The following is a 143,296-nucleotide window of genomic DNA, read 5'->3' as shown; positions in this document are numbered from 1 at the left end:
AGGCGCGTGGAAGACTCGACGCTGGCCACATTGCCCAAGCCGTTGCCAATCATTTCCAGGTCAATGTTCGGACCATCTACAGGCTTCAGCAACGCTTTCGGGCCACCAACACCACGGGTGATCGCCCCCGAACTGGTAGGCCAGGGGTTAAAAGACCGCCATGTTGTGCGACAGCACGTGCAGAATCCCTTCACACAGAAACTTATAATTGCATATTCTAAAAGTAAAAATCTGAACGACATCCTAGTGCACAGTAAATTAGATTAAATAAGACCAGTCTCCACCCTGTTCCAAAACAAACCATATATCAAATCCTATCCCTAACCGTTAGTAAATAAAATCAACTAGATATAAGAATCCCTAGCCCTAACCCGGTGATGTGGAACAAACACGATGTTTTAGAAAATCCAATCCGTAGTAGGAAACACACTAATGTGGCTCTCTCCCGAGAGCCTCAAATTTATTTTCTTTTTTCTTCAGAAACAATAATACCAGAATACCAGAAGCACCACCCAAGGAAGACCATCAGCGCCACCAACACCAATAAACAGTGAAATCACCTTTGAATATAAATCTAATGTATTGTATGTATTTTTAATAAAACTAGGAAATATCACGAACTAATTTGTCATCAACCTAGGTCAGTGCTTATGTGGAGACTTAACCCCTCCCCCAAATTCTTAAACCTAACCCTAACCCTAACCAACCCTAACACCAGAACTGGCGACATCGACCAAGCTCTCAGACCCCACGTCATACCACATTTCGCACGTCATCGAAACAACGTTTTCCAGCATGACAACGCCCCTGCCCACACCGCCAGAGTTACTCGGTACTTTCTACAGCAGAACGGTGCCAACGTTATACACTGGCCAGCCCGTAGTCCGGACTTAAACCCGATTGAACATCTTTGGGATGTACCGAGACCAAACACAGCCGATGGATTGCGCAGGTGTTTCTGAGAGTGTGGTTCCTGGTGTCAATGACGTTCATCAATCGTCTGGTCCACTCCATGTACAGACGATACGATGCTGTCATTGACATTCGCGGTGGACACACCAGATACTGATGTTTAGACTGTGTACAGACTCTAAACCTTCTCGTAATGTCTTGGGATTGCGACGAATTAAAATCACTAATGTGTCAACATACTGTTTTTCACAAACGAAAATTGCTTTGATCCACTTAGTAAGTCGTTTTCTAGGATAATTTGATTAGAGAGAGAGAGAGCGAGAGAGGTGGGGTTTAACGTCCACTCGACACATACTAGATCATTTCGGGACTAACATGGTTTAATTTTATAATAATAATTTTGCTTGCGCATAGGGGTGGGTCTTTAGCAGTGGGAGGAAACCAGAGGACCCGGAGAAAACCCACGAGGCTGGACAGGCGACCCTACTCCTTGTCACGTACAAGTGCCTCTCTGATGTTGAAATCGTACTGACATTTTTTTAGGGTTTTTTTTGTTTGTTTTTTGCTGTTTAGGCTAGTTAAAAACTAGATAATGTAAACGAATTTGCTGAAAATTTCTGTCAAATTGATTCACTCTGAACCGAGAATTATGCGATTGAATTTTCGGACTAGCCTCGATCATTATTACTATAGTCGGTACGATAAAAACATAGTCTCGATTATCCATTTCATGATTAAATTATGGATGAAAATTGAGCAGTAAATCGTACCCTAATCCAGTAAATATCGCAGGCTAGCAATGACATCGAGAATTGATTATGGTCTGGATAGGTTAATTAATGTCTAGATAACATGCCAGGCCTAAAGAAAGACCTGCAATAGGCAGATTTAACTCTTGTATAATGTATATTTAAGTACTATATTGAAACAACACGAGTGACGTAGTCAAGTTTTGTTGTTTTAATATATTACGCAATGTCTCAAGCTCGAGACCATTAAACAACTTAAAATACAGATATTCGCACGTGCTTTACAACGGAATGCGTCACTAGTATAAATAGTGTACGCTTGGCACATTGCCCGTACCATTATTTGAAATAATGATACGCCAACATCAAATGATGACGTCACATCTGTATTTTAAGAAATCATAAAACGTATAATACAGTCTGGTAGTATTACAGCTATAACCCAACAACGCGAAAATATAACAGGGTAATCCAGTCAGTTGTTTAGTGTTGTCTGGTCAATTTTGTTGTTTTATTGTTGGCTTGTCGCCTTCCACATTTTAACAGAATACCAGTCGTGGACTCACATTTAACTGGGTTTTCTCAGGGTTCTCCGGTTTTTTCCACTGCTAAAAAACCCAACATGCAAGCGAATTATTGAAATAAATCTGAGGCATGTGTTAGTCCCACAATGACATAGTTTGTGTCGAGTGGACGTTAAGTAATCAATATCTTTATGACGGAGACCATCATTACATCTCTCTTGACAGTTGATACCACGGTAACCTTGTATTGTATACATCTAGAACACTGATCCGTTTTCCTGTCACAGTTACCGACACAATTAGTAACTGTCCGGTTCTCTTGACAGTTGATACCATGGTAACCTTGTGTACATCTAGAACACTGACCCGTTTTCCTGTCACAGTTACCTGTTAGTACCTGTCCGGACCTGTTGACAGTTGGTACCAAAGTAAACTTTTATACATCCGTTTTCCTGTCACAGTTACCGACACAGTAACTGTACATAGTAACCTTGTATGCAGCTACAATAGCCGTCTGTCAGGCGGGCGGAGGGGGGGGGGGGCATGCTGGTCGTTGGCTTCGTATTGCGTCCAATGGAAAAAGTGTCAAAGGCGCCCATTCGGGGAAACGATTTCTTCCCCAATGGGCAAAAGCACCATTGGGTGCGCTGATTTTTTTCAGGGGAAGCAGCTGTCAACTGTTATTATCAACTGTGCAACGGTATTTACACAGGAGAAAAGAAATAGGGTTTAACGTCCACTCGACACAAACTAGGTCATTTTGGGACTAACACATGGTTAAAAAAATTTATTTCAATAATTCGCTTGCGCGTAGGTGTCTTTTTGCAGTGGGAGGAAAGCGGAGGACCCGGAGAAAACCCACGAGGTTGGAACGGTATTTACAGTTGAGACTATAGTGACTTCCGTGACCTCGTCTACAGTCGGAAAACTGACCTGTTAACCTATCACAGTTATAGATGCAGTTAGTAGTTATACAGCTCTGTTGACGTTGATGCCTCTTATACAGTGATAACAACTACGACATCTTTGATCACATGATTCACGGTTGTGGTCACAATGAAAAAGATAACGCAGTTCTGGACAATCATCTGTGAAATATAAATGAAATTCAAGCGAATTATTGAAATAAATTGAACCATATGTTAGTCCCGGAATGGCATAGTTTCTATCGAGTGAACGTTAAACCCATCTCTCTCTCTCTCTCTCTCTCTCTCTCTCTATTCGGGTTGCTAACCATTCGGCCTGTCATTGAGTCAACTGGCGTGGTTTCGAATCCCCGGTTGTACGTGACAAGGAGTAGGGTCGCCTGTCCAACCTCGTGGGTTTTCTCTGGGTCCTCCGGTTTTCTCCCACTGCTAAAGACCCCTACGCGCAAGCGTATTAATGAAATAAAATTAACCATATGTTAGTCCCCAAATGACATAGTTTGTGTCGAGTGGACGATTAACCCCATCTCTCTCTCTCTCTCTCTCTCTCTCTCTCTCTCTCTCTCTCAGCCTATTCTCCCCTCCATCAAATTTGTGTCTTCACAGAATAGACACAAAAGTAGACCAGATTATTTCTTGGTATTGGATTGGCTATATCGATGATCACGTGGGTAGCTTCGTGCTTTGTGGGGCTTTAGGGCAAGGTAAAGTGACACCATCTTGCTTGTCTGCGATATCACCTCGGTGGAAGCGGACGTAAAATACAACTAACCAACAACAACACCATCTTGTTGCAAACTAGTCTCGACACCAACCAGAATAGTGGCCCTTGTATACAAAAGACCAAAATAAACTCTATTACTCACAATACACTATTTGACTGTCAATACCCCTTTAAATCGCACACCCGCGTGTTATCATGTAAACGAAAATTTCAATTTTATCACTTTCTTGCCCAATCGCGGTTACACCTACAGACAAAACGATAAAAGTTGGGAACAGCTATTATCTCTCTATTGCTACTCTGATCTATGTAGTACAGTAGTCGAATCTTAGATTTTCGAGTTGCTTTCCCTTTTCCATGTAGTTTGAGATTTCCGCGTCCCGAATTAAGGCCAACTCAATTTTCGTTAAGGTTGCTAATATGTAAACAAGATTAGGGCGCGTGATTCGTGGCGAGATTGTAGGTTAGGGTTAGGGTAAGCGTTAGGGCTATGTCTATGTCCAGGGTTAGGGTTAGGATTAGCGCAAGCCCTGTTTACATCTCGTGACCATTAAAGGGACACTCTTGCTGGTTTGACAGCTCCAGAAAATAAAAATTAGCCTTATTCTAAGTACTAGATGTGTTAGTGTCCTACCTGTTGTGTAAATTATCCATTAAATCCTATTTTACTTGTCCAGAGGGTTCAAAAATATTTTTAAATTCAAGTCACATTTGAAAAGGTTTACGTTAGGCTTTTCAAATCATTTAGTTGAATTTTTCCAATTTTTTAAATTTGGTGTGTTAAGATGAGATTTGTGTCATCAATTAATTGGAATATTGTAAAATAGTAAAATTTGTTGACCAGAATAAAGATTGGGACATATTATTCAGTTACAACAAGAGTGGTATTGAGCCTTTAACCAAACTTAAAGTTAGCTATATCAAATAGAAAGAATTAACCCACTTCCACTAACCCTAACCCTAGGTAGCTAAGTTTCTAAAGCACTTTTAGTAATTGACTTATAATCGAGGTCCTTTGATAGATCTAACATAAATGTAGGCCTATACAAAATCATCTGGATCTGTTAAAAAAAAACTTTCTATATACGTCTGTCTCTTATCGGTAATTCGTTTTCATTTAAGTTACCGCCGACAAGTCGAAATAGAATTTGATCGGATTTAAATTAAATGATAACATTAGTGGATGCCTCCAAAGCATAAAAGTTGTTTTCTGTCACAAAACATCTGGGGGTCATTATGAGTTTTTTTATTCTCAAAATATATTATTATTTTGATTATATTATTTAATGTAATTATATACTATTCATCGGAGATACAAATTTAACTTGTTTCTTCTGTTATGTCAGGGGTTTTCATGTTTATATATCAAATATCTCCATTCTCTTTATAAACTTCAGAGTACGACCCACTCGGCAAACCTCAACAGATTCCAGTACCCTACATCTAATCTCGGCTGTATGACAAAGTCCGCCATTAGAACTACTTTCAAGTTCCCGGATTACAATGGCGTTGTCCATGACGACCAATGACGTCATTGATGACGCCGTATTTGAAGAATGTTTTATCTTACAAACTTTTCAAAGTTTGAAGCTGTTTTTCTTTCAAGTTTATCCGATTTTCTTTAGACAAGGACAAATTTGCACTGAAAATTATACACACTCTTCGAACGACGCAATTTTGAGAACTTCTTTCTAAACGCGGGCAAGTTTCCCTTATAAGTAAACCGGTGCCGCATCGCAAATGTATAGGCGTAGGTACATATCACTTACTGTCATACAGCCGAGGCTAGATGTAGGATACCGGAATCTGCCGAGGTTTGCCGAGTGAGTACGACCAACAAATATGATAACACAATAATGGCGACACTAGCAATCATCTGTATGTATAAATGATCAAAACGAACATACTCATTATACAACAGCAAACTTTACCGATCCAAAAATAGGATATTTAATGTTATTATTGTATTCTTCGCCAGCCTGGAGATCGGGTTTTCTGCAATATTCTGCTATGCACTGGTTAATTGGGCATAATAAAATCGTGAGTCATGACGTAACGTTATGTAAACACATTTGGTCCAATTTGGAGCTCTGTTTGGTATTGTTACGCAGTTAGCTATTGGTTGTTAATCGGGCTATTGATCCAGTCATAATTTAGAACAAGAATTTGCTTTCTTTACAGCAGTGAGTAGTGGGATTAGCTCTAATCAAAGGAGTAGTGGTTTAAGGTACACAGTAACATTTAAAAAATCGGGTGGGTTGGGTGACCGAATGGCTAACGCCTGCGCGTTGGATCAGAAGGTCGACCATTGGGTTTGTACGTGACAAGGGATAAGGTCGCCTGTCCAACCTCGTTGGTTCTCTCCGAGTCCTCTGGTTTTCTCTCATTGCTAAAGACCCCTACGCGCAATGACCTAGTTTGTGTCAAGTGGACGTTAACAAATCATTTCCATTTCCTGTCGTTCTTCATGAAGTATGTTTATAGTACACAGTAAAACGTCACTAATTGTAGACAAGATGAGAAATATTTTATAACAATAACAAAGATATAACAAAATAAAACAACAATATAAAGTAGTAATTCATATACAATTATAAATAATTTACTATTTACAATAAACACTCCTGTATCCTTGGTGACTAACAAGTTTTACACCTGCAAACTGGGCAGATAACTCTGATAACTTTGATAGGGGGAAGTAGTCATTCTGTAATTAACAGAAGTAGCCATTGCACGTGGTAATGCGGCCATTGCTTGGTAACCAAGTTCTTGTGGCATCGAGTTTTGGCCAAAGTAGGATTGCGGGTAGCAGAAAGGAGAGCTAAATGGTAATGTTGACGTTGTCATGGGAACATATCCAATATTAAACTGGTAACTCCTAGGTAGTTCACTCAAATTCATTTCTGCCATGGTATTTTTTCTGGCCCTTCTTCTGGCCTGACGACGACGAAAATCTCCACGTGAAAAATCTTCAATACAAGCTGGATGTATGGACCAATAATTGCCTTTACCATTATCAGCTCTTCCGCTTTTAATAAAACATTCATTTAAAGATAAATTATGTCTAATACTGTTTCTCCACGCCTTCTCTTTGTTGTTATAATAAGGAAAATTATCCATGATATATTGATATATATCTCCTAGAAGAACTTTCTTCTCTGGTGAATTTAAAATGGACATCGATATCAGGGCGATGTACGAATGTGATGGCTTCTCTGATGACGTGATTTGTGACGGAGACAATGACTCTGATGACGATAAAGACTCTGGTGATGATGGAGTCGACGATGATGATGAAGTGGATGATGGTGATGATGAGGTCGACGATAATGATGAAGTCGATGATGATGATGAAGAGGATGACATCGATAATGATGATGGCGTTGAATGGTGACTGGCGGTACTGCTGTAGTCATACGAAACTTCTGGAAATATCTTGGTCATATTGCTTACTTGATTAGTTGGCCCACCATTGGTCTCGGTTGAATCCAAGTTTCTAGTGAGGAATTCAATACTAAAGTTATTCATATTGACTATTGAATATTGAACAAATACAACTAAATAACTTCTATACAACGTCTCTAGAAATCTTGTAGTTTAATGAATGTCTCTTTTCTTCTCCATTTATATCTTACTGTTTCTGATTGGTTGACATCGTTCAAATGTGACTGACGTGTTCATTGTGTTGATTGGTTGATTAACTGTTGATAAACTGATATGATTGGTCAATGAGACCAGTAGCCTATATTTCTGGAAATAAAAACAAATAATATTCACGAACACTGCAAAATAATTGTTGATAAACACTGACAAGAATCAAGGTGATTAATATTATCAAAACGTTCATGGAACTCTTGTCATTGAACAGTTAACGATGGACTACGGGGTAGTGAGAGTGTTGATTGGTTGATTAACTGTTAATCAACTGATTTGACTGCTTAATGAGATGTCACAGGTTGTCACCAAGAAAGGTTTATATTTGGTCTATAGAGACCACGGGAACTGGCTCTGGTGGATATCACTTGCTGGGAGAACGCAGCTTTATGCTGACCAAGGAGATACCGGAGCCTTCTACGAATGTCTGCTCACAATCATTGGCCCTTCCATACAGATTCAGGCCCCATTGCATTGATCAGACGGCAACACGCTACTAATTGATAGACAAGCCATACTACACCGAAGAGGCATCTATAGACAACATTCCCCAGCAGGAATTGAAAATGAACCTGGACCGCCCCCCAACACACGAATAAATCAAATTGGCGATATCCAAACTAAAGTGCCACAACGCACCTGACATCGATGGCATCCCAGCAAGGGTATACAAGAACGGATGACTGTTAGTATCTGAAAAACTCATGGACTTCTTCACTGCTTGCTGGCTTAGAGAAGTAGTACCACACGACTGTGGACGACTGTGCACGACTGTAGACGATTGGCACATACAGAAGAGGCACTTCAGGTCACTGTGAATCGCTTTGCCCAGGCAGCCAAGGCGTTCGGTCTAGCAATCAGTCTGAAGACGACATCGATGGCCATTCCCTCAATACGGTAGAGCAGTTCACCTACCTGTGCAGCGTCATCTCAAACGATGCAACAACAACAAAAGATGTGGACAAACGCCTCGCAAAGGCTAGCAGTGCTTTCAGTCGGCTTCACAACCGAGTATGGTAACACTCTCTGTGCAGATACAATTGCAGACAGCCGCCGTTATGTCAACATTGCTGTTTGTAGCTGATGTATGAGTTCTGTATAACAAACAACAAAAGATGTAGACAACCGCCTCGTAAAGTCTAACAGTGCTTTCGGTCGGTTTCACAAACGAGTATGGCAAAACCACTCTCTTCGGCTCTCCGTCAAGATACAAGTGTACAATGCTGCCGTTATCTCAGCATTACTGTTTATAGATGAGATATGGTTTCTATATCGCAAACAGCTGCAAAGACTGGAACAGTTCCACTTACGTTGTCTTCCTTCCATCATGAACTTCGCGTACGTGGCAGCACTACCTCACCAACAAGGAAGTTTTAGAAAGAGCTACCCTCTCTAGCATAGAAGCCATTGTAATGTTCATGCAACTGCGGTGGGCAGGCCATGTCTCCCACAAAGGAAATATTCTACGGAGCGCTGGCAGAAGGTAAGCGAGACAGGGGAGCTCCTCGGAAACGGTATAAAGACCAGCTGAAGTGGCAGTTCACCAAAGCTGGTATCAACTGCTCCACCTGTGAGCAGCAGGCAGTCAACAGATCCAGCTGGAGAACAACCACACATAGTGGTGCTCAACACTTCGAGGAAGCCAGAAGAGAAGTCAGGGAAGAAAAGAGGAGGCGGGGGAAAGAGGGCACAACACACGATCCAACGGCCCGGAACTACACATGCCAACACTTCTCAAAACCAGGTAGTTTAGAAATAGGGCTTTTCAGCCAACAGAGGGCCTGTCGCCCTCCGCTAGCGGGCCCTTCCTAAAGTTGATCTTCGACAACGAAGAATCCGCAATCACGGGAGAGTGAGAGTGTTGATTGGTTGATTGACTGTTAATCAACTGATTTGACTGCTCAATGAGATGTCACATGTTGTCATCAAGAAAGGTTTATATTTGGTATATTTTAGGAAAACAGGTGTTCAATTGTTAACCTAAAACGGAAACTGACAGCGATATTTTAGATTCAGTGCGATTAAAGACGTCAGCATGTTAATTCAACAATGACGTTCCGTGTAACGAGCAAACACCTTAATCTTGTTTAACACCTATAAAATATCTTCCTAATCGTTTTCCTAATTAAATTATAAATAATCAATCAGGGTTCATGTCCACTGTGAGAGACAGAGAGAGAGCGATAGACAGAGAGAGGGGGCGGGGGTAATGTCCACTCAACACACACTAGATCATTTTCGGGATTAACACATGGTTAAACTTTATTTAGCAGTGGAAGGAAACCGGGGGGACCTTGAGAAAACCCAACGAAGTTGAACAGGCGACTCTACTCCTAGTTACGTACAACCCGGGGAATTAGATATTGCTTGAATAATGACGATCGATGTTTAAAACATATAAAACTGCCACAATATTGTGACGTCGTTTGAACAAATCTGAATAAGATATCAGCAGAATTATAATTCATCAAACGATTAAGGAGAAAACAGTGAAAATGCCTAAGTTTTCCAAAACCAAAAGCCATACGCCCAACACTTCCATAGGGTGGAGCACTTGTTGGTTAAATTTCATATGAAATGTCAAAATTTGTCTTTCCGAGACTCATCTGTCCTGTTCCGTTCGGGACAAGTAACTAGACTGGAACAAATGTAGAAAAGCATTTATGTAATGAACATACTTATCCAGTAGTTTAGACTAGGGCGCCACTGAAATTTAGGCAATATTCATACCAATTTCATCAATATTGTATTAGTTTGTCCCTCTAAGGATGATTCAACTAAGGATGATTCCAATCATCTGGTGTAATACATTGGGAACTACCCAAATCGGTTTTCGGTGCCCTATTATCTTCCGTTCCGGAGTTACCCCCCCTCCCCTTTCAACCTCATCTTGTCTATAATTTTTAACGGAATTCTTCCAAGCTTGTGAACACGACATTAGATTTCTCGACAGAAATGAACTGAAATGAAAAGAGGTTTAACGTCCTACTGTTCAGCTCCGATTGGGCTAATGAAGACGGGCACATGCCATACAGTGTGCTATGAGGAAATTTCGCCCGGTCAGCGGCACAGTGGCCTACTCTTATATCGAATTCCAACTGCCAAGGGATCTTTTAGGTGCATACACCTTGTCAGACATTAACTAATGTTAAGTATAAAGGATAACACACGCCCTGTATAATCCAAAAAAAAGACATTTCAGCAAAAATTACAAAACATTCTGAAACGAAAAATGTTTTGTTTCAATTTATCTGATATTTAAGATTTGACCCCTGCGTTGGCCGAGAAGGCTTATCGGGATTGTTCAATTCGGTATCCCCTGGCCAGTGGTAGAGAACTGGGGTGCCTGGAAAGTGACTACTTATAGTCATACGAATGGGACGAAAAACCAGAGATCCCGTGGACACATTATCGTGCACGCACATGAACCCTGGAAAGGTGGAATTTGGTATAAGAGTAGGACGTAGAGCAGCTGTCCGGACACCTCGTGGCACACTGTATGACGTATGTCTGACTTCATCAGCCCAGTAGGAGCAGAACCGTAGGACGTTAAACCCCATTTCAATTTATTTCTATGACCGTCTGGAAGTATGTTTAAGTTACACCATAATACTTAACGAATCAGGTGGGTTGCGTGGTCGAGTGGTTAACGTGTGTGTGTTGTATCGGAAGGTCTGTCATTGTGTTAAGTGGCGTTATTTCAATTCCCCGTTTTCACGCGACAAGCAGTAGGGTTGCCTGTCCAACCTCGTGGATTTTCTCCGGGTCCTCCGGTTTCCTCCAACTGCTAAGGATCCATACGTGCAAGCGGATTATTGAAATAAAATTGAAGCATATGTTAGTCCCGAATCAAGTGGACGTCTCCCCCGCCCCCCTCTCCCTCTCTCTCTGTTTAAATGAAAAATAGACAGGCAGTAAGTTTAAAGTACACAGTAAAACGTCACGAATGGTGGACAAGATGAAATATTTAATAACAATAACAAAGATATAACAAAATAAAACAACAATATAACGTAGTAATCCATATACAATTATAAATAATTTACTATTTACAATAAACACTCCTGTATCCTTGGTGACTAACAAGTTTTACACCTGCAAACTGGGAAGATAACTCTGATAACTTTGATAGGGGGAAGTACTCATTCTGTAATTAACAGAAGTAGCCATTGCACGTGGTAATGCGGCCATTGCTTGGTAACCAAGTTCTTGTGGCATCGAGTTTTGGCCAAAGTAGGATTGCGGGTAACAGAAAGGAGAGCTAAATGGTAATGTTGACGTTGTCATGGGAACATATCCAATATTAAACTGGTAACTCCTAGGTAGTTCACTCAAATTCATTTCTGCCATGGTATTTGTTCTGGCCCTTCTTCTGGCCTGACGACGACGAAAATCTCCACGTGAAAAATCTTCAATACAAGCTGGATGTATGGACCAAAAATTACCTTTACCATTATCAGCTCTTCCACTTTTAATAAAACATTCATTTAAAGATAAATTATGTCTAATACTGTTTCTCCACGCCTTCTCTTTGTTGTTATAATACGGAAAATTATCCATGATATATTGATATATATCTCCTAGAAGAACTTTCTTCTCTGGTGAATTTAAAATAGACATCGATATCAAGGCGATGTACGAATGTGATGGCTTCTCTGATGACGTGATTTGTGACGAAGACAATGACTCTGATGACGATAAAGACTCTGGTGATGATGGAGTCGACGATGATGATGAAGTGGATGATGGTGATGATGAGGTCGACGATAATGATGAAGTCGATGATGATGATGAAGAGGATGACATCGATAATGATGATGGCGTTGAATGGTGACTGGCGGTACTGTTGTAGTCATACGAAACTTCTGGAAATATCTTGGTCAAATTGCTTACTTGATTAGTTGGCCTACCATTGGTCTCGGTTGAATCCAAGTTTCTAGTGAGGAATTCAATACTAAAGTTATTCATATTGACTATTGAATATTGAACTAAATAACTTCTATACAACGTCTCTAGAAATCTTGTAGTTTAATGAACGTCTTTCTTCTTCTCCATTTATATCTTACTGTTTCTGATTGGTTGACATCGTTCAAATGTGACTGACGTGTTCACTGTGTTGATTGGTTGATTAACTGTTGATAAACTGATATGATTGGTCAATGAGACCAGTAGCCTATATTTCTGGAAACAAAAACAAAAACAAATAATATTCACGAACACTGCAAAACAATTGTTGATAAACACTGACAAGAATCAAACTGATCAATATTATCAAAACGTTCATGGAACTCTTGTCATTGAACAGTTAATGATGGACTACGGGGTAGTGAGAGTGTTGATTGGTTGATTAACTGTTAATCAACTGATTTGACTGCTTAATGAGACATCACAGGTTGTCACCAAGAAAGGTTTATATTTGGTAAATTTCGGGAAAACACCTTTATCTTCTTTAACACCTATAAAATATCTTCCTTGTCGTTTTCCTTCCCTGTCCATATTATCATATTTATTGTATTGGACGTTAATTCTTTAATAAGCAACACCAACAACGTTTTCCTTCCTTCGTGTAATTAAAATGCTGCAAATAAATTAGTTTAAAGATTCGACGCGTCATTTAAATTTTAGCTAACATATCGACTTTCTCACGGCTTAATACACGTTAAATATGCTCTCTCTCTCTCTCTCTCTCTCCCTCTCTCTGTAGACCCGATTTCTGGGTATTGGAGTGGGTGAATCGATGGTCACGTGGATAGCTTTGTTGGGCTTTAACGCCCACTTCAGAAAGTTCTGATTTTATTGCTAACTATAAAATAAATTTTAATATTTGATTTATAAATACTATCCGAGGTAAAATACTCATTTTAATATACCATTTAACCTGGAACTTCGTGAACTTTTTTTGTCAATTGTTGATCATTTAGACACAAATACAAGTCCATCGTACCATTTAACCTTAATTTGGCTACAAAGTGGAAGTCAGTTGTTGTACTGGTAATTATGATTCGTATTAAACATCATTTGGAAGTTGTAATTAAACACACTCGTTGTTCTGTTCGCGTCAAGCATTCTGACATATACCTGAACGAATGTCCTTCATAACCACACCCAACGACTGCAGGATTTTAAGTCGACCACTTGGCCTGTCATACCTGACCAATATCAGGCCACAGCATTTCGAGTAGCAGCGTTTTGAAATTTGGGCATAAAAATGGTCGAAATATAGCAAATTTTGACCAAAAACAACAATTTCTAGTTATAACGGAAGATGTAATTTAAAAAATTTTTTCACTGCATCGTGTGACTTCTGTCGCCTAGGAGTCCCCAAAGACCATGAATGATTAAAATTACTGACCCCCAGGGTTATCGGTTTTTTTTTCAATTTTTGCATGGTCCTCTCGCGGACGCGTTGTTAAACACGAAGAAATTAATCGATGACATTGTGACGTAAACAAATATTTTTGGCGCTAATATGATTAACGTAATTCGTCTTCCGTTGAGAAAAAGTTTCATAATATAGTATATATATTAACAGTTTTAATATCCACGTGACCATCGATTCACCCACTCCAATACCCAGAAATCGGATCTACGCCAGTTGATTCAATGACAGATCTTATGATGCAGCACGCACGCGCTAACCATTTCGCCATCCAACCCCAATTAAATTTTAAGCTCGATGCGTTATTCATCGTTATAGGAATCCCTTCCGAAACTACAATATTGTGAAGGTTTTTAAAATCTCTAATAAGAACCAAAATGGTTCCCTTTCGTTTAGTATTTACAAATTTATGATAAATCGAAATGTCATCTGTTGATGCTACCCGCATTGCGTGTAGCCGTGATAATTCTTATTCACGGCTACAACTTGATAAACTATTTTCAACAAATATTACCACTATTTACATGTAAATATGTAATTATGTTACAAATAGTGAAAAGTGGAACACCGAAATCTTAATCTTATCTTACCCAACCGATTTTCTGTATTTTCGAGTGACATGAAATGACTACAAATGAATACAAAACTTGCCCAAAGGAAGGCCTTATATTTAGAAGCATCCACTACAAAACTTGCTCAAAGGGAGGCCTTAGCACGGTCCACTACGAAACTTGCGCAAAGGAAGGTCTTAGGACGGTCCACTACTATGGCTGGAGCAAGACGGAAGACATCAGTACTGGAACCATTTCTAGTCGCAAGGCACCGCCATCTTTAATTGATAGGGAAGAAGTCTTGTGGGCCTAGTTTAAATCCGATCAAATCCAAGCCGGGAGAATATCTAGCGTTGGTAGTTTTTTTTATTTTTGGTCTTAATTAAATTTTAAATGATCAATCTGAGAGCATATTTAACGTGTATTAAGCCGTGAGAAAGTCGATATGTTAGCTAAAATTTAAATGACGCGTCGAATCTTTAAACTAATTTATTTGCAGCATTTTAATTACACGAAGGAAGGAAAACGTTGTTGGTGTTGCTTATTAAAGAATTAACGTCCAATACAATAAATATGATAATATGGACGGGGAAGGAAAACGACAAGGAAGATATTTTATAGGTGTTAAAGAAGATTAAAGTGTTTTCCCGAAATTTACCAAATATAAACCTTTCTTGGTGACAACCTGTGACGTCTTATTAAGTAGTCAAATCAGTTGATTAACAGTTAATCAACCAATCAACACTCCCACTCCCCCGTAGTCCATCATTAACTGTTCAATGACAAAAGTTCAATAATATTTTTGACAATATTAATCACCTTGATTCTTGTCAGTTTTTATCAACAATAGTTTTGCCGTGTTTGTCAATATTGTTTTATAACATAGGCTACTGGTCTCATTGACCAATCAAATCAGTTTATCAACAGTTAATCAACCAATCAACACAGTGAACACGTCAGTCACATTTGAACGATGTCAACCAATCAGAAACAGTAAGATATAAATGGAGAAGAAAAGAGACGTTTATTAAACTACAAGATTTCTAGAGACGTTGTATAGAAGTTATTTAGTTGTCTTAGTTCAATATTCAATAGTCAATATGAATAACTTTAGTATTGAATTCCTCACTAGAAACTTGGATTCAACCGAGACCAATGGTGGGCCAACTAATCAAGTAAGCAATATGACCAAGATATTTCCAGAAGTTTCTTATGACTACAACAGTACCGTTAGTCACTATTCAACGCCATCATCATTATTGATGTCATCCTCTTCATCATCATCATTGACTTCATCATCATCGTCGACTCCACCATCACCAGAGTCTTTATCGTCATCAGCATCATTGTCATCGTCACAAATCACGTCTTCAGAGAAGCCATCACATTCGTACATCGCCTTGATATCGATGTCCATTTTAAATTCACCAGAGAAGAAAGTTCTTCTAGGAGATATATATCAATATATCATGGATAATTTTCCTTATTATAACAACAAAGAGAAGGCGTGGAGAAACAGTATTAGACATAATTTATCTTTAAATGAATGTTTTATTAAAAGTGGAAGAGCTGATAATGGTAAAGGCAATTATTGGTCCATACATCCAGCTTGTATTGAAGATTTTTCACGTGGAGATTTTCGTCGTCGTCAGGCCAGAAGAAGAGCCAGAACAAATACCATGGCAGAAATGAATTTGAGTAAACGACCTATAAGTTGCCAGTATAATATTGGATATGTTCCCATGACAACATCAACTTTACCATTTGGTTCTCCTTTATGTTACCCACAATACCACTTTACCCCAAACCCAATGACACAAGGACTTGGTTACCAAGCAATGGCCGCATTACCACGTGCAATGGCTACTTCTGTTAATTACAGAATGAGTACTTCCCCCTATCAAAGTTATCAGAGTTATCCGCCCAGTTTGCAGGTGTAAAACTTGTTAGTCACCAAGGATACAGGAGTGTTTATTGTAAATAGTAAATTATTTATAATTGTATATGAATTACTACTTTATATTGTTGTTTTATTTTGTTATATCTTTGTTATTGTTATTAAATATTTCATCTTGTCCACCATTCGTGACGTTTTACTGTGTACTTTAAACATACTGCCTGTCTATTTTTCATTTACAACGACAAGAAACGGCAGTGAAACAAAGTGGGAGAGAAATGGGGTTTAACGTCCCCTCGACACAAACTAGGTCATTTCGGCACTAACACATGGTTCAATTTTATTTCAATAATTCGCTTGCGCGTAGAGGTCTTTAGGAATGGGGCGGGGGGGGGGTGGAGGACCCGGAGAAAACCCACGAAGCTGGACAGGCGACACTTCACTTTGTCACGTACAACCGGGGAACCGAAACCACACCAGTTGAGTCAATGACAGACCTTATGATACAGCGCGCGTCTGCTAACCATTCGGCCATCTCCCCCATCGTGGATTTCGTTGTTATACTCCCGTGCATACTACTAGATACCTTTGCTTACTTATTCCCCGTCCTGAACAACCAACAGGGGGAGACTATGCTGATTTTATTTGGACATTAAACTTGTAATAAACAACAACAGCCATCTTTTATTTTCATTTGAATCACGTATAACATCTACGACATATCCTTGGCCAAAATATGAACCAGTTCATGGATCTCCTGTCAGCCGGACCGCTGTGGTCCCCTTGTTGGGGAAGGGAGTTCTCCGGCGCTCTCGAATACGGTATAAACATCAATTCATCAGAGAATTTGAACATCTGAGGAAAGTAGCAAATTAACATATTTCACGTGGATGAAGTTTGATATTCAAACAGTCCGTGTTGTATAAGAATCGTCACTTACCATGGCTGATAAGGGCATTGTGAAGTTAGCTCGATTTTCGTTTTTCGATATTCAAACTTGAATCTCAAAAAAGCAGTTTTGATGAATGTATATCTACAGAATGTCTCCAAAACATATTTGATTAAATAAGTATTTTAAAACGAACTAAATATATCATAAATGAGGATGTCTGAGCAGTGAATGCACATAAAAAAAAAGCTCTGTCTCCTTGTATTTTGATATTGGCGAATATTCAAACTTGAATCTCAAAAATACAGATTTTAATCGTGTATATCTACAGACTGTCTCCAAAACACATTTGATTAAATCAGTTTTGTAAACCGAACTAAATATATCGTAAAAGAGGATGCCTGAGCAATATCAAATTCGCCAATATCAAAAAACAAGGAGAAAGAGCAGTTTTATGTGAATCCACTGCTCAGGTATCCTCATTTACGATATCGAAAAACGAAAAAGGAAAATTGAGCTAACTTCACACTGCCGTTGATAAGGACATGAAAAATAGAAAAAGTCCATGCATTACCATGTTTTTATTAAGTATAGAATAAGTAACAAGGAAATACAGACTATTTCTATTTTTCTCTTTTTCCCTTATCTAGTAACAGTCAGTTATTTATTTATTTATTTTTTTTGAATTGTCAGATATCCTCCCACAGTCTCATATAACAACTGTTGGTCTTCAAAGGAATTATTAGTGAGCAGAAATTCGCTCGTGTATCTGTTATCATTCGTATCTTCAGTCAGTTATATAGAAGGATAACTCGTGTTTTCCTTTTGCGTTCGTCACTTCCCTTTCTTGAAATCTTCATAACGCATCTATCATAGCAATGATCTTTGTGTTACGATTATATTTGGCGCGTGTTTAACCATTTCTATCACATATGTGATAATGATCGACACCAATATTGTCCTTTAAAGATGGGTTCCCGCGTACAAACTAGGTGATTTAATGGTATATATGGACTAAAAACATATTCAAACTAATTAATTTGTCATAACTTTGCTTCAAATCCTTCTCAAACATTCTTATTGCGAAGAATGTCCTGCTATAAAAATTCGATCAAACCAGGTCATGATAACTTCACGTGACTTAACTCTCTTGCAAGAATTCATTGCATACATAAGACGATGTTGTCTTTAATCGCTTACTATTTATTACAAATATCGAATCCTTATTAAATTCTCGGATTATCCACTACCCGCGTCCTTTCTGACATTTTTATCTCAGAAAGTGTTGTTCGTCTAACTCTTCATAAAGTTCATCAACTTGTACATCAATCGCTCAATGTTCGCGTGTGACCTTTGACATCACGCGTGCAGAAATTCCTAATCGTCGGGCTGTTGATTAGGGGAACCGTTACATTTCTGTCCTGTATACGCTCCATGAGTTTTTTTCGGGGAATCCAGTATTTTTCTAGTAAGATTGGATATCTCTACTTTCCATATATACCAAAATTACCATACTTTTATTGGAAATAACCACCCGATAAATACATTTCTGGGAACCCATCTTTAAGATTTACGTCTGTGATAATTATTAATCACCCGGGTAAATATTACAAAATAAAAAATAAATAAAAAAAAAAATGGTTCGGACGTGAACTATAAAATGTGTTTGGGTGATAATTCGAGAAAATAAAAAAATTAGAAATTACTTGTGTGAAAATTATCGAAATTATATAGAAAATTACGCAGGTGAAAATTAAAATTCACAGGGGTGAAAATTATCGAAAACAAATTATACTAAAAATCATTTGGGTGAATATAAAAACTGACGTGCGTGAAAATTAAGAAAAACAAATTATATTAAGATTGACACGGGCGAAAATTAAATTATCAACCACCGTAGACATAATTGAACTTTGGTTTTATTGTATAACACTGCAGTTAATCTGATGCAATCTGTAGAGCTGTATGGCTAAATCTATTTGTTAAGGCCAGCTCAATTTTTGTCAAGATCGCCGAGATGTAAATAAGGTTATGGCACGTGATTGTTTCCGAGATTGTAGGTTAGGGTAAGCATTGGGGCTAGGTCCAGGGTTAGGGTTAAGGTTAGGATTAGGATTAGCGCTAGCCCTGTTTACATCTGTTGACAACAAACTGAGCTCGCCTTATCATTTAGCACTAACCAGAGATTGGGACTAACATATGGTTCACTTTTATTTCAATAATTCGCTTGCGCATAGGGGTCTTTAGCAGTAGGAGGAAACCGGACGACCCGAAGAAAACCCACGAGGTTGGACAGGCAACGCTACTCCTTGTCACGTACAGCCGGGGAATCGAAACCACGCAATTGAGTTAGTGACCGTGTTATCCCCAGACAATAAAATAAACAAACCAACCAAATATCCAGAATTTATTTACAGTTACATAATTTATATTTACAATGTATATCACACTGATGTATTTAATGTATTTCCAAATAAAATTCACAAATGGATGAAATTGTTTTACAATAATACTGTCACTTTCCCAATTTCAAATCAACACCAGCCTTGGTCGAATTGATTGACAAAACATGATTATCCACTCTATATAATATGGAAACTTCTTAAAGAAGCTAAATCGCTTGATATTTGAAATCTAGTGAGTGACACAAACGCATATATTAATGTATATAAACTGATTTATATTCAATCGTTTGTTTTTACTGTAATTTAAAATCAATTATATTCGGCGAAATACTTCAGAAATCCCAATCGAATGGCTATCTCTAGTGTCTGGTTATTTCAGTCTACATCGAGAGTATTTATATAAGAATATGACGTCACTGTTTGACATGACTTGTGGAATATGTCTATAGCCCCGTTCTTCGAATCCCTTGCGATTCGTGTACCAATTGTAAAATGTTTATTTTGTCTTAGATATTAAATGTTGATTGAAATTGACAAATAATTCGTGTTTACAATGTCGAAAACTTTGGATGATACTGAGTTAGAGACTTGGCTACTTTAACTATGTAATCTGAATTTAAATAACTCTCAGTTTCTGGGGCACCAATGTTAGTGTGCGTTCTATTTTCAAAAAACATTTCCAACACAACATATGTTTGTCGCGGGTCACCATTATTATTCTGACTTGACCAGTCTCAACCGACCTCGAAAGGTGGGTTAACCATGGTCGCAACTATAGTCTAACCATTTCAAGTTCGGGTGCGCCTTGTCGAGACCTGTTGAACATTTGGAAGAGCCGAATGCGGCCCTGGTTGATTTCGGCATTTGACAACCCACCACTAGCGCTCTCTATCATGATAATATTCAAGTCAGATGAATTTGTAGAAATGATTTTTGACAATGGTTTTGCAAGATTGGTATTTTGAGATCTGTATTTTAGAAATTTGATGTTTGAGACATTTAGTTCCGTTGTATATTATTGATGACATTTCAATATTATGTTTTGATTTTCTAAAAGACATTTTATCTTTATATTAAAATACAATTAAATTAAACAAAAATACAATTTACAAATCTGATTTGACAAAAATGTCTGATTTGTAAAGTAAATATTGATTTTAAGATACAGATGTTGATTTTAGTATGCAAATGTCGAAATATGGGAACACATGAAGAAATAAGAATTAAGGACCATGAATTAAGAACTAAGAATTAAGGACTATGAATTAAGAACTAAGAATTAAGGACTATGAATTAAGAACTAAGAATTAAGGACTATGAATTAAGAACTAAGAACTGAGCACTATGAATTAAGAATTAAGAACTAAGAATTAAGAACTATGAATTAAGGACTATGAACTAAGAATTACTAACTAAGAATTAAGCACTATGAATTAAGAACTAAGAATTGAGAACTATGAATTAAGAACCCGGAACTAAGAATTAAGGACTATGAATTAAGAACTATGAATTAAGAACTATTATTAAGGACTGTGAATAAAGAGCTGTTTTGTATTCCATACACGACCAGTCGTCTTATTTCTATTACGTTTTTGCACGTAAATCGATCATTGTTTTGGTTTTCCTGTGTAGTTTTCATTAGTGAAACCTGTAACACGACTGATCTCCGGATCAATTCAATTGATTTGATATTAAAGGAGATAAATCGCTAATATTTGGCATATAGAAATTGACACAAATGGGTCGCAACGCATATATATGTAATAATATAATATGAATGTATATAAACTGATTTACCTTCAATCGTTTCTGTTTTTACTGTAATGTCTAATCAGTTATGTTCGGCGAAATACGCGAAGTGTCAACATTATCCAGTTTATACAAAATTATTCTCCTGTGGGATATACTTAGCCCCGTTCATCGAGTCGCTTCATTACAAATGGCGCTCGAAAGCATTCAGCCACGCGATTCATGTGCAAATTTTAAAATGTCTGTCCACTGTGTCTTAAATATTGGATATCAGAAGCTCATCTTTTCCCGATAAGATAACAACACCAATGTTGATTTAAATTGACCAATAAGTCGTGTTTACAATGTCGAAGACTGTGGATGATATTGAATTAAAGAAAACTACTTTAATAATTCGTTGCATTATCTGCGTAGTTGTCTTGACGGTTTTGTAGAAATCAGAAGCAATGTATGAAAACAAGATTAATATGAAAATGACCTTGGTTTCTCCGTCAATCCAAATATATCACCTAACCATGCAGTTTGTTAATGAACATAAGTATCTCTAAACAAAAACTGTTAAAATAGTCTCATTAGCATATTTATTCCTATATTTTTAGAAAGGAAATTATATTTACAGAAATCAAATGAAAGCATGAAAAATAGATTTATATCAAAATTATATAATGGTATCTCTTTTTAAAATAAAACACAAATTTAAAGTCTCAGCCTAGATGAATTGGTGGGGGATGTTGATATTTTAATAAATCGGTAAAATGAAAACGGATTTAATTCCTACATTCTCATTTTAATGGGAGAGTTGGATGGCCAAATGGTTAGCGCGTGCGCGTTGTATCATAAAACCTCGTGGGTTTTATCCGGGTCCTCCGGTTTCCTCCCGCCGCTAAAGACCTCTACGCGAAAGCAAATTATTGAAATAATATTGAACCATATGTTAGTCCCGAAATGACCTAGTTTGTGTTGAGTGGGGTGGGGTTAAATAATATTAAGAGTGTGATGTATTAATGCAACGATTTGATCGATACTACCCCAAATACCACCAGTTACCCCCTCCCCTCACTATTGTCAAAAGCTAATATAACACTTCAGTTATATACTCTTCCAAAAAAGGTAGAGGATATTCAGAAACAATACAAAACTGCGGAAATGCACTGCTGTTTTTATTAGAAAGTTCATCCAGATTTTCCGACGTGGATTCCCCTTGTCAGTGGTGCAGAACGGAGGGCCTGACAAGGACAGTTGTCTAGTCCTTCGCATGAGACGAAAAACCGAGGTCCCGTGTATATATTGGAATGCACGTAAAAGATCCCCTGGCAGTTGGAATTCGATATAAGAGTAGGCGATAGTGCCGCTGCCCGGGCAAAATTTCCCTCATAGCACACTGTATGGCGTATGCCCGTCTTCATTAGCCCAGTATAGGAGCAGAACAGTAGGACGTTAAACCCCATTTCATTTCATTTGTTTTTATTAGAGGTAACCAGTGTATGTTAATAACATGTCAATTGCCTACACATGAACATAAACAGTAATCTTATGCATGAACCAATGGAAACATAGATAGACAAACCAGCACGCGGCAGTTTTCATCAACCCTTCCTTGAAATGTCAAATTTGACAATGAACCCCTCCCACGTGTATGGCGCTATTGCGTGTCGCTTGTGCAGCTCAGTGGTTCTGATAGGGCGTTAAGTTCTTCATCTGTGAACATACTCTCAAAGCATGTCAAGTGTCCATGACTATTTATCATATCACAACCTGCATAGGTATTTGCATTTCAATATCCCCTACATTTTTGAAGAGTATATAAACGAAAATGGGCTAATTCGTAGAAAACTTGCAAAACATGTCCGGCAAAAATGATGGTTAATGTCTCGCTATTCCAGTTACCTCCCTTGATCACCCATATACCAGCAAGGAAATGAAATGAAATGAAATGGGGGGTTTAAGATCCTACTGTTCTGCTCCGACTGGCCTACTGAAGACGGGCATACGCCATACAACGTGCAATGAGGGAAATTTTGCCCGGGCAGCGGCACTATGGCCCACTCTTATATCGAGTTCCAACTACCAAGGGAGCTTTTACGTGCACGCCAATGTATACACGGGTCCTCGATTTTTCGTCCCATCCGAACGACTAGACAGCTGTCCTTGTCTGGCCCTCCTGCTCCACTGACAAGGGGAAACCACGTCCTAAAATCTCGATGAATTTTCTTGACCAATCCAGGGATCGAACACGCAACTTCCAGGCTAGCGAACCAGCGTCTAACCTACTTATCACCTTTGTTGGCGAAAGACAAATTGTTTATTCAATGTTTAGCTCTCTCATTTATCACTTATACTTGAAAAAGATTACTATTAAAATTAATTGATAATTAGATAATTGAATATTTCTGACAGTTTGGGATATAATAATAAGAAAATGGGAGATATCTGTTAATACGTGACTAGTCTTTCAGACGTTTGGGATACGGGGTAATGATACTACTCAAGGCCATTAAAAACGCAATGCCTAATTCGTTAAATATTTCTGGTAAACGTTTTCTTGGGCTTCTTTGGATTTGAACCAGGGGCGGATTGGGCCATCGGGCGTTCGGGCGATCGCCCGAAGGGCCGGTCGGACAAAAAATGAAAAAAATAATTTTGTCCAATTCGTCTAAAAAAAACAATTTCTGCTGAACATTATATGGGGGGGGGGGGGTATTGGACCGGTCCTGGAGCGATGGTGATCATGTTGTATGTGTCCGGTGGCTTTAACGGGCCGCCACGCCATCACTCGAGTCTGGAATGGACTGGTATAATAGACTTTGTGGGCCGGGTGTGCTGGGTGTGGGCCGAAATTTGGAATCCTGCAATGGGGATTCCGAATTTCATCCGAAAATTTCATCGGATTCACCGACACTTTCGCGGTAGCTATATTTTGCGACCAAGATCAAATTTTATTTTTATTTCCGCCCGCCGCTCCTGACAAAAATGTAGAGGGTAATGCAATTCTCATAATTAAATTTGTGTAGTCTTATACTCGAATATTCATTATCTGAACTAATGCTATGTTCATTAATCAATATGTAGTGTGTCAAATGTTCAAGTTCGGAGTCAAGGTAAAATATTTTACCTGGAACAACAAATCCAAAATTAAAAAAGCAGCTTTCATGAATTTTACTTTCGTCACTCTGTACCAATGTGTCTCATGGCCTTCCATCACAGGAGGAATCAACTAGCGCTCCCGGCAACAAAAATGAGACATTTTTCAATGAAAATATTCCTGCTTATTCAATATTCCTCACTGGTTAATCAAATGGTCAAAATTTTCTCAACTAGTCCCATTTTTTAACCAGTTAAATTCCCTTGACCATTGACTCTTGACGATACAATGATAATACGTTAATTAATAATATGACGATATGATAATTTCACAGGTTGATGGTTGTAAATTACTTGCAGGTCGGGGTTTTTGCTTAAATTAATCGATTTATGAGATATATAAGTTGACAGAGATTATAATCAGATATGCCACCAAGTCGCATATTTGGGGGTTCATTTTTCAAAATTTTCAGGGGGTCAGTAAAAGGAGCCGCTCCGACACGGGAGCCCGGGCCGGTTTCGGGCCCCAATCCGCCCCTGATTTGAACTTAATATCAGTTCTCGGTAGCGAACTTTGTTCGTGCAAACGCAACACTTGTCTTTTCTCACGATTTCAAGCAGTCCCATTTTACATGTTTTGCACTCTGGCCCTTTAAATACAAATCAAAATTTCAACATCCATCATTTCGGAAACATGCCACGCCTTACACAAGAAAACAGGAACAGAGCTATTGGCATGCTGGATCAGGGGGCTTCACAGGTAGACGTCGCCAGACACTTTAATATCCAGCCATCGACCATTGCTCGCCTTAGACAACGCTTCCACGCCACTGGAAAAGTTGCCGATGGACCCCGACCTGGAGCGCCACCTGTAACAACCGCTGCTCAAGATCGCCACATCCGACAACAGCATCTGCGCAATAGGATGCAGTCAGCTATTGCTACTGCCAGGGGAACTGTTGGAACACGGCAACGTCAGATCAGCCCTCAAACAGTCCGAAGGCGCCTGACTGCTCTTGGGTTACGCTGCCGTCGACCTTACCAAGGTCAAATCCTTTTGCATAGCAATCGACCTGCCAGGCAGCAATGGACCACAAATCGGGGGTATCTGCACAACACACCATGGCAAATGTCATCTTCTTGGATGAATCCCGATTCAACCTCAGTTTTCCTGATGGACGTCACCGTATCTACCGACGTCGACATGAACGCTTTGCTCATAACCCGATCGAACATCTGTGGGATGAACATAGACGACGGGTTCGAACTCAAGACGTGCCACTACGAACTGTTGCAGAGTTGGCACAGGCACCCTAAAATCATTGGCAAACAATCCCACAGCGTGTAGTGAGACATCTGTGCCAGTACATGCCAAGGCGACTTCAGGCATGTGTAAGAGCTCAGGGTGGACATACCCTATACTGACTTCAGCTGACCCCTGCTTTGTTTCATGGTTCTCTGACGTTTCGGTTTTGTGCATTTGTAGTGAATTCTTCCATGAAATTATCCACAGATGCTTGTTATCTCGATTTTGTCAATTGTTATATACATTTGTTAAAAGTTGTCGCATTGCGTTTTTAATGGCCTTGAGTATGAATATGACATACTATCCTAATAAGGGAGGTAAATATACATCACGGAAGAGCTAAATCTGACTATTGCATGTCGTTCTTTAGGCCTTAAATGTTATATAAATTATTAATTAGACATTTATTAAACATACATTATGCAAGAGCTAAATCTGCCTATTGTGGGTCTTTCTTTAGACCTGAAGTGTTAACTAAATTATTAATTAGATATTTATTAACATGACAAAACCATAATCAACTCTCGATGGCATAGCTAGCCCGGGATATTTACTGGATTAGAATACATTTTTTGAAAAATAATTAAACGTAAACATAGATTATGCAAGTGCTGAATTTGCCTATTGCATGTCTTTCTTTAGGCCTTAAATGATAAACTATTAATTAGACATTTATTAACATGAAAAGACCTTAATCAACTCTCGATGCCATCCTATGTGTCGGATGTTCACTGGATTTGAATCAGATCTGCTGATTAACGCTCATTGATGATTAAATCCAAAAGTGGATAATCGAGACTATGTCTTTTATCGTACCGACTTAAGTAATGATGATCGGTTCAGAGTGGAGCAATTTGACTAAAATTTTCAGAAAATGGCCTTTGCATTATCTATTTTTTAACTATTATAGTGAGAACTGCCAGCCCTTTATCTTATCTTGAATAATGCCCCTTTAACTATTGTATGCTACTAAGGGAGTTAACTATTATATATAATATCCTAATAAGGGAGTTAACTATTAGATATAATATCCTAATAAGGGAGTTAAAGTAGCTAAGTCTCTAACTCAATATCATCCAAAATCTTTGACATGTGAAACACGATTTATTTGTCGGTTTAAATCAACATTGATGTTGTGATCTTAACGGGAAAGGTGGCCTTCTGATATCCAATATTTAAGACAAAATAAACATTTTACCATTGGTACACGAATCGTGTACCATAATGCGTTTCAGCGCTATTTGTAATAAGGGACTCGAAAAAACAATGCTAGGCATATTCCACAAGTCATTTCAAATGGTGATGCTATATTCTTATCTGCAGAGCATGCCCAATAAATACTATCGGCGTAGAGTGGAATAACCAGACGCTAGATATTGAAATTCGATTGAGAATACTGGCGTATTTCGCCGAACCTAAATGATTAGAAATTACAGTAAAAACAGAAACGATTGAATTTAAATCAATTTATATACATTCATATTACATTATTGTAGGCATTGCGACCCATTTGTGTCAATTTCTAGGTCCCAAATTTTAGCGACTTAGCTCCTTTAACTATTAGATATAATATCCTAATAAGGGAGTTAACTATTAGATATAATATCCTAATAAGGGAGTTAACTATCCGATATAACATTCTGATTCACTGGGAGTGGGGTATGGTGGCTGATTGGTATCATGTCGTGATGTCGTGGTGTAGCCCTTCATAGGGCGACAACCCGACACCACGACGTTTTAAAACGATACCACATTCCTCTCAATACTATGATTATGTACAATGATCCTGGTGTTGGTCAAGAAAGTTAACCGTGACAAATTGCCTGGCAAAGAACAGTGTCTAGTATTGTAGATGGGACAAATGAAATGAAATAAAATGGAGTTTAACGTCCTACTGTTCTGCTCCTATACTGGGCTAATGAAGACGGGAAGACGCCATACAGTGTGCTATGAGGGAAATTTTGCCCGGACAGCGGCACTACGGTCTACTCTTATATCAAATTCCAACTGTCAAGGGATCTTTTACGTGCACGCCAATGTGCACACGGGACGTAGATGGGACAAAAAAGCTCCTGTGTGCACATTGGCGTGCACCTAAAAGAATCCTTCACAGTTGAAATTCGATGAAGAAATTCGATAAAGAAATGCCACGGTCCATTGAAAATTTCCGTCATATCACTTTGCATAGCGCGTGCCTGTCTTCCACACTTCGGTTCATGCAGAAAGGTATGAAAATGAAATGAAATTAAATGAAATGGGGTGTTACGTCTTACTTTTCTGCTCCGGGAGCCACGGTGGCTAAGTGAGTAAGACGCTGGCTCGCTAGCATGGAGGTCGCGGGTTCGCATTCGGTGTTGGCCGAGAAAGTTCATCTAGATTTTTCGGCGTGGCTTCCCCTTATCAGGGGTGCAGGAAGGAGGGCCTGATAAGGACAGCTGTCTAGTCGTTCGGGCGAGAAGAAAAACCGAGGTCCCGTGTATACATTGGCATGCACGTAAAAGATCCCTTGAAAGTTGGAATTCGATATAGCACACTGTATGACGTAAGCACTCTTATACTGAATTCCAACTGAAAGGGGTCTTTTCGTGAACGGCAATATGTAAATGGGGCCTCCGGTTTGCGTCCCATCAGAACGACTATACGTTATCCCTTGCTTATTACTCGGCGACGTTTCCACTAAGATTCTCGAATCTTTATCAAGCATTCCATAGAATTATGATCTCTCTCTCTCTCCCTCTCTCTGCTGGCTCGCTAGCCTGGAGGTCGGGTGTTCGATCCCTGCATTGGCCGATGAAGTTCATCCAGATTTTCCGGCGTGCACGTTAAAGATCCCTTGACAGTTGGAATTCGATATAAGAGTAGGTCGTAGTGCTGCTGTCCGGGCAAAATGTCTCATAGCACACTTATGGCGTATGCCCGTCTTCATTAGCCCAGTTTGGAGCAAAACAGTAGGACGTTAAACCCGATTTCATTTCATCTCTCTCTCTCTCTCTCTCTCTCCCTCCCGCCCCAACCCCAGCGTCCAAATTGTTGTTGTTTTTTTGCAAATTTAACGTCCAATAATATGATATCATAGAAAGGCTGGTTTAATTCCGTTATCTACACTTAATAACCGAATTATATAAATAAATCAAGTAAATCAACCTATCCATAAAGTTCCCGTGTCAGACAGCGATGTTGCCCTGATTAACCAGTAAAAGAGTTACTCAACAATTAGTCAACAGTTAATCAACTAATCAACACAATGAACACGTCAGTCACATTTGAACGATGTCAACCAATCAGAGAAGGTGAGATGAGCGGTATATAAGTTACAGATAAAGATATAACTTTATAAATCAACAAACCTTCTACAGAGGTAGTTGTTCTAGTTGTATGTTTAAATAGTTCAATAGTCAATATGAATAACTTTAGTATCGAATACCTCACTGGGAACATGGATACGAGGCAGGCAGTGTCAACAAGAGAGCTTATGGCTGATCAAAATCAACGAGTTCTAGATTGTAGTTTCGCGAAGATGCTGACAGAAGTTTCGTTACCATCATCGGTAGCCAGTTCAACATCATTACGCACCTTTTCATCATCACCATCATCGATTGCATCATCACCAGAGCCTTTATCGCCATCATCAACAGAATCTTTATCGCCATCATTATCAAAGTCTCGATCTCCATCATCGCCAGTGTCATCATCACCAACGTCTTCGGAGAAGCCAGCACATTCATACATCGCCTTGATATCGATGTCCATTTTAAATTCACCAGAGAAGAAAGTTCTTCTAGGAGATATATATCAATATATCATGGATAATTTTCCTTATTATAACAACAAAGAGAAGGCGTGGAGAAACAGTATTAGACATAATTTATCTTTAAATGAATGTTTTATTAAAAGTGGAAGAGCTGATAATGGTAAAGGTAATTTTTGGTCCATACATCCAGCTTGTATTGAAGATTTTTCACGTGGAGATTTTCGTCGTCGTCAAGCCCGAAGAAGAGCTAGAAAAAATACCATGGCAGAAATGAATGTGAGCGAAATGCCGATGAATTACCGGTTTAATCTTGGGTATGTTCCCATGACAACGTCAACATTACCCTTTTCTGGTGTCCCTGTGAATTACCCACAATCCCACATTACCTCAAACCAGATGGCACCAGGATTAGGATACCCGCCATTTTTGGCGGCGCCTTCAAGATTAACTGATATGACCTCTTCATCAATGGCTGTCGCGCCTTTAAGTCACACACCAAATGCCAATATTTATCAACGTTATTTACCAGACATTGAATTTAAAGCCTGCTAGATGTATTATTAATTATTGTCGAGCCCCGGTGGCTCAGTGAGTAAGACACTGGTTCGCTAACCAGGAGATCTTGGTTTCACCCCCCGGTATTGGCCGAGAAAATTCCTCGTGAATTCCCGGTGTGATTCCCTATAGTGCAGGATTGCGGGTCTGACAAGGAAACTTGTCTTGTTCTTCGGAAGGGACAAAACACCGAAATCTCCTGTACACGTTCACCGTAACGTAAACGAACCATTTACGATAAGTGTAGTTCGTAGTGCCGCTGTCCGGGCAACATTGTCCTATCAGCGTATGCGCGTCTTCTGGATCTCAGTCAGGGCTGAAAAGTAGGACGTTGAACCCCATTTGATTTATTGGTTATTTCATGCTATTGTATGATTTCGTTATTGTATGTTATTGTATGTTATTGTATGATTTCGTTATTGTATGTTATTGTATGTTATTGTATGTTATTCGTGTATGTTATTGTATGATTTCGTTATTGTATGTTATTCGTGTATGTTATTGTATGTTATTCGTGTATGTTATTGTATGTTATTTATTATTGTATGTTATTGTATGTTATTCGTGTATGTTATTGTAAATTATTTATTATTGTATGTTATTGTATGTTATTAGTTATTGTATGTTATTCGTGTATGTTATTGTATGTTATTTATTATTGTATGTTATTGTATGTTATTCGTGTATGTTATTGTATGTTATTCGTTATTGTGTGTTATTTATTATTGTTTGTTATTGTATGTTATTCGTGTATGTTATTGTATGTTATTTATTATTGTATGTTATTGTATGTTATTCGTGTATGTTATTGTATGTTATTCGTTGTTGTATGTTATTCTTTATTGTATGTTATTGTATGTTATTCGTTGTTGTATGTTATTCTTTATTTATGTTATTGTATGTTATTCGTTATTGTATATGATATGCCTTTTTTTATAAAGAGTAGAATTAAAAATCTTAAATAAAACAAATTATGTTTCATTTTTTAACGAGAGCTTAACTACAATTTATACACAGTTTGTCGAGTTACATCCTCAGAGTATAAACATATGTCAGTGGAAAGTATGAAGTTCACACTTTGTTGAGTTAGCGGCGGGAGCCTCGGTGGTTCAATCAATAAGACGTTGGTTCGCTAACCTGAGGTCTTGTGTTCGATCTCTACTTTGCCGAGAAAGTTTCTCTGGTGAAATGGGGTTTAACGTCCTACCGTTTTGCACCAACTGGGCTAATGAACACAGGCATACACCAAACAGTGTAAATTTAGAACGTAGATCAACCAGCATGCAGATAGACAGAAAAAGTATGAAAATTCCGAGAAAAAAAAACATTAATTCAAAAATAAGGATTAAATTCCAGTCTTTATCATGGTTAAAATCTTCTTCGTGTTCTAGGATACACATAGATTCATAAAAACGCTATGATACAACATTTCAGCGTCTATTAAGCCCGTCGTACACAAGCAAATTTTCTTTGACAAATGGAGATTTGTCAAAGAAATTGACTGTTGTACGAGAGGAAATTTGCCACATTTTCATTTGCCATATGAGATTTGACAAAAGCTGGCATGCATAGCTTTTCGTCAAATAAATGTGTCAAAAATTTGGAACTTATGCTCGTGTACGATAGGCCGTCTAATAAATTCCTAACTTCGTACACGGTCAAAGAAAATTTGAAGAGACCGTCAAAGAAATTTGTCAAATTTTCTTTGCTTGTGTACGACGGGCTTTAAAGTAGCAAAAATGACGGTAAAAAGACGTACGTCAATGTTATACGGACCATTTCCGTATGAAAGCCGTGTTACGTATGAGAAATACACACACATTGATGACGTCACATGCAAAATCCATACGGATGTATACGCAATATGGACTAGGAATTTACGCTTGTCAAAAGTCTCTATTTTATTAATTTGTATAATATGTGCGTTTTTCTCATACGCAATAGTGTAACATAAAAATAAACATAACATGTTGTTATCTTAACCAGAGCAGTCAGCACCTATTATCAATACAAAAACCGCTCCAACAAACTGTGAAAAACAAATCTCCACAAAGCAGGCCTCGCGAGTAAGAACGGATCTGACATCATCAATGACGTAATCATGTCCCCAGTAATACACCTGTTACTCCACGGATACACTTAACAAAAACATGGCTACTTTAGCCGAATTATCAACTCGTAATGTACCCTTAGAAACAATTCTAAACACCCTTACGGCTATTGTTTATTCGTACGATAAATTTACAAACGATTAGCACGAAATTATACGGTAATCTTTTACAGTACGGTAACTACGTACTGCTCTGCCCTTTTGTGTCTGAAAGTCACCTGGGCGGTATGATATAAAACACAACAGAAAAAACGATTATATTTTCACACGAAATATAATTTGATTTGAGTCAACAGGAACGAAATTAGTTCTAAAATGGTGTCAATTGTTTTTTTTATAAATTGTGAATAAAGTGCAATATCCATTCAGTTGATTTTATATTTGTTGTTTTTTCGTTTCATTGTCTATGTAGTTTGTGTCCTCTCCGCCATGTTTTGATTTGTGTTTTTTTTTTAATTTTTTTTATTTTGTCGGTTTTGTTTTGCGTGTAATGCGAACATCCTTCACGACAAATGGTGTTTAATATATTGTAAAATATAACGTACGGAAATTTAATGGTAGCTAGCTTGTCTACAGGTAGGGTGGGTCTGTCGTTCTGGGGTCCGTTTCACCAAATTTTAACTAAGATAAAATCCAAATTTTAGTAATTTGATTGGATAATTTTAGATTGATTTTAGTGCTTAGCCAATCAAAATTGAAGTATCTTAAGTTAAAATTTCGTGAAACAGGGCCCAGATTGTAAAGTCTATTGTGGGGTAAATTATCTTTTTGTTATGATTGTAGGGTATCAGCACAGGTAGTGCGTGGCGAGGCGTGGAAAGGGGTGTGGTGTCAGTCTGAATCTTGGCCGAGAAAGTTCATTGGGATTTTCCGACGTGGTTTCCCTTGTCAGTGGTGCAGAAAGAAGGGTCTGACAAGGACAACTCTCTAGTCGTAGGGATGGGAGAAAAAAAACGAGGACCCGTATATACATTGGCGTACATGTAAAACATCCCTTGGAATTCGATAAAAGAGTAGGCCATAGTGCCGCTGTCCGGGCAAAATTTCCCTCATAGCACACTGTATGACGTATGCCCGTCTTCATTAGCCGGTTGAAGCAGAACAGTGGGGCATTAAACCCCCATTTCATTTCTCTGTCTGAATCTGGAAGAACGCTTCACGGAACAATTCGTGCCACAGAGCACCCAATCTGATCCCCGATGCCCAAAGTTTGATGTATTGTGAAGAATGAGGGTGGGGAAACAAGCGGGCGGGGGGGGGGGGACTCCAGGCAGTCTCGATTGACAGTGTTAATTTGGAGAAAAGGGGGAGATCGTTTGGATTCCCACCTTGTACGCGCCAAGGAGTAGGAACGCCTGTCTAACCTCGTGCCTTTTTTACTGGCCCTCCAGTTTCCTCACACATCTAAAGACCCCTACGCACAAGCGAATTAATGAAATAAAATTAAACCATATGTTAGACCCGAAATGACCTAGTTTATGTCGAGTGGACGTTAAACCCCATTTCTCTTTCCCTCTAAGGTTGTAATTAGTTTTTGAATTTGTGTATTATCTTAAAAGAGATACCAAAATAATGTATAAAAATAATATTTTTCATATATTACATTTAATTTCCTTTCTAAGCAATATAGAAATAAATATGCCATTGAAACTATTTGGACTGTCTTCTTTAGCCCAATCGAGGCAGAACAGTAGGACGTTAAACCCCATTTCATTTGACAGTTGGGCCGTCTTCTTTAGCCAAGTCGAGGCAGAACAGTAGGACGTTAAACCCCATTTCATTTGACAGTTGGACCGTCTTCTTTAGCCAAGTCGAGGCAGAACAGTAGGACGTGAAACCCCATTTCATTTAACAGCTGGAACTGGGTGAAAATGAGGTGCACATGCGGGTGAAGCAGAAAAATAGGTCATGTCAGGTATAAGCAGGTTATTATCTTGGATCTGACTGTCACCTGACCACCAACAGATTATACCTGACAGGTGTTATGGTGCTGTTTTCTACCTGTTATAAACACCGGTTCACGTACAACCGGGGAATCGAAACCACGCCAGTTGACTCAATGACAGACTTTATGATACAGCGTGCACGTGCTTACCATTCAACCATCCAGCCCCCCTAAAACGATAAAAAAACGAAGAAAATACCTTTTCCTTTTAGTAAACATTATTATGGCTAGGTCCAGGGTTAGGGTTGGGATTAGCACTAGCCCTGTTTACATCTCGTGACCTTTGACCAAACTTGAAGTTGGCCTTATCAAATAGATATCTACTGACAAGGGGAAACCACCCCGAAAAATTCCACATTCAAAAACGACAAAAAAAACGAAAGTAAATAGCTTTTTTTCTTTTAATAAACAATATTAATTTAAAGATCAATATTCAGAACATAACAATAACAATAAGAGAAATATACAATACATCTACATAGAAATATACCACACTAGACGAGATAATAGATCCACACAAATTCAACTCAAGAATATTTACTATTTAAATAGGCATTATGTAAGAGATAAATTTGCATGTTGCGGGTCTTTCTTTTGGCTTCAAATGTTATATAAATAGGCATTATGTAACAAATAATTCTGCCTGTTGCAGGTCTTTGATTTGGCTTCAAATGTTATATAAATAGGCATTATGTAACAAATAATTCTGTCTATTGCAGGTCTTTGATTTGGCTTCAAATGTTATATAAATTATTAACTAAACATTTATTAACATGACAAGCCCATAATCAACTCTCTAGATCGTCGGATGGCATTATGTAAGAGCTAAATCTGCCTGTTAGGATTCAAATGTTACATAAATTATTATCTAAACATTTACATATATTAACATGACAAGCCCATTATCAACTCTCTAGAACATCGGATGGCTCCGATTTTAAATAGATTAGAACTTTTCGTATATTTAATGATTTAATTTAAAAATGGAGAGGCGAGGCTAAGACTTGAATGTACCAGTATCGTGATTATAATATTAAACAATCACTGCGATAAATTATCAAAACTACAAACCGTAATAACTACAGTCATTTTGCATTCTCTACTTTTGAACAATTATAGCAAGAACGGCGAGCTCTGTATTTAATTCTTACATAAATCAGCTTTAATAAAGTTCACGCGCGCATGACTATAGCTCTATCGAATGTTCTCAATCCAGGAACGGAAAGGTACATGCGTTGAATACTGGGAAATCCTAGCAACAAATATGATGATTGCTCGCTACACGTCGTTCAGCACACATACCTTTCTTGAAGCAGTCAAGCTTATGGCAACTTAAAAGTCAACAAAAATAGTCACATTGTTTCACTGCGTGTCTCAACTTCACCAGGAAATGTTCTGGGATCCGTGTAATATGTTTTGAAAACCTTGAGAACCGTTTGAAGGATAAACGTAGGGCGATGCTGCTGGTCCAACCATAGGTGAGTAGCTAAGTCCGGGTGCCATCGAGGTTGGGGTAAAAGGCGTTGATGGATAATACATGGAAGGATTGGCGTTGGAATAGGGTAAAGCTGAAGTCGTCATGGGAACATATCCGAGATTGCATCGGTAACTCATCGGCATTTCGCTCACGTTCATTTCTGGCATGGTACTTTTTCTGGCTCTTCTTCTCGCTTGACGACGACGAAAATCTCCACGTGAAAAATCTTCAATACAAGCTGGATGTATGGACCAAAAATTACCTTTACCATTATCAGCTCTTCCACTTTTAATAAAACATTCATTTAAAGATAAATTATGTCTAATACTGTTTCTCCACGCCTTCTCTTTGTTGTTATAATAAGGAAAATTATCCATGATATATTGATATATATCTCCTAGAAGAACTTTCTTCTCTGGTGAATTTAAAATGGACATCGATATCAAGGCGATGTATGAATGTGATGGCTTGTCGCCGTTTCCTTTTCCAGTCCTTGAACTCTCTGATTTTGGTGAAAGACTATCGGAACTTTCTGAAGAACTGACATCGGAAGGACTATGTACACTAAGATTCCTTGTTTCTGGGGCTAAGGAACTTCCTGAGCTTCCGTCCGAATCGCTCCCGCTTCTGTTGCTCTCTTTCCTCGTAAGGTAGTCGATGCTAAAGTTAATCATGATGATCTCTGTAATATTGTCAAGTCAAAGTTTAAACACTTGCTTCTTCAGTATCCAGTATTCTCAGCCAAGTAGAAAATAATAATACAAAATCACAACTTGTCTTTTTATATACTTTTATTTCTCGTCTGTGATTGGCTGTCAGTATTTACCACACGTCACAAGTGCCTGTTAATTACAACCAATTACCTGTCAATCATGTCTTCAACGTCTGAACAGTCGTCAAACGTCAATCCCGCCCCGAACTTCATAATCAGGACATCACGAATAATTAAGGCTAAATTAAATTTAAAGAAATTTTAAAAAAAAAGAAGCACTTTGTCTGTAAAGATAAATCGTTAAAGAGACAATAACACTCTTGCTGGCTTGGCAGCTCCAAAAAATAAAAAATAGCCTTATTCTAAGTACTAGATGTGTTAGTGTCCTACCTGTTGTGTAAATTATCCATTAAATTCTATTTTACTTGTCCAGAGGGTTCAAAAATATTTTTAAATCCAAGTCACATTTGAAAAGCTTTCTGCTTTACGTCAGGCTTTTCAAATCATTTAGTTGAATTTTTCCAATTTTTTAAATTAGGTGTGTTAAGATGAAATTTGTATCATCAATTAACTGGAATATTGTAAAATAGTACAATTTGTTGACCAGAATAAAGATTGGGACATATTATTCAGTTACAACAAGAGTGGTATTGAGCCTTTAAGTTTCAGTTAAAAATCAATATTTTCTTAGTCGTTCATAACCAACCAAGTTCTGTGTATAATAACGTGTTTGATTTGAACATGTACTTTATTTATTTTAGTTGAAAGCGGTTGATACAATATACGATACAGAAATAGAAATAATTATATGGGGTTTAAAGTCATACTTTCATGCACCGAATGAAGACGGAAAAATGCCGCACAGTGCGCTATGACGGAAATTTTGCCTTGACAGCAGAGTTATGGCCCACTCTTTTTTTCGAATTCCAACCTTCAAGGGTTTTTTTGCGAGAGAGAGAGAGAGAGAGAGAGAGAGAGAGAGAGAGTTTAACGTTCATTCGACACAAATTATGTCATTTCGGGACTAACATATGGTTCAATATTGCATCAATAATTCGCTTGTTTGTATTGGTCTTTAGCAGTGGGAGGAAACCGGAGGAACTGGAGAAAACCCACGAGGTTGGACATGCGATTCTTCTCCTTGTCACGTACAACCGGTAATCGAAACCGCGCCAGTTGACTCAATGGCAGACATTATGACACGGAAATAGATAAACCTAGTAATGATGAAAATATTTGAAATAAAATAAAAGGAGACCAACTCAAAGAACTTTACTGATAATTTCGGGACTAACATATTGTTCAATTTTATTTCCATAATTCGCTTGCGCGTGGGTCTTTAGCAGTGGGAGGAAACCGGGGGATCCGGAGAAAACCCACGAGGTTGGACATGCGATAATACTTCTTGTCGCGTACAACCGGGGATTCGAAACCACGCGATAATGACTATAGCACTATTAGCCTGTCAACGCATTTGGACTTAAAAAGAATAGAATTCATCTTGGTTTTTGTGGCAGATAGGGCAAATAAATCTATTCTCTATAACCTGAAGATAAATGAAAATATGTCTAAAAGCACGTATTAAAGTCATATACAATTGCGTTCGCTGAATTACGCTAAGTGTCCAAATTAAACAACAGTCATTTACGCCTGCTTAGCCAATTCTACGGGGTTTATTTTAAATTTTATGGCTGAAACTAATGATGAGTTAATTTTTTAATTTTCGTTTTATTTCTATCTATGCAATACGAAGGCTTTAATTTTAATTTACACGTGAAATGAAATAAACTGGGGTTTAACGTCCTACTGTTCTGTTCCTAAACTGGACTAATGAAGACGGGCATACGCCATACAGTGTGCTATCAGGAATATTTTGCCCAGACACCGGGTCTATCGCCTACGCACGCCAATGTGTACACGGGACCTCGGTTTTTCGTCTCATCCGAACGACTAGGCAGCTGTCCTTATCAGGCCCTCCGTTCTGCATCATTGACAAGGGTACTACGTACGTAACGGTTTATGAAAGGAAGCAGATGACGGTAAAATTGTGACGTATATCATTTGAGAGAGAGAGAGAGAGAGAGAGCTTTTAAACCACTGTGCAATTTAAAGAAATTATGCCCCCCCCCCCCCCAATTGATGAAACAAATAATGATCGATGTCGCAAGATTGGTTACAGACAAAATGTTTCCAGACAAAATGTTTCAATCCATTGTCAATTCAGTATAAATCCCCTATTTTCAAATGAAAGGAAAGAGAGAGAAAAATTGGGTTTAACGTCCACTCGACACAAACTAGGTCATTTCTTCGGGACTAACATATGGTTTAATTTTATTTCAATGATTCGCTTGCATGAGCTTGGTCAGGCGACCCTACTCCTTGTCACTTACAACCGGGGTTATTTTTTCTGAAAGTTTTTCTTTAAATCTGTAACGGGTTATTCTTCCAGGGTAGTGTTTTTATTCCCTAAGAAAACATGATATAAGGTTTTTCTTACGGAAATTCTGGGATATTCTCATTTTGCGTACATGTATATATATATACGGTTTATGAGCAAGGAAATGTAATGGACTTCGTTTATGCTGGGGAAGAAAGACTTCAGAAAAAAACACTCCAAAGAAAAACTTCTGCCTGCCAACCTCGGTTTTTCTTATTCTCGAAAACCGAGGTCCCGTGTACACATTGGCGTGCAAGTAAAAGATCCCTTGGCAGTTTAAATTCGATATAAGAGTAGGCCGTAGTGCCGCTGTCCGGGCTAAATTTCCCGCCTAGCACACTGTATGGCGTATGCCCGTCTTCATTAGCCCAGTTCGGAGCAGAACAGTAGGACGTTAAATCCCCATTTCATTTTATCCGTTTTAACATCGTCCGTTTCTACACCGACCGGGTAAATAAAGACGGGGTTATAAATGACATTTTGCCCGTACAGTTGCGCGACGGTTTACTCTTATATCAAATTCCATCTGCCAAGGGTTCTTTTACGTGCACTGTGTATATGGTACCCTTGCCAGGCCCTCCGCCATGCACCACTGACAAGGGGCAACCATGTCGGAATATTCTGAGGAACTTTCTGGAAATGACTCCGGGAGCGAACCAGAGACCACTTACCACCACGACTCTTCTCTACTTTGTAAGCAGCCAGGAATATATATATTCCGATGAGATCATTAGAAAATATACAAAACAAAACGGAGAAAAAAAAAAAAATAATTATACTTTTAAAATTGTACTCGATTCGCGTAAAGAGTGATTAATTCCTGAAAAAAAAAATGAAAACAATCGAAATCGATATAAAAAGAGTTTCTGGAGGGACTCGCTAATCGTCTGTTAATGTTATGATTGCTGGAGTACGTAGTAATTATGATTTGTGTCCATGGCAACACTATTTTATATCAATTAGAGTTTAATCTAATACATTAATGATTATCATAAAATATTTCAAGGTTAAAAATTTGAAGAATAGTATTCTTTAAAAAGCAAAGTTTTTAGGGAACTTTTAAAAGATGTTAATGTGTCTATTTTGCGAATGCTAGGCGGTAGATCGTTCCATAGAGTGGGTGCGGCGATAAGGTTATAGAGAAGGCTGTTACAGAAATCAAGACGGGGGGGGGGGGGGGCGGGGGTGCTGAAAGCGTAAACTAGTGATTCGGTGCATTTACGATCTTAAAACGTTCTTATACAGTACGCCCAATACGAAATAATGAAGATAGAGGAAATCCACCCTACTCCTTGTCACGTACAACCGGGGAATCGAAACTTGTGGAATATGTCTAGCCTCATTCTTCGAGTCCCTTGTAACAAATGGCGCTGAAAGGTATTATGTTACACGATTCGTGTACCAATGGTAAGATGTTTATTTTGTCTTAAATACTGCATATCAGAAGCCCATCATTTCCCAGTAGGATCCCAGCATCAGTGTTGATTTTAATTGACAAATAATTCGTGCTTTCAATGTCGAAGACTTTGGATGATATTGAGTTAGAGACGTAGCTACTTTACAGCAAAGAAAAAACAACACAAATGTGTCAATCTGGGTTGGGGGGAGGGGGTTGGAGGACCAAGATAAAACTCACTATGATGGACAGGTGACACTACACCATGTCACGCACACTGATCGGTAATGAATATTCGCAAGGCCGTTAAGATCACCGAGAGGGATAACATCGGTACGGGTTAATGAGCTCACAATGTTAACATGAAATATGAATGTAAGAATATTGAAGTAACAAGTTACCTTTACAAGTAACCATATCGGTAAAATGTCTCACACATTTTGATTATAATACAGAAGGAAGGTCGCGTCAGAGGTCAACGAGCGGCTTTTGGCCCTATAACGTCAGACATTTAAATAATCAATCAGCGTTGACGTTTCTAGCGGTTTACCCACAGTTTTGTGGATCAAAGGCCAAGAACTCACCGTAACAGACCGTTTTTTTGACTAATTCATCACTTCAACCAAAACGCGGGTAATATAACTACTTTTCCAGATCCTAGTGTAGGAAAGACAAGTAAATCGAAATTTTGAACCATAATAAAACGAAACGAAATAGGATCTGTGTTTTAATCAGAATGTTTATCACACTATTTAGTTATGAACTAAGTGACGAATTTAACTACGTTTCTCTCAGTTCGTTCAGTTCATATAGGATTCATTGGGTGATTGACCTTCAGAAAATACTTGTTTTGCGTCACCATCGGTATGACTTTGTAATTATCACTTTAACAAACCTGTAAAAAGGATTTATACACCACGAACGCATGAAAATGTAGTTCACGGTTACGGACAAACAATTTTATAAATGTTTCTTATTTTATTTCTAGGAAAGGTGTTCTGTTTAATAATATTAAAGTGGTTAAACAAATGGGTGACAACGAGAAACAAAGTAGGTATTTTGCAAGATTCAAGATTTTTGCACCATTAATTGCCACCATCAAGTCATCTCGTGCACAGTTTAGTCTAATTAAATTTCAAGACTTCGACAATTTGGAACTAAAGACTTTTGGGAAGAGCAAAACCAATTGATAAATAAATTGTCACTCGAGTCTGGTGAGCTATGGGGGTCGGATGGCCGAATGGTTAGCACCTGCGCGCTGTATCATAAGGTCAGTCATTGAGTCGACTGGCGTGGTTTCGATTTCCCGGTTGTACGTGACAAGGAGTAGAGTCGCCTGTCCAACCTCGTGGGTTTTCTCCGGGTCCTCCGGTTTCCTCCCACTGCTAAAAACCCCTACGCGCGCAATAGAACTATTGAAATAAAATTGAACCATATGTTAGTCCCGAAATGACCTAGTTTGTGTCGAGTGGACGTTACCTCCCCCCTCCCTGCCAAACTAGACCAATTGAAGTTTGGTTCATTTTGATACTAAACGGAATCGAATCATTTTTGAACTGATACTCCATTTAGAAATTCGGGGTATGAAATCTGTCATTGGGTCAAGTTGCGTGATATAGAGTCACCTATCCATCCTCGTGGATTTTCTCCGAGTTCAACGGTTTCCACCCTGAGGTTAAGACCCCTACGCACAAGCGAAAATTTGAAATAAAATTGAACCATACGTTAGCCCCAAAATGACCTAGTTTGTGTCGAGTAGACGTTAAACCCCACCTCTCTCGCACAATAGAAATTTTAAGCCCACACCTTGTCGAATTCCTCTCATTAATTGTGTTTGTATGACGTGATGTCAAAATGATAAACATGGCGTGTTGATTATATATCGACTACTGTGATGTTGACAAGGTTTGCCAAACAAATCATTGACTAGTAAGCTGTATGTTAGATACCCTACTGATGTAATTATACGACGTGGATCATACACATCACTTAGCACGTCAACACATTATTATTTAATTATACATCCAACACAGTCGTTTATATATAATTATAGTTTTAATTTCAATTCACATGTTAATTTCAATTTCAATTCTCTTTTTATATATTAGCGTATTCATTCATTCAGTCATTCAATTTGCCATCCACTATCCGAGTTATTACAGCCAAGAGGGCTGGTTGAAAAGTTCTAAGCCTGAAAAGCATGGATCAAATGGGTTTAAATAAAATTAAAAATATATACCTTCAATTCTCGTATTATCAGCACATGGCATTTTTTCCTTTCGTAGTGAATTTTCCGGTAGTCTAAATTTTACAACAGAATAAAAAATTCGCGGAAAATAAAGGAATCCCTATTTTTGTCTTTTTGTCTTTCTCCATTCGCCGAGATCACATGTACGCATTGGTGTGGCTTAAAACATTTGCTAGTTGGAATTCATTATGAGAGAAGTCAGTAGTGCCACATTCTGGGTAAAATATCCCTCATAGTACACTGTATAGCGTATGTCTGTCATTATTAGTCCAACGGGGGATTGGATGGCCGAATGTTTAGCGCGTGTGCGTTGTATCCTAAAATCTGTCATTGAGTCAACTGGCGTGGTTTCGATTTCCCGGCTGTACGTGACTTACTCTCTCTCTCTCTTTCTCTCCCTCTCTCTCTCTCTCTCACACACACACATTTCGTAACTTGTTTTGAATTCAAATTATCCTGCAAAATATTCGTGTGAATTACTTCCCCTGAAACTAACATTTTATTTTGGACGCTTGCTGTTCGCATCGATATTTGTTCAAGAAATATTCAGGTATAAATTGAAACCATTCCCAATTATCTCGCATGGAAGACCTGCCAGTGGACCTGCAGATCCAGGAATTTTTGCAGATCCAGGGGGTTTGCCAGGCTACTGATGGGGAATGTTCACTAGTCCGCGGGTTCATTAGTCCACCGATATCTATTATTAGGGTTTGGTTAGGGTTAGGTTTAGGGTTCATATTATTAGGGTTAGGGTTCATTAGTTCACCGATATGTATTATTAGGGTTAGGGTTGGGTTAGGCTTAGGCTTAGGCTTATTGATACCCATATTTATTTCTTATAGCGGCGGACTAGTGCACCCACGGACTAGTGAACTCCTCTCCTCCTGTTAAGGAAATTTGACAGTTGACAATGCATGATGCCATCATCGTCTCTAAATTACGTACTAGTATATACACATTGAGCTAGTTAAAGAGAGAAATCCTGCCCCCTGTTTGACGTCAATTTTTATAAGGAATTAACAAGATCATATTATGATTCAATTCCATTATTGTAAAGCATTAATTGTGTTATCACATATATCAGTTCTTTTTATATCGCGCTTTGAATGCCCATCCCATCCCACCCTGATCATAAAGGATAAATCACACGAGTTGTTTTACAGTTTAGCATACTCATATGGAATTATATTATAATGTACCATTTGTTATCAAATGAAATCAAACAAACAGAACTACCATTTTGCCTTATTGTAAGACTATAATTCAAAGCCCAGCTTATGCATGTGCCTGAGGGGCCCAGGGCCAGGACCCCGCGGATTATGGGACCCCGCGGCTCATGGCAAAAAGAGAAAAAATTCAAATTCCAGATGAAAGTTTCACGGTAGTCGATCTAGCGGCGCGAATTGCTGTCAAAAAATGATGTACCACTACGCCGTAATGTTCAGTAAAAGTGAAATCTACAGCAAATAATTATATTTATCTATTTGTGCATGTAAGAAGGGATTTGGTGATAAATAAAATCTCCTACTCGTCTTTTTCGATATCAAAAAATATCAACACTCGTTGATAAAGTAAAAAAAAACTCGGCAGAGCCTCGTTTTTTGTTACTTTATCAACTTGTGTTGATATTTTTTGATATCAAAAAAGACTGGTAGGAGATTCTCTATATCCCTCAACCTTCTCTGTGAAGTTTCACTAGAGTCGTAAGCAAAGGCGCAAATTGTTCTGAACTCTGCAACAACTCAATCCGGTGATTTCAATTGTTATAACAGTTCCCCGCCGTTATATGTCATTTCCGCGCATTGTATGTCATTCGGAAGTGAATAGATTTCGTATGTGATCAGATATTATGTAATTATTCTTGTATTACAGGCATCAAATGGGCACAAAACCAGACCAAACTTTCCTAGAGTAAAATTTTGCGTAGTGTACGATGCCGAGTTTTAATCAGTCCGTGGTTGGGGCGTTTTCGAGATATTTGCGACCAAAGGTCAATTATTTGCCCTGGAAGTGAATGTGCAGTCAGTCTTGTATCATGAAAACATGCTGAAAATGATCGAAAGTAATCACTCTTTCAATAAAAATGTAAACTTGCTAAATTCACTTTTGTTCTTTGTGACCCCGGAGGTCAAAAGGTCACATTTTCCATTTTTACTCTAGGAAGATTTAAAGCAATAAATGTCTGCGTAAAATATAAAAACTTAAGCGACATCTGTTCTAATTAATAATAGGAACATTTAAGATTTATATTTAGGTGGACTTAGCACCGTACATTTACTTTGGAACGACGAAAAATATCTTGCATAACAGAACCAAAACACTTCGAAACCTGTTCCAAAAACACGTAAAAACTGTCAAATCGAAATCTCCCCGATTTAGTTTAACAGCGATTGTTATACATAATGATAATTCAAATGAATCCCTTGATAAGAATGGATTCAATCGGCCTAAATCATGTTTTCGGAAAGGTTGTGAAGTATGTTTTTGTCGACCAAAAGGGGAATGGTTACCGTGTGCACGTTGTATCATTAGGTCTGTTATTGAGTCAACTGGTGTGGTTTCGATTCCCCGGTTGCACGTGACAAGGAGTAGGGTCGCCTGTCCAACTTTGTGGATTTCCTCCGTGTCCTCCGGTTTCCTCCCACTGCCAAAGACTCCTACGCGCAAGCGAATTATTGAAATAAAATTGAATCATATGTTAATCCCGAAATGACCTAGTTTTTGTCGAGTGGAGGGACGATCTCTGTGTTGAGGTTGGAGTTCTTTTAATTCTCACACCTCTTAATATAAGGACGATCTCTGTTTAATGGTGGGACTAAAAGTAGGAACAACTTTATAGTTAGTAAACGTAACTAAGTTGTTAAGTTCCCACATCTATAGAAACCGTTGCTAACTTATAAACAAATTTACCAGTTGCCTAACTACCATTACGTTAACTTAAACAATTCTAATTACTATATTGTTTAGTTGATTATCACCAGAACAGTAGTTATAATACTTAAATATACAAATTTCATAGGTGTCATTCTCACACTAAACACTCAATAACACAATTACCTCCCAATTACCTCCCTTGTTTTCTATTCTCCACCATGGAGTAGTTATCTTCAAACGTTTGAATTTGAAGATGAAAATGATATTTTTGCCAATTTCTCAACTGGCAATAGTGAATTATAGGATTAATAGGATTATTCTTTAACAAGGTAGGACTGTTTATAGATTCCATCTATTTTAAGGCTTTATTTTAATAAATTTTAAAAATATAACTTAAAAATATGAAATTGCAACTTTAAGGGAAGTAAAAAGAATAATATACTTATTCTCCTACTTTCATTTGCTCGTCTAGCCATAATAAAACGTCGCAATATGTATGTTAAAAGTGAGAAAGTAATAGATGTAATCAAAATATTCATTAAAGGCTCAATACCACTCTTGTTGTAACTGAATAATATGTCCCAATCTTTATTCTGGTCAACAAATTGTACTATTTTACAATATTCCAATTAATTGATGATACAAATTTCATCTTAACACACCTTATTTAAAAAATTTGAAAAATTCAACATAATGGTTTGAAACGTCTAACGTAAACCTTTTCAAATGAAACTTCGATTTAAAAATATTTTCGAAACCTCTGGACAAGTAAAATAGGATGTAATGGATAATTTACACAACAGGTAGGACACTTAAACATCTAGTACTTAGATAGAGATATTATTTATTTTCTGGAGCTTTCAAGCCAGCAAGAGTGTTATTGTCCCTTTAAATGTATCGAATCTCATTTTCAATATCTTTTGTTTCATTATAAAGAAAACCACTTTAGAGAACTGTTCGAGATATCTAATGTATTACGTATTGAGAATAATGATGTTAAATTACGCCTTTTAAAATCCCTAAAAATAAAAGGAATCGAATGGTCCGTTACAACTTATTTATAAATACATGTATATTTAATATGTTTTGTATTGAAAAAAGGTTATGTATAGATGTACAGATAAATATGACATGTTAATATATTATTCATTTAAAACTGTCTATACAATTTCCTTCGACGCCCTAACTTACCTCGAGAATTTTCCCGATTTTAACAGAGTCTCAAAAATAAAAGTCTGAGTACGTATGAAATTTAAACGCCAAAATATAGAGGAATGGTGTATTTATATTGTATGAAAATTTTAGCTCAAAATATCGAGTCGTTTGGACGTGAACATAAAAACTGCTTATCCGGACACGTAACCCTTTTAAGATTTCGGGTCAATTGTTTCGATGGGTAACCTGATAATCGATTCCCGTTCCTTTTGAGGTTTATGTAGTGAATGACCCATGTGCTATACTTGATAACGAAAGGTAAATTTCACCGACACATTATTTTTATAAAATAAAAGTCTGGTTTTATCCAGACACCGCATAATACAGCTTGGGACACCGGTCTCCATTTCCAGATGAAGACTGACGGGTTTAAGTTTTTTGAAAACGTATAACATATATTGAGTTAGTTTCTCGGCCCTAATGTAGAGGATTTTAAGGGATTTTAATACAAATTTAAGCAGTTTTATTCTCCAAAATATTATCGGGATTGGCCCTTTAAGTTTCGCTCTCTTGAGGTCACGTGGTTCGAAATGATTTGAATTAGATTTTTCATTTTGGGTATAGAGCGAAACCTTTTACAATATATAATTATGCTTTCCAGTGCAGATCACTATATAAATACTTATACTAACTATATTATTACTTATCACAGGTAACTTTTAATGAGACTACAAATTGATATATTTGTATTAATATATCAACTGAAAAATATGTTTTTATTTAAGATGAGTGTGTGGGTATGTTTGTGTTTGTTTGTGTGTGTGTATTGGTATATTTATATATACAACTTTTAAACTGTAAATATCCAGTGAAATTATTCTTGTAGAATGAAAATAGAAATATGTATTTTGTATATTTATATATTGTGTGAATAAATATTAAAAAAAAAAAGAAAACAAAGACGCAAGTTCGCTAGCCTCGAGGTTCCGTGTTCGACCCCTGCATTGGTCATAGTGATTTTCCGATGTGGTTTCCCTGTGAGTGGTGCAGGATGGAGGACCTGACAAGGACAGCTGTCTAGTCGTTCGGATCGAACGAAAACCCTAGATCCCGCGTATACATTGACGTGCACGTAAAAGATCCCTTGGCATTTTGAATTCGATATAAGAGTAGGCCATAGTGACGCTGCCCGGGTAAAATTTCCCTCATAGCACTCTGTATGGCGTATGCCTGTCTTCATTAGCCCAGTTGGAGCAGAACAGTAGGACGTTAAATTCCTTTTCATTACATTTTTAGACATCGTCCTCCGCCCAAAAGATAGTCTATAGATTTATGTAGGATTTATTAATTTATATGACCAACTTATAGATAAAACAAACATTGATTTATAGCATTGTATATCTAAATAAATCTAAAAGGTTGCGTTTTGGGGTGGAGGACAATGTCTAACATGGTGCCCCCTACAGTCCCCCCCCCCCCCCAAATGTTGTTGTGTTTAACATCGCAGACACGTTGTCTTATTTTCATTTTTATTATCTTAGCGCACGCACAGGGATCTTTCCTGTGGAAGGAAACCGGAGTACCCGAAGTAACTCTACGAGAAGGAGCCCAAGCCACAAACACTCACACAACGGATTGAAACCACAATCGCAAGCCAGAGGTGACCGGCCAGCTAGAGCTCGAAGCGCCACCCCAACCCCTCTTTGTCCAAGTGGCACCCTATATGTAGAGATATAAAACATCAATTTATATGGAAAAGAATCACTGGGTTTATTTCACACTACGTTTCAATTAGTTCCTCTTGTCGTTCTGTACAAGAGGAACTTGTGGAAACGTAGTGTGAAATAAACTCAGTGATTCTTTTCCATATAAATTTGTGTTTTATATCATATGTTCAGTTACTAAATGCCGTATAAGGATTTCATATGTAGAGATGTGCAGTGCTAGAAATTAACGAATAACAATTCTATAAGATATTCATTATTTCATTTGAATATTATCAAATGTAACAACACCTAAGGCTTTAAAACTCCCATCACTTACAGCCCCTCCCACTCACAAAGCACAACAACTCTTCTTGGGCCACCATACACTTGTAAAGATATACAGCAATATTGCTATACTTACAGCCCATCACACTCACAAAGCACAACAGCTATTCTTGGGGCACCATATACAAAGTGCTAGAAATTAATGTTTTGCTAATGTATCGGATTATCATCATTTTATTTGAATATTATCGCATTTCTTATCAGTTTTCAGTATTGACGCGTTTTATGAATGACGATATTATTATTGTTAACGCGCTAATGTGTTGTCGTGCTAATTCGCTTCCCACTTGTTTACCGTGGAAAAAGTGGAGATCATGTCGTCATGTATATGTGTTGGGGTAAGTCCTTTTAGTTGCCCTATAGCCAGTATTATCCATTTCTGGTGATTTCAATGGGTAGGTTCACAAGATGGTCTGGTATGAAGACAATTATATTTCTATAGTTGCAGTTCTTATGTCTACGATTCATTCAATGATTGTACTTGTTGGTCGCACAAGTTTGTTTCAACCCAATTCTAGGGTGACCCATGTACTCTACAGAAATAAGGTCCACCGCTGATAGTTCGAGACTACCACTGAAGCGTTCTTTATTGTCCCTTTTGGGATTCCTATTAAACCATGGGTTTCGGGATTCCAGTTAGACTGGATGTTTCGGGATTCCTATTAGACTGGATGTTTCGGGATTCCTATTAGACTGGAGGTTTCGGGATTCCAATTTGACTGGATGTTTCGGTACTCGCTTAATTTTCGCAGCCAACTCCTTTACTGTGGAAAAGGAAGGGGCACCAGCCACTAAAGTATAGACCATGTCGGCATGTATTTGTGTTAGGGTCAGTCCTTCATCCAAGTTTCAGGTACTTGATGACTCCCCTATAGCCAGTTTTGTCCATTTCTGGTGATTTCAATGGATAGGTTCACAAGATGGTCTGGTACGAAGACAATGATAACTCTACAGTTGTAGTTTTTATGTCTATGATTCATTCACTGATTGTACTTGTTGGTGGCAAAAAGTTTGTTTCAACCCAATTGATCTATCCTTTTCAACCAGCCCTCGTGGCAGTAATAACTTGGAAAGTGGATGGGATATTGCAAATTTGAAATGAAATGGGGTTTAACGCCCTACTGTTCTGCTTCGAACTGGGCTAATGAAGACGGACATACGCCATAAAGATAATGATGAGTTATTTTTTTTAATTTTCGTTTTATTTCTAACTATGCAATACGAAGGTATTAATTTTAATTTACACGTGAAATGAAATAAAATGAAATGGAGTTGAACTTCCTACTGTTCTGCTTCTAAACTGGGCTAATGAAGACGGGCATACGCCATACAGTGTGCTATGAGGGAAATTTTGCCCGGGCAGCGGCGCTACGGCCTACTCGTATATCGAATTCCAATTGTCAAGAGATATTTTACATGAACGCCAATGTGTACACGGGCCCTCGGTTTTTTTCCCATCCGAACGACTAGACAGCTGTCCTTGTCGGGCCCTTCGTCCTGCATCTCTGACAAGGGAGAAACCACGCCGGAAAATCTGGATGAACTTTCTGGGCCTAAGCAGGGATCGAAAACCCGAGCTTCAGGCAAGTGAGCCAGAATCTTACCAACTTAGCCACCGTGGCTCCCACACAAACTAAATGACTGACTAAATGAATAAGCTAATATAATAATAATAATAAGTTTTTGTATAGCGCAGCCTATCCATAAAAATGCTCAAGGAAGGCTTGGAGATGGTATAAAGCGTATCAATGCTATAATGTTTAGTTATAGTATGAGATGAAAAGAAATGTTTTCAGTTCTGACATAAAAGTTCCGAGATTATCGCCTTTAATCAATTTCAATTGCGTTCCAGAGTAATGTGGCGCATGGGACAATGACCTGTACCTGAAGGTCTTTATATTGTAGCCTGGATTGTAAAGTCTCGGTTGATTTCTTGATCTGAGGTCGAGTGTATGAATGTAATTGTGTATCAGTTGTTGAAGGTATGAAGGGGATGAATCATTGACACATTTAAACACTGTACATAGTGAGTGTGATATACAGTGCCGGGCCTCCTGTCAGGTCATTGACCAAGGCCCACACAAGTACGCGCCGAAGGCGCGTCACCAGCGCGCCAAAGGCGCTCGAGCGTCCGAGGGGGTTCTAGGGGAGTTCTCCCCCCAGTAAATTTTTGAAAAATGACAACCGCAAACCCATTTACCAAGCATTTCAGACCAAAGCAGAAGAAGGCAAATTTTTGATTTCCTGATACAATTAGATAACTGAATGACCTAAGAGCACTATCAATGTGTCCTGTCCTCTCCTTCCTTCTTTCTTTTCTTTCCTCCTCCTCTCCTTTCTTTCTCTAATTCTTCTTTTTTTCTTTTTTTTTCTCTTTTTTCTTTATAGGCTTAGGCCCACTTTTTAAAATAACCTTAGGCCCACCTGTCACGGACAGGTGAACAGGTGGGCCCCGTCCGGCACTGGTGATATGGTTAAATTTAGGAGACAATGATATAATTCTGGCCGCTGTGTTTTGGGCCCATTGTAGCTTGTTTAATAGATGTTGTGCAATACCCCACAGCAAACCATTGCAATAATCCAGTCTGGAAAGGACCAAGGCACGAACTAACGTATGAGCAGCTTCATGATATTTCAGGTGTCGAACTTGACGTACAGCACGAAAGATGGTTAACTTGTTTTCCCATCGACAGATCACTATCCAGGAATACTGCAAAGTTTTTGGCTGAATAGGAGAAAGTTATATCCGAGTCGCCGATGGTTTGTTCATGTATGTTTGACCGCTGATGTTTAGTGCCTATTAAAACCGCCTCAGTTTTGTCTTCATTAAGTTTCAGCATATTAGTGGTCATCCATGACTTTAATCGATTTAGTACATACAGTTATTTTTTAGAATTGAAAAGAGAATTGAACTTGCAATTAACATTTGAATTGAAATTAAAACTATAATTATATATAAACGACTGTGTTGGATGTATAATTAAATAATAATGTGTTGACGTGCTAAGTGATGTGTATGATCCACGTCGTGTAATTACATCAGTAGGGTATCTAACATACAGCTTACTAGTCAATGATTTGTTTGGCAAACCTTGTCAACATCACAGTAGTCGATATATAATCAACACGCCATGTTTATCATTTTGACATCACGTCATACAAACACAATTAATGAGAGGATTTCGACAAGGTATGGGCTTAAAATTTCCATTGTGCGAGAGAGGTGGGGTTTAACGTCTACTCGACACAAACTAGGTCATTTTGGGGCTAACGTATGGTTCAATTTTATTTCAAATTTTCGCTTGTGCGTAGGGGTCTCTACCTCTGGGTGGAAACCGTTGGACTCGGAGAAAATCCACGAGGATGGATAGGTGACTCTATATCACGCAACTTGATCCAATGACAGATTTCATACCCCGAATTTCTAAATGGAGTATCAGTTCAAAAATGGTTCGATTCCGTTTAGTATCAAAATGAACCAAACTTCAATTGGTCTAGTTTGGCAGGGAGGGGGGGGGGGGGGGGGTAACGTCCACTCGACACAAACTAGGTCATTTCGGGACTAACATATGGTTCAATTTTATTTCAATAATTCGCTTGCGCGCGTAGGGGTTTTTAGCATTGGGAGGACACCGGACGACCCGGTGAAAACCCACGAGGTTGGTCCTACGTCTTGTCACGTACAACAGGGGAATCGAAACCACGCCAGTTGACTCAATGACAGACCTTATGATACAACGCACACGCGCTAACCATTCGCCCCTCCCCCCTATTTGACATATATTGACCTCTCTACTGTCTAACATGTTGTCAACTTAAAACCAATATTCAAAGTCTCTGTCCATGAATGGAACGCTATAAAGGATCCATCAAAAATGAAATGAAATTGGGTTTAACGTCCTACTGTTCTGCTCCAACTGGACTAATGAAGACGGACATACGCCATACAGTGTGCTTCTCTTATATCGAATTCCTATTGCCAAGGGATCTATTATGTGCACGCCAATGTGTACACGGGACCTCGGTTTTTCGTCCCATCCGAATGATTACACCGCTATCCTTGCCAGATCCTTCGTCTGGACCCTACATGAATCCCTTGAATAATACTATGTTGTTAAAGTTGAATCTCTAAATGAATTATCAGCTCAAAATGGCGAGAATCCGTTCATTATTTACAAGGATAGTCTTTAGTTCAAAAATTTCTAAATCTTGAAACTTGAAACAAAACATAGCTCACCAGAGAGAGTGTGAGAGAGAAATGGAGTTTAACGTCCACTCGACACTACCACTAAAATTGTTTGTCCTTAACTGTGAACTACACTTTCACGAGTTCGAAGTGTATGAATCCTTTTTACGGGTTTGTTAAATTGATAATTACAAAGTCATACGGATGGTGACGCAAAACAAGTATTTTCTGAAGGTAAACCACTTAATAAATCCTATATGAACTGAACGAACTGAGAGAAACCTAGTTTAATTCGTCACATAGTTCATAACTTACATAGTGTGATATACAATCTGATTTATAGTTCAAAATTTCCTTTTAATTGTCTTTACTACACTATGATCTGGAAAAGTGAATATATTACCGGCGTTCTGGCTGAAGTGAGGGATTTGCCAAAGAAACGGTCTGTTACGGCGAGTTCTTGGCCTTTTGATCCACTGAATTGTGGGTAAACCACTAGAAACGTCAACGCTGATTGATTAATCAAATGTCTGATGTCATAGGGCCAAAAGCCACTCGTTGACCTCTGAAGCGACCTTCCACTACAACCGGTCAGAAATATAGATCTGTATTTTAATCAGAATGTGTGAAACATTTTACCGATATGGTTACTTGTATAGGTAACTTGTTACTTCAATATTCTTACATTCATATTTCATGTTAACATTGCGAGCTTATTAACCCGTACCGATGCCACCCCTTTCGGTGATCTTAACGGCCTTGCGAATATTCATTACCGATCAGTGTGCGTAACATTGAGTAGTGTCACCTGTCCATCATAGTGAGTTTTATCTTCCCCCCCCCCCCCCCAACCCGGATTGACACATTGGTGTTGTTTAATCTTTGCTGTACAGTATGGGTTTTTTATGTTAAAACACGGATTTATTTAATTTAATTAATTTATTTAATTTTATCAACAATATCCGTGAGTGGCTGTGTAGGGGAGCCACGGTGGCTAAGTGAGTCACTTTTGGGACTAACGTATGGTTTAATTTTATTTCAAATTACATGTATGGTAATACTAAGAATCCTAAAGTTGTTCAGCAATAAACAATAATTGTCTTCCAACTCCCAACCCCTGCTCAGGCTCCATTTAGGGGCGCGAAATAGTCGGAAATAAATAGCCCCTATCGCGTTCACAATGTTTCCGGGCGTGGATAACATATATTTTATCTTTCGTCAACGTCGGGTAAAAAATATGACCCGAAGAGGGTCCACAAAGGTTAACGAATGAACGCACGGACAGAGACACGGACGGACGGGGACGACTACATAATAGGTCTACATGACATTGTGTGCGTATCTTTCTAATCACCGACATGCATTTTGTCTGTCAATCTCATTTATCACATTTTCCGCCATGTTTAGGCATCGGACCGCCTCTTCACAGCTTTCAGAAACCTTTTCGTTAATTTACTCCGTGGATTAGTAACATTCTGCCGTGGGGTGGGGTGGGGTTGGGGGAGGGAGAGACAAGTAATTGTAAAAGCAGGCGCCGGATGGCGTCAGGACGTTGTAGTGAACGGTCGACACGTCTAATTTACAGCTTGGTCGCCGGGGAGACATTCCTCACGGGGTTAATCACTTTGATTTGCACATGAATTGCATCCAAAATACCAAAATCATCAGAAAACACTATACTGATCTCCAAGAAAATCACCCGAAAATCTTCACACAGAAACGTATCCTAGTGCACAGTAAATTAGATTAAATAAGACCAGTCTCCACCCTAACCCAAAACAAACCATATATCAAATCCTATCCCTAACCAGTGCCGGACTGGGCCCACCTGTCCACCTGTCACGGACAGGTGAGCCTAAGTTCATTAAAAACAAAGTGGGCCTAAGCCCATAAAGAAAAAAGAAAAAAAGAAAAAAGAAAAGAGAAGAAAGGAGAGGGGGAGGACAAAAAAGAAAGAAGGAAGGAGAGGACAGGATACTTGTATTGTGTTGGCCTTGGTCAATGACCTGACAGGTGGGCCTTCGGCACACCAGTCCGGCACTGTCCCTAACCGTTAGTAAATAAAATCAACTAGATATAAGAATCCCTAGCCCTAACCCGGTGACAGTGGAACAAACACATTTTTAGAAAATCTTATTCGTAGTAGGAAACACACTAATGTGGCTCTCCCCCGAGAACCTCAAATTTATTCTTTTTTCTTCAGAAACAAAAATACCAGAATACCAGAAGCACCATCCAAGGAAGACCATCAGCGCCACCAACACCAAAAAACAGTGAAATCACCTTTGTATATAAATCTAATGTATTGTATGTATTTTTAATAAAACTAGGAAATATTTGTTAAATATTACATCCTTTTTGTTTCGAAATCGGAATTTCATGGTCGCTCGGCAAACACCAGGAAAGGGACACAACTCTTGTTTGGTTTTTGCAGGGATCAGACCACGGCTATTGTCATTTGTTTACAACAGCAAATCATCGTATAAATTTAAGGGCCTGTATCTAACTTCCATTCCATACGTGCATTAACACAATTTCACCAAGACAGTGCCTAGAAATTTCTTCTCTGTCAACGTAAATGAAGTCAATTCCCGTTCCAAACACGGCTCAATTTACACAATTATATCTTCTGATATCCCAACCTATGTAGTAAACATGGCGGACAAAACAATTGACCGGACAAGCCAATCTGATTAAAATACAGATCTATATTTCGTTTCGTTTTTTTATACTTTCGATGGCCTACACTACATGAAGATCTGATCGGTTGTAGCGATAGGTCGGGTCAGAAGTCATACGAGCAGCTTTTGACCCTCTCATGTCAGACATTTGATTAACCAATCACCATTGATGTTACTAGTGGATTACCCACAGTTCCGTGCAAACCACGCCTAAAGCTCGACTTAACAGACCATTTCATTGTCTAATCCCTCACACCATTCCAAACACGTCAATGATAACAACTCTTCCAGATTCTAGTGTATTAAAGACAAGTAAAACAAAATTTTGAACTAGAAAAACAAAACGAAATAGGATCTGTGTTTTAATCAGATTGCTGGACAAGCAGACATAAAAACAAATACTGTACATAATAAATGAAATGAGATTTAATGACTCACGTTTCTCAACTGACTGGGTTAATGAACACAGGCATATGACATGAAATTTTGCCTGGATGACACGATGGCCTACTTTTATTTTGAATTCCAAATGGCAATGGCTGAGAGAGAGAGGGGGGAGAGAGAGAGGGGGAGAGGGAGAGAGAGGGAGAGAGAGAGGGGGGAGAGAGAGGGAGAGAGAGAGAGAGGGAGGGAGAGAGAGAGGGGGGAGAGAGAGAGAGGGAGAGAGAGAGCGAGGGGGAGAGAGAGATGGGGTTCAACATCCACTCGACACAAACTAGGTCATTTTGAGACTATCATTTGGTTTAATTTTATTTCCATAATTCGCTTGTGCGTTGGAAACCGGTGGATCCAGAGAAAAGACACAAATTTGGACAGGCGACCCTACTCCTTATCACGTACATCCAGGGAATCGAAACCCCACTAGTTGACTCAAGGACAGACCTTATAAAGCGTGTACACGTTAACCATTCGACCACACACCCACCCTCCTTGGCTAATGAAGACAGACATACGCTATACAGTGTACTATGAGGGATATTTTACCCAGAATGTGGCACTACTGACTTCTCACATAATCAATTCCAACTGTCAATGCGTACATGTGACCTCAGTTTTATGTTCCATCCGCCCTTCGCAATGGTGGAAACCACACTAGAGAATTCAGAGCAACTTTCTCAGCTACATATAATAAGAAATGAAATCAAATGAAATTGGGTTTAACATCCTTCTGTTCTGCTCTGACTGGGTTAATGAAGACGGGCATACGCCATACAGTGTGCTATGGGGGAAATTTTGCCCAGGCCGCGGCACTATGGCCTACTCTTATATCGATCTTTTATGTGCATGCCAATATATACACAGGTTCTCAGTTTTCCGAACAACTAGACAGCTGTCCTTGTCAGGTCCTCGATACATAGGACCTCGGTTTACCATCCCATCCGAACAACTAGACAGCTGTCCTTGTCAGGTCCTCGATACATAGGACCTCGGTTTACCATCCCATCCGAACAACTAGACAGCTGTCCTTGTCAGGTCCTCGATACATAGGACCTCGGTTTACCATCCCATCCGAACAACTAGACAGCTGTCCTTGTCAGGTCCTCGATACATAGGACCTCGGTTTACCATACCAAACAACTAGACATATAATAATAAGAAACTGGCTGATAAAATGACTTTATTTATCATTACATTAAGATAGCATGTATTTACACTCACAATTATCTTCATTTACAATAAACTCAACTCTTGATGACCCTAACCCTAACCCTAACCCTGGTCATAGCTTACCCACATTATTAAAGGTTGATGACCCTAACCCTAACCCTGGTCATAACTAACTCACATTGTTAAAGGATGTTGATCGATCATTGGGGTTTAATGGTTCAATTTTATTTTAATAATTTGTTGGCAGGTAGGGGTCTTCAGCAGTGGAAGGAAACCTAAGGAAAACTCATTATTCTATTGAATCACCGAGTAGACTCATCTGTAATTTATCATATCCATTTTCAAATTTCAACCAATCGTTTAATTTAGCCAAATTATTCGACGGGAAGCTCAAATCTGGGTAATCGAACGGGTCACATGAATCGGTCAAGAATTGGAAAACTGAGGATCCGGAAGAAAACCCATGAGATTGGACAGGTGACCCTACTCCTTATTATGTACAAGCTGGAAATCGAAACCACGCCAGTTGACTCAATGACAGACCTTATGATCTGAAGTGCACATCTCAGACCATACTCCCCGCCCCACTCCCCGGCCCCCCCTTCCTTCTTACATGGATTACATGAATGGAATGGGTCAGTCAAGAATTGGTTCTTGCATAAAGATATCAAATGTAATTAATCAATGGTTTTCTTCCACGCGTATTTACAATATATACAACTATATATTTAAACATTAGCACTTCTCTCACTTATTTTATCTTTCATGTTGGGGGTGCACGATCGTCAGTCCAGAACATTACAAATCAACAGAATAGCAATCTCGTAATTGACACTCATCCACAGTTCTGTCAGTCGCGAAAACAGAGTTGGTGTGAGCAGAACTGTAACGTAATCACTTCTCTTTCTTACTTTATCTTTAATGTTGAGGGGTGCTCCATCGTCAGTCCAGAAAGTGACGGAATAGCAATCTCGTAATTGAGATAGTTCTGTCAGTCCCGAAAACAGAATTGTAGCGTAAATCAAATGTTTTACCTTTGGTTATTGTTCGAGACGACATCATATTAAGTTCATGAATGCTTTGTCGCCAGAAATTCTCACTTTTAATTGATTGCCATCCTTCTAGGCATTGAGAGAAGTTCAATTCTGGAAGATTTCAATCGTGCATCCCCATTAATAAACACTTATATTATCTTAAGACTTCTATCATTGAACTGTCTACACAAATAATGACCAGTGGCCTTATTCACAACAATTTAACCTCAAATATCTTAAGAACGTAGCACTTTCATTGGCCTAGATCTAAAATATCTTAAGAAAGCAGCTCTTTCATTGGCCTAGATCTAAAATTTGTATTAGGATTTTAACTATCAACCAATGAAAAGTCTGTACCCTTAATATATTTCAGTTGAAGTTGTCGGGAATAAGGCCCTGGATAAATAAACTGGGCGAGTCTATTGAAAAGCTCTGGATAAATACACTGGGTGAGTCTATTGTCAGTCATTGGATAAATAAACTGGGTGAGTCTATTGTAAGGCTCTGGATAAATAAACTGGGTGAGTCTATTGTCAGGACAGTAGGGGAGGTCATTTGCATATAGAAAACTCTTCTATTGGGAATTCTGATAATGTAATAGCCAAGGACACGACCAAAAGCATGTATCACAAAAGAATCCTAATGAATGAATGAAATGAGGTTTAACGTCCTACTGTTCTGCTTCTACCCGACTAATGAAGACGGGCATACGCCATACAGTGTGCTAGGAGGAAAATTTTGCATAGACAGCAATTGAATTCCAACTGTCAAGGGATCTTTTACGTGCATGTCAAAGTGTACACTGGACTTGACTTGGAATCCCTCATAGCACACTGCATGGCGTATGTCCATCTTTATTAGTCCAGTAGGAACAGAGAACTAGAATGTTAAAACCTCCATTTCATTTCATCCACATGTTAAACATAAACATTGCATACTGACATTAATCTGATTACAATACAGATCTATATTTCGTTTCGTTTTTTTATACTTTCGATGGCCTACAGTACATGAAGATCTGACCAGTTGTAGTGGAAGGTTGTGTCAGGCTTTTTACCCTATAATGTCAGACATTTGATCAAAATGTTTCTAATGGGTTACCCACAGTTCCGTGCACCTCACACCAAAAACTTGCCCTAACAGACTGTTTCATTGGCTAATACCTCACATCATCCAGAACGCAGGTTATATAACAACTCTTCCAGATCCTAGTGTAGTAAAGACAAGTAATACGAAATTTTGAACTATAAAAACAAAACGAAATAGGATCTGTGTTGTAATCAGATTGATTCTGACATCTGATGATCCACGGATAAGTTTGTGAATTTCCGACTCCCCAAAAGAGACCTGACAATAGACTCTACAACATACATTATTAATGCCGATAAAAGAACATTTACAATAGATACATTATATACATGTACATCCAAGAATATATAATCTATGACCTATGAATTTACTTCAGAAACTAGAATAATTAGAGATGGAAGATTTCATAAATTAACACAGGGTACAATTTCATGGATACACAATTACTGAGTTTAATACTAAGCGACGTTTCGACGAGGATACACATGTCTTTATCCACCTTGATAAGAGTATCCTTGTCAAAACGTCGCTTAGTATTAAACTCAGTAATTGTGTATCCATGAAATTGTTCCTTGTGTTAATATGTTCAATTACTAAATGTCAATCAAAGAAAATTTCATAAATTGTTTCTATACTGCAATATATGTTATCGTGTAAATTAGATTTCATATAAATTATTATTATTATATGTTCAGGCATCTCGTGCAGCTAAAACAGTAAACATATATCTTACACATACATTATTCAAGAGCTAAATCTGTCTATTGCAGGTCTTTCTTTAGGCCTGAAATGCCATCTAAATTATTCATTAGACATTAATTAACTTATCCACACCATAATAAACTCGATATTTAGTGGATTTGAATACATTTGTGAGGGATAATTTAACGTAAAAATGGACAATCAAGACTTTGTTTATTATCTTATCAACATAAGTACTGACGATCGAGGCTAACCTAAAATTGAATCGCTAATATCTCAATTCAAAGTGAAGCAATTTGACAGCAATTTTCAGCATATTTTGTTTTCATTATCTATTTTTTAACTATTATATTAAGAACTGTCAGCTCTTTATCTAGGCAGATTTAGCTCTTGCATAATGTATGTTTAAGAAAAGAAAATACCTAATATAAAATTACACAGAATTAAATATTTTGTTCTTTTGTCTAAAATATCTACAAAATAAACAACAATATGAACCACATTAAAATAGTTCTTTTTTTTGGAACAATTTCATGACACTTTTTAATGGCCTGGCAGGATGCGGAAGTCCGAGTCGACTACAAGATAATGACAAATTAAAAAAAAACCTAATGTTCTTATGAAACCTTACATCTTAATTGTTTCCTTCTTTAATTCATCATATATACGTGATCCCGAGTTCACGAAGCATTTCCTCAACTTTCTATCTCTATGTATGAGAAATATCTTTAATCCAGAAACACAAAACTTTACACATAGTTTCTTATTGATGTATTTAATACATTAAAACAACAAAAATTTTATAAAGGGCTATATTTTAGTCAAACGATTTTGAGTGACTCCTTAACTTATGTTTTAGAATGCTTTGTGAACTTGTCGCCCGGCAAGGATCTTAATCAGTCGTTTTTGGTCCAAAATAAATTACTTTAAATATCTGGTAGTCACTTAAAGCTTTTTTGAATTCCTTACAAACAATATTGTGAAAATTGGATCTCTAAAAGAAACAGTACTATATAGGGCCGAAACGATTCACAGATTTTTTTTCCATAAAAGGATAAAGCGTGTATTGTGATGCACCCGTAACGTTGGGCTAGGACATGATACTGTATCATATCATATCATGGCTTTACGTTTCAGCCCTAGAACTATAGCATGTATGAAAATAGTGTATCGTTGGGCTAGAATATGATACTGTATCATATCATGGCATGGCGTATCGTTTCAGCATTGATGGAAATAAAACAACAGAAACTCTTCTTAAAATAATAAACAAAATACTTACAACAGATTTTTTTTTAAAGACGAGAAAAAGGGGATATTTTCAACTCTTAAACCTACTTACGTTATCAAAGATTTGATATTGAATGAATGTGAAAGAAATTAGTGCTAAATACACAAGATTAAATGATACCTGTGTTACAGTGTAATTAGTTTAGAAATACTAATAGTTTAAGATAAAACGTTTTTTACCCCTCAATAACACAGTTAAATATGACATTATTTTATAGTCAACTAATTAAAGAACTGGAGATTTCTGTGGAAGCTGTAAGTGGTAATAATTTAGAAATACTAATAGTTTAGGATAAAATGTTTTTATCCCTTGATAACGCAGTTAAATATGACGTTATTTTATAGTCAACTAATTTAAGAACTGAAGATTTCTGAGTTTAAGAACATGTGGAAGATGTATGTGGTAATAATTTATTATTGATAACGATATTGCTACTGCGAGGGACACGATTACGGCTTGACATAAGAGACTACCCAGAAATAAGATTTTATGATCTGTCCGCTTGTCCTTCTTTGAATTATTTAACAATGCTAAATAATAATTAATAATAATAAAAATGCATAAACCAGAGATAGCATACAAGCCTATAAAAAAAAAAACGTCATCCAGCATATCCGTGAAAAGGACAAACATCTTAATATCATATATGGTATGTCGCGAACACAATTCATTGACACAGCCTTCCTCTATAGAGAAATTCCTTACATTCTACGGAAAACAATCGGCATTGCATCTCCATTTCCATTCCCAAAATCTTGGAATAAATCTGTTATTTACATTAAATTGTCCGTTTTTAATTGTTTATACATTTTAAGAGTTATCATCAGTTGAGGTCAAGCGTGGAACTTTACTAGGTGAGTCATTTTCTTCCGTTTCTAAACTAGCTCTAGTTGAATCTCGTTTCTTACTGGTATTCTACAAAAAAAAACCAACAAATATAAATTTGAAATTCATCTTAGAGAGAGAGAAATCAGGGTTTAACTTCCACTCGACACAATTTTATTTCAATAATTCGCTTGCATGTAGGGGTCTTTAGCAATAGGAGAAAATTGGAGGACCCAGAACCCATGAGGTTGGACAGCAGGCGACCCTACCCCTTGTCAAGTACAACCGGGGAATCGAAACACCATTCGCCCCCCCCCCCCCCGAAGTCTGTTTTAAGAGTTCTATTAATGGGGTTTAACGTCCTACAGTTCTGCTCTGACCGGGCTTATAAAGACAGGCATACGCCATAAACTGTGAAATTTTTCCTGACCTACTCTTATATCGAAATCCACCTGCTAAGGGATCTTTTACGTGCATGCCAGAACCTCTGTACCGCACCAATGACAAGAGGGAACCACGCCTGAAAATCCACATGTATTTTCTTGGCCATCGTAGGGATCGAACACCGAACCTCCACTACGCCACTGCGGTTTCAGTTCTACTGAAACAACTCGAGTAGAAATTAAATTGAAATAGGGCCTACATACATAAATCGGCCTTCTTAAAGGACAATGTTGGAAAGGATATGAAATGGGGTTTAACGTCCAACTGTTCTGCTCCGACTGGGCTAATGAAGACGGGCATACGCCATACAGTGTTCTATGAGGGAAAATTTGCCCGGGCAGCGGTACTATGGCCTACTCTTCAATCGAATTTCAACTGCCAAGGGATCTTTTATGTGCACGCCAATGTATACACGGGACCTCCGTTTTCCATCCCATTCGAACGACTAGTCAGCTGTCCTTGTCAGACCTTCCATCCTGCACAACTGACAAGGAGAAACCATGTCAGAAAATCCACATGAATTTTCTCGGCCAAAGCAGAGATCACCAATGTGATAGATTGGATTAAACATATTCCAAACATAATATTAACACAAAGATCATTGCTACAGTAGATGCATAACAAAGATTTAATAACAAATCTACCTTTTTATCCCACTGTTGATGTAAATATCGTAATAAAATATTGGTTTTTTCTGTAGTTATAACTGAAATTATAAAACATATATTTTCTGTAGAGAGAGAGGGAGAGAGAGAGAGAGAGAGAGAGAGGGAGAGAGAGATAGAGAGAGAGAGAGAGATAAAGAGAGAAATGGGGTTTAACATCCACTCAACACAAACTAGGTCATTTCGGGACTACCATACATTTTATTTTATTTCAATAATTCGTTTGCGGGTAGGGGTCTTTAGCAGTGGGAGGAAACCGGCGAAAACCCACGAAATTGGACAGGCGACCCTACTCCTTGTCACGTACAACCAGGGAATCGAAACCACACCAGTTGACTCAATGACAGACCTTACGATACAGCGCATGTGCTAACCATTCCGACATCCAACCCCCCCAACTAAAAATTCAATCTGTTTGGCCTTATTAACAGTGAAACACACTAGATCATGAGCTTGTGCCTGTCTTTTAGTTGTGGGAGGTATCATGAGACAATCCACTAGAGGTTGGGCAGGTGAACCTAATCATTGACACAAATCAGCTTTCAATAGAATCTGCGCCACTTGACTCAATTTTAGATCTTATGATCGAAAAGCTCAAGTATTAGACAACTCAACCCCCCACCCTCAAGAGAATGAACTAGTGGAGAAAACCCACAAGGTTGGGAAATGAAATGAAATGAGGTTTAATGTCCCTGGGCTAATGAAGACAGGCATATGCCATGCAGTGTACTATTAGGGAAATTCGGCCCGGACAGTGGCACAACGGCCTACTCTTATATAGAATCCAACTGCTATGGGATTTTTTACGTGCATGCCAATGTATACACAGGGCCTCTGTTTTTCGTTCCTTCCGAATGACCAGACAGCTGTGCTTGTCAGACCCTCGAGGTTGGGCCCTTGACCCTACTTCCGGTCACGTACAAGCTTGAATAGAATAAATGCCTCCTGACTAAATAATGACACATCTCATGATCTTTAGCCCACTTGTTAAAACCCTCAAACTCGCACCCCAAAAGGGGCATGTGTTACACACCCCGAACAGATTTACATATTTATTAAATCTACCTTGTTCTGATGGATGGTCCTTAGTGGAAATATATACAGTTGGTCTTCGAATCTGAAATTTAATAAAAACATTTGCATGAAATATGTAGCAGAGCTCGAACCAAGGGTCACCATGAGTGGAAATGAAATCTACATAACTAGATTATTCCATAAAACAGGTGCTTGAAAACTAAAAGAGAGAGAAAGAAATGGGGTTTAACGTCCACTCGACACAAACTACGTCATTTCGGGACTAACACGTGGTTCAATTGTATTTCAATAATTTGCTTGCGCATAGGTGTCTTTAGCAGTGAGAGGAAACCGGAGGACCCGGAGAAAACCCATGCGGTTGGACATGTGACCCTACTCACTTCTGTCACGTACATCCAGGGATTCAAGACCATGCCAGTTGACTCAATGACAGGCCTTATGAGACAGCGCACAGGTGCTAACAATTCGACCGTCCACCCCCCCCCCTGAAAACTAAATGAGCACTGACTATGTTGATTTCAAATCAGAATGAAATTCACTCACGGTACAAGTGAACATAAAACCCTAGTAAACAACTATTACTTTTCTGCAACGACTGAGTTAATACAGTGGGGAGATGCTAATTGTAGGCCATTTGAGGAAGTTCAGGTATTTCGGGAGTCAAAATGGACGTTTTTAAATGAGTATTTTGGGGAATACTACCCTAACCCTTTTCAGTAGGGTAAAAGGTAAATTAGGCCCAAATTCAATTTTCTAAAAGGGTTAGGGTTAGTATTCCCCAAAAGTTCTCATTTATATAAACCGGCCATTTAGACTCGGGGAAACACCCGAACCTAACCAATCGGCCTACATTTAGCATTGCCCAATACAGTGTGCTATGAAGAAATTTTTCCCAAACATTAGTACCTGTACACTATGGAATACTTGTATTTAGAATTCCAACTGTCAAGATTGGGTTTTCTTTTTATGTGCACACCAATATGTACATGGAACCATTAAGCCTGGAAATAAGGCACCGGTCAAAGACAATGTCAGACAGAGATTCAGGCTTTGTCAGGCAGTAAACATCTGGTGCCTGTCATTTTGTCCGGCACTGATTTGTCTTTTTTATTGATATTATTAATACATGTCCGGCAATAAGTTAAAAATGTCAGGTACTATTTCATCAGTGCCTGACATTTTGTCAGGTGCATCTAAAACCGTTATTTCCAGGCTTGGGACCGTGTTTTTCCATCCCATCCAGTTTCCGTTTTTACTCGAATTTCAAATCGGTTACGTTCAGCAAAATACGCCAGCACCTGGTTATTCCAGTCTACATAATATATTTATTACGCATGCTCTTCATTATAAGAATATGCCGTCACTTGACATGACTTTTGGAATATATCTAGCCTCGTTCTTCAAGTCCCTTGTTTACTTGTTATAAATAGCGCTGAAACATATTATGAAACACAATTAGGGTACCAATGTTATAAAGTTTATTTTGTCTTAAATATTGGATATAAGAAGCCCATCTTTTCCCGGTGAGATCACAACCAATGTTGATTCAAATTGACAAATAATTCATGTTTTCAATGTCAAAGACTTTGGATGATATTGAGTTTAGAGACTTAGCTACTTTAACATCCAACAAAAGTGCAGTAGCTGCAACAAAGGCTACACTTCTCCGTCAAACAAAATGAACTAAATTCTGAATCTGAGGACAGTGACTGAGTGAGGTAGGCCCTACTTGTCAAACTGTGCAAAGCAAAGGTTTCCGATTTCGAAAGACGTCACATTACAAAAGTGGTAATTTATTGCAGTCTTGTTTTTCTAACTGCAGAAGAATGAGAGCTATTTCATATTAATTTACCATTACCTAAACTGTTTATTCTTAAACTACTTTACAGAAAAGTTTACTTACACTGGTTTTGCAGGAGGAGTCGGAATGGAATCGTGTAAAATTTGTCTCATTGTAGGAAGGCAAACCTTTCATAAAGTCCGCCTAAAATAACCAAAAATATATATTAGTTAAGATTGAGTTGTGTAATCGATACATCATTTAATAATAAGCAGAAAAATTGCGTTTATTTGGGAAAAAAAATCTGGTTAATTATTTTCATGCACAACTCACCATTTTGGCATAAGCATTTCCGGTTAGGGTGAAATATAAAATACGGATTGACGAATTTTGGGTTTAGACGTTCTGTAAAAAAAAATGATATAAATATTGATCAATTATTTACAAGGATATTTCTTTTTGGATAACAAAATACTACTTTTGCGTCAAATTATTTAAGCATCTTTATGTATTAATTCGTTTCTCTTATGTTAGAGTTGAAAATTTGGTTGACATCAAAATTAACAAAATGTCGGACGAAGAATTCATGTGCGAGGATGAAGAATATGATTTGGTAATTGCTCTGGCATTTCTTGATTAGAGATTAAAAAATCCATTCTACATATAATCTAACGTATTTAATGTAAATATGCGATGAATTTTAGGTTGAGACACGGATCAGTCGCGGCAAATATCAGCTACGAAAACTTGCTAAAAACGGGAAACCCCTAAAAACGTCGGTTTGCGTAAGTCAGTCTGCCGGATGTATTTTGTTTCTAGCGACCATCGAAAGTCGTCAAACTGGCAAACTCATTCAAACGTCTGGCTTCTTGAAAACAAATTTTACAAAATGTAACAGACATTAGTAATTCGAAGCTGATGTTATTGTTACTGCATAACAATGATGCAAAAAATGGGCGATCATGTTTAATCCTAGAAATGGTACTACTAGTATTACTGATGTCTTCCGCCTTACTCCAGCCACAGTAGTGGCTCGTCCTTACGGAGTTCCTTTGCGCAAGTTTTTTAGTGAATTACACATAAACTAACCCAAAACAGTACTGCACCTAGCTTAACATATAATAAATCAATTCCTATTGAAATAAAGGTGAAGCCTTACCGCATAATTATATGATTTGATGAAACTCAACTGCTACTTGAAATTTCAACAGGCTGGTGTCATGGCCGCCATGGCAGCTTGTGTGTAATACGTCTTCACAAGAAACATCACTATGCAAATGTGGAACGCATAACCACAAAGAAAAACTGTTCGGTAACTGTTTAGTGGTCCAGTCTTCACTATTTGTCATAGAATTACTTATTCCAATACAAACTGTTATGATATGTGTTGACAATTGTGCGTTTGAACCTATTTGAACTTGCGTAAGGATTCTTAGACTGTATAAATTGTAACGTTAAACACACAGTTTAACGTTACAAGTGTAGTAACTCCCATTTCTATAACTATTTCCATCACTTTTAACTGTTACACCAAAAAGCTAGTGGTTAGCCGTCTGTTCTGTGTCTACATGGAACATCCTACTTTCTATTAGGGTTAGGGTCAGGTATTTAAGATTAAAACCTATAACACAAAAATGGGAGTCACATTTCTATTAGGGTTAGGGTCAGGTATTTAAGATTAAAACCTATAACACAAAAATGGGAGTCACATTAAACATGAATGCCAAAAAATGTTGAATAATTCCGTTTTTCCAAATTGAGATTTATTTTCATTGACGTCAAAAATATGTGAGTAGGCTGTAGTTCCGCTGTCTGGGCAAAATTCCATGAATAGCGTGCATTGCACATTGTATGACATACATGTATGCCTGTCTTCATTAGCCACGTCAGAGCAGTAGCACATTAAACCCATTTCATTTCATTTCTCTGAACCTCATCAATATTGATGTTCTCATTTCCAGGAATACTCAGAGGAGAGTAATTCTGAACCAGACGTAGATTTAGAGAATCAGTACTACAACTCAAAAGCTCTCAAAGATGATGATCCAAAAGCAGCTCTTGAAAGTTTTCAAAAGGTTTGTTATATATTTGGTCAAACGTTCGATCCTGTTATATATTTGGTCAAACGTTCGATCCTGGTGTTAGCCGATAAGAGCAGAACAGTAGGACGCTAAACCCCATTTCATTTCTTTTTCCAAATTGATACAATTACATGTATAATCCAGATCAAGTGATACACAATTTGAGATACTTCAAGGAATACTTTTTATACGCCTACATTGAAATGTGGTCACATATTGTCGCCACCCATATCTGTCGGTCCAGAATTGTGGACACTCTAGGAGCTATAGTTAAAATCAGATTAACTTTAAATGTATACATACACAGTGTTTAAGGTATTGGTTGTCAACGATTTCTGATAATTATTGTCAGAGTTATAGTCCTTGATCACTTTGAAAAATGTTGTGAACGCTCTACAGACCAAGGTTATGATCTGTTGACTTTAAATGTATATACAGTGTTTAAGGTCCTTGGGTATCACTTGGCTAAGTGGGTAAGACGCTGGCTCGCTAGCCTGAAGTTCGGGTGTTCGATCCCTGCACTGGCAGAAAAAGTTCATCCAGATTTTCCGGCGTGGCCCCCCCCTTGTCAGTGATGCAGGACGGGGGGCCTGACAAGGACAGCTGTCTAGTCCTTCGGATGAGACAAAAAAAACGAGGTCCTGCGTATACATTGGAATGCGGATAAAAGATCCCTTGGCAGTTGGAATTCGATATAAAAGTAGGCGATAGTGCCGCTGCCCGGGCAAAATTTTCCTCATAGCACACTGTATGGCGTATACCCGTCTTCATTAGCCTAGTTTATGAGCAGAACAGTAGGACGTTAAATTTCATTTCATTTCACGTTTAAGGTCATGAGATATGAAGTCTATTGATTTTGAATGATTTCCGATAAATCAAACAGCTAATTTCACGATATTAGATGTTTTATATACTATACATTAGTATGGTGGTAGAACTAGAAGCTAAACAAATTACTTAATGGGTTGATACTCTTAATCAGGGGGGGGGGGGGGATGGCTGAATGGTTAGCGTGCGCGCGCTGTATCATAAAGTCTGTCACTGAGTCGACTGGCGTGGTTTCAAATCCACGGTTGTACGTGACAAGGAATAGGGTCGCCTGTCCAACCATGTGGGTTTTCTCCGGGTCCTCCGGTTTCCTCCCACTGCTAAAGACCCCTACGCGCAAGCGAATTATGTAAATAAAATTAAACCATATGTTAGTCCCGAAATGACCTAGTTTGTGTCGAGTGGACGTTAAACCCCATTTCTCTCTCCCTCTGATACTCTTAATCAGATTTTAGTGTCTTGTAAAATGTTTTCATTACCGACAAAAGAAAATATATGCAACAACCTTGGTTGACTGCTCGGACAACTTAGCTGCTGCGGGTTATGTTTCTTGCCTGGCAACCTATCTTTTGAATTATGTACAAAAGAGAAGTGAGAATGTGTATAGATGAAATGAAATGAAGTGTTTTGTGTGTTGTTTCAGGTGTTAGAGTTGGAAGCTAAAGAGAAGGGAGAATGGGGATTTAAAGCATTGAAACAGATGATCAAGATAAACTTTAAATTGGTATTTATATATTCAATTTTTGGGGATCACGGTGGCTAAGTGGGTAAGACGCTGGCTCGCTAGCCTGGAGGTCGGGTGTTCGATCCCTGCATTGGCAGAGAAAGTTCATCCAGATTTTCACGCGTGGTTCCCCCTTGTCAGTAATGCAAGTCGGAGGGCCTGACAAGAACAACTGTCTAGTCATTCGGATGATACTGAAAACTGAGGTCCTGTGTACACATTGACGTGCACGTAAAAGATCCCTTGACAGAATTGATAGAATTACAATCATGGGATGTGGAATTCAGTCTTGTCACAGTTCTGTCAATCCCGACAATGGAGTTGGTGCGAGTTGAATCGTGACGTAATTAAACACTACGTATGTTTCAGCTGTCATGGTTGGTTGAAACATTTTCTTATGCAGTCGGTGAATGCGTTGTAACCCGAAATCCACCATTTCACTTGATTGTCACTGTTTTTGAGATTGGGAGAATTCAATTTAGGAACGTTCAGTCGAGTATCCCTGTGATGTATTTCAACTAAAGGGAGGTAACTATGTTTTATTTTCTATTTCAGAATAATTATGATGAAATGATGGCGAGATATAAACAGTTATTATTGTATATAAAATCAGCGGTGACGAGAAATTACTCGGAAAAATCTATCAACTCTATTCTAGATTATATATCGACTTCTAAACAGGTAGAACAATACGTTTATTAATTATTCAGTCTTATTAAACAGGTAAAACAATAGGTTTATTAATTATTCAGTCCCATAAAACAGGTAAAAGGCCTATGTTTAAGTCCACAAAGCAGGTAGAACAAAAGGCGTATAATTCAGTCTGATGGAACAGGTAAAACAAAAGGCCTATAATTCAGTCCGCAAAACAAGTAGAACAAAAGGCCTATATTTCTGTCAACAAAACAAGTAGAACAAAAGACCAATATTTCCATCCACAAAGCAAGTAGAACAAAGGGTCTATAACACTGTAACCTGGATATCATTTAAACTTGTATATCTTGCACTAATTTTTTTTACATTCATTTAATCTTGTGTATTTAGCCCTAATTTCTTTCACATTCATTTAATATCAAATCTTTATTTAAAAATTTGTAAAGGTCATTTAAAATCACCCAAAATTATCTAATTTGTACCTGGTGTCCAGTTGAAAGCTGACTTATTAATTTTGAGAATAAGTGTCCAATTTACAAGCGTTTAATTTCTTGATCACTGTTAAAAAATAAAAAACCAAATTGAAAATATATTGAATTTCAACAATTTCTGTATATAATTTCTAGAGTTATGACCCTTGTTTCACTTTGTCGAACTCTGTGAATGCTCTGTTGATCTGTATACAATATTTATATCAGTAAAATGAATTTCAACATTTTCCTATATAACTTCTAGAGTTATAGCCTTTGTTTCACTTTCACTCAGTGTCTTGTAAATGCACCCATTATCAACAAAAGAATAAATATGCGACAACCCTTGCCCATGACTCGGATGATTTAGCTGCATGTATGGCAATCTATCTTTGTTATTGAATAGTCACTTTTCTAAAGGGCGGTTGTCTCCCCTTAAGTCACAAACACCTTTATTAGGATTTTGTTATATTTTCTAGAACGGAAATATATTTACATTTTTCTCGTTTTACAGATGGAATTATTACAGAATTTTTATGAGACAACGTTAGATGCTTTGAAAGAAGCTAAAAATGAAAGATTATGGTTTAAAACTAACACAAAACTTGGTAAATTATATTATGACCGTGGTGACTATACCAAATTACAGAAAATATTAAAACAACTTCACCAATCCTGTCAGGTAATTCTGCGATTTTCATTAATCTGGTTCCATATATAAAATGAATCTGGTTCCAGATATAAAATGAATGTGGTACCATATCGTTGGTGAAGTGTCAAAAGGGTGTACCTAAGAATTTCTAAAGATTAAGAAAAAGAACCATTTGCATTTCAAAACTTCCACAAGATACAACATTTGGACACATGATACCCAGAACAGTTCTAATTGGGGTAAAGATACACAGCTTAGACAGAAATGTGCATATCAATTGGGAGAGTTTAAAAATGTAAAAAAAAAGTGTATTTGACTAATTTCCCAAGATACACCCTTTTGCCACTTCACCGACGATATATAAAATGAATGTGGTTTCACAATTGAATCGGGAGCCACGGTGGGTAAGACACTGGCTCGCTAGCCTGGAGATTGTGTGTTTGATCTCTGCATTCGTCGAGAAAGTTCATTGGGATTTTCCGACGTGGTTTCCCCCTTGTCAGTGGTGCAGGACAGAGGGTCTAACAAAGTCAGCTGTCTAGTCATTCGGATGGGATAAGAAACCAAGGTGCCGTCTACACATTGGCATGCAGGTAAAAGATCTCTTTGCAGTTGGAATTTGATATAAGAGTAGGCTGCAGCGCCGCTGCTCGGGCAAAATGTCCCTCATAGCACACTATATGGAGTATGTCTGTCTCCATTAGCCCAGTAAGAGAAGAACAGTAGGACGTTAAACCCCATTTCATTTTCTGTCATTGAGTCAACTGGCGTGGTCTCGATTCCCCAGTTGTACGAGACGTTTCTAAATTAGATTTTTTGACAGATGAAGGAGAAGATGATCTGAAGAATTGCTTCCAGAGTTAAGGCCCTTGTTTCAGTTTGTAGAACCTTGTGAACCCTCAAACGACAAAAATTATAATCTGATCTGTATGAAACTGTCTTGTAAATGTCCCCAATTACCTGCAAAAAAAAAAAAGTGAGATAACGATTGTCAAAGGCTCGCACGATTTAGCTGCTGTGGGCGTATTTTTCGTTTCCTGGCAACCTATTTATTTTTTAAATTAGATTTTTTTTATGATTTACAGACAGATGAAGGAGAAGATGATCTGAAGAAAGGAACACAACTTTTAGAAATATACGCTTTAGAAATCCAGATGTATACAGCACAGAAAAATAACAAAAAGTTGAAGGTTTTTACTCCTTTTTTTTCTTTTTTTTTACTAGATCAATAACTGTACATGTTGTCGTGCATGTAAAAGGGTATGCGGGAACCTAAAGTATGCCTGGTCGTTCAGAAGAGACGAAAAACCTATAGTTTAATTAGTGTACATATTGGGCAGCACGTAAATATCCAGGCAAACATCCCCTTCGTAATACGCACTTGATCATTAAGGTGTATCATGTTGTCTTTATTTTAAAGGGCCAATCCCGATAATATTTTGGAGAATAAAACTGCTTAATTTTGTGTTAAAACTCCTTAATATCCCGTACCTAAGGGCTGAGCAACTAATTCAATATTTGTGATATGTTTTCAAACAACTTAGACCCGTCAGTCTTCATCTGGAAATGGAGACCGGTGTCCCAAGCTGTATTTTGCGGTGTCTGGATAAAACCAGACTTTTATTTTATAAAAACAATGTGTAGGTGGAATTTATCTTTAGTTATCCAGTACGGCGCATGGGTCATTCACTGTATAGACCTCTAAAGGAACGGCGATAGATTATCAGGTCACCCAACGAAAAAATTGACCAGAAATCTTAAAAGGGTTACGTGTCCGGATAAGCATTTTTGACGTTCACGCTGAAATTTTGAGGCAGGGTAAATACACCATTCAGCTATATTTTGGCGCTTAAATTTCATACGAACTAGGACTTTTCTTTTTGAGACTCTGTTCAAATCGGGATAGTCCCTTTAAAGCTACGTTCCCAGAAAAGTATTTATTGGGTGGTTATTTCCAATAAAAATATGGCAATTTTGGTATATATGGAAAGTAGAAATATCCAATCTTACTAGAAAAATACTGGATTCCCTGAAAAACACTCATGGAGCGTATACAGGACAAAAATGTAAGGGTTTCCCTAATCAGCAGCCCGACGATTAGGAGAGTCTGCAAGCGTGACGTCGAAGGTTGCACGCAGAGATTGAGCGCTTGATGTACATTTTGATAACCTTTATGAAGAATTAGACGTACAACACTTTCTGAGATAAAATTCACGGAAAAAGACGCGGGCAGTCTATAATCTAAAAATTTTATTAGGCTTCGATATTTGTAATAAATAGTCAGCTATTAAAGACAACATTGTCTTGTGTATGCAATGAAATCTCCTCCGACTTCACTTGCGTTGCTAGGTACCGTACTGAGAGAGGTAAGTCACGTGACACAAACATGACCTCTTTTGATCGATTTTTTATAGCCTGGGTATGCCCCGACAATTGCAATGATTTAAGAAGGATTTGAAGCAAAATTATGATAAATTAATTAGTTTGAATATGTTTTAGTCCAAATATATCATCAAATCAACCAGTTTGTACCTGGGAATGTATCTTTAAGGTAACTAATAGAGTATTCTCTCTTGAGTATTTATTTTGTGAACAGCAATACTAGTAAAGTTGAAATCTTATTTTTTAAAACTATAACTATTACCCCTCTAGCTCTAATTTCTTTCACATTCATTCAATATCAAATCTTTGTTTCAAAAATCCGTAAAAATTGTTTAAAATCACCATAAATCATCTAAGTGAATTGTTGAAATAAAATTTAACCATATGTTAGTCCCAAAATAACCCTCTCTCTCTCTCTCTCTCTCTCTCTCTTTCTCTCTCTCTCTCTCTCTCTCTCTCTTTGAATTGCTTAATATTTATAGATAATGGGCATACTCGATTGAACTTTCCGGAATTGAATTCTCTCAATCCCAAAAATAGTGAAAATGGGTACTTTGGTCTACAACGCATGCGTCGACTGGATATCTCATTCAACCATGCAGCCGAAACCCGTTGGTTGTGTTTAATTACGTCAAAATTCTACTCACACCACCTCCGTCGTCGGGACTGACAGAACTGTGACAGGACTGAATACTGCGTCACTCGATTGCAATTCTGTCAATTCGGGACGTTCTGGACTGTGAATCGAGCATCCCCAATATGGATGTGATGGGTGCCCACACAGACACGTAAATAAATAACACACTTTGATTTTATTTGTATAGATAATATGTATGTAATTTACTGATATATGATTTTATTTATATAGATAATATATATGTAAATTAACTTATATATGTTATATATATTTATAGGCTTTATATGAACAGTCTCTGTATATTAAATCAGCTATTCCACATCCGTTGATCATGGGTGTTATAAGAGGTAGGTGATAATATCTTAATATCAACATTGTCAGACACAAACTCAAGCTTTGGTTTTAACAGGAGCCATGGTGGTTCAGTGAGTAAGATGTTGGCTCCCTTACCTGTAAGTCCCATGTTTGATCCCTGTTTCGGCTGAGAAATTTCATCAGGATTTTCGGGCATGGTTCCCTCCCCCCCCCCCCTCTCAGTGGTGTGGGATGAAGGGTCTGGCAATTGACAATGCATCGTCTGTCGGATGGGATCAAAAACAGAGGTCCTGGGTATACATTTGAGTGCACGTAAAAGAACTCTTGACACTGCTGTCCAGACAAAACTTTTCCTCATAGCACATTGCATGGCGTATGCCCATCTTCATTCGCCCAGTCGGAGCAGAACAGTAGGACGTTAAACCTACATTTCATTTCACAAATAGGACAATTAATTTGATAATGTTCTGGCACTTTAAATTGTGTGAATTAATTTCAGAGTGTGGTGGAAAAATGCATTTGCGAGAAGGAGAGTATGAAAAAGCGCATACTGATTTCTTTGAAGCATTTAAAAATTACGATGAATCAGGAAGCCCCAGGTAAGTTACATTCTCAATTAGACAGGAAGCCCCAGGTAAGTTACATTCTCAGGTAGACAGGAAGCCCCAGGTAAGTTACATTCTCAGGTAGACAGGAAGCCCAAGGTAAGTTACATTCTCAGGTAGACGGGAAGCCCAAGGTAAGTTACATTCTCAGGTAGATAGATTGATTAAATATCCTTTGATCTTTTAAACACAAAAAATATTCTGACTCTCAGATGATCCTTTAAAAAATATTGATGCAGGGGTGGGTAGGTGGGGTCAAGATCTAGATCTCGCTAGTTTTTCATTTTTAAGAAACAAAAAATTATTATAGATTTAATATTTATTCAACTCTTAATAAGAAAAACAAAAAATATTTAAGAATTTGAAATAACGGCCTAATAATCCATGAATTCATCTGTCCACTCCACGGAATTTTGGCGATGGCATTGGCAAACATTCTGTCAATACGTAGTATCGATACCATACTCATTCTTAAAATATTTTTTCATGAAAAAGGCCCCAGAGTTTGGAAATTGAATTCTGATCTCAAAGAAGGAAGATTACTGTATTCTGACATCTTGATTACTAATTATAGCTAAAACAATAGTTGTGCACTTGTTGAAAAAGCCTGTGGTTTATAAAAATTTGAAAATTTAGACTATTCCTGTATTCATGGTAATAATTGGCTAGGCATTTTCAGAATTTTAGTTATATTAGGAGTGCTAGATGTTTGTTTATATTAGTTCTAAGTAAAAACAAAAAATGATGATTGTTATTGGAGGCAAATAATATCTTATACTAGGAATTGAGACTTTTAGCTCTTAAAAAATAAAAAGCCTGTATTTTTCAAATAATTAAGTTTAGGTGAATAAGGCCTCTAATAATATTGTTTTAGAAAAAAGTTTATACGCCCACAATCAAATGTGGTTGTAAATGGTCGGTTGTTTGTCCTCAACCACAATTGTTTGTGTACCTATGGATGTGTGACATGGATAATTAAGAGTGACAGGTTACTTACTGAAGCTATAAAATGAACATAAACAAGAATCGAGATACATCGATTCAGTATCTTGTGATTCAATACATGAACCGTGAGATGGTGAATCACGATTCGGCAATATATCATGCCAGCAACTAATTGTATACTAGGGGCAAAACTACAAGCCAAACAAATTCTAATGATGATTTCCGATAATTACTCATGAGTTACTCTTAATCAAATTGTAGTGTCCTGTAAATGCTTTCTTTACCCTCCAAAAATATGACAACCCTTGTGGAAAGCTCAGTAATTATCGGAAATCGTTGAAAATCAATAGGCTTCTTCTTCTCATGACCTTAAACACTGTGTTAAATTTAAAGTCAATCGGACAGGGTCGACGACAATATGTATGCTTCATTGCCTGTCAACCAAATAACTAATTTTTATACGCCCACATTTCTGGGCATACATTTTCCTTGCCTGCAACCTATCTTGTTTTTTCAGGAGAACAACATGTTTGAAATATTTAGTATTAGCCAACATGCTAATGAAATCTGGTATAAATCCATTTGATTCTCAAGAAACAAAACCGTATAAAAATGATCCTGAGATTCTGGCGATGACAAATCTTGTCAGGTAAGTGGAGGATATTTGATGAAAAAATTTTGAAATTTTACTGATGACTTCAATGAATGTAGCAGGGTTGGATGGCCGAATGGTTAGCAGTTGCGCGTTGTATCATAAGGTCTGTCGTTGAGTTAAGTGGCGTGGTTTCCATTCTCTGGTTGTACGTGACAAGGAATAGGGTTGTCTGTCCAACTTCATGGGTTTTCTCTGGGTCCTCCGGTTTCCTCCCATTGCTATGTGGAAGCGAATTATTGAAATAAAATTGAACCATATGTTAGTCCTGAAATGACCTAGTTTTTATCGAGTGGATGTTAAACCCCATCTCTCTCTTTCTCCCAATGAATGTAAACAGTCAGCTATTTATGTCAATGTCTTCCAACCTTTCTCGGTGGGTTGGTTGGACGAGTGGTCCAACTCATACTCTTTAAATCATAAGGTCTGTCATTGAGTCAAATGGCGTGGGTTTGATTCCCCACATGACAAGGATCACTGGTAAGCTGATACCGTTGACTAATGAAGCTATCCCGTTTAGTAATGACAATTTTTATCATTAAATCATATAAGTGGTCAGTATTCTAAACTAGTGTTTAGTATGTATAGAAAGTGGTTAGAAATTATACAATAGTCATTAATTAGCAGGTGTGTAACGAGCTGTAAAAGATGTCACTACTGGTGTAAAAACATGACTATTTATATTGAATACACAAACCTGTGCAATAGTGATGTATATCATTCAATAATCACAGGTGACAAAACACCTACTTAATAACTACTGTTAGTCTCGAAATGACCCCTCTCTCTTTGTGTGGAAGGATTATTGTGTTAGCTGTTTCTACAGTCATTTTTTCTGTGTATGGTTGTGGAGCTGAAAAAAATCTCTCCTCAACGTGCAATACGTCAAATATCGCTCTCTCATAAAATCGTGAAAAATATGACTATGCTAATTGTATATTTCAGTGCCTATCAAAATGACGATATAAATGAATTTGAAAAGATTTTAAAAACCAACAAAAGAAATATTATGGAAGATCCTTTTATTAGAGAACATATTGAAGGTAATTTAACTCATAACACGAAATTAAAGGACTCAGATCATTATTTGAGTGGGAGTTGGATGACCAAATGGTTCAGCGCGTGCACGTTGTATCATAAGGTCTGTCATTCAATCGACTGGGATTAGTTTCTAATCCCCGGTTGTAGGTGACAAGGAGTAGGGTCGCCTGTCCAACCTTGTGGGGTTTCTCCTTGTCTTCCGGTTTCCTCCACTGCTAAAGACCCCTACGTACAAGCGAATTATTGAAATGAAATTAAACCATATGTTAGTCCCGAAATGACCTAGTTTGTGTTGAGTTGACGTTAAACCTCATTTCTTCTATCTCTCTCATCTTGTTATTTTTATTTTATTCCAGATTTGTTACGGAATATTAGAACACAAGTTCTTATTAAACTTATTAAGCCTTATACACGTATTCACATACCATTTATATCAAAGGTTTGTATATCTAACCACATAGTATTTATATAACGGGTGACAGTCACATACTATTTATATAACAGTAGTGACAGTCATACTATTTATATAATGGTAGTGACAGTCATACTATTGATATAATGGTAGTGACAGTCATACTATTGATATAATGGTAGTGACAGTCATACTATATATATAATGGTAGTGACAGTCATACTATATATATAACGGTAGTGACAGTCATACTATATATATAACGGTAGTGACAGTCATACTATTTATATAATGGTAGTGACAGTCATACTATTTATATAATGGTAGTGACAGTCATACTATTTATATAATGGTAGTGACAGTCATACTATATATATAACGGTAGTGACAGTCATACTATATATATAACGGTAGTGACAGTCATACTATTTATATAATGGTAGTGACAGTCATACTATTTATATAATGGTAGTGACAGTCATACTATTGATATAATGGTAGTGACAGTCATACTATTGATATAATGGTAGTGACAGTCATACTATTGATATAATGGTAGTGACAGTCACATACTATTTATATAACAGTAGTGACAGTCATACTATTGATATAATGGTAGTGACAGTCATACTATTTATATAATGGTAGTGACAGTCATACTATTGATATAATGGTAGTGACAGTCATACTATTGATATAATGGTAGTGACAGTCATACTATTTATATAATGGTAGTGACAGTCATACTATTGATATAATGGTAGTGACAGTCATACTATTGATATAATGGTAGTGACAGTCATACTATTGATATAATGGTAGTGATAGTGACAGTCATACTATTGATATAATGGTAGTGACAGTCATACTATTGATACAATGGTAGTGACAGTCATACTATTGATATAATGGTAGTGACAGTCATACTATATATATAACGGTAGTGACAGTCATATACTATTTATATAACGATATTGACAGCCACATACTATTTGTTATCAGGCCAGACCAATTTAATTGTTTGTTATTCAGGATCTTGAGGAATAAATCACCACTCCAGTTGCGGTAATTATGTTTTGTTGAAAATTTCAAAACATAAAAATTTGTAACTGAAATCTTTTGAGAAGTACAACCAAGTAATTGAAGTTGACGATAATAAATAAATATTGTTATTATTATTATTATTTTTCTATAGGAATTGAATATTGAGGCTATTGAAGTAGAGAATTTACTGGTATCTTGTATTTTAGATAGGTTAGTACAAATTGTTTAATTTATTAATTTTACAAATAGTTTGATTCATAATTTTACAAATGGTTAAATATATTAATTTTACAAATAGATAATTTTAGAAATAGTTTAATTAATAATTTTACTAATGAAAGAAAAAAAAGGTACAATCGTTTCCATACCAGGAGTTGTTCAAGTCGAGCTGTGATGCGAATGGACTCTTTTTTCCGGGTACTCAGGTTTCCTCCCACTGCAAAAGACCTCTACGTGCATGTGCATTATTCAAATAAAACTGAACCATAAGTTAGTCCCAAAATGAACTAGTTTGTGTCAAGTGAAAGTTAAACACCATTTCTCTCTCTCCATTCGGAGCAGAGAAGTAGGCTTTATTTCTTCATTTCTGGGGGATCACAGTGGCTAAGTGGGTAAGACTCTGGCTCGCTAGCCTGGGGTCAGGTGTTCGATACCTGCATTGACCGAGAAAGTCCATCCAGATTTTCTTGCGTGGTTTCCCCTTGTCAGTGATGCAGGACGGAAGGGCCTGACAAGGACAGCTGTCTAGTCGTTCGGATGGGATGAAAAACCAAGATCCCGTATACACATTGGCGTTCATGTAAAAAATTCCTTGGCAGTTGGAATTCGATATAAGAGTTAGCTGTAGCGCCGCTGCCCGGGAAAAATTTCCTTCATAGCACACTGCATGTCGTATGCCCGTCTTAATTAGCCCAGTTTAGGAACAGAACAGTAGGACGTTAAACCCCATTTCATTTCATTTCTTTATTTGTTGTGTAAATATGAGGTTGTATTGCTTTTCAGTACGATAAATGGACGAATAGATCAAGTGAACCAAGTTTTAGAGTTAAGTAAGGAAACAACTGGAATAGATCGTTATAATGCTTTAGATAAATGGTCAAACCAATTGAATAATCTGCAACTTGCAATCATTAGTAAAATGTCCTAGAAAAACTTGTTCATTTGTCTTAAAGATACATTATGTAAGATTTAGGTAAAGAGCTGTTCGTTCTTGCTATAATAGTTCAAAAATAGGTAATGAAAAATAAATATATTGAAAATTTCAGTCAGATTACTTTATTCTGAGCAAAGTTATGAGTATTTGAAGTTTTGACAAGAAATAACGTAGATAATCTCAATTATCTCGAACCACTGCTACGATAATAAACATAGTGTTGATTATCCATTTTAACATTTAAGTTCTAATCCATTTATTATCTCAACCATCCAATGATCTAGAGAGTTGATTATCAATCTGGTTAAAACACAGATCCTATTTAGTTTCGTTTTTATAGTTCAAAATTTCGTTTTACTTGTCTTTACTACACTTGGATCTGAAAGACTTGTTATTTAACTCATGTTCTGCTTGAAATGAGGGGTCAGCCAATCAAATGGTCTGCCGAATCGAGTGTTTGACCTTTTTTGCCCGGAACTGTGGGTAATTCACTAGTAACATCAGTGCTGATTGATTAATCAAATGTCTGACGTCATAGGTCAAAAGTCGGTCTTTTGACCCCTGACGTGACCTATCGCTATAACTTGTCAGATCTTCATGTAGTGTAGGCCATCGAAAGTATAAAAAAACGAAACGAAATATAGATCTGTATTTTAATCAGATTGGCTTGTCAGGACAATAAATCAAATCTTTAAATAATAGTTTATATAACTTTAGAAGCCAGAATAAAGACCTGCCGTAGGCAGATTTAGTTCTTACATAATGTGTCTTTAAACTATCAGTGCTATGAATCATGCCACTTAAAATATTGACAGTGCTTTACCAATTAATTAGCACTTGGACAGCCTGTAAGTAGAGCTCCTTAGACTGCCCTCAAACCACCTGTGTCTTGTCAATTTATGTGCTGCCCCTAAAAAAATAGTATAGGATCATTTAATACAGACAAGAGTGTTATTTACATATTTCAAGTGGTTTGAGTTGATCTAAGTAACCATGGTTACAGGCTATCCAGGTATGTTCCATCATTTACTGTAATTGTCTTCAAGATCTAACAGGCTGTCCAGGGATGTTCCATCATTTACTGTAATTGTCTTCAAGAAACTGATGTCTGTTTTTAAATGTATCAAGATTAAACACAAGAGTTGTACGGAGGGTGGGGTGCGGGGGTGGGGGCCGAATGATTAACGCTTCAAATGGCGTGGTTATGATTCCACAGTTGTCAAGACAAGGAGTAGGGTCGCCAGTCCAACTTTGTGGTTTTTTATCCGGCTCCTCCGGTTTCCTCCCACTGCTGCCCCTGAAATAATTATTGAAATAAAAATGAACAATGTGTTAGTCCCAAAATGTGGATCTCCCATTAAGATACAGTAAATTTTTCTCCATACAACTATTGTGTTTAACGTATTTATTTACTAAATTTTATTGATAAAAACTAGATTTCAAATTTTATTGTAAACAAAATATTCTTAAAGATCGATCAATATAAAAAATTTGATTTATCCGAAATGATTTATTTTCAAATTGATTATCTGAGAACTGTGCAGCGTTTATTATTTGAAAATAACTGGATCCAAAAAGTAGTACCTTTTTAATAAAAAAAAATAGTTCCTTTTTAATTGACCAATCAAATTCATCGCTCGGTAGATTATATATTTTTGACACAAGCAATATTTACTGTAGAATGTGTTATTGGGTGATATATACTATTATTATCAACCCCATCCAGCCTTGGAGTTCAAAAAAAAAATTGTGGTCATCTAAAAAATTATTGAACCTTACAAAACTGCACATTTCTCAAATATAATGTTTGAAAACTCTTAATTCTTAACTAATGGTATTGGAAATACTGGTACGTCATCCTCAAAGGATTATGACATTATATCTGGCCTCAAGTTCACAAAGCATTCTCAGACTTTAAGAATTTACTCAACTTTCAACCACTGTTTATGAGAAATGTCTTTGATCTAGAAACATACAGCTTTGCACATAGTTTCTTATTGATGTATTTGATACATTAAAACAACAAAAGTTTTATAAAGGGCTATATTTTGTTGGCCTTAGTTAAAATTAACTCAAGTGCGAGAATGCTTTGTGAACTTTGGGCCTGTATTGTTATGCCCTCACTTGACAAACCTCAGCAGATTCCGTTACTCTACATCTAACCTCAGCTGTATGACGGTCAGTGATATGTATCTACACCCATACAATTGCAATGCGGCTACCGGTTTACTTATAAGGAAAACTTGCCGCTTTTAGAAAGAAGTTCTCGAAATTGCGTCGTTCGAAGAGTATGTAGAATTTTCATTGCAAAGCTGTCTTTTGTTTAAAGAAAATCGGATAAACTTGAAAGAAAAACAGCTTCATACTTTGAAAGCTTTGTATGATAAAACATTCTTCAAAGGCGTCGTCATGGGTGATGCCGTTGGTATTCCGGGAACTTGAAAGTAGTTCGTTCCAATGGCGGACTTAGTCATACAGCCGAGGCTAGAGGTAGGGTACTGGAATCTGCTGAGGTTTGCTGAGTGGTTATGTTCTGTTTATTGTACGTATGAATAAATCCAGCCCTGTATAAGAGGTATCCGTCAATTAAGAGTTATTATTATTATTATTATTACAGCATATTTATAGTGCGCCCTTTCATATAACATGTTCATGGGCACTTTACAAAGTGACAATGTAATCATAAATAAACAACAAGATTATGGACATGTTAACGATTGTATGTTTGCGTGTATTACTGTGTATATATAAAAATCTGATATACAAACAATGTACATAATGTATATTATTAAAATATCTTGTTCAGTTGTTTATAAACAATATGATTTGTATATATATTCATCCTGATGTTATATTAAATATAATAAATTACTATCTGTTTCCATGGTTACCATTCTCTTTGTCCTGTGGTTGTCAAGTTGGTTTAAACATGAGTATGTACAATACTGATATAGCAGATTTGATAAACAAACCAAAGTTTATATAAATTCATCTCTAGGTTTATTCAGGTTGTCCCTTGCTTGGATCCAGGGAGTTCTGTGGTAATCCCTTGCCTGGATGAGGGGCGTTCTGTGGTAATCCCTTGCCTGGATCAGGGGCATTCTGTGGTAGTCCCTAGCCTGGATCAGGGGCGTTCTATGGTAGTCCGGTAGTCCCTAGCCTGGATCAGGGAGTTCTGTGGTAGTCAGGTAGTTCCTAGCCTGGATGAAGGGAGTTCTGTGGTGGTTCCTAGTCTGAACCAGGGAAGTTCTGTGGTAGTCAGAGGTACATGTAGCCCCAAGTCTTGACAGGAAAATTTGGTGGTAGCCCCTAGCCTGGACCAGCAAAATTTTGTGGTAGTGGCCAGGATTGCAAAGGGGGAGGGAATGGTCTAACTTGTCCATTTTTATACGCCCACATTGAAATGTGGTCGTATATTGTCGTCGCCCCCGTCCGTCGGTCCGGCGTCCACAAGCTCTAGAGGCTAAAGTTAATATCCGATTGACTTTAAATTTATACACAGTGTCTAAGGTCATGGGACGAAGAATCATATTCATTTTCAACGATTTCCGATAATTACTGCCAAAGTTATGGCCCTTGTTCACTTTGAAAAATCTTGTGACACTCTAGAAGCTAAAGTTATCATCCGATTGACTTCAGATTCATACACAGCGTTTAAGGTATTAGGGCAAAACTTTATAAAAACCAAACAAATTCTAATGGTTTTCTGATAATTACTTAATGAGTTGTTACTCTTAATCAGATTTTACTGTATTATAAATGTTTCATTACCGAAAAAAGTAAAAATATTCGACAACTCTTGTTGACTGCCCGGACGATTTAGATGCTGTGGGCGTATGTTTCGTTGCCTGGCAACCTATCTTAGATTATATTGTCTGTCCATGAATGGAGTAGTTTCTATTCCAACCCAGTTTGAGACAAGAACTGTCCAACCGTGTTGGTTTGCTCCAGGTACTGCCTGTCTTTTTCTGTCAACTCAAACCACATGTTAGTCCCAAGATGGCCTAGGTTGTGTGGAGTGGATGTTAAACCCACTTATCTCTCTCTCTTTCTGACAGAATTAATGTCCACCCAACCTTTGAGATAAAGTTGGGGACTACCGGTAAACACTTGGGTTATTTTCTTCTCGGGATGACGTTTTTCATCACTTTGATCACTTTGAAAAATCTTGTTTAAAGGAGCTAAATCGCTAATATTTGGGATCTAGAAATTGACATAAATGGGTCACAACGCATATAATAATGTAATATGAATGTGTATAAACTGATTTACATTCAGTCGTTTCTGTTTTTAATCTAATTTCAAATTAGTTATGTTCGGCAAAATACACCAGAAGTCTCAATCGAATGGCAATCTCTAGCGTCTGGTTATTCCAGTCTACACCGATACTATTTATTGCGCATGCTCTCCTGATAAGAATATGGCATCACTGTTTGACGTGACTTGTTGAATATGTCTAGCCTCGTTCTTGGAGTCCCTTGTTATAAATGGCGCAGAAACGCATTATGGTACATGATTCGTGTACCAATGGTAAAATGTTTATTTTGTCTTATATATTGGATATCAGAAGCACACCTTTCTCGGTAAGATCACAATATCAAGGTTGATTTAATTTGACAAATAATTTGTGTTTTCAATGTCGAAGACTTTGGATGATATTGAGTTAGAGACTTAGCTACTTTCAGGTCATGAGACATACAATCAAAACAAATTCTAATGTTTTCTGATAATGGGTTATTACTCTTAATCAGATTTTCATGTGTTGTAAATGTTCTCATTACTGACAAAAGTAAAAATATGTGACAACCCTTGTTGACTGCCCCGACGACTTAGCTGCTGTGGGTGTATGTTTTGTTGCCTGGTAACCGATCTAAAAGCTGGGCTGTAACTAGCTCAAAGCAATGGTGGGGGGGGGGAGGGAAGTGTTCCCAGGAGTGCTGTAAAATTGACAATGCATATCTATTTTTTTAATGGTCAACAATTTTTTCACAGGGGGAGGGGGGGGAAAACCTTTTTGCAGGGGGGTTGAGGGGGGGGCAAACCCTGTGCCCCCCTAGTTACGGGCCTGCGAGAAAGTTCATCCAGACTTTCCGCCATGGTTCCCCTTGTCAGTGATGCAGGACGGAGGGCCTGATAAGGACAGCTGTCCAGTCGTTCGGATGGGACGAACAACCGCGGTCCCGTGTACACATTGGCGTGCACTTAAAAGATCCCTTGACAGTTGGAATTCGATATAAGAGTAGGCCGTAGTGCCGCTGTCTGGGCAAAATTTCCCTCCTAGCACACTGTGTGGCGTATGCCCGTCTTCAATTAGCCCAGTTCGCAGCAGAACAATAGAACGTTAAAACCATTTCATTTTGTTTCATATGGTGATAATAAAAGTGTCACATTCTGATGACATTGGTTGCTTCCTGGTTCATAAACTACAGCTGTTTTATTAAAAACTGATTAATAACATGTTGTGCAGGAGTCTCGGACACCCAGAACCTCCTTGTCTTCAACATTAGTCTCGGACACCCAGAACCTCCTTGTCTTCAACATTAGTCTCGGACACCCAGAACCTCCTTGTCTTCAACAATAGTCTTGGACACCCAGAACCTCCGTGTCTTCAACATTAGAAACCAGATGTGCATTTGTGTTTTTTCCACAAATATATAAATATTTTAAAAAGATAAAAAAAAAAATATTTCCAAACAAATTATCTATGCATTAATATCTGTAGGCTATTAATGGTTTCAACATGTAAATACTTTTTAAAAAAAGATAAAAAAAAGAAATATTTCCATACAATTTATCTGTGCATTAATATCTATAATAATGGTTTCAACATGTTTAGTTGGCTAAATCTATTTGTTAAGGCCAGCTCAATTTTGTCAAGATCTATGAGATGTAAATAAGGTTAGGGCATGTGATTGATGGCGAGATTGTAGGTTAGGGTTAGGGTAAGCATGGGGGCTAGGTCCAGGGTTAGGGTTGGGATTAGCACTAGCCCTGTTTAGATCTTGTGACCTATAACGAAAACTTGAGCTGACCTTATCGTTTAGCACTAACCCATGTTGAGTCAGTTAATACTGTGTTATATATAGATCTTACAGGACTAGCTGATAAATTATGTAGGTTATGTATTAAATTTCTAAGTACGTCACACGTGACAGTGACACATGACATGACTTAGTAATTATATCACAATGGTTAATATAGACATATTTATACATAGGGTTATAAAGACAGAGTGAATGATGTTAGATTGATTGATTGATTGATGACAGATCTAATTGTTGTCATAATTTATTTTATAAAACAATCCCGCATTATGTCCTAAAAAAACCCAAATAAAACAAGGAAACTATCTCCCTTTTTATTATGGTGATTTATTCGAAGAAAGCAGAGGACTATTAAAATTGATCTGTTCGTCTGCCTGTCACTTTTTTGGGACACAATGACTATCCTTCTAATTGAACTAGAATGTTCAAACTTTGTGTAGGTGTTTATGTGGTGAATGCCTAGACGTATTTCTAAGATGAGCATTTTCTGCTTAAGCGGGGGTATGATACAGTATGCACACGTTAACCATTCGGGCCATCATCCCGTATTATATGAATACTCAAACAAAATAAACAACAATATTAATAATAATAATAATAACTTTTATTTCATATCAAAAAGATTTCAACACAGATCAACCATAACAATTCTAGATTTGATTATAAATTTACAAATTCATATTTTTGTGTAATAATATTCATAACTAATATATTTTATAAAAAATATAGCAGATAAAAACATGAAAACCTTTAGATCGCAATATTACAAACTAATCCAATTAAATCTCTCAAGATCATCGGTTGGCTGGGATATTACGTAGATTAGATACATCTGCAGATAAACACATGAAAGTCCTTTAGATCGCAATATTACAAACTAATCCGATTAAATCTCTCTAGATCATCGGTTGGCTTGGATATTTCATGGATTAGATACATCTGCGTCATTTAATCAGTTAATGTTAAAATTATCATAACAATGATAATTGAGACTAGGCTGTTCTTGTCTAAACTTCACACAATCATAATTTTGCTCAGAATGCAGTAGTTTGACTGAAACTTTAAATATATTCATTTTTCATTTATCTTTTTTTAAACTATTACAGCAAAATCTTACATAATGGATCTTTAAACTATTTTAGCAAGAACGACCAGCTCTTTATCTAAATCTTACATAATGTATCTTTAAACTTTTATAGCAAGAACGACCAGCTCTTTATCTAAATCTTGCATCTTTAACTATTATAACAAGAACAACCAGCTCTGAATTTAAATTTTAGCTAAATCTTAACATATCTATTGCATTTTAAAGTTAATTTCATAGATCTGTGCTTTTCCTACAGGAAAAAAAACGAGATTCATGCTTTAAACATAACCAGAAGATTCTTAAATGAGATTTTTCAAGTACAGGGTGCCCCCTCCCCTAAAAAAAAACCCCAACAGAACCCATAAAATTTTTATTAATTCCTACAAAGGACAAATTTGCTGGACTTAAACTTCAGTTAGAGAGAGTGAAGGAAATGGGGTTTATCGTCCACTCGACACAGACTAGTTCATTTCGGGACTAACATATGGTTTAATTTTATTTCAATAATTCAATTGCGCGTAGTGGTCTTTAGCAGTGAGAGGAAACTGTAGGAACCGGAGAAAACTCCTTGTCACGTATAACTTGAGTTTGAGTATATTTTTTGGAAAGAACGTGACTTTTAGTAGTTTACGCAAAGCCACCAAGACAACTGAAACTTTGGGGAATGTTCGTACACAGACTGATGTTTAAGTCCAGCAAATTTTATGAAATTTACTGGATCTTTTTTAGGATTTAATATAAATTTTATGGGTTCTGTTTTTTTGGGGTCAACCTGTATTACATATGAGATCATATCTAAATATTTAAGAACATCAAGACTATCCTCCATTAATTGCTGGCCAGATAGAAGGAAAACAGATTTAAAAATATCTGTACTGGACCACGTTAAAAATAAAAAAATACCATACATGGATTTTGAAATTCTAATATGGAAAGTGTGAGAAATGGGGTTTAGCGTTCACTCGACACAAATTAGGTTATTTCAGGACTAACATATGGTTCAATTTTATTTCAATAATTCGCTTGCCCTTGGTGGTCTTTCTCAGTGGGGGGAAACCGAAGGACCCGGAGAAAACCCACGATGTTGGACAGATGACCCTCCTCTTGTCACGTACAAGGTCTGGGTTGGATCCACACCACCTGACCCAATGACAGTCCTTATGATCTAAACCTGTCTAGTCCTTCGGATGATACGAAAAACCGAGGTCCTGTGTATACATTGGAATGCACGTAAAAGATCCCTTGGCAGATGGAATTCGATATAAGAGTAGGCGATAGTGCCGCTGCCCGGGCAAAATTTCCCTCATAGCACACTGTATGGCGTATGCCCATCTTCATTAGCCCAGTTTAGGAGCAGAACCGTAGGATGTTAAACCCCATTTCATTTCATTTTCCAACCTCACCTCCCAGAATATGGATGGATTTTGGATGACTAGTGACGGCAAGAAATATTTACATTAAATAAACCAGCCACTTCATGTGAGAAATCTGGTCTGGCTACACATCACTCATATTTTTTTAATTTTATTATAAAACATACATTATGAAAGAACTAAATCTGCCTATTGCAGGTCTTTCTGTAGGCCTGAAATGTTATCTAAATTATTAATTAGACATTAATTAACTTATCCAGACAGAACATAATCATCAACTCTCGATGTCATTGCTAGCCTGCGATATTCACTGGATTAGGATCCGATCAGCTGCTAAACTCTCATTCATGACTAAATCAAGAAATGGATAATCGAGACTATGTATTTTATCGTACCGATTTTAGTAATGATGATCGAGGCTAGTCCCAAAATTCAATCGCTAAATTCTCAGTTCAGTGTAGATCAATTCGACTGAAATTTTCAGCAAATTCCCTTTACATTATCTAGTTTTTAACTACTATAGCGAGAACTGCTAGCTCTTTATGTAATCTCCCATAATGTATCTTTAATAATAACAAAATACTGCCACACTGAAATTTTCAGCAAATCCCATTTACATTATCTCATTATTAACTATTATAACGAGAACTGCCAGCTCTTTATCTAATCTCCCATAATGTATCTTTAATCATGGGTATGTAAAAACACGTATACAGACATTTATCACATTTAACAAAGAAATATTGTTAATTTATACATTGCATAGAATAAATTGCTATATAATATTCACATTTATTATAACAAATAAAAATCGTACTCTTGTTTATTATCATGGAGGAAATCAATAAATGTATGAATGGGGATAGATTTTATCGGACAGACAGATGTTGATCATTTAGTTTCACCATTGCCATATTAATTCATCACAATTATCCTTCTCGTAACCCAGTTGGTAAAGAAAAGTACATGTAGGACGTTAAATTAAACCCTATTTCATTTCATCAGAATTATCTGGAGAAAAGTAGAACGTTTAAAAAAAACCCTTTTCATTTCATTTCATCAGAATTATCCACTTTAGGAAACACTACATTACATTAATGGCAAGCCTGGAAATAAGGCACCTGTCACAGACAATGTCAGGCACAGAATCAGGATTTGTCAGGCACTAAACTTCTGGTGCCTGTCATTTTGTCCGGCACTGATTTGTCTTTTTTTATTGACATTATTAATTTATGTCTGGCACTAAATTGAAAATGTCAGGTACTATTTGATTAGTGCCTGACATTTTGGTCAGGTACATCTAAAACGGTTATTTCCTGGCCTGATTAATGGGGAATACTACTTCTCTGGCATCTGCCACAACTTCTTGGTAGGTAAATGAAATGAAATGGGGTTTAATGAACTATTTTTCTGGGATCAGACCACAACTTGTTGGGTTATGAAATGAAATGAACCACTTTTCTAGAATCAGTGGGAGGAAACCGGAGAAAACCCACGAGGTTGGACAGGCAATCCTACTCCGTGTCATGTACAACCGGGGGAATCGAAACCACACCAGTTGATTCAATGACAGACTTTATAATACAACGCGCACACGCTAACGATTCAGCCATCCCCACCCCCTAATGGAGAGATAAACAAAGTACTGTATATTAAAATAAAATTTTTCGATTAATATGATTAATGCCACCAAATATCCTGACTTTAATAGAGTCATTACCTCTTTAATAGACGCATTGCCACAACATACATTTTGTTCATGTAAGGCAACTGACTGTCAACGAGCTTTGTCAAGTACAAATTATCACACAACATATATTATATCAATGGGGGTTTAACGTCCACTCAACACAAATTGAGTCATTTCGGGACTAACATATGGTTCAATTTTAATTCAATAATTCGCTTGCGCATAGGGGTCTTTAGCAGTGGGAGGAAACCGGAGGACCTGGAACAAACCCACGAGGTTGGACAGACGACCCTACTCGTTGTCTGCCAGTTGACTCAATGACAGACCTTATGATACAATGCGTGTGCTAACCATTCAGCCATCCAACCCCCTCCAATAACATAAGCCTATATACATTGTGTAATAATTTGTGCCTGATATTGTCTCTTTAAATCGACCACATGGGCATCATACCTTCCATTCACCGGTATCTTTTACTTTCATCACAATTCATCAAGATTCCTTTTAAATGAAATATTTAAACAATTAATATCACTTGTGATTTCCGTTCATTTCTGATTCTACAACACAAAAGGGTTTTTTAATATCTCCGCTTAAAAACAGAATCCCCGTGACTGTGCTGTACCCTAAAATCAAGAACAGCACCTTCAACAAACGATTAGTCTGACTGTTAAACTCATGGGGAAGCACTTCAAAGAATGTCACGTAAACGAAGGTCCCGGTGGCGATACCCTGCAACAATCCTTGCACCAGACTAGAAGTCGTCGAGTCCCACAGATTCATAATACCCATTCCCACACCAACACCCAGGGGTGCCGATATAGAAAAACCGAAGATTGAGCGAATAACCAAGCTCTGCGAAAGTCTGCTTTGTACAAGATTAAGTCCTAAACTGAATCCAAGGATACTCTTATGGAGAATCAACGCTGCGAAAATTCCAACGACGTCGCCGGTAGTTTTCTGTAAACCGACGGCCAGACCTTCGAATACAGAATGCATAGATAAAGCTATTAAGAGAATAAGCGAGCGCAGGGATGAATGTGGTAAATTATTGTTCCGATGGCTGTAAGAATCGCTTCTGATCAATCTTGTTTGCTTCTCGCCCTGAAAACTTGCTTCGAAATCGGGTTCATCACGGATACCAGTTATGGAATGGTCACTGCGTCCACTCTCCTCTTGCCAATTCTCATTTTCGTTCGTTAAAAGAGGTTTTTTGTCGCTGGATACGGAATTATCATGGATACGTTTTTCTTTGTACGTTAAAACAATCTGTTCCGTTATTAATATCACGAAGAATCCCAGGACCATGACAAATTCCGAGATGGGAAAACCAGTAAAAATATTGAACGAATACAGGACGTGAGTCATTGTTCGTCGTACGCCCGGTAACAGATCCAAAAAACATGTCGCTAAAAATACACCAGCCGCAAAACAACTCAATAAACCTATCACTTTTTTAAACAACGGTTTCAATCCACTGTCATCCTGATTATCTGAATTAGATTGTGAGTTAATCGTTGACGCCTGGTCTGCCGTCATCGAGCGCCTTTTCCATACATTCACCAATTTGACTGGGATTACTCCCACGATGAAAGTCAACAGGAACAAGGCCGTTAATATTATTCCTTTTACACCTTCTACCGTTAATGTTGTCATTTTGTCACCAGATTCTTTAATCCTACAAATTAGATGTTACTCTTTGATATTCTGACCCTGTGTGAACCAAACCTCTCAGCAATGTCTGGAGTAGGCCTACAGATTCTTGAACAATTTTGTTGTTTATATAACTTATTGAAACGCCTCCTACGAAGTTTGCTTTTTATTTTAGACTGGATCTAGAAACTGAGATACCCAGACACCACTCCTACAGAAGACAATAAATACATTACACATCGCCATAGTTTAATAGTTCATCCCCTTATAAACTTTAAAAACTTTTTTAACTTTACATTTTTTCCCCCAGGTACAGTGGCAATGACAGCAAAACAGTTTTTCAGTATTTAATCTGATGTCAGATACGGGTCGGAGTCGATGCAACTTGAATAAAGAATAAAACTTGCTGCACCCATCAAACCATTTAGATCTACTCCTGACAATATATGTTGATGTGTATATATTATCCCAATATTTAGAATTTTAAAGTGGCGTTTAGTATTTGTCACATGATGTGAAACTAACAAAATTAAACCCTCTCTGTCTCACGCCATGCAGTACCAAAGCCGAGATCAAATCAGCCGTCACTTTCTCATCCTTCACTAAGAATACTCACCCTTCACTAACTGCGAATCAAGATGGCCGTCACTTACAAATTCGCTGGATGACCATGACTTCAGTGAAATCACGTGCTCGGTATGGGCTAATCCGAGCCTTCGATAAATAAAATGAATTGAAAGTAGTCTGTTTTTAGTAACCCATTTCGTTGCTCAAAATAAAAATGCTTTTATCTCTTCTAAAGTATGTAATCATGAATGTGCCAGAAAATAACAAGTAGATTTAAAGAGCCATAGAAACCTTCTTTCCGGTGATATATGACACAATAACTGGAATTTCGTATTAAGACACGTATTTTGACATTAAACACTCGCCCCACCCCACCACTATCTTTAATTTAATTCAGCCAGTGAAGGCTACCAAACTTGTATCAATTTTAATACATTCCGCCAAAATATAATAAATACATTTCAAGAGAGGATTAACTTTACTTTTCAGTATAGATCTACGGAATTTTAGATTAAGCCCCGCATTTTAATTTCAAATACCCCCCCCCACCTATTCTTTCACTTTTCAAGGCAAGTAAATATAAATGTGCCAGAAAATTATTTATATATTTGAAAAGAGCAATGAACGCGCTTTCTACTGATATGTAGCATGATATCAGGAATTTCGTATTAAGACCCGTATTTTTACTTTAAATACCCCCCCCCCCCCCCGCCACATCATTTAATAGATTTTTGAACCGTTCGTTTTGATCACCTCTCAAGGTAAGTAAATATAAATGTGCCAGAAAATTATTTATAGATTTGAAAAGAGAAATGAATGTGCTTTTCATTATGTAACATGATATCAGGAATTTCGTATTAAGACCCGTATTTTTACTTTAAATACCCCCCATCCCCATCATTTAATAGATTTTTGTACCGTTCGTCTTTGATCACCTCTCAAGGCAAGTAAATACGAATGTGCCAGAAAATTATTTATATATTTAGAAAGAGCAGTGACCACGCTTTCTACTGATTTGTAGCATGATATCTGGAATTTCGTATTAAGACCCGTATTTTTACTTTAAATACCCACCTCCCCAAAAAATCATTTAATAGATTTTTGTACCGTTCGTCTTTGGTCACCTCTCAAGGCAAGTAAATATGAATGTGCCAGAATATTATTTATATATTTAGAAAGGCCAGTGAACGTTCTTTCTACTGATATGTAGCATGATATCTGTAATTTCGTATTAAGACCCGTATTTATACTTTAAATAACACCCCCCCCCCCCATCATTTAATAGAATATATAAAATATATAAATGTTTTTTCTGGCATATTCATATTTACCCAAGAGAGGTGATCAAAGACGAACGGTATAAAAATCTATCAAATGATGGGGGGGGGGGATTTAACGTAAAAATACGGGTCTTAATACGAAATTCCAGATATCATGCTATATATCAGTAGAAAGCACGGTCACTGCTCTTTCTAAATATATAAATAATTTTCTGGCACATCCATATGTACTTGCCTTGATAGGTGACCAAAGACGAACGGTACAAAACTTTATTAAATGATGGGGAGGGGGGTATTTAAAGTAAAAATACGGGTCTTAATACGAAATTCCTGATATCATGTTACATATCACTGAAAAGCACATTCATTGCTCTTTTCAAATATATCAATAATTTTCTGACACATTTATATTCACTTATATTGAGAGGTGATCAAAGACGATCGAACAGGTTCCAAAATCTATTGAATGATTGGGGGGGGGGGGGTATTTAAAGTAAAAATACGGGTCTTAATACGAAATTCCTGATATCATGTTACATGTCACTGAAAAGCACTTTCATTGCTCTTTTCAAATATATAAATAATTTACTGGCACATTTATATTTATTCACCTTAATAGATGATAAATAAAAGTCGAGTGAAACAAAACTCTATTGAATGATGGGGGTAGGGGTATTCAAAATAAAAATACGGGTCTTAATACGAAATTCCAGATATCATGTTACATATGATATCATGTTACTTATCACTGAAAAGCAAATTCATTTCTCTTTTCAAATATATAAATTATTTTCTGGCACATTTATATTTACTTATCTTGACAAACTATCAAAGTTGGATAATACTGAACTCTTTTAAGTAATATCGGGGGGGGGGGGTATTCAATGTCTAATTAAGGGTGTTAATACGAAATTCCAGATATCATGCTACATATCAGTAGAAAGCACGGTCATTGCTCGTTTCAAATATATAAATAATTGTCTGGCACATTCATATTTACTTGCCTTGAGAGGTGAACAAAGACGAACGGTACAAAAATCTATTAAATGATGGGGGGGGGGTAATTTAAAGTAAAAATACGGGTCTTAATACGGAATTCCTGATATCATGCTACATATCAGTAGAAAGTGTGGTCACTGCTCTTTCTAAATATATAAATAATTTTCTGACACATTCATATTTACTTGCCTTGAGAGGTGACCAAAGACGAACGGTATAAAAATATATTAAATGATGGGGGGGGGGGTATTTAAAGTAAAAATACGGGTCTTAATACGAAATTCCTGATATCATGTTACATATCACTGAAAAGCACAATTATTTCTCTTTTCAAATATATAAATAATTTTCTGGCACATTCATATTTACTTGCCTTGAGAGGTGACCAAAGACGAACGGTACAAAAATCTATTAAATGATGGGGGGGGGGGGTATATTTAAAGTAAAAATACGGGTCTTAATACGAAATTCCTGATATCATGTTACATATCACTGAAAAGCATAATCATTTCTCTTTTTTAAATATATAAATAATTTTCTGGCACATTTATATTTACTTACCTTTATAGATGATCAAGGTCGAGTGAAACAAAACTCTATTGAATGATGGGGGTGGGGTATTCAAAGTAAAAATACGGGTCTTAAAACGAAATTCCAGATATCATGTTACATATCACTAAAAAGCAAATTCAGTTCTCTTTTCAAATATATAAATTATTTTCTGGCACATTCATATTTACTTGCTTTGAGAGGTGACCAAAGACGAACGTTACAAAAATCTATTAAATGAGGGGGGGGGGGGGGGTATTTAAAGTAAAATACGTGTCTTAATACGAAATTCCAGATATCATGCTACATATCAGTAGAAAGCACGTTCACTACTCTTTTTAAATATGTAAATAATTTTCTGGCACATTTATATTTACTTGCCTTGAAAAGTGAAAGAAAAGGTGGGGGGGGGGGGTATTTGAAATTAAAATGCGGGGCTTAATCTAAAATTCCGTAGATCTATACTGAAAAGTAAAGTTAATCCTCTCTTGAAATGTATTTATTATTTTTTCGGCGGAATGTATATATACGTTTTAAATTAAAATTGATACAAGTTTGGTAGCCTTCACTGGCTGAATTAAAGATAGTGGTGGGGGTGGGGCGAGTGTTTAATGTCAAAATACGTGTCTTAATACGAAATTCCAGTTATTGTGTCATATATCACCGGAAAGAAGGTTTCTATGGCTCTTTAAATCTACTTGTTATTTTCTGGCACATTCATGATTACATACTTTAGAAGAGATAAAAGCATTTTTATTTTAGCAAAGAAATGGGTTACTAAAAATAGACTACTTTCAATTCATTTCATTTATCGAAGGCTCGGATTAGCCCATACCGAGCACGTGATTTCACTGAAGTCATGGTCATCCAGCGAATTTGTAAGTGACGGCCATCTTGATTCGCAGTTAGTGAAGGGTGAGTATTCTTAGTGAAGGATGAGAAAGTGACGGCTGATTTGATCTCGGCAGTACCAAATGACCAATCTGTTTCACAGAGAATTACGAGTCTCGTATAATATCTCTGTCATAGATGACTGCCTTAACACGTGCTGTCACAGCACGCGGTGTGAATCATTTGCTGAATGGCGCGTGCATTGTTTACATAAGACATAACTGCAGAATGCTACATTTTAGTCAATTTAATACCCATTTACACTAAATCGGAAATAATTTTTACCTACAAATACGTCAAACGCCTTTATTTATTTTTCCAATATATACAAAAAATGTTTTAGAATCTAATTTGTCGCAGGAAAAAAGTTAATATTTCTAGCTCATTAAGCCGCATCAATGTTATCCTTATCAGTGATTGTCGCGGCCAAGCAAATATTCACTGCGGATCAGTGTGCCAAATGACAACTGACACCGCGAACTGTAAAGACTGGATGTACGAGACTTGTTATATTTTCGATTTTCTGTAAAAATAACGGATTGACTACTGGATTTCGAAATAAAACCTACATCGTACGTTGGTAGAAAGATAAGATAAGATTTTTATTGATTCATCATAAACAGATAAAACACAGTATCGATATGCGTTTATCGTCGCCCAAAAAAGAGTGGATAATATCGTCTGCTTGTTTGAGTAGGCTATAAATGAAATTTTCAGCGTTTTACGTGAACATGGAGGGTCCAATAGAAGAAGCAGTGAGAAACTTAAATCCTTCACTTTTACTGTCTGTTTTGTCTGCTGTAAATTCAACACTATCATCAGAACAGCTTGATAATTTGTACTTCATTGCTGTTAAGGCTTTATCAGAGAAGATCTGGTGTGTGAATAATGGTATCCAAACTGTCTACCTACTAAGAAACTTGGGAGCTCCAATAAATCGTCAAGATAAGAATGGAGACACGCCATTATTGCAGTACTTAAAAATGGAGGAGTTAAATCCTGATGTTGTTGAAGCATTTTTAAGGTGTAATTCTGATGTATATGCCACAAACAATGAAGGTTGTTATCCCCTGGATCTGGTTACTATAAAACAAAACATTCCCAAATCTGTGAAAGATGTTTTTATGAGATATGTTCCAGGTATATGGGAAGCAGTAGAGGGGGATGATGCCATGAATGTAAGAAAATTAGTAAATCAGTGGTGTAGAGTAGATGTACAGCAGAATGGTAAATCTCTGTTACAGTTGTCATTAGAAGTTGGCAATGAAAATATTATTAGAGTTGTAAGCTGTATCCGACCTTCTATGGATCTTGCACATGGTGTTTTATCAGGTGATGTTCAAGCTGTCAAAAATGTTCTGGATTCAAAAAGAAAAATAAACATAAATTTTAGAAACATGGGAGATAAAGGTGCTACGCCATTATACTATGCTTTGAAACAAGGGAACAGGAATATTGTGAATATGCTATTGGAACATGGAGCTCGTGTGGATCTTGGTATGAAAGCCGATTATGACTATGAGACAGACATTCCTATGTACTTTGCAGTATTGGGATTACAGCCCCCGATTCAATCCACTTTATTAAAACAAGTTACGCCTAAAGGTGCCATCAGTGTGGATAAAATCTTCTATAAAGGGAAAAATGTGTTATTCCATTGTATAGATGAAACCGTGAGAAGCGATGTTGTGGATCATATTTTACATCTTGGTTCTGCATATTTAGTAACACAAAGTATTGAGGATAATATGTATGCAAGGGATTATGCTCAGAAATTGCAATCTGAAGAAATAACAAATGTTATAGATAAGAATGTTAGAAGATGGATTATAGAAGGTGGAGATAACAGAAAAATATTATTTTTACACAACTATCCACATATTCCTCAAGTCATATTGAATTCTGAAGAGGAAGAAGCTTATACTTGTTTGCCAAATTACTACAAACAGATCACAAGATTTCATGAAGCTGTAGAGGACAGTGATTATGAAACTACCAGACATTTATTAGAATTTATGGATTGTCGTGCAATTGGTGTATTTGGAACATGTTTAGCAGACTCAAAAAGATTAGGAGACGGACAATCAGCTCTTCATAAAGCAGTTTTAAGAAGAAATGTTCAAATAGTTCAATTATTAGCCGAGACATTGGTGTATCAACAAAAACAGAGAATAGATTCAATACGAGATCAGTTCTTTCGAACACCATTACATTATGCTTATGGTATGGAGAATGAAACTTGTATTGTTAATATTTTGTTAGATTATGGTGCATCAGAATTTACAATGGATAAGAATGGACGTTCGCCATTAGCATTTAAAGATAGAAGGGGTCAACAGTTAATGAACAATTTGCTTGAGTATCAACTAGATCAGGTAAAAAATGAACCCGAACCCGATCCATGGTCAGTACCAATGCCTATGCCCATCATTGGTTATCTGCTTAGTTGTAGTCATCCTAATCATCTTGCATCTTTGATATCACACAAACAGCCTGTTCTTACAACTAATCAACGTAGACGGTCAGTACCAGAAATAAAGATACGTCAAATAGCTTCGACATCTGCAAGCATTGCTTCTCATCTAACCAATTTTACAGAATCTTTACGATCACGATTAGTACAGAGAACTTATCGTCGTCATGTTAGTGCTGATAAAGATTACCATCGTATACCTACTGATGACCAAAGACTAGATGATCACCCAGACCATTTTATTTTTAATGCTGAAGCTGCAGATTTATTATGTGAAAGGGAGATAAAACATTCATCCTCGTGTATAATGCAATAAGAATACTTGTTTCTGCGTATACGGTCCAGTGTGTATTATTAAACGACAATATTGGTGTCCACCAATATTACATATGTGGAAGAACAGGTTAAACGTATTCAATATATAATTATAACAGAGATGGTAGATGCGTAACGATCGTTTGAAGAAACGGGCAGTTTATCAAAAAACTACAGACCACTTTGGTTAAAATTTATGAAACTTGTTTTGTTTCATACAAACCTGTGTATAAGCACCAACAAAACCTTATGTGGATTTTACCAATTTATATCCAGAATAGCAACCTTTCCCATGCAGCCCCGACGTTTTGTTCCGTTTAAACTGAAATGTTTGATAAATGACAACCTGTTTGTTAATTTATTATTTATTCAATAAATGAGATAAAAAAAAAATAATACTGCCACATCAATGGCAATTGGAATGTTAATAAACAAAGTCAACTCCAATACTAATAAAATTGTGTCATTGAATAATAAAAGCACCAAGATTATAGGTTATTTAAAATAACTGAAATAAAAAAAATAAAAAAAAGATTATAGCAATATTGGTAGAATTTTATTGTGAGTCAAATCATCTTAAAGTTAATGAGATGAAGACAAAAATTGTTGTATTTAGGAAGGGGAGGAATTTTAAAACACATCCATGGACATTTAAAGATTGTAATATTGAATTTGTTAAAAACTTTAATTACCTAGGTGTTAACTTTAATTATAATTGTAAACCAAATCTTACTCAACAAACAATATCATCTCCGGGTAATAAAGCATGTTTCGGCTTGCACAAAATAATAAAAGAAAACAATTTCAATATAAAAACAAGCCTTTCATTATTTGATACATATATTGGTTCCATATTAAACTATGTCTGTGAAACATGGGGATACCACCCTGGAGTATTAAACTATGTCTGTGAAACATGGGGATACCACCCTGGAGTATTAAACTATGGCTGTGAAACATGGGGATACCACCCTGGAGTATTAAACTATGGCTGTGAAACATGGGGATACCACCCTGGAGTATTAAACTATGGCTGTGAAACATGGGGATACCACCCTGGAGTATTAAACTATGTCTGTGAAACATGGGGATTCCACCGGGAACCCTGGAGTATTAAACTATGGCTGTGAAACATGGGGATACCACCCTGGAGTATTAAACTATGGCTGTGAAACATGGGGATACCACCCTGGAGTATTAAACTATGTCTGTGAAACATGGGGATATCACCCTGGAGTATTAAACTATGTCTGTGAAACATGGGAATACCACCCTTGAGTATTAAACTATGTCTGTGAAACATGGGGATACCACCGGGCACCCTGGAGATGATATTGAAAAAGACCATACTAAATATTGTAAAAGACTACTTGGGGTAAAACTGTCTACAACTAATGCACTCATTTATTATGAACTAGGTAGATTACCTCTATCTTTAATAAGAAAATAAAGAATTATTAAATATTGGCTCAAGTTACTGAAAACAAACAATGTTATTCTCCATTCCTGCTACATGGATATGCTAGCATTACATACGTCCAATAAGAGTTACAGCCCTTGGATAAATTTTGTTAAGAGTTGTTTAGAAACTTATGGCTTTGGTTACATATGGGAAACAATCTGTATTCGACGATAAGATATTTTTGAGTGAATTTTATCAGAGAATTAAAGATGTTTATATTCAGTCTTTGTCAGAATACTTTGAAACGTCTTCAAAATGTCTTCTTTATAGAAGTTTGAATGTAGATTTTAAATTACAGTTTTATTTAAAACACCCTATATATTATAAGAATGATATTTGTAAACTTAGAGTAAGCTAAATAAAAATTGAGACAGGGAGATATTACAATATAGAGAGAAATGAAAGACTTTGTATATACTGTAATGATTTAGAAATAGAAGATGTGGCGTGCCCCAGGGTAGTATCCTGGGACCGTTATTATTTCTGTGCTATGTAAACGATATGGTTAACAGTATCCCCTCAAAATGTAAACTTATTTTATACGCAGATGACAGTACAATATTATTTTCCGATCAGAATCCTGAAGTTGTTTCACAAACACTTGGCTGTGCTCTTGATTCCTGTTCAGAATGGCTCATCGATAATAAACTGTCGCTCCATCTCAAGAAAAAAAAGTGTATTCTCTTCGGGCCTACACGTAAACTAAGAAGTATTAAAGAGTTTACAATAACCTGCAATAACCATACCGTAAAAGCAACAGATAACCTTAAATATTTGGGTCTACGTTTTGACAAATGCTTGTCTGGTGTGGACAATTTTAACAAAATTATTAAGAAAGCAAATTCAAGATTACAATTTCTGTTTCGCTATAATAAATGCCTTAGCAAAAAAAACAAAAATTTACTTTGTTCTGCACTTATTCAGTGCCACTTTGATTATGCCTGCTCAGCCTGGTATTCTGGTGTGAATCAATCACTTAAAAATAAATTACAAGTTGTTCAAAATAAGGTTCTTAGATTTGTGAATGGGCTAGGACGTAGAGATCATGTTTCATATTCTGATTTGAATATACTTAATGTTGAAAACCGAGTTAAACAGTTAAAACTCAATCACGTACATAAAATTTTTCATAATAATTGTCCATCATACCTTAAATCAAAATTTAAATGTGTTAGAGATACTCATCAATATGGCACAAGATCTAGTTTATTCAATTTTGCGGTTCCAAAATGCTCGGGTAGAGATCAGCTCACATCATTTTATTATACCGCCATAAGTGTCTGGAACGATTTACCGAATGATATTAAGTCTTTAGATTCACTTTACAGCTGCAGCCAAGAAGTATTTATTGTTAATACAATGTTAATCTGTGATGCTACAAGTTTGATAATCTACTATTAATAAAATTGGTTGATGTATAACATCTAGACATAAATATATTTTATTATTTGTGATACAATGCTGTGATGGCATGTTTATTAAATTTTGCCTCCCAATGATGACCTGACGCGACCTTGGCAACTTTGGACTCCATTGGAAATAAGCAACGGATGTTATATAAGTCAGGCTTTATGGGCTATCCTAAGTAAAGGTCTCTTCATGACACCATAGCTATCATATTTCTCTATGCTTGTCTCATATGGCATCCCACATTATTACAATGTAGCACATAGTTCTTTTTTTCATATACATATCTGTATTTATTGTTGTCACTTTCCCAGTCGTGTAATGCGACACTAGTTCTTATTATAATACATTAATTTATTGTCATGTTGTAACCTTTACTTGAAGAATAAATAAATAAATAAATAAATAAAACTACAAGCTTGATAATCTACTATTAATAAAATTGGTTGATGTATAACATGTAGACATAAATATATTTTATTATTTGTGATACAATGCTGTGATGGCATGTTTATTAAATTTTGCCTTCCAATGATGACCTGACGCGACCTTGGCAACTTTGGACCCCATTGGAAATAAGCATTGGATGTTATATAGGTCAGGCTTTATGGGCTATCCTAAGTAAAGGTCTCTTCATGACACCATACCTATCATATTTCTCTATGCTTGTCTCATTTGGCATCCCACTTATACAATGTAGCACATAGTTCTTATTTTCATAAACATATCTGTATTTATTGTTGTCACTTTCCCAGTCGTGTAATGCGACACTAGTTCTTATTATAATACATTAATTTATTGTCATGTTGTAACCTTTACTTGAAGAATAAATAAATAAATAAAATCATTTTGTCCTAGTCTGCAAATCCCACGCAACTTTAAGAGAAAAGTATATAGACACATACTATTGGAAAAAACCATCAATGTTTAAATTTATAGAACTGCTGAATAATGAAAATTGTATATTGTTAAATAATTTAGGAAAATTTGTACATTTTGCGCTGAAATCTCGCTTATAGAGATGTCCTACATTTTACAGCCCCACTAAATAGGAAATATTTGTTCCATACCGATTTACACTTAAAGAGCCATTTAATAACTGTGTTTTCAAATGTTCAATTCTTGTATCAAGTTGTCGATATTTCTTAACTCGAGGACTTTTGGTACCACCAAATAATATCTGTGAAATGGTGATTTCGACAACTGTGTTCAAAATGTCATTTTAAACGATGTCACAGAAATTGCAGTGATGTCGTAGGTGTTAATTGGTGATCATACCTTACCAACCTATGACTACTTGGCACTCGCTTGCAAAAATGGCATTTTACAAATAGTAGCCTACTCAAGAAAAAGAAAGTTTTTTTCCGTGCGAATGATGGAATTATCGAGTGAATATAGTGAATATGTCATTTTGTTATTGAACGGAGGGGTGGGGTGGGGTGTATGGGTGTGTGGGGGGTGCACTGGGCTGTAGCAACAGGCCCCCAATATTAGTTCTAAAAATATTTGGTCCATCAATAAATATGCCATTTATTATGTTGAATATTATGTTTGTGCCAATTATTATCAACCAGACCCACAAATTGCATTTGTGTGAGGGACAATGACCAGAAATATGCCATTATGCCACCTTTGCACTGTTGATGCATGGCCTCGGATAAATATTTCACCCAGCGGACCCATATATATCAACCTTAATTCGGTCCTGAGAATTAATAGCTTATATTTCCCCTGTCGATATAATGTCAGGGATGGGGGACCCGCCCCTGCAGTGGTGACGGAAGGAGGACATGACTCTGAAAAACGTCTAGCTGTTCGGGCGGAACCAAAAACTAAGGTCCCGTGTATATAGACACGCTTAAGAGAATCCTTGACAGTTGGAATTCAATTGCTGCCTGGGCAAATTTCCCTAATACAAAAATGTATGGCGTATGCCCGTCTTCATTATCCCAGTGGGAGCAGAACAGTAGGACGTTAAACCCCATTTCATTCATAATTCAATCCCCCTTATCAAATGAATAGATGCAGGACGGAGGGGCTGACAAGGAAAGCTGTCTAGTCGTTCGGATGGGACGAAAAACCGAGGCCCCGTGTACACATTGGCGTGCACGTAAAAGATCCCTTGGCAGTTGGAATTCGATATAAGAGTAGGCCGTAGTGCCGCTGTCCGGGCAAAATTTCCCTCATAGCACACTGTATGGCGTACGTATGCCCGTCTTCATTAGCCCAGGTTAGGGGCAGAACAGTAGGACGTTAAACCCCATTTCATTTCATTTCATTTTATCAAATGAATAAATAAGGGACAAAACCAAACCGGTTAGCCTACCTGTCCACGTTTTCAAGACAATCCGTATATTTACATTCGCCGGATACACATCAACAAGTATGGCGAACAACGTGGTTGAGGGATTGGAGAAAATGGAAATAGCAGATAAAAAGAAGGCACGACGGTTCTTTTAGATAACTGATTTCCAAACAACTAGAAATGCTTTCCAGATGCAATTTAATCCGACTCGCTAAGAAGATAGGCATCACTTATGTTCGAGCTATGAGTATGGTGTGTTAGACCGAAGACGGTCTTCTTGCGGCTTGGTTGATAGTTGCCCCTTGTTGACGCTTGCTTGCCAAATCATGAATTGCTAAAGTCATTATAATAATTATACGTGATTGATATGCATACGGATGTCCCTTTTTATGTAAAAACTTCCAGAAACTTATAAATATCTGGCGGTGTTATGACGAGATCTATATTTAATCATAAGAGATCCACCCTGATCGATTACCGGTTTTTTTCCCCGTTTTTTTTTTCGTCCAACTATTGCATCATCCCCTCCTAGTGGCTAGTCCTACCCCTAACATTTCAAAATCTATCTTGCTTTTTGTTTTGAGGTTTGAATTAGGACTTTATTCTCAAGATGTATTTTGCTCATTTTAATGATTACATGTCAATTGGGACTCACGTCATTTGGGACTCAAAAAAATATGACCACGACATTTGGATCGGGTATTTGACGTTTGGGACTTTGGTATACGTCGTTTGGGACTCGGGTATACGACGTTTGGGACTCGTATCGGGATAATTTATTCGAAATAGACCAATTCAAAACACGAAAGAAAATATTTATTAACATGAAACACGTGGTTAGTAAAAGGCTCAACCAAATGATAAAACATTAGTTGCACTTACGTTTCTTTGATAATCATCGATTCTCATAAAAGATATATATTTATTTAAAACTAATAATATGCTGATGAATTTATTTGAAAATGACCTACACAAAAAAACAAAATAAATATTTACACGACATGCAATCTTTTTTACAAGCCCCTAGAAATTGTTAACGATAATCCGTGAGCTGCACGTTGACATGCTTGTCGTAGATAGCAATACCAATCGATAAATTAGTGCGTACAAAGCAAAGTTTTTTTGTGGAAAATATAAGAAATGGCAACGATCAAAGCGGGATAATTAAAGCTGATTAACTGATAATCCCGATGTTATTGCAGTATGTTCAAAGAAACCTAACGGTTCTTTGGTGGATGAGGAAAAACGTGAGTTGTCAATCACCGAGAATGGCGTCCGTGTGTTGATTGCAGTTATACCGTTTCACGAAAAAACATGAGCAGTAGTCGGTCAATCAAGCTCGTTTACTATTTGATAAAAGAAAAACAATGAAGTATTACTAAATATACACAAATTTTCAACAATATATTATTGTCAAGTTTTATACTCGCAGATAAAACAAAACAAAGGAGAACTAGCAGTGTTAATCGCGGTCTCAACAATCGCCGATCAACTAAATAAAACGAAAGACAACTAAGACAGCTGTTACTATACATGTATATCTCATAAATAAATAGTCCCAACTGTCGTTTATATTGAGTCCCAAATGTCGTTTGTAGTTGAGTCCCAATTGACGCCAATCAAGTCCCAAATGACGTGATACCATTTTAATGACTAGGCCTATAGTGTTTTCAAAGTTTCCTATCCTATAGGTGTTGATAAAACTAAGATCTGTATTATTATTATAGTCTTCTTATTACTATTAGTAATTGACAATTTCTAATATTCACGGTTTGTTTGGCCACACCCAAACTTAATTGTATTCATTGTGCTTAATTTGAGTGCAGGTGCAGTTGGCTTATAAAGGAGAATTCATCAACTCAGTTATGGGGAGAGAGTGTGAAATCAGGTTTAACGCTCACTCAACACCATCTTATAGGATCTAGGTCATTTCAAGACTAACATATGGTTCAACTTTCTTTGGTTGCATGTAGTGCTGGCACGAAACATCGTTGAATCATCTCACGATATGCGCATTGAATCGATGTATCGCGTTTCTTTTTTATGTTTTTTTGTCGCTTCAGTAACTGACCTGTCACTCTTAATTATCCACGTCACACATTATCCATGTGGACACAAAAACCCTTAAATTGTTTTGGTCCTTATTTTGGTCTGTCGGTGACACGTAGACAATGGAACAGTTCAAGCCCTGGACAGTAACGGCAATTTCTAACTAAAATATCAATTATTCATTTATCCTGTTGTTTTCTTGGTAAATATTGACCTGGTTATGAATCGTGATCATATTGTAGCATCTGAATCGCAATATGTATAGTATCGTGACTGCAGTGGCAATACCCAGCACTACTTGCATGTTGGGGTCTTTAATTAGCAATGGGAAGAAACAAGCCTGGAAATAAGGCACCTGTCACGAACAATGTCAGGCACTAAGCCTGTCAAGCTAGTGTTGACAGAACTATATTTTATATATTAATTAATTATTTCGAAAATAAACTCATTGCGGTTATCTCAAGTTGTTTAGAAGGAATGAAAAACAGAGGTCTCATGTACATGGATATGGTGCTATACACATAAGATTAAAACAACCCTGGTAAAGAAAGTGCATCTAGTCTTTGGTTGGGTTGAAAAACAGACATCCCATGTACAAGTTGGAGTGCACTTAAAACAACTCATGCGACAAAGAGTAGGTGGAAACGCCACTGTCTTGGTTAAATGTCACTCATAGCACACTGCATGATGTATACCTGTCGTTATTAGCCCAGTTGGTGCAGGATAGTAGAATGTTAAAGTAGCTAAGTCCGTATCACAATATCATCCAAAATCTTCGACATTGGAAACACGATTTTGTTGCAATTTAAATCAGCATTGGTGTTGTGATCTTACCTGGAAAAGATGGGCTTCTGATATCCAATATTTAAGACAAAATAAACATTTTACCATTGGTACACGAATCGTGTACCATAATGCATTTCAGCACCATTTGTAACAAGGGTGCTCAAAGAACGAGGCTAGACATATTCCATAAGTCATGTCAAACGGTGATATCATGTTCTTATTTGGAGAGCATGCGCAATAAATAATATCGGTGTTGACTGGAATAACCAGACGCTAGAAACTGACTTGCGGTTGAGACTTCTGGCGTATTTCGCCGAACATAACTGATGACAATTCACAGTAAAACGGACACGATTGAATGTAAAACAGTTTATATAAATTCATATTACATTATTATATGTGTTGCGACCCATTTGTGCCAATTTCTAGGTTCAAAATATTAGTGATTTAGCTCCTTTAAACCCCTCACTTCATATTTCAGTTGGGGGGTTGGATGGCTGAATGGTTAGCATGTGTGCGTTGTATCATAAAGTCTGCCATTGAGTCAACTAGCGTGGTTTCAAATCCCCGGTTGTACGTGACAAGGAGTAAGGTCGCCTGTCCAACCTCGTGGGTTTTTGTCCGGGTACTCTGGTTTTCTCCCACTGCTAAAGACCCCTATGCGCAAGCAAATTATTGAAATAAAATTGAACCATGTGTTAGTCCCGAAATGACCTAGTTTGTGTCGAGTGGACGTTAAACCCCATTTCTCCCTCTCTCTTCTCTCATATTTGAGTTTGAATAGGTCATGTACATATAGTATATCAATATTTGTTTGTTTGTTTGTTTGTCTGTTCAGAGTTGGTGGCTACACTAGGTTGTTCTGAGGATGAAATTTGGTGTATTTTGGTATAGGGGTATCTCGGATCGGTTAGTAACATACATGTAGTTCTGGTGGCGATGGACTTCCAGTTTTGGAGTTATGCTACTTTCGATTCATGGCGAATGACGACATCCGTGCTATACCTGGTTTAACCGCTAGTATTCAATATTTATGATAATGAAAATCTAGGAAGATGTCACTAACTGTATTGTTTTTCTCAAGGCTTGGGATCAATAATCCTAAATATTTGATAAGGAAGTATTTATATTCTTCAGTTCTCTGTAGGCCGATAAATAAGATGAATGAAATTAATATAGGTCCCTATCATATTTATAGCATGTAAGAATTGAGTTCTAGAGGAATGGAGTAGGATGGAGGGCCTGACGGGGCCAGATTTCAAGTTGTTCTGATAGTATGAAAAACTGAAGTCCCACACATTGGCGTGCACATAAAAGATCCCTTGACAGTTGGAATTTGATATAAGAGTAGACTGTATAGCTTCGTGGTCCGGACAAAATTTCCCTCATACCATACTGTATGGCGTATGCCCATCTTCATTAGCCCAGCCAGAGTAGAACAGTAGGACGTTAAACCACATTTCATTTCAGTTTTAGAGAAATCCCCAGGATTTTGTTGAGTATCAGCTACACAACCTTTGTCGTGATTGTCATCTATTGATTATTAGACTTTCAACATGAAGCTGTTGTTACATTTTACTACATATGTAACAGCTTGTTTTATACGGGGGCAGTTGACCCAGTAATCAAGATATATAGCCATTAGACTGTTGCATACAATATCTCACATTCAAAAGGTGCTTGTAGGGTCACCTGTCCAACCTAGTAGGCCCTCCGGTTTCTTCCCTCTCCTAAAGATCCCTATGCACAAGCTAATTATTGTTCAAAATCAAATTGAATCCTGTGCTGATTAGCCGACGGTTGTAAAACACCTTTTCTGATAGAGACAAGTAAGATGTTGCCTAATTGATTGAATAGGACCAAAAAAACGCAAGCATTATTCATGTTGCACATAAAAGAGAGAGAAAAATGGGTTTAACGTCCACTCGATACAAAATATTTTACTATGTTAAATGACCGCAATAGTGTGTTGACGAAACGTTCAAACCATTTCTATTTATACATGGATAACTGCAGTGACTCAACGTGTAAGTCGCTCCTTTGCTAGTCTGGAGGCTTTGGGTTCGCTCCCTTTGTTGGCCGATTTTCCGGCATGGTTTCTCTCTTGTCAGTGATGCAGACCAGAGGTCCTCGCAAGGACTATTGTCTAGTCATTCAGATGGGTTGAATATTAAACAAGGCCCTGTGTACACATTGTAAAAGAAGCCTTGACAGTTAGAATTCGGTATAAGACTAGGCCGTAATAGTGCCAATGATCCGGGAAAAATTTCCATCATACACCTACATGTAGCACATGGTGTATGACCAAAAGTAGGACGTTAAAACTCATTTCATTTATTTCAATCTAATTAAAATACAGATCTATATTTCATTTCGTTCTTTTATACTTTCGATGGCCTACACTACATGAAGATCTGACCGGTTGTAGCGATAGCTCTCGTCAGAGGTCAGACGAGCGGCTTTCGACCCTATGACGTCAGACATTTGATTAACCATCAGCATTGATGTTAATAGTGGATTACCCACAGCTCCGTGCAAAACACGCCTAAAGCTCGCCGTAACAGACCGTTTCATTGGCTAACCCCTCACATTCAGAACACGTCAATGATAACAACTCTTCCAGATCCTAGTGTAGTAAAGACAAGTAAAACGAAATTTTGAACTATAAAAAAACGAAACGAAATAGGAGCTGTGTTTTAACCAGATTGCATTTATTTATACATACACTGTATTGTCATATGTAATTATGATGTATTTTTATAGGATAGTAAAGGTGGTAAAAAAGGCAAGAAAGGTGGAGGTAGTGGAACTAAAGATGGTAATCCATTACATGTAAGTATGCAATAGTTTTATATTGTTTGTCAATTATTTCAATAATTTATACAATTATCTTTAAAAGCCGTTGATCGTCAGTTGCTTTTTTCGAACTTAGTCTATATTAAGTGTAGGGGACTATTAAAATGGGATTATCCATCTGTTTGTCGGTCTATCTTACTGTCAGGAACCGCTGTGGCTCAGTGAGTATGTTGTTAGATTGCTCGGCTGGATGTCTTGTGATATCCCATTGTCAGTGATGCAAGTCGGAGGGTCTGGCAAGGGACAGTGTATAGTCGTTCGGAGGGTATGAAAAACCTAAGGTCCTGTTTAGAGGGCATGTAAAAGAACCCTTGGCAGTTGAAACTATATATAAGAGTAGGCCGTAGTGCCGCTGTCTAGACAAAATTTCCCTCATAGCACACTGTATGGCGTATACCCGTCTTCATTAGCCCAGTTCGCTGCAAAACAGTAGTAGGACATTAAAACCCATTTCATTTCATTTCATATGGTGATAATAAAAGTGTCACATTCTGATGACATTGGTTGCTTCCTGTATGGCGTATGTCTGTCTTCATTAAACCAGTTCGGAGCAGAACAGTAGGATGTTAAACCCCATTGCATTTACATTTTTGCTTATAAAAACATTTTGTGATTTTGGAGGGAAAGTTGATCTCACTGTTGGCTTGTATTTCTACTTAATTATATTTTCTAGCTGACCCCACCCCCAGAATTTCTGGAAAAGAGGCAAAAATTATGGGATAAATTGAAAAAGGAACATGACGATTGGTTAGCAGCACAGACTCCAGCACCAATCAAAGTAACTCTACCAGACGGTAAAGTTGTAGAAGGAGAATCATGGCGTACCTCACCATACGATGTAGCGAAAGGAATCAGGTGATTGTCCTATCTATAGTTTGTCAATCTGATTAAAACACGGATCCTATTTCGTTTCGTGTTTTTATAGTTCAATAGTACGTTTTACATGTTTTTACTACACTAGGATCTGGAAGATTTGTTATATAACAGGCATTCTGCTTGATGTGAGGAATTAGCCAATAAAACTGTCTGTTATGCCAAATTTTTGGCGTGCTGTGCACAGAACTATGGGTAAACGACTAGAAACGTCAACGCTTATTGGTTAATCAAATGTCTGACATCATGACATGAGTCAAAAGCCATTTGTATGACACCTGATTCGACCTCCCACTACAACTGTTCAGATCTTCATGTAGTGTAGGCCATCGAAAGTATGAAAAAATGAAACGGAATATAGATCTGTATTTTAATCATATTGTTATTTTGTCAGTGTAAGGGACCGTCCCACAATTCAACACTGGTTTCCAAACAGGAAAACGCAGAACTGGGTGGGCGAGTTTTGAACGAGACCATGTATAGAAAAAATGATAAATTAAATAACCTGTGAAAGTGGGAAAGGTTTTTTGAACAACATCGCGGATAGAAAATGATAAATAACCTCAGAAAGTGGGTTGGGGTTATTGAACAACGTCGCAGATAGAAAATAATAAATTAAAGCTACAATTTCATATTTTTAAGTTATATTTGTAAAATTTATTAAAATAAAGCCTTAAAATAGATGGTATCCATAAACCGTCCTACCTTGTTAAAGAATAATCGTATTAATCCTATAATTCACTATTGCCAGCTGAGAAATTGGCAAAAATATCATTTTTAACTTCAAATTCCAACGTTTGAAGGAAGCTAATGCATGGAGGCAATAGGAAAACAAGGGAAGGTAATTGTGTTATTATTTCCTGTGTCAAAGATTTTTAAGGGTGGGAAATAATGCCCATGGTCGTATAATAGTGAGTTGATAACCTATTGAGCAAAAGACATAGAAATAATTATGTTTTGACTTTCTTAGAAAATATGAAATTATCGCTTTAAATAACCTGCTGAAAGTGGGTAGGGGTTTTTGAACGAAAATGTTAGATTAAATGTCGGTTACCATAGAACCATGAACAAAAATATGTCAACATTTTCTTACGGATTGGCAGCTGGATTACGGTCTGACCATGGGTTATTCATTTGGACGCAAATGTTGAAATTTTGTGACTAGTCAGAAAGGAACAGCGTCTAGTCCTTCAAATGGGGTTAAAAACAAGGTCCAGTCATTGTTTTTTTTTAAAGGCGAGCGATTCTTTCAATTTGTTGATCAAGGGGCGCTTTTTTCGGCTCTCCTCTAAAATACAAACAACAATGACTGAAGGTCCAGTGTGGAACCCATAGCAGTATGAATTCGACAAACGATAACACCTCATTCCGGATTCTGGAGAAAATTTCCCTCATAACACAATATTTTTTTTTTTTTTTTTTTCTATTAGCCAAGGTTTAGCTGATAATACTGTGATCGCTAAAGTTAATGGTGAATTGTGGGATTTGGATCGTCCGTTTGAAAAAGATGCCACGTTACAACTCCTTAAATTTGACGACTCTGATGGTAGGGTTTTAATATATAATCTGATACTGTTAAAAACTAAACAACCCAATTGATTATTGATGTATAATGATTAATTTTTAAACAGTTGTCATGAAATTAAATTGGACACTTATTATCACACATTAACAGTCAGCTTTAAACTAGACTCCCAAGTACAAATTAGATGAATTTGGATGTTTTTTACAAATTCTTTAACAAATTTAAACTTTTATCTTTCCTGTTATATCATTAAAAATATGTTTTTTATCCAATTTTAACATTTTTTTCACATGTTGAGGGTTTACAGTTAATATAAGCGTGTGTATATTTTTTTGTATTTTAATTAGGTCAGTATGTTTTCTGGCATTCAAGTGCACATATGTTAGGTGAAGCCATGGAGTTACATTATGGTGGCCATCTTTGTTACGGTCCACCTATTGAAGGAGGTTTTTATTATGATATGAGTCTAGAAGGAAGGTAAGTTGATAAAATGTAAAAAAAAATTTATCTCATCACTTACAGACATATTTCTCATTAACAAATGCAAATCGTGTCTCTGCAGTAAAGGGAGGTAAATCTATAAAACATTTCTGATTGAAGCTCCATTATCAAGTACACACCCCTGAAAATGTTTTTGATCATAGTAAATAGGACTGGATAATTGTTATAAGTCATTTAACCCGGAATAGAATTAAATAATTCTTGGACTGATAGTCCTCTTACTGATTACACATTCACAATATTGTAGTTTGTAAGAGATTAAAAATTCCTGTTGGGGTGGGGTGGGGGCTAATGGTTAACACGTGCGCGTTGTATCATAAGGCCTGTCATTGAGTCAACTGGCGTGGTTTTGATTCCCCAGTTGTATGTGACAAGGAGTAGGAATGTCTGTCCACCTCGTGGGTTTTCTCTAGGTCCTCCGGTTTTCTCACACTGCTAAAGACCCTTACGCGCAAGCGAATTATTGAAATAAAATTGAACCATATGTTAGTCCCGAAATGACGTTAAACTCTCTCTCTCTCTCTCTCTCTCTCTCTCACATTCAATGATTTATATTTCAGACAGGTATCGAGTAACGATTTCCCCAATTTAGAGACATTAGTTAAAAATATAGCCAAGGAAAAACAACCGTTTGAGAGGCTAGAAATGAAAAAAGAAGATTTACTCAAGATGTTTGAGGTATGGTTTATTTAATTTATTTTGGGTAGCAATATTGGAGGTTCCAGCAATCCTACTCCTTGTCTTGACAAGTGTGGGATCGTAACCATGCCATTTATAGCGTTAATCATTCGGCCACCCCCTCAGTCACCCCTTAGTTTCCATACAACTCTTGTGTTTAGTCTAATGTAATCCTATGGAACTTGATACATTTAAAAACAGACTACATCAGTTTCTTGAAGACAATTACAGTAAATGATGGAACCTCCCTGGACAACCTGACACCATGGTTCCTTAGATCAACTCAAACCATTGAAATATGTAAATAACTCTCTGTCTGTATTAGAGGATCCTATACTAGTTTTTTAGGGGCAGCACATAAATTGACAAGACACAGGTGTGTTGAGGGCAGTCTAAGGAGCTCTACTTACAGGCTGTCCAAGTGCTAACACTACAACTCAGGTATCATTTAGTTGTGTTGTTATAGCCTGTCCAACCTCGTGGGTCTTCTCCAGGTCCTCCGGTTTCCTCCCACTGCTAAAGACCCCTATGCGCAAGCAAATCATTGAAATAATATTGAACCATGTGTTAGTCCCGAAATGACCTATTTTGTGTCGAGTTGACGTTAATCTCCGTTTCTCTCTCTCTCTCTTTTAGCAGAAGTTTCTGTATTTAATGGTTAGTTGTTGTGGGCTTGAAAATAACCAAAGTTTGTCAACAACACATTAAGCCCTGATACCATGTTGATTGATATATCTGGATTATTATTATTTGGTTTACATTATATTTTATTTTTGTTTGTAGTATAATAAATTTAAACAAAGGATATTGAATGAGAAAGTAACCACGCCCACTACCACTGTATATAAGTAAGTCATGTTTACTTATCTATTCTGTTTATTTGTGACTGTCGTTTGTCTGTCTGTTTAGGGTTGGCGGCTAGCCGGCTACACTAGGGCTAGCTAACATTAGGTGTATAGGGGAAGATTGGGCCAGGGAGTAATATAGGCCTGGTGGCGATGGGCTTCCGCTTCCAGTTTCGGAGATAAGGGCACAACCTGGGCAGCACTGGGTTATGGTGTCTTCCTAACCAGGTAGTCTGGGCCCAGAGTTCACGAAGCATTCTCAGACTTAAGTAAAGAATTTACTCAACTTTCAATACCTGTTTATAAGAGATATTTTTGATCCAGAAACACAAAACTTTGCACATAGATTCTTATTGATGTATTTGGTGCTTTAAAACAACAAAAGTTTTATAACGGGATATATTTTAGTTAAAAAAAAGGTGAACAATTTTGAGTAAATTCTTAACTTAAGTCTGAGAATGCTTTGTGAACTCGGGGCGGGGCTTGATTCCGGTGTTAGCAGAGGGGGTTCCCCAAGACTTTATCAGTGTTGCTGCCCCTTGTCAGTGGTGCGGGATGTAGGCTTGGCTAGGGCACCGTCTATTCATTCTGATAGGAAAAAAGAACAAGGTCCCGTGTAGACATTATTGTGCACGTCAAAGAACCCTTGACATGGAATTCAAAATAAAGCCGTAGTGCCGTTGTCAGTACAAAATTTTCCTCACAGCGTACTGCATGGCATATGTCTGTCTTCATTAGCCCAGTCGGTGCAGATAAGTAGGACGTTAAACCCCCATTTCATTTCATTTCATTATATCGAAACATTCAAGTGAACATTAGAAACAAATAGTTTTATGTGACTGACGGAGAAATACTTGTAAGCGTTAAGTTGTCATTAATCCTTAATCTCTATCAAAATTAATCAGTCCCCCTTAAATCAGACCCAAGCACATGATTTGGGGTGATTTCAAACGATTTTTACAAAATTTTTAAACAAAGATTGGATATTAAAAGAATGTGAAAGAAATAAGTGCTAAATACACAAGATTAAATGATACCGGGGTTGCAGTGTATGGCCACAGAATATTTCTAAGACTAGTTATTATTCGTGTATATTTGTAATACAAGTTATTATTTGTGTATTTTATTTACAGATGTGGTCCATTAATAGATTTATGTAGAGGTCCCCACGTACGACATACTGGCAAAGTTAAATCATTTTCTGTTACCAAGGTAGGTTTGATTTATTTCATTAACAGGTAGACAGTGTACCTCCACCAGGTGTGAGTAGACATTACACCTACACAAGGTGTATAAGTAGACAAGAGATTTAAAGAAGTAAGGGGCATTATACAAATTTAGAGATTGTCAGTGATGCAGGACGGAGGGCCTGACAAGAACAGCTGTCTAGTCGTTCGGATGGACCGAAAAACCGAGGTCCCGTGTACACATTGGCATGCACGTAAAAGATCCCTTGACAGTTGGAATTCGATATAAGAGTAGGCCGTAGTGCTGCTGTCCGGGCAAAATTTCCCCCATTGCACACTGCATGGCGTATGCCCGTCTTCATTAGCCCAGTATAGGAGTAGAACAGCAGGACTTTCATTTATTTGTAAGGGGATGATTTCAGAATCTATCCATTTATTGTTTCTAACACTATAAAGTTAACCTTTCCCTGAACGTGCATTATTCAAGGTTACCATAGAGAACTGACTGTTCTTTTTAATAGATAATGAAAAATGCTTTATTCTGAGAGAGAGGGGGGGGGGGGGGCCGAATGGTATTATGTGCACGCTTTATCTTAAGACCCTACGCCGCAAGCGAATTATTGAAATAAAATTGAACCATATGTTGGTCCCAAAATGTCCTAGTTTGTGTCGTGTGGATGTTAAACCCCATTTCTTTGAAGATTTTTAAAAGTTCAAAAGAAGTAATAAAAGTTTTTATATTTTTGTACCATTATTTTGTAGAATTCCTCCACTTATTGGGAGGGAAAGGCTGATGCTGAATCATTGCAGAGAATTTATGGAATTTCATTTCCTGACGCTAAACAAATGAAAGAATGGAAACATTTCCAAGAAGAAGCAGCAAAACGGGATCATAGAAAAATAGGAAAGGTAAAAAAAAACAAAAAAACATGGAACTAAAATTGTCTGTGTTTTTAAGTACAGATTTAAAAGAATTAAAAATCTCTATGGCCGTCAAGTCAACGGAGAGTCTGCATGCATAGACATTAGAAGCATGGTCACCATGTGCCTTAGTCGGCTTTGGTCGCAGAGTGGAGTGACACGATATGAAGGGACATTGATAAAAATTTGTTCTTTAAGGTAGAGTGGTGCCGACTCCAAAAATGAAATAAATAAAATAATTCCTCAGATCAACTCAATTCTAAACTTCATTTTGATCTTTATCAGAGGTTTGACGCCTTTAAAGTTTGGTGAGGTTTGGATGGCCGAATGGTTAGCACATGCGTGTTGTATCATAAGGCCTGTCATTGAGTCAACTGGTGTGGTTTTGAATCCCTAGTTGTACGTGACAAGGAGTTGGGTTGCCTAAAGACCCCTACAAGCTAGCGAATTATTGAAATAAAGAATTGAATCATATGTTAGTACCGAAATGACCTAGTTTGTGTTGAGTGAACGTTAAACCCCATTTCTCTGTCTTTACAGGAACAAGATTTATTTTTCTTCCATGAATTAAGTCCTGGTAGTTGTTTCTTTCTACCTAAAGGAGCTCACATTTATAATATCCTTGTAGACTTCATTAGGGTAAGTTCTTTAATATACACCCCTACCCTTACCCCAATTTATAACACTCCTCTACCCCACCCCCATATTCTTGTAGACTTTATTACTGTAATTACTTTAACATACCAGTACTCCTCCATGACCCCCCCCTGCCATACATAACACCCACTTTTCCCCCTGTGCTGTCCCCGCAAATTAGGGATGTGTGTTATTTAGGGGAATAAAAATTGGTAACTTTTTTTTCAAGCGCTCACAAGTTAATAACCATCATTATAAACCGATTTCTGACGTGATTTCCCCTTGTTGGTGGTGCAGGACGGGGGGCCTGACAAGGTCAGCTATCTAGTCCTGCGGATGAGATGAAAAAGCGAGGTCTCATGTATACATTGGTGTACACGTAAAAGATCCCCTGGCTGATGGAATTTGATGTAAGAGTAGTCCATAGTCCTGCTGTCCGGGCAAAATTTCCCTAATAGCACACGGTGTGGCGTATGCCCGTCTTCATTAACCCAGGTTAGGAGCAGAACAGTAGGATGTTGAATCCTATTTCATTTGATTTATAAAGCGATTTGTACATGTTAGTAGTTTTAATGTATATTTTCAGGAAGAATATTGGAAGCGAGGTTTTAAGGAAGTTGTCTCACCCAATATATACAACAGTAAATTATGGGAACAGTCTGGTCACTGGCAACATTACTCAGTAAGTTGGTTAGTTAATTAAAAAGGGGGTAACCGAATAGTTTAAGGCATGCAAGTTAGACCAGAAGGGCTAGGGGTTAGGGTAGAATAATGGGTGGGTTAATGACATGGTTTCGATTCCCTGCTTGTACTTGACAAGGAGTAGGGTCGCCTGTCGAACCTTATGGGTTTTCTCCGGGTCCTCTGCTAAAGACCCCTATGTGCTAGAAAATTGAAATAAAATTGAACCGTAGGTCAGTCCTGTAATGACCTAGTTTGTGTCAGTTGGACATTAAACCCCTTTTCATTCTCTCACTGTTTATTTAATACGGTTCAGCTCACAAGACTAAAAGGTTGTACTTTCTATAGCAGTTTTATATGCCACATGGAATAGGGTCACATGCCTAACCAGGATGGTTTCCTCTATAAACCCCCCAACAAATTATTTACGTTATTCCCAAATTTAGAAATGACCTGGTTAGTGTCAGGTGGATGTTGAATTTCATTTCTTGACCCAGATATAAAATAAAACAACAATTGATGATTACGAGAATATGTGGTATATTTAACTCATAATTCTGACTTCCTGTGCCAGTCATATCTCCATGACAACAGTACCATTATGTCTGGGTGATGTACCATATAAATTATTACATTATAACATGATGAGCAACAATCTGGTTAAAACACAGATCCTATTTCGTTCCGTTTTTATACTTTCAAAATTTCGTTTACTTGTCTTTACTATACTAGGATATGGAAGAGTTGTTATATAACTCGTGTTCTGGGTGATGTGAGGGATTAGCCAATGAAACGGTCTGTTAAGGCGAGTTTTTGGCATGAGGTGCATGGAACTGTGGGTCACTCAATAGAAACATCAACGATGATTGATTAATCAAATGTCTGACGTCATAGGGTGAAAAGCCGCTCATATGACCTCTGACGCGACCTTCTACTACAACTAGTCAGATCTTCATGTAGTGTAGGCCATCGAAAGTATAAAAAAATGAACGTAAATATAGATCTGTATTTTAATCAGATTGGATGAACAACATTATGGTATCTTCTTTTCTTTGTTTTTCTAGGAAAATATGTTTTCTTTTGAAGTAGAGAAAGAAACGTTTGCCTTGAAACCAATGAATTGTCCAGGGCACTGGTAAGATTTTATTTCTTATATGAAGAAGATTGAGAGGTTTCATGCATGCACTTAAGATCATAAGATCTGTCATAAGAGTCAAGAGATGTCATTTCCATCACAGACTTCTACCTGACAAGATGTAGGGTCGCCTGTCCAACTTTGTGAGTTTTCTCTGGGTCCTCTGGTTTCTTCTCATAGGTAAAGAACCCTACATGCAAGTAAATTATTGAAATAAAATTGAACCATATGTTAGTCCTGAAATGACCTAGTTTATGGGTTTTCTCTGGGTTCCCCAGTTTCCTCTCACTGTTAAAGACCCTAGGTGAAAGCGAATTATTGAAATAATATTTACTATATGTTTGTCCCGAAATAACCTAATTTGTGTCGAGTGGATGTTAAACCCAATTTCTTTCTCTTTTATATGTACAAACCAACACCTGACTCATCTCGGCTAATAAGCACATGGTTTAATTGGATTTCAATAATTAAATTATGCATAGGGGTCTTAAGCAGTGGAAGGAAACCAGAGGACCTACCAGGTTGGATAGGTGTCCATACTCCTTGTCACATACACCCCCCACCCCACCCCTCACTTTGAATCAGAGATACTCTATGCAAGAGTCCAATGACCGTACAGCTCAATTACTAGATCTACTACCCCGGTATAAAAACAAGCCGTTACATGCAATAAAGCCAAGTAGATGTTCAACCCCATCTTTCTTCTCTTGTACATTTATGACACAGTTTTGTTATGGAATTTAAGACGTCTCAGAATAATTTACCTTGTGGAACATGTCTGCATGGTATTTGCTTGTTTTCGTAAGCCAAGACGTTACATTTGATTTGTATTTTCGTTCAATTACAGTTTGATGTTTGATCATTCTACCAGATCGTGGCGTGATTTACCGATCAGAATGGCAGATTTCGGCGTTCTTCATAGAAATGAATTATCCGGGGCTTTGACTGGTTTAACTCGAGTTCGTAGATTTCAACAAGATGATGCTCATATCTTCTGTAGATTCGCTCAGGTCAGTATCCCCTATCACCCCCCCCCCCCCTGAAAAAGCTATTGTAGTACATTTCAGCCACTGGATGCCTAAGACTATAGTAGTATATTTCAGTCACTGGATGCCCAAGACTATCGTTGCAGATTTCAGTCACTGGATGTCTGAGACTAAAGTAGTTTATTTCAGTCAGACTAGAACCTAAGACTATATCAGGATCTTTAACGCCGGTCATTTAGTCCAGTGGCAGGGTTTTAATTCCCTGCATGTACGTGACAAAGAGTAGGGTCGCCTGTCCAATCTCGTGTGTTTTTTCCGGGTACTCTGGTTTCCATCCACTGCTAAAGACCCCTATAAAAGTGAACCATGTTAGTCCTGAAATGACAAATAAAGGTGTTTGAAAATGTTTTATTGCTATTTTCATCTTTTGGGTTGAAAATCTCAATTTCAATCAAAATCAATATTTTCACTTGTTTTGTCTGTTTGCTCATTATTAGACTTTACGCATTCCGACTCATTTTACCAGCATGGGTCACATATAGATTTAAATCCCAAAGATCTTGGTTCCTTTCAATATTTCCGGTTTCCTCCCACTGCTAAAGACCCCTACGCGCAAGCGAATTTTGTAAATTAAATTAAAACCATATGTTAGTCCCGAAATCACCTAGTTTGTGTCGAGTGGACGTTAAACCCCATTTCTCTCTCTCTCTCCCTTTCAATATTGGCATATATCATACCATAACATCCTAGACTATGGCCCCTTATTGTATGCTTTTGTAGCCTGTTCTCTGTCCATCTCTTTCAAAATGTGGGCTTATCGTGCATGGCAACCACTTGTTATTTATAAACTATATTTATCATCAACTACAGATAAAAGAAGAAATAGCAGGATGTCTAGATTTCCTCAATGGTGTATACAAAATATTTGGATTTACTTTTAAATTAAAACTTTCCACGAGACCAGAAAAATACCTCGGTGAAATAGAGATGTGGGATAAAGCAGAAAAGGTAAGTAAAATCAAATTGCTATCCCACCTGCGAACTTTTTAAAGTAAATTAGTCTAGCCATCTTCTTAAAGAGACATTATGGGAGATTAGATAAAGAGCTGACAGTTCTCACTATAATAGTTAAACACTAGATAATGTAAAGGCAATTTGCTTGAAATTTCAGTCAAATTGATCTCCTTTGAACCGCGAACTAAGCGATTGAAATTTCTGCCTAGTCTCGATCATCATTACTATCAGTACGATAAACAGAATAGTCTCGATTATCCATTTAATCGTTAAATCGTGAAGGAAAGTTATGCAGCAAATCGGCTCATAATCCACTAAAGAATGCAGGCTAGCGATGCCATCTAGAGTTGATTATGGTCTGGATAGATTAATTAATGTCTAATTAATAATTTAGATAAAATTTCAAGCCTAAAGAAAGACCTGCAATAGACAGATTTAGCTCTTGCATAATGTATGTTTAAGTATACTTTATTTACATTGAGTAAAAATATGAAGTATGATGGAGACAAACGATTTCATGTCACACACATGAATATAAAACAAAGAATGACTGCAGCGTGTACCACAGTGTATGTTTAGATCGAGACCTGTCTCATCCATGAAACACACCCAGAGAAGGTTAACTAGCAGACGATAAAAGTCAATATTTATATTTCAACACGAACAATGTTAAAGAATAATTATGTAAAATTTAGTTTAAAAAAAAATGAAATATGAATATATTGAAAATTTCAGTAAAATTACTTTATTCTGTGCGAATTTGAAATCAAGACAGAAGTCTTGATTATTTATTTTATTCTTAAATTTGTAAATATTGTTCTAATCCATTTATATCTTGGCCCTCCAATGAGCTTGTCATGTGAAATAAATGTCTAATTAATAATTTATTTTAACATTTGAGCCCAAAATAAAGGCTTGCAATAGGCCGATTTAGCTCCTACATAATGCTTCTCTGACTACGAAAGACCACTACTCGCAAGCGAATTATTGCAATAAAATTGAACCATGTGTTAGTCCCAAAATGACCTAGTTTGTATCGAGTTGAGGTTAAACCCTCTCTCTCTCTCTCTCTCTCTCATATAGTAATTTTGTTAAATAGAAATCCCTGTTGATTCTATTGTCAATAATATAATATTCCTATTTTACAGGCTTTAGAAGAGAGTTTAGATAAATTTGGTGAAAAATGGGAATTAAATCCAGGGGATGGAGCTTTTTATGGTCCAAAGGTAAATTCTGTTGTGTTTAAACTATTAGCTTCAACATATTTAATAAAAATAGATGACAGAATTAAAAGTTTTCGTTCAACTCCATGGTCCCCACTTACTTTGTTTTTCAACCGTATTTGACACAGTTTGCTCTTGGTGTTAGCCATGAATGTCCTTACAGATTGTCCAGAATCATTTTCCCCTGTCAGTAAAGCGGGGTTGGATGGCTGAATGGTTATCATGTGCTGCTGTATCATATGGTCTGTCATTGAAATGAAATGGGGTTTAATGTATTACTGTTTTGCTCCGAACTGGGCTAATGAAGACGGTGGTCTGTCATTCAATCAACTGGTGTGGTTTTGACCCTACAAAGAGTAGGGTCGCCTATCCAAACCCGTGGGTTTTCTCTGTGTCATTCTGTTTTCTCCCATGGCTAAAGACCAATATGTGCAAGCGAATCATTGAAATATAATTGAACCATATGTTAGGTTGTGCCGAAGGGTTTAACGCATGCGAGTTAGAACATAAGGGCTGTCACTGAGTCAAGTGCCATGGTTTTGATTCCCAATTTGTATCGAACAAAACTTTAAATGATATATACCTATTTCTATTTACCTTATTTATAGATAGATATTACGATATTAGATGCTTTACGACGTCAACATCAGTGTGCCACGATACAGTTAGATTTCCAGTTACCAATCAGATTTAATTTAGGCTATATAAAGTAAGTAATATCCTTTGATTTGTTCTGAACCAAGTTATCTTTGTTTGTAGTTTTGACAAGATGTATGCATTAATTGCAATATGCCAACGCCACCTAGCCTATGTTACTTCCCGGTTTGTGCTAACCATTTTCAACATATTCCAGCCGCGGGATAGCCCTAGTATAGCCACCAAACCTGAACAGACATACAAACATACAAACGACAGACACAAATATTAGTATACATTACTTGGGTATTAGTTTGTATTTTTGTATTGTGTATTTGTTTATATTTTTGTATTGTGTATTTGTTTATATTTGGGTATTTGTATTGTGTATTTGTTTATATATTGTGTATTTGTTTACATTTTGTGTATTTGTTTATATATTTGTTTATATTTCAGTGAACAAGGTGATAAAGAGAGACCAGTTATTGTACATAGAGCTATATTAGGATCTGTAGAAAGAATGATTGCTATTTTATGTGAAAGTTACGGAGGAAAATGGTATTTAACAAATTTTTAATTATATCAACCATCTGCCTGCGCTTAGTCATTTGGATGGGACAAAAAACACAGGTCCTGTTTACATATTGGCGTGCACGTAAAAGATTCCTTGGCAATTGGAATCAATTGTCAAGAGTAGGCTGTAGCGCCACTGTCCGGGCGATTGACCGTCTTCATTAGCCCAATGGGAGCAGAACAGTAGGACATTAAACCACATTTCAATTCAGTTTCAGCTTAGCTTTAACGAGGAGTTATCAATGGTATACTTATGTCTCATAGACCATCTTATACCACTTCTTATTTGACAAGTTGTCAAAGCTTATAATTATAGAACATCTGAAACCACCTGACATTAGACGAGTTCATATAGCTAACAATCTTATATACCACCTGGTACCACCCCTCATTTGACAAGTTCACAAAGTTAGTCATAGACCATCTGATACCATTTCTTATTTGAGAAATTCACATTTAAGAAATCCTAAATTATCATGTAAATTGTAATAATATGTTTTATACTGTTTATTTGTGTTATATTATGACTACCAGTTGAAAATCTGTTAAAGATCCATATTGTTTAAATAAAAAATAAATTCACATAGTAAACAAATATTTATATATTGTACTTGTTTTTCAGGCCATTTTGGATTTCTCCAAGACAGTCTATTGTGATTCCAGTCGCAGCACCTTTTGATGAGTATGCTAGCAAGGTAACGAAATATTACAAATTGAACAGTTGTGAAAATATCAAATTTCTCACGGCTTATATAACGTTCATGATAGGTTCCCACTGTCAAGCTAATTAATGAAATAAAATTAAAGTATATGTTTGTCCCGAAATGACCTAGTTTGTGTTCGAGTGGAGTTAAACCCCATTTCAGGGGGTTGGATGGCCGAATGGTTAGCATGTGCGCGCTGCGCTGTATCATACGGTCTGTCATTGAGTCAACTGGCGGGGTTTTGAATCCCCGGTTGTATGTGACAAGGAGTAGGGGCGCCTGTCCAACCTCGTGGGTTTCTCCGGGTCCTCCGGTTTCCTCCCACTGCTAAAGACCCCTACGTGCAAGGGAATTATTGAAATAAAATTGAACCATGTGTTAGTCCCGAAATGACCTAATTTGTGTCGAGTAGACGTTAAACCCCATTTCTCTCTCTCTTAAAATTGGATTGTAATTGTTATGTAATTGTGGAATGTTATATTTATTTATCAGGTAGCTAAACAACTTGAAGAAGCAGGATTTTTGAGTGAAGCTGATTTAGATCATGGGGATACAATGAATAAAAAAGTTAGAAATGCTCAGCTTGCTCAGTATAACTTTATCTTTGGTAAGTCTAATAAAATTGGAGATCTACATAGTGGCAGGCATCCTTGGTATTCCTGGTGGTCTTATTCCGTTCTACTCCATTATACCATGGGTTCATCCATGGGGTGTTCACGTATTGAAATTATCTGTCCTTGATTGTAGCTTGATTCTAGGAACCAATCAAAAAACATTTTACAAACCTTCTTAGCCTCATTGCTTATGTCAACAACAATATGATGGCCTGTTTGTTGAAACAATATGAGAGTTACTTCCCTAGTTATGATGAATTTTACCAGGGGGCTGTGGTGAAGGCTGCTGGACTCGCAACTAGAATGTCTCGAGGTTCGGATCCAGGTGTGGACCAATGAGAATCTCAGAATATTTCAAGTCTTGTTCCCAGAGGTCCACACTTGTACCTGTCAGGCTTACAATAAAGGCGCTGCACAGACCAGTTGTTCCAATCGTACAAAACACTCGCTGGTGCTGATGGGCTGAAAATGTTCCCCGGAATTTTGTTAGCCGTGGTAGCTCAGTGCGTAAGATGTTAACTCACTAACCTGGAGATCCTGTGATTGATCCCAATGATGGTCGAGGAAAGTTCATAGAGATTTTCTGGCGAGGTACCCCCTTGTCAATGTTGCCGGTTAAAGGACAATTCGGATGAAAAACCGAAGCCCCGTACACATTGACATGCATGTAAAAGAACTCTAACAATTAGAATTAGAAATAAGAGTAAGAAATTGTGCCGCTGTTCGGGAAATATTTTATTGACAGAGCACGGCATGTTGTTGTTTAGCACAAATTTTTCAAGTCCCCTGTTGTATGTTACAAGGAGTAGGGTTGCCTATCCAACCCGGGGGTTTTCTCCGGGTCCTTCGGTTTCCTCCCACTGCTAAAGACCCTTACGCACTAGCGAATTATTGAAATGTTAGTCCCGAAATGACCTAGTTTGTGTTGAGTGGACTTGAAACCCCATTTCTCTCTCCCATAGTACATTATACATCATATTACGGACATGGTTTTATCAAGTTATTTACATATGAAGGAGTAGGTACATTTTTTTAAGCCCAGTCTAAGCAGAAAAGTAGGACATTATATAAACCATATTTCATTTTATTTTGTAGTTGTGGGAGAGAAAGAATTGAGCAATGGAACAGCGAACGTTCGTACAAGAGACAACAAAGTTCACGGTGAACACAGCATCGAAGACATCATTACCAAATTTAATCAATTTAAATCCAGTAGATGTCCAGACGCGGAAGAAACGTTTTAAAATTGTTGTAATTTATTTATGTTGCCATGGTAACAAAAAATTCCAGATCTGTTACTAAAAATATCACAGTATAAGGCAGAACCAATTTTATGTCTAGTTCGTCGTAGTTGTGATTAATAAACATTCACTCGTGTATTGGGGAATAAATTTGAAACTAAAAGTGTGCAGGAATTTTTTTGGGGGGGAGGGGGGGAATTAGTTCCCCCACCCACCTGAGTGCAAAATTTGGAACTTGATTCAACCAAGGAATTGTTTTGGAATTAGTTTCCCCCGAAGTAAAATGTTTATGTTTTTGAAGAACGAAATATTCTAATTGGTTTTGTCTCATATAAAATATTTGAATCCATGGCTACTGCTTATCACTTGAGATTTAAATTTAAAAAATGTTTGAAATACAGTTTATCCAATCTATTCTATAAAATAAAATTTATTTCTATTTATTGTTCATCCTTGGCTTAGATATTGGTAATGATTATTTAGATCAAGGTCTTTTCTCGCCATTTTGAACAAAAATTGACCAATCATATGAATAGGTTTCAGTCATGTGATCTTATGTTCAGAAAGAAACGGATCTACTGTGGCTTTTTGAGAATTAGATGTGCATTATGTAAGATTTAGATAAAGAACTGACCATTCTTGCTATAATAGTTTAAAAATAAAAAATGAATATATTGAAAATTTCATTCAAAGTTATCACTGTTTGTAGTTTTGACAAGATATGTGCATTGCTTATTGTAACAGCAGTATTCAAGACTTAGCCTCGCTTCTCCATTTTCAAATTAAATCATTAAATGGGTGAAGCATTCAAATCTACTTAAAATCAGAGCCTCCATTGATCTAGAGAGTTGATTATGGTCTGGATAAGTTAATAAATGGCTAATTAATAATTTAGATAACATTTCAGGCCTAAAGAAAGACCAGCAATCGACAGATTTAGCTCTTGTATAATGTATGTTTAAAGACTTGATAAAACCAAGATATGATGTCAAAGAACCCATTTGGTGTTATCATTATATTTAAACCATGAAAACAAGACCAATCCATAAATAAATGTCTTCTACTTAGTGTAAATATCAAATTGTTTAAACCAGTTTTGAATTAAAGTATTGTTAATCAAAAACTGTTATTGACCGGTTTATCAGGAGGATTGTATATGCGATGTAAATGAAAAAATGTTGAATCCCAGTCAATTTTTAAGACTAACTGTCCCAACTAGCATATATTACTTGATAATGACTAGAGAAGTCAGTTACTGCTAAATGATAAGGCCAGCTCAATTTTTCGTCATAGGTCACAAGATGTAAACAGCGCTAGTGCTAATCCCAACACTAACCCTGGACCTAGCCCCAATGCTTATCCTAACCCTAACCTACAATCTCACCATCAATCTTGTGTCCTAACCCTGGACGTTATTTACATCTCAGCAACCTTGACAAAAATTGAACTGGCCTTAACAAATAGATTTAGCCCTGCTTAATCACTTACTAATAAGCAGTAATTGTATTCCATAGAACTGTGTATTCCAGTTTAATTACTAACTAAATGTCATTCAAACAGTTTGGCATTTATGGGTGAGTTGGAATCCATGGATACGAGTCTGCTTTAATTTATTTCATTAAATAATCATTCACAAATATATTTTATGTTCATGTAATTCTGTAAATGTCATTATATTTTAGGGACTAGGAATATTTATTTATCTCACTGGGAATAAGTTTATTGCACTTTAAAATAATAACTAACAATGTTGGATATAGTTGATACTAACTTGTAATGGTTTCTAATCCGGGTATTTTTTTTTAAAGAAATCTGGGGCAAGTTGAGCGGGGGCGGGGAGATAATAGTGAGTTCTTATATTGTGCACAGATCCATTAAAGTTAATCCTCAAGGCGTATTTAGCTCTTCACTTATCACAAGATAAAAACACAGCTAATGTTAACAACTAATAAACAGTCGAAAACAAGGCGAGTCTTTAATTCCTTCTTAAAACAGCTAAGAGATTGTGAATTTTTTAAGGTCAAGGGTAATGAATTCCGTAGGTTTGGTACAGGGTATGAGAAGCATCTATGACCAAATGTCTTTAGTCTATGGTTGGGCGGGGTGGGGGGGTTGGATGGCGGAATGGTTAGCATATGCACGCTGTATCATAAGGTCTGTCATTGAGTCAAATGGCGTGGTTTTGATTCCCAGGTTGTACTGACAAGGAGTAGGGTTGCCTGTTCAACCTCGTGGGGTGTTATCCGGTTTCCTCCCACTACTAAAGACCCCTATGCGCAAGCAAATTATTGAAATAAAATTGAACCATGTGTTAGTCCCGAAATGACCGGCTTTGTGTCGAGTGGAGGTTAAACCCCATTTCTCTCTCTCTTTAGTTGGGCTCCACAAGACGTAGTTCATATTGGGACCCAAGATTTCTTTGGGGGACATAAAAAAAAACAAGCATTGAGGACAAGTAGCCTGGTGCTTCACCTTTTTGGCATATGTAGGCTGTGTACAGAAATTTGAACTGATTACTGTTTTCCACTGGAAACCAATGTAAATCTTTAAACAGTGGTGTGATATGTCAATTTCTACTAGATTGGCTCAGGGTAACTGCAGTATTTTGTACAAGTTGTAATTTGTGTATAAAGCGTGTGGATGTTAAAGCGCGCTGTATCATAAAGTCTGTCATTGAGTCGACCGGCGTGGTTTCGAATCCCCGGTTGTGCGTGGCAAGGAGTAGGGTCGCCTGTCCAACCTTGTGGGTTTTCTCCGGGTCCTCCGGTTTCCTCCCACTGCTAAAGACCCCTACGCGCAAACAAATTATGTAAATAAAATTAAACCATATGTTAGTCCCGAAATGACCTAGTTTGTGTCGAGTGGACGTTAAACCCCATTTGTCTCTCTCTCTCTATAAAGCGTGTGGATGTTAAACCACCATTTCTCTCTCTCTCTCTCTCTCTCCATTTCTCTTTATCAGTGATTTTCAACCTGTGTGCCGCGAGATCTTCCTAGGTGTGCCGCGAAATTTTGAATAGTAAACTTAGAAAATGCGAAAAACAATGTGATCCCGATTGCGTATTCACTGGTGTCTCCTTTATTTAGTTTGAATCGTGCTATGTGTCTATGACTGGGCCTAGTCTGTGTCTACGGTTGTATGGCGTCAATGACTTACCATGTTTTTATTCTGCAAAATTCAAATATTTTTCATATATATTTAGCCAGGTGTGCCGCTATTTTTTCATGTTTTCCAACAAGAAAAAGAGAACCACTGGTCTAAGTCTATTGCTCTAGATAAGATTTATTGCTTTCAGTATGAAATATATCTGTAAAATTCAGTGATTGACACTTTATGGCATTAAAACATTTCATTAGATATGTATCATTGTTGTTTTGCTTAAAGGGAGTCATGGTGGCTAATTGGTTAAAACGCTGGCTCGCTAGCCTGGAGGTCGGGTGTTGGATCCCTGCATTTCCGATGTCGTTTCCACTTGTCAGTGGTGCAGGACGGAGGGCCTGACAAAGACAGCTGTCTAGTCCTTCGGATGAGACGGAAATTCGAGGTCCCGTGTATACATTGGAATGCTCGTAAAAGATCCCTTCGCAGTTGGAATTCGATATAAGAGTAGGCGATAGTGCCGCTGCCCGGGCAAAATTTCCCTCCTAGCACACTGTATGCGGTATGCCCGTCTTCATTAGCCCAGTTCGGAGCAGAACAGTAGGACGTTAAACCCCATTTCATTTCATCTCATTTCGTTTTGCTTAAAAGTGGGAGCCACAGTGGCTTAGTGAGTAAGATGTTGGCTTGCTATCCTGGGGATCTTGTGTTCAATCCCTGTGTTGACCGAGAAAATTCATCAAGAATTGCCAGTGTGGTTCTCTCTTGTCTGTTGTGCAGGACAGAGGATCTCGCAATGGACAACGTATATTCTTTCGGATGGGACAAAAAAAACCCAACACGTTCCCGTGTAAACATTGGCTTGCACATAAATGATCCCTTGGTATTTGGAATTTGATATATGAGTGGGCCATGTAGCACAATACATGGCGTATACCCATCTCCGTTAGCCCAATCGGAGCCGAAAATAGATGTTAAACCCTATTTTATTTAGAAGCGGAAGCTAGCTCGGCTCAGTGCGGGGAGTTGGGGTGTCCATCAAATGGGCATAAAACCAGACCCAACTTTTCTAGAGTAAAATTTTGCATAGAATACGATGCCGAGTGGTAATCAGTCCGCCGTTAGGGCGTTTTTTAGATATTCGGGGTCAAATGAGGTCATTTGCACTAAAAATGAATATGCAGTGATGCAGTATGGTTGAGTAGAGTGTGCGAAAAGTGAATCAAGTCAGTTTCGGTTTCTCATTCTACAAAATTCCTTCAATGGGATAGGAGGCCAAAGGAAGCCAGTTTGTCCGAGGTTCAAGAGTTACGTACCCCCAACGATATATTGGTCACTTGCAAAGCCTGAATTCAAATACAGGGTACTAATTTGACCCGAGGCGAAAGGGCTTCTTCCCGACTGTTGCTGGACACAAGGAACAACGGTTAGATCATTTTTACAAGGCCGCCCGCAGATTTCCCCAAGGTCACGAGATGTTGCGTAGACTTGCGGGTTAGGTTTAAGAATTTGGTGGAGAGGTTAAGATCTAACCAGGAACAACGAAAAAGAGAGAGAAAAATGGGGTTTCGAATCCCCGGTTGTACGTGGCAAGGAGCAGGGTCGCCTGTCCAACCTCGTGGGTTTTCTCCGGGTCCTCCCACTGCTAAAGACCCCTACGCGCAAGCGAATTATGTAAATAAAATTAAACCATATGTTAGTCCTGAAATGACCTAGTTTGTGTCGAGTGGACGTTAAACCCCATTTCTCTCTCTCTCTCTTAACTAATTTACCTTTAAAATTAAAACAAATACAAGAGTGTGATATATTGATGAGTTCTTTAATAAATTACATCAATTGTAATATATATTATAAGTGACATTCCATCAAGAACAATATGTACAGATTGGCACTAAAGCATCAGGAACCTAGATTATTCAATTCATCATTCTTGATGTCATGGATACACTATATAATTATCAGTGAGTATTTTAACAAGCGGTTGCCATACAACATACGCCCACATTTTGTTAAGAGATGGACAGAGATACAACCAGGTACCATAATCGGAAATCCGAGATCTTTGGAATATAAACACATATTCTATGTTTCATCAAAATCTGATAAAGATTGAGACCTTTAGAGGGTCCAAAACCTTGGTAATACATTATACTACTTGTATAAAGTGGAGCGGCCATTTTATAAGAAAGTCTCTGCCCAATTTTCACGAAATTCGAACTTAACTGTAATTATGGGGTAACACTGACAGGTAAAAATTGTGACCTCTTACAGGCTTCTGAAGTTTAAAAGGCGATTTTTCGTAGATCAACAGACCATAATCCAGGAAGCTACAGTCCGATAAGCGAAAAATATCACAAGGAACCGAGATCTCTGGGATATAATCATATTTTTAAAGTTTCATCATAATCTGACAAAAATTGTGACCTCTCAAAGCACAGCTTAACCGGAGTGGGGGCCCTGGGCCTGACAAGAATCGCGGGGCCCCTAACGCGATGAAAAGATTATTTCATATCCTTGTGAATGGGATTCGACCAATCACAGAGAAGGTTGAGGGATTGCAGACGTCTCCGCCCATTGCACCGCTATAAGCCTAGACCAATCACCGACTGGAACATCATAGAGAAGGTTGAGCGATAGCTCTGTCTCCGCCATCATGCCGCTAGATCAATTACTGTGAAACTTTCATCTGGAATTTGATTTTTTCTCTTTTTGCCATGAACCACAGGGCCCTGGGCCTAGATGGACATTCGGACACACAAACAAGATGAGTAATGGTTGAGGACCAGTTTCTAGATCAACAGTTTGTTGAACACATAAAACTCACTTTAAAAACCTTCCGAAATTTTTTAAATCTGATTTAAAACACAGATCCTATTTCGTTTCGTTTTTATAGTTCAAAATTTCGTTTTACTTGTCTTTACTACACTAGGATCTGGAAGAGTTGTTATCATCGACGTGTTCTGAATAGTGTGAGGTCTGTTACGGCGAGCTTTAGGCGTGTTTTGCACGGAACTGTGGGTAATACACTAGTAACATCAATGCTGATTGGTTAATCAAATGTCTAACGTCACATGGTCAAAAGCCACTCGTATGACCTCTGATGCGAGCTATCGCAACAACCGGTCAGATCTTCATGTAGTGTAGGCCATCAAAAGTATAAAAAAACAAAACGAAATATAGATCTTTATTTTAATCAGATTGAATTTTTTTTAAATAATGAAAGTAATTATGTCAAATACATCCTCTCAAACAGAGTTGTCTTTCCTTGCAGTTCGAATGCTGGATAGCGAGACTTGTGTGGAGAATGACAGAAATATAGACTAGAATATGTACAGAAGGACTAGAAAGACGTCTTTTGGGTGGGTGGTGGGGGGCTTATGACTACTGACCTAGAACGGTGGAAATCGCTAACGTTGAAATTTACCTGTGACAGGTAACATTGACATTCGGGATCAGCTTTTCCAGTGAGCTTAAAGAATGCCTGGTTAAATACCAAAGCCTGGTTTAAACATACGATATCACCTATGGTGGAAGTGGATATAAAACTTTAGGAACGAACGAACTAAACATACACTATTTTCATTATAAAATTAACACGTGGAGAGAATAACAAAATACTATGACCAGAATGATCGAAGTCTAAAATAATTAATTATAACAATAATAAAATATAGGTCAATTATCATATATAGGCCTACTCATATGTAACAGTCACAACGTAAATTATTTCTGACAAGCTTCAGGACCTTATGATACAATGCAGCTTTACGGTTGTGCTAGTATTTTCAGATAACATTTGTTTGGCCACTCTTGAAACTTCTGACCGTAGTACGGTGGTTTCATACACGGGGAGGGGGGTTGGGGTTAGCACGCACATGCTCTGTATCATACGGTCTGTCATTGAGTCAACTGGCGGGGTTTCGATTCCCCAGTTGTACATGACAAGATTATATACATATATACATCATATTATTAAAACAGTTACATAGAACAGAATCAATATAATAATCACCGAGATCATATTTAATATAACGGATAATTTGATTTAATCATCGGTATACTCAATTGAACTTTCGACTTTTGATTCATCGCTGAGGTGGTGCAGATAGGGAGCTGGGGTTATTTTCAAAGATGGTTGACATCGAAAACATTTTATCTGTGTGGAATAAAGTAGATTATTGTGAATAATCCTGGTTTTATACTCTTACAAATGGTGGCCTGACAAGGACAGCTGTCTAGTCATTCGGATGAGACAAAAAACGAGGTCCCGTGTACACATTGGCGTGCACATAAAAGATCCATTGACAGTTGGAATTAGATATAAGAGTAGGCCGTAGTGCCGCTGTCCGGGCAAAATTTCCCTCATAGCACACTGTATGGTATATGCCCGTCTTCATTAGCCCAGTTCAGAGCAAAACATTTCATTTTTTACAAATGGTATCCGCATTATTCATATTTCATAATAACGTCATTCATACCCAGTTTGAAGATTTCTTGAAAGAACAAAGGGAGATAACAAAATAGAAGAAAATATTTTTCAAAATCTAATTGAAGTGTCCCAGCGAAGAACGATCTAAGTCACTTTTTCAACGAACCCCAGTTAATGGCGCCATCTGGTAGCAAATTGAATAAACTTTCTGTGGAACAATCAATTTCAGGTAAAGGCTTATCTGAAATGGCCTCCCGGACAAATAAGTCCATTGTACCCTTTATTTGACCTTAATTTGGCTAAAAAGTGGAAGTCAGTTGTTGTATTGGTAATTATGATTCGTATTAAACATCATCATGTTGAAGTTGTAATTAAAAACCAACTCGTTGTTCTGTTCGCGTCAAGCATTCTCATCCAAAAGTCTGTATTGCCTTTTATGAGAAAAGACAAAAATGTGACTTAGATCGTTCTTCCCCTGGACTCTTCAATTATTTCACAGGTTTCCAATTAATGTTACTAAAGACAATATTTTCGGTACCTACCCAAATTGGTTTTTTTTCTATAAAGAAAACCAAATGAACCTAGTAATTTTTCTTTTATAAATTTCGATAAAATATTTTATGTACTAAAGTTATCGAGAACAGATCAGCCATTTTGAAAATTTCACTACTGATCTAGACACGTGGCCTGTACTTGATTTCGTTTCTGTTCTGGAGTAATACTCCGAACAAGGAGCTATACTTGATTTGGTTTCATTCTGGTGTAGTACTCTGACCATGTAGCTATACTTGATTTGGTTCTGTTCTGGTGTAATACTCTGACCAAGGAACTGTACTTGATTTGGTTCCGTTCTGGTGTAATACTCTGACCAAGGAGCTATACTTGATTTGGTTCTGTTCTGGTGTAATACTCGGTGTAACGAATTATAACTAAATCAAGTGTCACTTTAACCCCCATATTAACTTCACCACACTCCTAATTGATTAGGTAGCCATTTCTACTAAAACCGAATGCATTTTTCTATGGAATGCATTAATTACCTGTGACCATAAAGAATTCACACTCTCTCGGCTGTTTTATTAACATTAGCTGTGATTTTATCTTGTGGTAAGTGGAGAGTTAAATTCACCTTGAGCATTAACTTTATAAGAACTCAGTATTATCATTATAAACATTCTGATTAAAAAAGTATTTTGCCACCGTTTCTGTTACACACGAACCATAAATAAAGTCTTCAACGGTTACCCGCGGTTACACGAACCATAAATAAAGTCTTCAACGGTTACCTGCGGTTACATGAACCATAAATAAAGTCTTTAACGGTTACCCGCGGTTACATGAACCATAAATAAAGTCTTTAACGGTTACCCGCGGTTACTCGTATATTCTCATCAAACTCTTACAAAGAAACATGATTTAATAATCTGGTTTTTTCATCTGGGCTGTCACGATCATGTCTGAAAATTCAAATCACAAAAATACATTTTAAACACACCATCATGAACTGAAGTGGTCTACTGTCTTATCGTAGTAACCATGGCTATAGACGGTCGACGGTCATATCATAGCAACCAGGGCTATAGGATGATTGGTTGACTGTCATATCATAGCAACCAGGGCTATACGTTGCGTGGTCGACTGTCATATCATAGCAACCAGGGCTATAGGTTGAGTGGTTGACTGTCATATCAAAGTAATCAGGGCTATAGGTTGGGTGGTCAACTGTCCTGTCATATCATAGCAACCAGGGCTACAGATGTATTCGTATCATAGCAACCAGGCTATAGATGTATTCGTATCATAGTAATTGAGGTTATATATGTAGGTGGATTATTATATAGAAAGAATTTAAAATAATGATACTAACCCATTACAACATGGTAAACAATTAAATAAACAACAGCCTTTATTCTCATCAAATCGTCCTGATGATGGCAAGTCATTACATTGATCTATAAACTCAAATAACTCACTCTTAGGAAACCCATTAGCTGCATAATGCTGTAATAAAAATACTAAATCTAAAAATCTTATAATTTATGGCCACCGTTACTGATAGGCTTGGCAAATTGAAGCCCGAAGGTCAAGCAGGCCTTTTGGTCAGGGTGTATAATATTTTTGACACTCCTGGGCTTTGCTTAATTATGTTTAAAACATACTTTCATCTTCCTCTCTCTAGTCGAGAGGGTATGCATTTGGAGGGGCATCACAAATGGAATAGCCTATATCAGTGATTCTCAACCAGGTGTGATGCGAGATCTTCCTAGGTGTGCCGCAAAATTTTGAATGGCACACTAAAAAATGTGAAAACCATGTGATCCCAATTGACTATTCACTGGTGTCTACTGATGAATTCATAACTGTGTTTTTCTTTATTTAATTTGAGTCTATATATTTATGATTAGTCTGTGTCTACGGTTGTATGCCATCTGACATGTGCCACTATTTCTTCATGTGTTCCAAGGTGTGCCGTTGGCAAAAAAAGGTTGAGAATCACAAACCTGTATCAACTAAATCTGAAACTGATTACGGGATTTAGCATGGAATCAATTTCTTTAGTTAACCATGCACTATGCAAGAGCTAAATCTACTTGTTGCAGGTCTTTCTTTAGGCCTGAATGTTATCTAAATTATTAATTAGACATTAATTAACTTATCCAGACCATAATCAACTCTAGATGGCATCGCTAGTTTGCGATCTTTAGTGAATTTGTACACCTTTCATGAGGGGTGATTTAACGTAAAAATGGATAATACAGACTTGGTTTATTATAGTACCAAAGTTAGTAATGATGTTCAAGGCTAGTCTAAAATTGAATGTATAATATCTCGGTTCAAAGTGAAGCAATTTGACTGAAATTTTCAGCATATTCTGTTTTCATTATCTATTTTTTAAGTTTAAGTAATTCCTCAAGGTTTGTTCTTGTTTCATTTGAACAAGGTTTTATTTTAATGTATTCGATAAATACTAGACAATACACGCTCTGTTTCTAATCGCATGTGGAAATAAGAACAAATTCTGCAGAAAAAAGTATTGACCTTAAAGAAACATTATGGGAGATTAAAGTGTTGGCAGTTCTCACTATAATAGTTAAAAACTAGATACTGTAAAGGGAATTTGCTGAAAATTTCAGTCAGATTGATCCACTCTGAACCAAGACTTTAGCAAATGAATTTAAGGCCTAGCCTGGTCATCATTACTAAAGCAAGTAGGATAAAAAACATAGTCTCAATTATCCATTTCATGATTTAATTATTTATGGAAGTCGAACAGCAAATCAGAACATAATCCAATAAACATCGCAGGCTAGCGATGACATCGAGAGTTGATTATGGTCTGGATAAGTTAATTAATATCTAATCAATAATTTAGATAACATTTCAGGCCTAAAGAAAAACCTGCAATAGGTAGATTTAGCTCTTGTATGATGTATGTTTAATATGATTATTACAATGACATCATTATTAATGTGACCTCATAATGTATGTTTAACATATCCTAAAAACAAAAAATAAAACAAAGTAAAAACAACATACCTTGAGTGTTTCGTAAGTGTCCATGATAACGGCTATAAATAAACTGAGTACTATATATATAAATAAACTTATAAACGTGTATAAATATACGCGACTAAAATACCATATCATCTTATTGGTCGTCTGGGTGGCCGAGAATGTAACAAACATATCGTCTCCATTAACCAGTGAAAATAAACATTCTGATGATGTACTTAGGTGTCGAAACTGAAAAGAATAAAACTTAATCTTAGTTTGATGTTCTTCATTAAATGAAAAATAAACATTTTGACAATCGGATTAAAATACAGATCTAGATTTTTTATTCTTTTGATGGTCTTTACTACATGAAGATCTGACCAGTTGTAGTGGAAGGTCGCGTCAGAGGTCATATGAGTGGCTTTTGACCCTATGACGTCAGACATCTGATTAACCAATCAGCGTTGATGTTTCTAATGGATTACCCACAGTTCCGTGCAAAACACACCTAAAGATCGCCGTAACAGACTGTTTCATTGGCAAATCCCTCACATCATCCAGAACACAGGTTATATAACAACTCTTCCAGATCTTAGTGTAGTAAATACAAATAAAACGAAATTTTGAACTATAAAAAACGAAACGAAATAGGATCTGTGTTTTAATTAGTTAAAAATTAATTCCAGTAACAAGATTTTATTTACCACCTCTACCAAACTCGCCCTGAGCCTTATCTACGCATGTGCCTAATACACTGAAAAATATGGTACAAAGTACAGTTGATCAAAGAGATTGTCTTAGAAATACAATACAAGAGGCTTTAGAAGGGTAATTATTTCATGTTATAGGTCTTGTTTTGTGTGTAGTGCAGTCCTCCTGGACTTACTACTAGAATACAATAATAGAGATGGGTATAGGTTTTACACTGTAGGAGTTGATGGCTAGATTTCACCATGATTACAGTTCAAGGGGAATTATGGGAATTCGATAAAGAGCTCACAGTTCTCGCTATAATAGTTAAAAAAAAAAATAACATAAAGAGAGGGATTTCTTGGGCTATTGCTTCAGGAATATATCTCACCTTTATATGATACGGTCCGAGTATAACCCAACCACAGAACATAAAACCCAGATATAGTATCAACGCACACACCATAAATCGTAAAACATTCGGGAACGCTTTCTTTAATGTTATAATCAGTATCTAAAATACAAGAATGGTTCAATTTTATTTTATAATGTTATCACAATCTGATTCAAATACAGATCTATATTTCGTTTCATTTTTTATACTTTCGATGGCCTACACTACATGAAGATCTGACTGGTTGTAACGATAGGTCACCTCAGGGATCATACGAGCAGCTTTTGGCCCTATGATGTCAAACATTTGATTAACCAATCAGCACTGATGTTACTAGTGGATTACCCACAGTTTCGTGCAAAACATGTCTAAAGCTTGCCGTAACAGACCGTTTCATTGGCTTATCCCTGACACCATTCAGAACACAAGTTAAATAACAACTCTTCCAGATCCTAGTGTAGATAAGACAAAAAAAACGAAATTTTGAACTATAAAAACGAAACGAAATAGGATCTGTGTTTTAACCAGATTGTGCAAGAATGGTACTATTTTATTTTAATAATTTGTTTGTATGTAGGGATCTATGGTAGTAGGAGTAAATCAGAGGACCTGGAGAACAGCCACGAGGTTATACAGGCAACACCACTTCTTTTCACATACAAACGAGGAATCAAAATATCTGAATTAGTTAGATTATATTTTGAAAACACCCAAATCCTGAATATCAGAATTACTTATAATCTATCTATATATATATTTGTGACTGTCGTTTGTCTGTCTGTCTGTCTGTCTGTTCGGGGTTGGCGGCTACACTAGGTCTGCCCCGAGTCTGAAATTTGGGGTATAGGGGTAGCTCGGACCGGGGAGTAACATAGGCCAGGTGGCGTTAGTCTACCACTTCCGGTTTCAGAGTTATGACCCCCGAGCGAAGCCGGGTATCCTGCTAGTTTATTTATAAAAGAAATACAAATATCTGAATTATTTGCATAATTATATCTTTAAAAAATAGTCGGAATATCTGAAATACTTACATTATATTTTGCGAAGAAACCGAGATATCTGAGTACACCTGTCCATGCCATTAAACTTCCTACCCCTAATAATATACTACATAGATCATAATTCTCTGATATACTTGAAAACCTCTGAAATAAAAACAATTGTTAACAAATTAGAAAAAAAAATGTGTCAAGCAAAATCTTGTAAAGATGGGATGGAGGTTCACTTTGATGTTTGCCTTATATGCAGAGCTGGAAGCAGGGCTAATGAAGATGGGCATACGCCATACATTGGGCTATGAGGGAAATTTTGCCCAGGCAGCGGCATTATAGCCTACTCTTATATCGAATTCCAACCGCTAAGGGATCTTTTACGTGCATGCCAATGTATACATGGGACCTCGGTTTTTCGTCTCATCCAAACGACTAGACAGCTGTTCTTGTCAGGCCCTCCATCCTGCACCACTGACAAGGGGAAGCTACGCTGGAAAATGCATTATGTAACAATTAGATAAAGAGAGAGAGAGAAATGGGGTGTTAACGTCCACTCGACACAAACTAGGTCATTTCGGGACTAACATGGTCCTACTTTAATTCAATAATACGCTTGCCCGTAGGGGTCGTTAGCAGTGGGAGCAAACCGGAGGACCCGGAGAAAACCCACGAGGTTGAACAGGCGACCCTACTCCTTGTCACGTACAACTGGGGAATCGAAACCATGCCAGTTGACTCAATGACAGGCCTTATGATACAGCGCGCACATGCTAACCATTCGGCCATCCAACCCCCCAATTAGATAAAGAGCTGACCGTTCTTGCTTTATTAGTTCAAAAATAGATACTGTAAAATGAATATATCGAAAATTTCATTCAAATTACTGTATTGTGAGCAAAATTATCACTGTTTCGACAAGATGTATGATAAGTTGATTATTATCTACTTGACAATCGAGACTTAAAGATACGTTATGGAAGATTAGATAAAGAGCTGACAATTCGCGCTATAATAGTTCAAAACTAGATAATGTCATGGGAATATGCTGAAAATTTCAGTCAATTTGCTTCACTCTAAGTCGAGAAAATCTTATTTTAATCAATGTAGCCTTGATTGTTATTGTTACCGCTGTCACGATAATTAACAAAGTCTCGATTATCCATATTTGTGGTTAATCATCAATGTGCGTTGAGCAGCAGATTGGATTCAAATCCAATGAAAATTGGACAGATAAGATGGCATCGAGAGTTGATTATGGTCTCTTTTCATGTTAATTAATGTCTAATTAATAGTTTATATAACATTTCAGGCCCAAAGAAAGACCTGTAATAGGACGATTTAGGTCTTACATAATGCAACTGTAAGATCAAGGAGATACAATGTACCAGACCATAGCACCGATCCCAGGACCAGCTCGTTAGTGGCTACCTGAAAGACTAAATACTTACCGTTTGTAAATCAAAAGAAGTACGAATACGACGCATTGTCGAAGGGACTGCAATAGGTTGTATCCCAAGATCCTTCTGTAAAAATACACTTTTCATGGAAAACATAAACTTGTATCTCATGTATAATACTATTGAGTCAATTTTACAATTTTTGTTTTTCTATTGACACGATTCTGAATGAAGTTTAGAAGTTGAAATACATGTATGACTATGATAATAGGAATTGTAAGTCATGCTGTAAGCGCTAGGAATTGTAAGTCATGCTGTAAGCGCTAGGAGGAAGTGTATGTCATGCTCTAAGTGCTATGTCATGATCATGTATGCCATAATTTCAGTACAAGCAGGTGAATGTTATGTTCGAAGCGCTAGCAGGTGTATATTGTTTTATAAAGACAAAAAAGAGAAGAAGTTGGGGAACATTTGGTAAAAGTCGGAATAGGAAGTTCCCAAGCCACTTTTACGCGGGGGAGTTATATAGCCACTTTACGCAAGGAAGCAGTAGGAAACATCAATGTTTCAGTGCTCTTTAAAAGGGTAGATTTAGGTCTTTTAAGGATTTAGATAAAGAGCTAGCCGTTCTTGCTATAATAGTTCAAAAACAGATAATAAAAAATAAATATATTGAAAATTTCATTTAAATTATTTCATAGCAAGTGAGGTTATCAGTGTTTGAAAGTTTATAGTCGTAACAATGGTACTTGACAATCGAGACTTGAGTCTTGATTATCCATTTAAAAATTAAATTATTAAAAAGTGATTGTGTTTAAATCCATTTAAATCTCAGCCATACGATGCTCTAGAGAGTTGATTATAGTCTTAAAATAAAATAAAACCAAGTACGAACAATCCAAACCATTAGACAAAATTCGAAGTCCTAAAAAAACGGTATAGGCAAAATAGTGTAATAAGGCAAAATAGTGTAATCAGCATATGGACTGTTCACCGTGTACAAAATACACGACAAACAGTGGTAACAGGTGTCATATGAATACATGTTTAAATAATAATCTATATAACGTTTGAAGCCAGAATAACGACCAGCAATAGACATATTTAGCTCCTACATTATTAAGGAATTCTGTATATTATATATATACATATTTTCTTGTATAAGAAATTACTGGAAGATATTTTTTTAATTTTTTGGCGAGAAAAAAATATAGTTATAAAATCTAAATGAAAATCTGAGCGAAAAAAAAAATTAAAATTATGCCTGCTTAGTTCATTCTATACACGTTTTTAGATTACTATTTTGTTGTTTATCAATGAGCAATTACTAATTACTTCCCCATTTTCTTTGTTCATTACAAATGGCACCCAAAACCCTAGCCTACAAGACTTGTGTAGTGATTTTAAAATGTTAATTGTGTCTTAAATATTGGATATTAGGATTCTCTAGTTTCACGGCAAGATAACAACATGATTGAAATTAATCAATATTGAATTCTAATTCGTGTATTTAATTTTGAATACGATGGATATTATCGAGGAATAAAACCTTTTTGCAGTTCTATCGACAAGTTAAACCAAGGTGAGATATATTACCTTATTCTCAAGCATGATCTTGAAAGAGGAACCAACTAGCGTGAGTATATCGTTCAATATAATTAGAACATACCACAGATTGAGGAACTCAAGCTGATCTGAACACGATAATTTCTTACCAAATCGCTGCAGAAAAAACTCATTGGTAGCCTGAAAAAAAAAATATAACAAGATGTTTCTAGAGAGAGAGAAATGGGGTTTAACGTCCACTCAACACAGCTAGGTCATTTCGGGACTAACACATGCTTCAATTCTATTTCAACAATTCGCTAGTGAATTATTGAAATAAAATTTGAACCATGTGTTAGTCCCAAAATGACCTAGTTTGTGTTGAATGGATGTTAAACCCAGTTTCTCTCTTTATCTTATGATACAGTACGCATGTGCTAACCATTCGGCCATCCACCCCCCCGCCATGATATTAATAGATGTAGGTAAATTTACCTTTCTCATTTTCTGAGCTCTGTAAACGGATCTAAGACAGAGAAATGCTGATAAAATAAGGATAACCATAACAAACGAATCATACGCCGTCATTTTACGCCGTAATGATGCTTCTTCCTCTGTAAAATAAACAGGCATATCAAACGTATGAAAACAAATTTGCTTCAATGGCGTTTAGTAATCGATGGTTCTCATTGAACCCTTGTCAAATGGAATTCGAAATAAGTAGAAATGAAATGAAATGGTGTTTAACGTCCTACTGTTCTGCTCCGAACTGGGGTAATGAAGACGGGCATACGCCATACAGTGTGCTATGAGGGAAATTTTGCCCGGACAGCTGCACTACGGCCTACTCTTATATCGAATTCCAACTGTCAAGGGATCTTTTACGTGCATGCCAATGTGTACGCGAGACCTCGGTTATTCGTCCCATCCAAACGACTAGAAAGCTGTCCTTGTCAGGCCCTCCGTCCTGCCTCACTGACAAGGGGGGACCACGCCAGAAAATCTGGATGAACTTTCTGGGCCAATGCAGGGATCGAACACCTGACCTACTGGCTAGCGAGGGAGCATTTTACCCACTTAGCCACCGTGATCTCCCCGGAATT

The 143,296-nt window shown here is 37.3% G+C and overlaps 7 protein-coding genes across 9 annotated transcripts; 3 read left to right on the top strand and 4 right to left on the bottom strand.

Moving 5' to 3' along the window:
* Positions 1-11,731: 11,731 nt before the first annotated feature.
* Positions 11,732-12,296, bottom strand: LOC126817658 (forkhead box protein I2-like; the record flags this gene model as incomplete). The annotated part of the gene is made up of 1 exon (XM_050544765.1): positions 11,732-12,296. A coding segment is annotated over exon 1 (564 nt), but the record flags the coding sequence as incomplete, so codon positions are not given.
* Positions 12,297-56,925: 44,629 nt separating this feature from the next.
* Positions 56,926-66,146, bottom strand: LOC130012480 (DET1- and DDB1-associated protein 1-like). Its single transcript, XM_056100524.1, has 5 exons — positions 66,131-66,146; positions 65,921-66,001; positions 64,048-64,099; positions 62,962-63,023; positions 56,926-61,963 (listed from the first exon to the last, which is right to left on the bottom strand). Exons 1-5 carry the CDS (start codon positions 66,131-66,133, stop codon positions 61,859-61,861), a joined length of 303 nt encoding a protein of 100 aa, XP_055956499.1. The 5' UTR covers positions 66,134-66,146; the 3' UTR covers positions 56,926-61,858.
* A 211-nt stretch (positions 66,147-66,357) lies between these two features.
* LOC126817649 (COP9 signalosome complex subunit 2) lies at positions 66,358-83,278 on the top strand. Its single transcript, XM_050544756.2, has 13 exons — positions 66,358-66,410; positions 67,759-67,872; positions 69,350-69,430; positions 69,986-70,111; positions 71,069-71,236; positions 72,292-72,396; positions 74,503-74,572; positions 75,040-75,139; positions 76,608-76,739; positions 77,688-77,785; positions 78,140-78,222; positions 79,391-79,449; positions 80,242-83,278. Exons 1-13 carry the CDS (start codon positions 66,366-66,368, stop codon positions 80,384-80,386), a joined length of 1,326 nt encoding a protein of 441 aa, XP_050400713.1. The 5' UTR covers positions 66,358-66,365; the 3' UTR covers positions 80,387-83,278.
* Positions 83,279-87,022: 3,744 nt separating this feature from the next.
* LOC126817653 (zinc transporter ZIP1) lies at positions 87,023-92,949 on the bottom strand. The gene is made up of 2 exons (XM_050544760.1): positions 92,856-92,949; positions 87,023-92,450 (listed from the first exon to the last, which is right to left on the bottom strand). The coding sequence occupies exon 2, from the start codon at positions 92,240-92,242 to the stop codon at positions 91,118-91,120; it is 1,125 nt and encodes a 374-aa protein (XP_050400717.1). The 5' UTR covers positions 92,243-92,450; positions 92,856-92,949; the 3' UTR covers positions 87,023-91,117.
* A 4,103-nt stretch (positions 92,950-97,052) lies between these two features.
* LOC126817642 (ankyrin-2) lies at positions 97,053-103,026 on the top strand. Its single transcript, XM_056100671.1, has one exon. It carries the CDS (start codon positions 97,230-97,232, stop codon positions 99,312-99,314), a length of 2,085 nt encoding a protein of 694 aa, XP_055956646.1. The 5' UTR covers positions 97,053-97,229; the 3' UTR covers positions 99,315-103,026.
* Positions 103,027-104,551: 1,525 nt separating this feature from the next.
* On the top strand, positions 104,552-129,509 carry LOC126817639 (threonine--tRNA ligase 1, cytoplasmic). 3 transcript variants are annotated; one of them, XM_050544731.2, is made up of 20 exons: positions 104,552-104,624; positions 110,086-110,154; positions 110,852-111,033; positions 112,482-112,597; positions 112,924-113,053; positions 113,638-113,755; positions 114,539-114,603; positions 115,734-115,812; positions 116,550-116,696; positions 117,249-117,347; positions 117,931-118,026; positions 119,090-119,160; positions 120,008-120,170; positions 121,017-121,154; positions 122,309-122,386; positions 122,992-123,092; positions 123,476-123,577; positions 124,215-124,287; positions 124,789-124,903; positions 126,006-129,509. In XM_050544731.2, exons 1-20 carry the CDS (start codon positions 104,568-104,570, stop codon positions 126,152-126,154), a joined length of 2,148 nt encoding a protein of 715 aa, XP_050400688.1. In that variant the 5' UTR covers positions 104,552-104,567; the 3' UTR covers positions 126,155-129,509. The 3 variants fall into 3 exon arrangements, with proteins under 3 accessions (XP_050400688.1, XP_050400687.1, XP_050400689.1); XM_050544730.2 differs by lacking the exon at positions 104,552-104,624 and adding an exon at positions 104,666-104,739; XM_050544732.2 differs by lacking the exons at positions 104,552-104,624; positions 110,086-110,154; positions 110,852-111,033; positions 112,482-112,597 and having other exon boundaries at positions 112,930-113,057; positions 113,642-113,755.
* A 1,542-nt stretch (positions 129,510-131,051) lies between these two features.
* Positions 131,052-140,791, bottom strand: LOC126817657 (mucolipin-3). Its single transcript, XM_050544763.2, has 6 exons — positions 140,700-140,791; positions 139,291-139,404; positions 138,257-138,379; positions 137,218-137,424; positions 135,548-135,681; positions 131,052-135,137 (listed from the first exon to the last, which is right to left on the bottom strand). The coding sequence occupies exons 1-6, from the start codon at positions 140,733-140,735 to the stop codon at positions 135,080-135,082; spliced, it is 672 nt and encodes a 223-aa protein (XP_050400720.1). The 5' UTR covers positions 140,736-140,791; the 3' UTR covers positions 131,052-135,079.
* Positions 140,792-143,296: the final 2,505 nt, after the last annotated feature.

Source organism: Patella vulgata, chromosome 4, assembly GCF_932274485.2.
Source record: "Patella vulgata chromosome 4, xgPatVulg1.2, whole genome shotgun sequence".
In the NCBI taxonomy this organism is placed as follows: domain Eukaryota; kingdom Metazoa; phylum Mollusca; class Gastropoda; family Patellidae; genus Patella; species Patella vulgata.
Note: the sequence above shows the minus strand (reverse complement) of the source record. Positions and strands in the feature narration are given on the sequence as shown.

Excerpts from the sequence above, each read along its gene's own strand:
- LOC130012480 (XM_056100524.1), bottom strand. Across the intron at positions 63,024-64,047 it reads GGACCATCCATCAGAACAAG|TTATAACTACAGAAAAAACC; the intron begins GTAGATTTAATA and ends TTATAATTTCAG. Across the intron at positions 61,964-62,961 it reads ATCAACAGTGGGATAAAAAG|AATACCAGTAAGAAACGAGA; the intron begins GTAGATTTGTTA and ends TTTTTTTTGTAG.
- LOC126817649 (XM_050544756.2), top strand. The coding sequence starts at position 66,366 with ATGTCGGACGAAGAATTCATGTGCGAGGATGAAGAATATGATTTG. Across the intron at positions 78,223-79,390 it reads ACATACCATTTATATCAAAG|GAATTGAATATTGAGGCTAT; the intron begins GTTTGTATATCT and ends ATTTTTCTATAG. Across the intron at positions 79,450-80,241 it reads GTATCTTGTATTTTAGATAG|TACGATAAATGGACGAATAG; the intron begins GTTAGTACAAAT and ends ATTGCTTTTCAG.
- LOC126817653 (XM_050544760.1), bottom strand. The coding sequence starts at position 92,242 with ATGACAACATTAACGGTAGAAGGTGTAAAAGGAATAATATTAACGGCC.
- LOC126817642 (XM_056100671.1), top strand. The coding sequence starts at position 97,230 with ATGAAATTTTCAGCGTTTTACGTGAACATGGAGGGTCCAATAGAAGAA.
- LOC126817639 (XM_050544730.2), top strand. The coding sequence starts at position 104,668 with ATGCTTTCCAGATGCAATTTAATCCGACTCGCTAAGAAGATAGGCATC. Across the intron at positions 111,034-112,481 it reads GATGTAGCGAAAGGAATCAG|CCAAGGTTTAGCTGATAATA; the intron begins GTGATTGTCCTA and ends TTTTTCTATTAG. Across the intron at positions 119,161-120,007 it reads ATGAATTGTCCAGGGCACTG|TTTGATGTTTGATCATTCTA; the intron begins GTAAGATTTTAT and ends GTTCAATTACAG.
- LOC126817657 (XM_050544763.2), bottom strand. The coding sequence starts at position 140,735 with ATGCGTCGTATTCGTACTTCTTTTGATTTACAAACG. Across the intron at positions 138,380-139,290 it reads GTTTCTTCGCAAAATATAAT|ATACTGATTATAACATTAAA; the intron begins GTAAGTATTTCA and ends CTTGTATTTTAG. Across the intron at positions 137,425-138,256 it reads TCGGACCGTATCATATAAAG|TTTCGACACCTAAGTACATC; the intron begins GTGAGATATATT and ends TATTCTTTTCAG.